Source organism: Myotis myotis, unplaced genomic scaffold (assembly GCF_014108235.1).
Source record: "Myotis myotis isolate mMyoMyo1 unplaced genomic scaffold, mMyoMyo1.p scaffold_m19_p_3, whole genome shotgun sequence".
Classification (NCBI taxonomy): domain Eukaryota; kingdom Metazoa; phylum Chordata; class Mammalia; order Chiroptera; family Vespertilionidae; genus Myotis; species Myotis myotis.
Window position 1 is genome coordinate 64,702,187 of NW_023416335.1, and position 144,179 is coordinate 64,846,365.

The window sequence follows — 144,179 nt, forward strand, 5'->3', positions numbered from 1 at the left end:
ATCTGGTATTCATGAACAGATTCTTTTTCTTTTAAGGTTTTTTTGTTTGTTTGCTTGTTTGTTTAAAGTATGACAAATAGTACAAGAGATGTCTCGTTTTTCCCCTATTGACCTCCCCCCGGCCTCCCCAACCCCCACCCCCACCCCACCCCCCACCCTCAGCCTGGCACATGCCCTCACCCCACTAGTGTCTGTGTCCATTGGTTATGCTTATATGCATGCACACAAGCCCCTTGGTTGATCTCTTACCCTCCCCAAGCCTCCCCTGACTTCCTATTGAAGTTTGACAGTCTGTTGGAAGCTTCTTTGTCCCTGTATCTATTTTTATTCATCAATTTCTGATGTTCATTATATTCCACAAATGAGTGAGATCATGTGATATTTATCTTTCTCTGACTGGCTTATTTCACTTAGCATGATGTCTCCAGTTCCACCCATGCTGTTGCAAATGGTAAGAATCCCTTCTTTTTTATAGCAGCATAGTATTCCATTGTGTAGACGTACCACTGTTTTCTAATTCACTCATCTGCTGATGGGCACTTAGGCTGTTTCCACATCTTAGCTATTGTAAATTGAGCTGCTATGAATATAGGGGTGCATATATCCTTTCTCATTTGTGTTTCTGTTGTTTTGAGATATATTCCTAGAAGTGGAATTAGTGGGTCAAATGGGAGTTCCATTTTTAATTTTTTGAGGAAACGCCATACAATTTTCTACAGTGGCTGCACCAGTCTTCATTCCCACTAGCAGTGCAAGAGGGTCCCTTTTCTTTGCATCCTTGCCAGCACTTGTCCTTTGTTGATTTGTTGATGATAGCCATTCTGACAGATGTGAGATGGTACATCATAGTTGTTTTGATTTGCTTCTCTCAGATGATTAGTGACTTTGAGCATGTTTTCATATGTCTCTTGGCCTTCTGTATGTCCTCTTTCACAAAGTGTCTATTTTGGTCCTTTGCCTATTTTTTTATTGGGTTGTTTATCTTCCTTTTGTTAAATTGTTTGAGTTCCCTGTAAATTTTGGAGATTAAACCCTTATTTAACATTGGCAAATATGTTCTCCCATGCACAAGGCTTTCTTGTTTTGTTGATGGTTTCTTTTGCTGTACAGAAGTTTTTTATTTTGATGTAGTCCCATTTTTTTATTTTCTCCTTAGTTTCCATTGCCCTAGACAGTGGTTGGCAAACTCATTAGTCAACAGAGCCAAATATCAACAGTACAATGATTGAAATTTCTTTTGAGAGCCAAATTTTTTAAACTTAAACTATATAGGTAGGTACATTGTTATTAACTTAATTAGGATACTCCTAAGTCTTAGGAAGAGCCACACTCAAGGGGCCAAATTGCTATGACATATGTCTGCTGTTTTGCTGCCTATAGCTTCTTCTAAGATTTTTATGGTTTCTTGTCTACATTTAAGTTCTTTATCCATTTTGAGTTTATTTTTGTGTATAGTGTAAGTTAGTTGTACAATCACAGAATTTTTTTGAACAGAAATTTAATCATGTTAATTCTATATCATCTTAATGAGGAGGGCTTTTATTTATCTCACTTGGAGAAAATTAAAATAATTTAAAAAGTTATTTCATTATCTTTGAGTTTTCCACTATTTTTTGTGGATTCTATTTGAAGTGGAAAAGATTTTTAATTGAATTTTTGAACAAAATACTAGATCTGTTCATTGCTTCTTCCTTTTCTTGATAAAGGTCTTTCCTTGCCCATTTTCTTAAGAAAATAATAATGTTTTTTTCTCAGCTACAATGTGTGAAAGCTACTTATCTATAGCGAATAACAATAACAACAAAACTCCTTGGCAAAATGTGATAAAATTTAATGAAAGATTTATAAAAATTCCATGGTGAATAAAAGAATAGTACATTCTTTTTAATGTACATTTGTTAAATGATGTATTAATGCTAACATTTTATTTTGCATGAGTTCAGCCATTCAACCACAATTCCTTGAAACTTTGGAGAAGTTTTTGTAACCTGGCTCTAATATACATCTTTCATAATAAGAAAACGTCTATTGTGTGACCCAAATAATTTAGTATCATCAACTAAATAATCATAATAAATTTCTACTAAAATTTCTTCTCTATTTCAGCATCAGCTAAGAATTAATTTTTGTTTTATCTTTCATATGACATTTTCATGGAATAGAATAGCTGTTACTTCTTAATAAGCCCTTACATCATTCATCTGTCTTCTAATTTTTTTAAAGGACACCTGAATATATTCTCTATTTTCTTGTATTCAAAATGGAAATAGATTTTAGTATACATAATAACTTTGTTTTAGATTTTATATTATTAAAAATACATTTTGCCCTGGCCGGTTTGGCTCAGTGGATAGAGCATCAGCCTGTGGACTGAAGGGTCCCGGGTTCGATCCTGGTCAAGGGCACATCCCCAGTAGAGGGTGGCAGGGGGCAGCTAATCAATGATTCTTTCTCATCGTTTATGCTTCTCTCTCTCTCCCTCTTCCTTCCTCTCTGAAATTAATAAAAAATAATATAAAGAAAATAAAAATAAAAATACATCTTAATTTTTGTGTAATTTAATAATTATAGGTTAGTCAATACCCGAGAAAAGACCCCAATAGTATTTGAATAAGTTACATTGTGTCCTGTTATTGTAAACCACATCTCTGTACTGATTCAAACACTGATATACTTCTCTTAACTGTCACACTGTTGGCATTTCAGATTTCCATCTGGTTAATATTTCACAAGATATTTGAGAGTAAATAAAAAGTTGAATATTCACAGCAAACATTTAAAGTAATTTATCCACATTGTAATGGCTCATTCCTGCACTTCTGAAGGCATCAAAGTCAATAGGATTTTATTTAATTACTTATATAAACCATAATTACTGTCACTGCTGTTTGGTTTCCTTGAAAAATACACTGAAATTACATTTTCAAAAAACCTATAAAACATATTAATCTGTGAGTGCTCTATATTTAAAGAGTCTATTATTTACCATCTGAATGACAAAAATGCATAAAAAAACTTGTTTTGTTTGCCCATCTGATTTATAATAGTCTTGAAGAAGTATGATAACATCTTTTAGCTGCTATATTTATTATAAGCAGCAGTTACAAATAAAAAAATTCCTATTTTAAATATTAACTGAATATTTAAAGATTATTTCAATGAATATATCATGATAAAATGTAATTTTTATTTGTTTTATAATTTTTCCAATAAAATAGATACAACTGGCTGAGGCAAAAAGGGGAAAAATGCTTCTGGAAAAACTTTGCTGTTTTTACCTTATGCTTGTATTCCCATGATTTTTTAAAAATGAAAGTGATAAATTACTATCAGTCTATGACAGCTTTTTGATATGTCCCTTTGTACATGAAAAACTAAGTTGAGACCACCTGAACTCATTTCTCTTGAGATTGTGAACAACTATAAAAAATGGTTTTGTTTTGGACTTGGTAGGGCTCTGAAATGAAAATGCCATTATGTCGAGGACAGCACATCAATCTAATTTGCTACCTGGATCTCCAATATCATCCTTTCACATTTGAGACTGTTTTGTAATATGCAAGATAATACCAGTCTTAATTCACATGTTAGTAATATTTTCTAAGTGACTTTATATTTATATTAACAGGATTGGATCATAACAGAGTCTTACTAATTTTAATTGTTACTAATGAATTAATTGGAAATTATGAAAAAAAGGAGGATTGAAGTATGTGGGTGTTGTGGGTGCCAAGATTACACCAAGGATAACTAAAAAGGCAAGTGAGAAGATGGGAACAAAAAACTACTAATATGCATTATGCTAAGCAAAATAAGCCAGTCAGAGAAAGATAAATACCACATGATCTTACTCATTTGTGGAATATAATGAACAACATAAAAAGATGAATAAAAACAGATCCAGAGACAGAGAAGCATCGATCAGACCGTCAAACCTCAGAGGGAAGGTAGGGGAGGGTGGGGGTAAGGAGGAGAGATCAACCAAAGGACTTTTATGCAAGCATATAGGCCTAACCAATGGCCACAGACAACAGGGGGGTGAGGGCATGAGTGGGGGGTTTGGGGGAATTAAGGACAGATATTTAATACCTTAATCAATAAGGAAAGGGACAAATAAAAAAATCAATGCAAAAAAACCAACTTACTAATATGTTTTGTTTAAAAGCAAAAAAAGATAAGTCTAATTATATAGCAATTTTATGCAAAGGTGGGAACCAAAGGCATTGTTCTCTTGATCTTTATTGTATTACTATGATTAAACATAGATTTGATACTTCAGAGGAAAGGGGAAATAGCTATATATATAAAAGCCTAAGCAACCCTTTAAGAGCGAATGACTGGAATGACCGGGATGACCAGTCGATCAGTCGCTATGATGTGCACTGACCAACAGGGGCAGACGCTCAATGCAGCAGCTGTCCCCTAGTGGTCAGTTCACTCCCACAGCCAACCTCCTGCGGCTGGCCAACCTCCACCATCCCTCCCCCTGGCCAATTCCTCCCCCCAGGTTGGCAGGCCCTGATCTGCCTCGATCGGGGCCAGTCAACCTCCTGCAGTCCCTCTCCATGCTCCTTTCCTGGCCAGCAGGCCCTGATCGGCCTGGCCCTGATTGGCCTGGCCCCAATTGAGACTGGGAAAGATGGCCTGATTGGCCCTGATCGCTGTCAGGCCTAGTGACCCCATCTGTGAACTGATTCATGCACTGGGCCTCTAGTCTATACAATAAAATCCTGTATCATTTTATCACCCTAAAAAGTGAACTTGAGAAATATATTACATTAATTTAATAATAATTGCAACTTTGAGGAGTTGACACATAAAATTCTTATTAAAAAAGAAATATCAGAGTGGTCAAGTGTACCATGAGATCTTTTTCGTTTATCTAGAGATTTTAAGTATCTATTATGCATTCATTTAAATGTTTATTTTAATATATTTATTTAAACACTAGAGGCCTGGTGCACAAAAACTTGGGCACTTGGTGGGGGCGGGGGAGGGTGGCGTCCCTCAGCCCGGCCTGTGCCCTCTCACAGTCTGGGACCCCTCGGGCGATGTCCACATGCTGGCTTAGGCCCGCTCCCTGGGGGATTGGGCCTAAGCTGGCAGTCAGACATCCTCTGGCAGCCCGGGAGCCCTCGGTGGATGTCCACTTGCCAGTAGGGAGGAGACCTAAGCTGCAGTCGGATATCCTTAGTGTTGCTGAGGAGGTGGGAGAGGCTCCCGCCACCACCGCTGTGCTGACAGCCATCAGCCTGGCTTGTGGCTGAGCAGAGCTCCCCCTGTGGGAATTCACGGGCCACCAGAGGGCAGCTCTTGCATTAAACCTCTGCCCCCTGGTAGTCAGTATGTGTCATAGGGACCAGTCATTCCCAGTCTTTCTGCTGTTACAGTCAATTTGCATATTACCCTTTTATTATATAGGATATGCCATATGTCTGATGAGATTAAAGGCATATATATATTACAGTACATTACTCTGCCAGCATTTTTTCCTACTAGATTAAATGTTATATCTAAACAAGACTTCTGTTTAATCTGAGCTACTTAAAGCCTTCAGGGTTTGATGTAAAATTGTGTGTGTGTGTGTGTGTGTGTGTGTGTGTGTATTGTTTAAAAGATACAGGATTATCATCTTATAAAAATCAAAAAGTCTCAAAACTTGTAATCTCTAAAATAATTTTATTACTCTGGAGCCACCTTCATTAAAATTATTCAGCTAACCTGGCAGGATGGCTCAGTTGCTTGAGCATCATTCCATAGGAAAAAAAGGCCTCAAATTTGATTCCAGGTCAGGGCATATACTTAGGTTGCAGGTTTGTCTCTCCAGTCAAGGTGCATACAGGAGACAACCAATGAATGTTTCTTTCTTCTTCCTCTTCCTTCTTCCTTCTTCCTTCTTCCTTCTTCCTTCTTCCTTCTTCTTCTTTCTTCTTTCTTTCTTCTTCCTTCTTTCTTCTTCTTCTTCTTCTTCTTCTTCTTCTTCTTCTTCTTCTTCTTCTTCTTCTTCTTCTTCTTCTCTTCTTCTTCTTCCTCCTTCTCCTCCTTCTCCTTCTCCTTCTCCTTTTTATACTTCTCCTCCATCTTCTTCTTCATCATCTTCTTCATCTCTTCTCTCTAAAATCAATATACATACTCTCAGGTGAGGATTAAAAAATTTACTCAGCTATCCAAGGCACTTTAGAGTATTATACCTAGGAAGTAGAATGCGAGGACAACCTGCCTCTCAGGTTTTTACATCAATCATGACTCCCTCAAATGACAGCACACTCAGCATGTATTTTCAAAAGCTTTAATGAAGTAACTATTTATCATGTTGTAGATGGAAGTAAGTTGTTTCATAGGATGTTTCAAACCATTCAGGGACTAATGACAGCTGGAAAATATTTTCAACACTGAACCCCTGTGAATTTAGTCACTGGTCAGAAGCTACAGTTCTAGAGGGATGCAGTGTCTTTCAGAACTACATGAAAGCAGAGTTGTAAGGGCCTTCATCACCTAAACTCATTATTTTTCTTCATCTGACATTCTGCTAGAGGCCTTCATTGGTGGAAGCCAACCAGAGGCCAGAGGGCAGGGAATTCTAGGTTATGCAGTCTGTGCAACACTCAGTCTCCTAGGGCTCAGGGAACAGAGAAAAGTATGGAACAAATGAGTCAAAAAGGCCAACAGAGAATAACCAGCACAGGGTGCTGCTTTCTAGCATTGATAAAATTGTTTCAAACATAAAGATTCAATCAAAATTCCTGATATTAGAACCCAAGAATCCACATATTACACACAGCACCAAGGCAAATTTCTGCACTTCAAAGTTTACAAACCCATGGAAAATCACCTGGAGTATTCTTAGCAAAAGAACTAACCTTCATATATCTGTGTTTATCAAAAATACTTTAATAATTTTCCTAAATAATGAGCTCCTCACTTCCTAAGATGTATTGCATGGATCCTCTTAGAGAATGTTCTCATACATACTGCTGGCAGTTTTAAAAACAGCAGGGTTTTCTTTTTCTTATAACTTGTATGAGAAAATACCTGTTAGTATCTTTGTTAAACCACCTTACTGCTTAGTCTACATTTCTACTAAAAATAAGCCATTAGCTTGCTTATCAAATGATTATAAAGTTAGATAAAACACTAATATCAGCAATGATTCTATTAAAAGTACCTAATCTTACAGTATAATTTTCAAAAAGGTAATATTGTGACTTTCATGCAAATATATATAATAAAGATGTGTCAGTGATTTTATTTTACTCATTTGTTAATGAGGTAACCAATAAGATATTAAAACTGGTCCAAAGGATATTTGATTATTTACTTATTTATTTATTTATTTTTTTAATTCTCACTGTAGGATTTTTTCCCATTGATTTTTAGAAAGAGTGGAAGGGAAAGAGGGGGAGGAGGAGGAAGAGAGAGAGAGGGAAACACGATGTTACCAGAATCGGTTGCTCCCCACACATGCCTAACTGGGTCCAGAGTTCGAAACTGCAAACCAGGTATGTGCCTTTGACTGGGAATTGAACCTGAAACTCTTCATTAACCCAGGCTGGCACTCTGACTCCTGAGCAACACTGTCCAGGGCAAAGAATTGACACTTTAAGCAATTTAACAAGGAACTATTAGGAAAAGACTTTTGTATTATTTATAACACTAGTTAATGTCTAACAGGGCCATAAAACACAAACTTTATTGTTATTGGTCCCAATGGGTAAAAAAAAAGTACTTCCATCTCTGCTGGCCAAAAATCTACAAGTTAACCTCTGCCTCCATAGAGTTGTAAAATAGATAATAACATATCAGTTCTAACACTGTGCTGACAAGACAACTAGTATTCTCCTTTACCTATTTTGGACTTAGACTACCTTTTCAGACACTAGTAACCACCCCTAACATAGATGTCAAGTCAATAGCATCTATAGCATTTTGGAGCATAGGTACTTTATCATTACCTAAATACTGTAACTGATTTAAAACTTCACTGGATGAGAATAAGATGTACAAGTTAGATATATTTAAGGTATACAGATGTCTTTAATGGGGTTGCATCCCTATGAACCCACTATAGTTGACAATATAATGCATTTAAATGCAAAAATGAGTTTAATATCCTAACCTACCATTAATCATAGATTAGTCTAGCCTGTCTGAAATGTGATCAGCACACTTACATTAGGCAACATTTGGGCAATGATCAACTTCAGTTTCATCTCAAGAGTAATTGCCTTCCTCTTCTTTGTCTTACCAGAAGCAGAAGACACAGATGGGCATTTTGTAGACATGATGGAATGTAAAATACAAAACACAATTTCCAAAAAATAATGCTGGCAACACAGTGATCTCATGGTTGACTGGGAGCTGTGGCTCAGTATCACTGGCCATCAACATGAAAGAGTTTTACTCACCACGTTGCCAGTCTGGAAAAAGAGAACAGAAAAAAAAAAAGTATCACTCCCCCACCTTTGTAAATTAGCACAATCACAAATTGAACCATCTTAAGTTGGAGAACTTCTTACTTAATTAAGGTAAATATATTCAACTTTTCTTATGTTAAAAGTTACAATGAAGGAAGTCACAATCAGGAAAAAATGAAATTTCAATAACATAACATTAAAAAATAAAATTAAGATCCCTTGGTTATAAAATAACTTGAAACACTGAGTAAAGGTGGGATCAGCACTCTGGCTACAAAAAAAATGTATAAAAAATAACAGTGTTATCAATAATCTCATAATACACATAATTGTTTAAAGAAATCCTGTTCACCCAAGGATAGTAAGTAACACACACAAAAAAAATATGTGGCAAATTAATGGCACAGCATGTAACAAAACAATAAGGGCAGTTCAGAATGGAAAAGCCAGAAAGGCTTTTTGAATCAAGTAAAATTTGAAATAAATGAGACTTATAGGAGAATAAAATCTTGATTAAAAGAAGAAATCTGAAAGGCAGAACAAAAGCACAAATCATTTTCATCTTCATTCATTCCCAAATATTAATAAAGTATTGATTCTACATCAGGTATTGAACTGCAATATAAAATGTAATGATGAGCAAGATGGATCTATTTCTTGTTTTAATGAGACTTTCATTATAATGTGTGTCAACAGTTAACAAGTTTTTAACTTTTATTTTTAAGTATTATTTTTAAAAACTTCAGTGTATAAGTAACCATTACCAGGCCATCTATTAATAAAGCAAAGCTCTGTTTGTTACAGTTCACTATAGCACAACTATAGGGAGTACAACTTTGACTGAACCCTAATAGTGTCTTGGAAGAGAGAAGTAGGTTGAGAATATATTGAAAAAATTGGGTCCTGAGATCAAAAGTTTTAAGACAGTCCATCAAGTTAAGAACTTGTTGAGATAGGGCAAAGTATGTGATCTTATAGTTTAGAATTGGTAAAACTGCAAAAAAGAAGGTCTTGAAGAATTTTTTATTGTTAAAATGATGCTTAGAAAGAAATGTTCACTTAGCTAAGTAGAAGTTGTTACAGATAAATTAATCTGCAGGAATTTCTAGAAGCAATACCTGATATTACTATATTACTAATTGTATATAATAGTATCTTTATCAATTTCTTAGGACATAAATGGTATTAGTTCTCAGTCTTAATAACTAATATATATATATATGGAAATATATATGCCTATATGTAATATCTCTATTATATATAGACTAGAGGCCTAGTACATGAAATTCTTGCACTGTGTGTGTGTGTGGGGGGGGGGGGGGGCGCGGGAGGTTCCCTCAGCCCAGTCTACACTCTCTCTAATCTGGGACCCCTCAGGGGATGTCTGCCTGCCAGTAGTCAGACATCCCTCTCACAATCTGGGACTGCTGGCTCCTAACTGCTTGCCTGCCTGCCAGCCTGATCACCCCCTAACCACTCCTCTGCCACTCCGTCAGCCTGATTGCCTCCAACTTCCCTCGCCTGCCAGCCTGGTCACCCCTAACTGCCCTCCCCTGCCGGCCATCTTGTGGTGGCCATCTTGTGACAATGTGGACGCTGCCATCTTGTGACAGCATCGGGGTGGCCATCTTGTGATGATGTGAAGGCTTGACGGTCACCTAGGCTTTTATGAGTATAGATATATTGCTATGTCATATTAATATTAGTGGTTTCAGTAAGTACACATACATCCTAATATATGAAAATGCGGGGTCCGTAATGACTGACCAAAGGCTCGACCAAACACCGGAAGTCAGTCCTGCAGTCAGTACTGGGTCACTATGGTGACCCAGCACTGACTGCTGCTGGTGTGGGTACAGCAACCCAGCACTGACTGCCAAGGGGAGTGTGGATCAGGCCTGGAGAGAGAGCCAGGGTCTGATCCACAGCCTCTGTGGCAGCTGTAGATCAGCCATTGCCTCTCTCTTTCTCTCCAGGCTTTGCCAGCAGCTGTGCCTCTCTTTCTCTTTGGGATTCCGCAGGGGCTGCTGATCAACCCGGCCTCTCTGATCAGGCCCTGAGATAGGCCCATAGACACTGACTGGCATAGAAACCAACAAATCAGAACCAAATTGGCTGGCAGGGGAGGACAGTTGGAGTGAGATCAGACCAGCAGGGTAGGGCAGTTGAGGCAACCAGGACTGCAGGGAGGGCAGTTGGGGGTGAGATCAGGCTGGCAGGAGAGGGAAGTTAAGGGTGATCAGGCAGGCAGGCAGAGGCAGTTAGGGGCGATCAGGCAGGCAGGCATATGAGCAGTTAGGAGCCAGTGGTCCCAGATTGTGAGAGGGTTGTCTGACTGTCAGTTTAGGCCCAATCCTGGCCAAGGGGTCCCGGATTGGAGAGGGTGCAGGTTAGGCTAAGGGAACTCTCCCCCCCAGCCCCAAGCACGAATTTCGTGCACCAGGCCACTAGTATGTATATAATATATACTCAGTTGTACTATATCCTGATTAGGATTGCATTCTACTTAAATTATTAAGTAGTATCTTAGAAATACTCCTTAAGAAGCAACAACTATCTTTTCACTCAGCTATATGTATTTTATATCAACAGGAAATACTTTCTAATGAACAAATCGATGTTAAAAATAAAGTATTGTTAATGGAGTAATATTTGAAATGAGTGTTTTAATTAAAAGTGTAATATAGACACATCTATCCTTACCTGGACAGTGCATTAGGATCTTATGAGCCCAGTTGTCTATATTTGAATTGACAATTGTATTTAAACCTAAAAAAGTACTGCATTTGCCACTGATCTATATAATGTTTAATTTGATTCTGAACCTTTTATGCAATGAACAGATGAAGTATCTAAAAAGGCACAGAATTTTGCAAGTGGATGTTAAATTGTTTTGGATTTTTTGTTTGCTCACTTTTTTATTTCCTAATGGACTTAGAGTGTATGGCAGAATTTGATTTGAGGCTTGTTTTCATTGTTACCCATGAAGTTCAGAAGAGATATATATCCCTCATTCCCTCTAACTATGAAAAAAATATAGATATTTATGAAAAACTGTAACTTAGTGCCTCTTTTCTTATGTCAGTTTACTACAGAATAAAACAATATATTAGCAGGGTTTACTAAAAACGCTATAAAGCAGAATGTGTTAGATAGGATGAAGAGGGAAGTTCTTTCTAAGTTGTTGACATTTAAGTAGAAATATAAAAATGAATCTATATTACTCTAAATATATTTGGGAATAGAAATGAACTATATTCTGTACTCAGAGAGAGGGAGAGAGAAAATGTATTGTAAAGAGCTTGAAGCAGGAAAGAAACTTGAGATGATCCAGAGAATATAAGAGGACTTTTAAGACAAGAACAAATCAAAAGAATAGAGAATAATGTAAGAGGCACTGGATGAGTTTGGAAGGTTGAAAGCGCCTGGTCTTTTCAAGCTTGGTAAAAATAAGGCATGAAATTAACTATTGTTCTAAGTAAAATGATATACCCTGTAAAGTTCTCAAGAAGAGCATTTTATGATCTGTTTCAAATATAAAAGGACCACTCAAGTTCATCTGTGCAGAATGAATGGATTGAAGGGCGGGGGAATCGAATTTGAGGACCCGGTTCAGTGGCTAACTGCGATAGTCACTTAGGGTGCTTGAGAGAGGAGGATGGATACAAATGTATCATTAACCTATACCTCCAGTTTCCCAGGAATAATGACAATAACAGTTTAGAGGAATACTGTGAAACAGGGATTAGTATTTCAGAAAAGGATAGCAGTTCTCGTGCCTCTTTTCCTAAAATTATGCAATGTTAGAGAGGAAGGTAATTTTTGCTTTTGTGTATCACTGGGAAAAATAGTAGCATCAAAGAATAGACACGTATAGTTAAACAAAGGAGTTAGGAGAATGTGTGAGAACAGTGTGAATAATCTTTGAAATTTCTAACTACTAAGGGTGGATTCAGAGGATAGAACTGAAAGTTTGTATGGAACTCAGTGCTAGCAAGTTTTCTCAGGTTAGTGAAAATGCTAAATCATCTGTGGATAATACTTGATTATAAAGGAGACTTGTACTTTAAGTGATCCCTAAAGTAAATAAGACAATAAATTTGGTCTTGATGGAGATGTAGAATATAAGTTCCCTTCAAGAGCCTCTGAGTTAACATTAAAAATTTAATGGAAAGTTCATATAAACATAATTCGAGAAAGATTATGGAGGATGTTGAGTGCTGAGGTAAAGTATTTGCTTTAATCTGATGGATTGCATTGCATATATGAATATAAAGATGATTGTCTCTAAAATAGAACAGAGCTCCCCCAATAGCTAGTAGATGACGTTGAGTATGACATTAAGTGTTTAATTGTTAGTTTAAACTCTATAATTTGTATGACAACTGATTTCATACCCACTTGATACAATTTTTTAGAGACAAACAAAATCATAATTGTTTACAAAATATGTTTATTATAAAAAACATGTAGCTATGTATTGTTTGTTTATCTACTTCATTTTTAGGTATTGCTGGACATTTAATTCAAGTACTCCTTTCTACAAATTTTAGTAGCAACATAAAGACAGAGGCAGAGACAGAAAGAAAGAGAGAGGCAGAGAGGTGTGGGGGAAGAAGGGAGAGTCCTTTTCTGGTGCTGAACTATGGAACTTGTGAGCTTTTGCTTTCCAAAGACAGAATGATGAAGCAGACACACTGGGTGAAGCAATGGTTGCAAGTGAGGTCATCATCACTTTATAGTATATCTTCAATCCCTGATTTTGTTCCGAAGGCCCAATTCTATTGCTAGCCTTGTATCGTGTGAAATATCTCTACCAATTTTTTTCATTAAATTTCTTACTTTTTCCTAAAAGTTGCTCAAATTGGACTTCTGTAACCTGAAATCAAAATAATCTTAATTCCAGAAGCATCACATTGCACTTAGAATGAAATGCAAAGCCTTTTTCATGACTCCAGGCACCAAACAGCCCTTCTTTCCTTTCCCCCCTCTTCTCTTTCCAGGCTCCTCCTCACTCTCCATGGCAGAACAGATCATCTTCGCTTTCCAGACCCTCAGAGTTTGCTTTTTCTCTACAGCATCTACATTGTTTTTTTCACTTTATTTCGAAACTCTGCTTCCAGATAATTTCTCTGCTGATTCTCCTACCTAGCTGAATTAACTAAAGAGTCAGCAGCTTAGAAGGCATTTTTCACGTAATGTGTAGTTTTCACATTATCACTCTCCATCACATTACTCTATATACTTTTAAAATTATAATTTAAGCTCCATGATATTAGAGACATTTTATGTTTTATATACTACTGTTTCCATGTGACCTAAAGTAGGGAATAGACCATAATAAGCATCAAATATTTATTCAATAAATAACTAATAAAAATGTAAGATATTATGGATTTTTATAGATATTTTAGCAAAGGATTACAGATCCCAGTTATTTTAAGAAGTTATAAAATTTGTAGTGTTTAAAATATATTATAGTATAGATGAATCAAAGCCAGAGGCATTAAAATTGTTGCAATAATTTAAGCCTCAAGTGATGATAATCCTACATGAACCAAATCAATAAAGGCAGATAGAAAAAAAGGGATACATTTCCAAGAAAGAGATGACTGGCCATGGAAACACACTTATTTGTCTGTGTAGAATAAAATAATACTTTAACTTGTTACTAGAAAGAATTTGAATTCTTAATGGATAAGAGTTTCTAAATGTAATAGACTGTTTATCCTATGTATACCTTCTAAACAAGAGCTTCTATGTCCTTGGTGCCAGGTGGGGAGAAGATGAGGAAAGCATTGTATGTGTGCACCGATGATGTAAAACAATGGCATGCTATGTGTCGTTCTCATAGAAAACCTATAGAGTTACAACAAAATTTCAAGTCTGCATACTTTTGCTTTGAATTGTGTAGACATCAGATGTGCACTGATTTTATAAGATTGATTTTTTAATTGGAAAGGTAAACCAGATGGTTTGTGTGTAGGCATGTAAATAAAATGTAGAAGATGTAAAATTTATTAAAATTAAGGAGTTCAAGGAATTGCAAAACCATTTTGTGGTATAGATTAATAATGATAAAATTAAAAATCTATGAATAAGTTTACATAGGGGACTAAAAAAAAGTTTTCACGGGATTTTGGAGAGTTCTGGTGGCTAATAAAAGTGATCAAGAAAGAGTGGCAGGAATGAGCACTTTGGGAAGCAAAAGAGTAGAGGTCATTGATGATAACTATTCATATCCAGGAATTCACAGTAGCCAACTACCTTTCTTTTTAGTTAATAAAACTGGGTCGTATGGAGAATGACAATAGGAAGAACAAATCATAATTTTTTTTAAATGTACAATCCTATGTTCCTTATTGAAAAAAAATGTTAAAAGTATCTGACTTCAGCATTTGTTCATACTGTGCATTCAAGAGGGGCTTAAACATTTAATTGATATTACCTGCTATATCAAGAATAATTCTAAAACATTATGATCAGAATTGGGGAATTGTCAATCAAAACAACTAACCCAAAACACCAATCAGAAAGAATGTATGCAGATCTGTGTTTACAGCAGCACAATTTACAATAAGTAAGATCTGGAAACAGCCCAAGTGCCCATCAGCAGATGAGTGGATAACAAAGCTGTGGTGCATTTACACCAGGGAATACTGTGCAGCAGTAATAAAGAAGGATCTCCTTACCCTTTGAGACAGCATGGAAGACCTGGAGAATAACATGCTAAGCAAACTAAGCCAGAGAAAGACAAGTATCATATAATCTCTTTCATATGTGGACTCTATTGAACAAAATAAAGTGAAGAGCAAAATAGATCCAAAAACATGAAACAGTGTGTGGACTTTCAGAGGGAAGGCAGGGGTGGATGGGTAGGTGTGTGGGAAGAGATCAACCAAAGAACTTATATGTATACTAACACATGCATAACCCATGGATACAGACAATAGGGTGCTGAAGGCCTGGGGAAGGAGGTGGTCTAGAAGGGGGAAACTGGGGACATATGTAATACTTTCAAAAATAAAGATTCTAAATAAATAAATAAATAAATAAATAAATAAATAAATACGATTATCTAAAATTTGGATATAGGCAAGGGGAATACATTATGATTTTCCAGTGCCCTGCATGGTCCCTGTTAAAGGCAAACTTGATGACTATCTCATTTTGGGGGGTAAACCTATGTTTGATGTCATTATTTACTATTAATTAAGGACACAGAGAGTCATGTCAACTTGAAGACCTAGACAAGGGGAAATTGAAATCATTTCTGTCTAGTCAAAAGGAACCCCAAGATGTCAGTTTTATTGCCCCGTAGGATATTATCAACCATTTTGTATATAACCTAGTACTCTCTTTCTAATATTTTTATATAAGTACATATTATCCAGTTCCTCAAAATGCTTTTAAACCCTTATTCATGAGTTGAAAAAACTATTTAGTATAGGTTTATTGTATGTTCTTATAAAAGTCATGTTTTTAACTTTTTCTAAGCCATTTTTGACATGTCTGAAGCTTTAGGACTTATTATTTAATAATAAATATTTTCATTGACTACATATATATATTTTTAATATATACTTTATTGTTGATAGTATTACAGATATCTTCTACTTTACCCTCATTATCCCCTTCCTCCCAGCCCCTACCCACCTCCCAGATCTTCCCTATCCTATTACCTATGTCCATGGGTGACTGTATATTTTTTTTAAGAATCTATTTGGCGAAAGTGTCCAAGTATGTGTGGGGATGCTAGACCCCTTAGAAAAGTCAGAACTCTAATTGTTTTCCAGGCATTATAGTCATCCACTTAGAATATGTGCCAGCTTCTCTTAAGACAATAAACTAAAAAAGAAGAACATATTTTATTCTTTTTATATATAAACATATACTTTATCAAAGCAAAACAACTAATATCTGCAAAACCTTACTGTATTAGTTACCTATCGCTGCTGTAATAAATTATACACACTTAATGGCTTAAAACAATACGCATTTATTATCTTGCAGTCTTGTAGGTCAGAAGTCCAAGACATATCACTGGATTAAAAATCAAGGTGTTGGTAGGCCTCTGTTCCTTCTGAAGGCTTTATAGGAGAATCCATTTTTTGTCCTTTCCCAGCTTCTAGATGTCACACACATTCTTTGATTTATGGCCCCTTTCCTCCACCTTCAAAACCAGCAACATGGGTCATTTTTTTCTCACATTGCATCACCTCTCACATTTGACCTCCTTCTTCCAGTTTTAAGGAAACTTCTGAGAATATTAGGCTTATCTGGATAATCCAAAATAATGTCCCTGTCTTACACTCAGTGGACTAGTACATTATTTCCATTTGCAACCTTAATTCTTCTCTCTATCCCGTATAATAAGACGCTACTATGCTAATTAGACCAATGGCAGAACGAAATTCCTGAATGACCAGTGGGCGGGGGTGGGGCCAGCAAGCCTGTGCCACCAGGCCAGCCATGATGGTCCCGGGGGCTCCCCACTTCCGCAGAGGTGGAGGGAGAGTGGGTGTTACAGTCCCGGTGCCTCCGCAGAGGCAGGATGAGGTGCGACCATGGCACCTCAACCTCCCACGACCCCTCCCCTAGCCACCCCCCCACCAGTGGGTGGGGGCAAGGACAGCATTAAGGAGGAGCAAGCCCAGCTTCTGGTTGAGCAGCGCTCCCTTCCTTCCCCTCCACAAAGCCAGAAGCCAGGAGCCAGGCTCATGGTTGGCAAGTGCAGCTGCGGTGGCGGGAGCCTCTCCCACCTCCAGGACAGCACTAAGGATGTCCAACTGCCAGTTTAGGTCCACTCCCCGCAAGCAGGCCTACGCAGTCAATTGGACATCCCCTGAGGACTTCTAGACTGCTAGAGGGTACAGGCTGCGCTGAGGGACTCCCCCCCTGAATGCAGAAATTTCATGCACCGGGCCTCTAGTATAACATAACACATTCACAGATTCTGGGAACTAAGATAAACATCTTTGAAGGGAAGAGGCATTATTCTACCTACCATACTTACTGAAATATGAGGTTTAATAATTAACTCACACAAAATAATGGTGTCCTAGAAGTGTATTCCTTGATAAAGTAAATAATATTTATCAACTAATTTATTTTTTTCATTTATTAACTCAGAGGCAATGTGTTATTCTAGAAAAAGCCAAGATAGTATGAAGAAGGAAAAAGAGTTTGCATCCCAATTTACTTCTTATAGGGTATGTAATAGTAGGGAACAATTTAGTCTCTTCAAGTTTCTCTTCTTAACTTTTTAATGAGAAAAATAAAAAACACATGAGGACAGTTAAATCCACCTCAGAGTGTGTTCTGAGAACTGAATATGATAATTAATATAAAGCATTTTTCAGGTGAAAAAGAAATTTAGTCAACAAATGTCAGCTGGCACAGTGCCTAACCTAAATAGATTTTCAGTACCTGGTGTTTATTCATTAATTAAATAATTTACCTAATCATTTATTCTTCCAAAAATATTTTAAGCTCATGCTATTACATTACTATGCAACATCAAAACACACAATATCTAGCACATGTTATTTCTAAAATACTAAAATAACTTTGTGTGGTATGACTGAAAAAAGCAGTACTAGTACTGAAGTTTTATTATAATTATTACCATTTCTCATTCAGAAATTAGTCACGAAGAGTTTTACAAAAACATGCCAGGTCCTATAATAAATTTAAAAAGTGTTAATTTTAAAGTTCTCTTATTTTCATACTACCAAATCCCTGTAAGAATAATATTTTATTAAGTATTGCGAATGAAAAAAAAAATGAGTTGCCATGGCTTCATGAATCCCCAAATGCTTTATAGTTTTACCTCCTACCTTATATCTATAAATTAGCCTCATCAAAGACTTTGTTATAAGTACTGTCTTTTAAAATCAAGCAATCATATAACCACTGATACCATAAATTTACTTGTGAAATACTAGATCTTATTTTACATGATGTATGCATTAAATTTCATCATACATTTAATGGTTTAAGGCAAGAGTCCTCAAACTATGGCCTGTGGGCCACATGCCAATACAAATATTGTATTTGTTCCCGTTTTGTTTTTTTATTTCAAAATAAGATACTTGCACTGTGCATAGGAATTTGTTCATAGTTTTTTTTTAAACTATAGTCTGGCCCTCCAATGGTCTGAGGGACAGTGAACTGGCCCCCTGTTTAAAAAGTTTGAGGACCCCTGGTTTAAGGTATACATACATGTACAACATATCAAATTTTTTAAATTATTTTATGAAATTATGTAATTTCAAAATTTATAGCTTTAATAATTTATATTTCTAAAAGTTGACTCTATATCATATTTATTCATGTTAACCACAGAATAAGTAAAATTTTGCTTTTTTAAATCCTTGCTCAAAGAAAGTTTTGTCATCTCTAAGAAAGTTATTGCCCTGAAAGTTAATTTCCAAATTGCTGAAAAGTGTCAAAACATTTTTATTTTGTCAATATCTGTTGAATATTTTAAAAAGAATGGTTAAATAATGTTATCTTCTTTACACAGAGTATACTTCAAAGATTATTTTATCTTTCCTGATGAATAAATCATGGTTTGCCAGATTGCACTATAGTGCAATGTAATACTCTGGACCCCTCAAGTTATACAGAGATGCTTTCCTTTGTTAAGAAGTTCCCATTCACTGTTTCTCTCCTCTCTCTCTCTCTCTCTCTCTCTCTCTCTCTCTCTCTCTCTCTCTCTCTCTCATTGAAATAGTACTAGACTACTACTCAAACAAACAGGACCTCAAATTGTTCAATAATAATTTTAGGGACATAGAGCAATTTCCTGATATGTTTAAGTCTCAATTTGCTCATTTTGAAACTTCCTTGGCATCAACCTCAGCATTCCTTTTTGAAACAGTTTACATCTATAAATCATGGTTCCTCCAGTGAACAAGGATCTCCTTAATGGGGCAGGGACTTCATTAGGAGTTTCAGCCCAATGGGTGAGGGACTGAGATTAATTGTGTTGCCAGGGAACCAGCACTAGATTTTTTTTAGCTGATTTCTACACATGTTATATGTTTGGGACATTATAATAATCAAGACAACAACTTGCCCCTGTCCTCAAAGACATTAAATTAGACAAATATCTCTGTAATAAACAAGGTCGTCTAAGTAGTCAGTTCCCTGGTTAGGAATACTCATATATGCTATATTGGGAAATTCAGAATTTTTCCTGATTGTCTGGAGGAGTGATTCTCAATGAGGAACAATTTTGCCCTTAGCAGGGGGCATTTGGCAATGTCTGGAGGAAACATTTTTTTTTCTTTAAGATTATGGAGATAGCGGTGCTACTGATACTGAGTAGGTAGAAATCAGGGGTGAGACTGAACGTCTTAAAATAGATAGGACTCATCAAAAAATTATGTATTCCAAAATGTCAGTAGAAGATGCTTTTGAGATACTTTGATCAGAACAAAGTCAAAAGTTTGACATCATCATATTTACTAGTATATTCTATTATACCACTCTGATTGCCATAGTATATTGGAATTGTCATAAATAGAGACTATAATAAGTGCATCAGATAAGAAGTAAATACTAGAGACTTTGTGGCCTGAGCTAAAGATGATATGTATACATGGAAAATATTGGAAGTTATTTGAGTAAAGTAGTTAAATATACTTAAGATTAATTAGATGAGGACAGAGAGTAAGCAAGGATTAGGATAGTCACAACAGAATAGATTGTAGTTAAAGGAAACAGAGTGCAGAAGAAGAAGAAAATTTTGAAAAGAATCTAGTAGGATTGAATCTTAATGTCTGTCATCAAAATGAAAATATCCAATAGGTATTAAGACTGAATTCAGGACAAAAAGCTCTGACATATTTGTTGAATATATATCTTTTAGCTTAACACCCAGCATACAGTATATGTTCAGTGTTTATTGGATGGAGTAATAAATGGAAAAATATTACTTTATTATTTATCCAACCACCTAGAAGAAACAAACCTGAGATTCCTCAAACACATTTGGAACTCTGCTAGACTGTTGACATTATTTTGCCGCAATTTTCTCAGCTATTTAACTAGCTCATCAACTCTGATTCTCATTTTACAACAGATTCTTCTTTCTTCTGGTGAATCTTCAAATATGCATTATTTTGGGTGCTTATCATCATTGACATACTTTTATTTAATCTTTAGACTTATGCTAAGAAATATGAATCTAAAGCACATCAACAAAAAGCTCTCTTTGAAATACAGGGTAGTTTATAGAATCACTGATGAGTGTTTATATGTGTGTGTTTTTTTATAATTAGCTACTATATGTTTAAAAAGCAACTACTTAACTTGAATTTTATTTTATTCTTTCAACAGTTATTTCTTAAAGTAAAATCAGCTAGAATTCTTTTCTTATAATAATACTTGCAGCACCTAACTAAGACAGCAAGGCAAGTGACAGGTAGAAAAGATGTTATTATGAAACTTTGGACCCAGGAGACCAAGTTGCAGTTTCTTGAAAAGCCAGTTTTCAACAGGAGCTAATCTAATATGCATCGTGTTGTTGCTATTGAGCTATAGGATAAAGAAGTTAAAAGATAATGCTACTTATGTTATTTTATGGTTTTGCTTCAATAAATTTATATTTTTAAAATTGTTTATACATTTTACTGAAATTACAATGAAATGAAATAAATAATATAAATTAGATTAAAGGTCTTGGAACTTTTGGAGACTTTTTTGAAGACAGAATGCAGCTCTTTTGTTGTTGTTAACTATCAATATCTAAAAAGCATGAGAACGTGTACAAAAGTTTTTACATTTCTGTTTCTCTTGTGATTGCACTTTATAACATCTGCATAACTGGTAAACATAGCCATCAATAGATGAGGAGATAGAGATGAAGTGTTACAGCCACACCCAGTGTGGATCAGTGGTTGAGCTTGGGATTGGGCTTAAACAGGCAGTTGGACATCCCTCAATTGGTCCCAGATTGGAGAGGGTGCAGGCTTGGCTGAGGGACACACACACACACACACACACAGAACAATCACAGTTAACAGTTAACGAATTTCGTGCACCAGGCCTCTAGTATAAAATAATAATGAATGTCAACTGTACTTGAAAAATAAAATAAAATAATATTTTTTGTTGATCAACTTCTGGGAGTCACTTTTTGTGACATAAGGACTAATAAGTTAAAATAACGATAGGCAAGGTTAGCCTGACCAAACTGTAAGTTAAGTGTAACACTATGGTGACCTTCTTCCAATCAAATATCCAAACACATAGGTCTGTGGAGGATTAAAAGGGTGATTCTTAACTTTTAGTTGCTGTATGATAATAAATATATTGTCAAGTCCATATAAGAAAGGAACTGATCTGGGGTAAGTACCAAGTTTTGGGCCAGAAGAAAGAAGGCAAAAAATACAAGAATCTCTAATACTGATATATTTTTAACAACAAAATTATGAGTCCAATTAAAAACTTCTGTCAATTTTTTGCACTTAAAATGTAACAGACAATTGGTGGACCTGGGCTGCCTGTCACTACTTGACCAATTAAGCAGAGACAGGGTTGATCATATATGAACATTCATTCCAATAATGCTAGCAGTATGGGAGAGCAGCATGTTATCTATAAAAATCTGCTCTGCCTTTCCTCACCAGCCAGCTGCTTAGATTGGATAGATGGGCACATATTACATGGGAAAGTAAGAATTACAGGAATGGAAAAGTAGGCAAGGTATACTTATTATAGGGTACAGGCAATGCAGGATGGGAAGTCTCAGAGGGTGGGTGCCTCCAGGCACCTCAGGACTACATTGCTTAATCTTTCCATAAAATTAGATAGTTCTCGGAAAAGGAAGATGTATTGCACTCTGATGTTGGCTCCCAAGTACTACTCTTGGCCAGGTTAGAATGTGTGTTTTTTCTAATCAGAATAGAACAATCACAGTTAACAGAGCATGTTTAATTTTTCTTATAATAATAGCCCCTAACAAAAATGATAAAAATCTATGGTATAGACATAGGGTTCTGTGTGAATTACCTTATGCTCCATCTCGTTCTCATATCATGTCATCTTCTCCATGTTTATCTGAGATTTAGCCACACTGATTGTTTTTTCAATTATAAAGCATACAAAATTTTCTTCTGGTCCAGAATAATACCCATACTGTTTTGGTTTGCTTTTGTTTTAGAGCTCAGCTTATTATAACTCTCTTTAGAGAAAGCTTTCCTAAAACTCAATACAATTAGGTTCCCTTGAATACATTCTCTCAAAGTGTCATTCGTTTCCTTCATAAGACTTATAAATATTTGTATTTATTTTCTTAAAGTCATTTTTAATTTTAAAAAGTATTGAGTTTTTGTGACTTCAATGAAGTCAATGCAATGACAATTTTAGAATATTCTTGCTTCTAACCATATGTATGTCCCTCCTCCTGTCCTGATATTACAGTGTGGTCCTCTTACAGGTGTAAGGGTGGAAGGACACATGTTTTTAAGTCCTGATGTAAATCAATCATCTCACTAAGTAAGATGAAACTTAAAAGCTCAGAGAAGTTAAAGACTTGACCCAGGTCACACAACTATTACAAACAGGGTTGAGATTAGGACTGGGTCCCTTTACAATCCAAACCTCTTGGGTCCTGCCACACCACTGAGTGTGATATATATCACAGAATAATTTGGAGTATTCATATAGTTTGGCACAGCCTCTATTGTGGTATTCAGATAGTTTGAGTATAATGGAGAAAGTCTGCAAAGATGTACCGAAGCAGAGTCCTGAAGAATTTTATTGTGGGGACAGAAATAACATTATCAAGAATTCGAAGAAAATCTCATTTTTATCCTGGATTTTAAATTGGTTATTGTGCCATAGGTTCTCTAATAAGAGATAAACCTCTATGTTGGAAATTCATGTGCCTGCTTATGACATAAATAATTTTTTAATTACATTTTCATTTCAAAAAGAATCAGGGAATGGTCTGAAAATGATAAATGCACTTATAGGACCAAGGATGTATATTTAAAATTAAGATGGCCCTAAAATGTTGGGATGTGTGATTATTCTGAGAATGTGTATGTAGGATATGATGGAGAAAATGGGTAAGGAAATGCTATGTTAAACCTCCAGGACTATATAGCCCCTTTAATACATTGTCTAATGTAATAATTATTTTACTGCAAACAGCACTTTTTCTTCATTTCGGTTTAGAAATCTGCAGTGATTTTTGAATAGGCTCCAGGAATGTGTCTGCTTAGGACTTGAAAATGAAGCTATCAAAGACCACTGGAGAGAAATGCGACATCATGGAGAAATGGGAATATGTCCTAGATATGGATATGAGAACAAGGGCAGAAACACAGAAACACTGCACTAGAGAATATTAATGGGGGAAAATGAGTGTATCATAATCTTGTTGCCAGAAGAAATAGTTTTAGAGTGTTGGCAATGAGAATACTGGACAAAAGGAACTATTTTTTTGTTCTAAGTTATTTGATGGTTATACACAAAGGTGAAAAAAAATAAGCTTTTAAAAGTAAAAGTATATAAAACTCATCATATTCACAGAAAATATACTCGGAACTCATTTCATCTGGTTATTCCATTTCAAGATGGGCCCCCCCTGCTGCGGTAAATGCAGATTTTTTCTTCAACCTGTTCCAAGAGATGAATAAAAATCAGGGGAGTAGAAATGTGTTTTCCTCTCTGAGCATCTTCACTGCCCTGGCTGCAGTCCACTTGGGCGCGTGAGGTGACTGTGCTTCTCAGATGGGTAAGGTCAGTCTTGGTTGTGTCCTCTGCAATTAATCCTTAGGGCAACTTGTATTCCCTCAGAGAACATTTGATCACAGTGGTCCCAGGTAAGTGCGCACATGTAAATGAGTCCCTTTTCAGGTGTGAAGAATGTACACAGCTAGAAGCCCTTGATATTTGGCTGGGAGACAGCAAGAGTATTTCCAGAACTACAGCGTTGGTCTTTTTCCTTAGCAGGATCTCTAAGTGTGTTTCTCAGACCATCAGTATCTGTGACACCCAAAGGACTTGTTAGAAGTGCAAATGCTACTGAAGCAGAAACCTTGGGGATGGAGCCCAGCAGCCTCTGATTTAATAAACTCTTTAGGACCCAAAGTTTAGGTGAACACAAAGGCTCTAAACCACAGCTTGAGTATATAGTATGAATGCAAAAGAAGGGCCCCAAGGAGGTACCAATAAAGCCTTAATTTAAATGCTAGTGACATGGGCACAAATAACATAATAGATATACCAGATAACAGCACCATAACTGGATGGTCCTCACATTGTTGCCACCACCTTTAGAAAGTACTTATTAACTCATTTTTGCCCTACCAGTGTGGCTCAGTGGTTGAGCCTCGACCATGAACCAAGAGGTCATGGTTCAATTCCTGGTCGGGCGTATGCCCGGGTTGTGGGCTCAATCCCTGGTGAGGGGCATTCAGCAGGCAGTTGATCAATGATTCTCTCTCATCTTTGATATTTCTATCTCTCCCTCTCCCTTCCTCTCTGAAATCAAACATATGTTTTAAAACAACACCACCACCAACTCATTCTTGTACACCACCCTGAACCAGGCTGCCCAGAGAAGTGAAATGGTCATGGTTTCCCTCTCTCCTCTCAGGAATTTGTCATAAAAAATTCAGTAGCAGGAGAGACACCAGGACCAGGCTGCTATGGAGGTCATTGTTACCCCTTTTGCCCAGCCATTTGTCCCTTTATGGCATATATATTTTTTTTCCTAAGCATGACCATGGACCAACAGTCTTTTTTTCTTTTTCTTTTTGATGCTCAAATAGTCATAATTGGGCCAGTACAAATCTTTTAAAACATTTCTTTTTAAATGAATTCTTTCAGATTACTCTAAAATATTTTTGCTTACTGACAAGACGTTCTAGGCTTTTCTTGAATTTTCTTGGCTCAAAGAAGGGTCCGCTACTCTCTACACAGCCTGGTCCTTCACCATATAATACTATTAAAGCCTTGAGTTGGCATGAGTGAGGCCCAACAAGTTAAAGTGACCTGGATGCTGCTTTCCATTTCAGTGAAAGAACCAGAAAAATATGTTTATTTATAGGGCCATGTGTTCAGGTTTATATCTTTTTATTTAACTTTATTATTACTATACTTTCTTGTTTTAATGTAAAAGTTTTGAAAGTTTTCCCCCTTTTTTGAGCTTCCTGCTCTTCTCTCTCACTGTAATTCTTTTTTTGATGTTCAATTGTTAAACAACATTCTTTCAATTGACCATACTAGAAACTATGGCATGATTGCTGTGTTCACTATCACTCAATCTTTAACACACACAATGACTGCTACCTTGAAAACACCCATTGAATATATGTTTAATGGTTAAATATTCTCAGTAATTGATGTAAAATCCATCTCCTTCTTGAGAATAAATATTACCTTATTATGTGTATAGTGCCAGCAATTCCTAGCACAGTATTGACATATTGCTTTTAAGAAGAAAATTGGTAACAGTTTCAAAATAAACAACAAATAATAATTAATTAATCAGTATTTATTGATTCCCTACTTGGTAATTGAAACTGGGTCAATATTATATTTGTGGATCTCAGTATTCTGGTCTATAAAATTAAAATAATGCGCTAGATGATATCAAAGTTGTTTAGGCATGTATATTCCTGACTTTTAAAATAGTCTGCTTGCCTATCAATGTCATTTCTATTCTTAAAAACAAAAACAGTGTTTTGTACACTACCTGTTTTTTCAAGGAACCTATTGAATAGAGGAGTTAAATAGCTTAAATAGCACAAACTTAATTTTAGCATAAAAGGTTGCAACACATTTTAAAGTTTTAGTTAAAATGCCTGGATATTATTGAGAATATAAGATTGAGAAAATATATATATATATTTTAGAGGCCCAGTGCATGAAATTCATGCATAGGGGGTGTGTCCTTCAGTCTAGCCTGCACCTTCTCCAATCTGGGACGCCTCTCACAATCTGGGACTGCTGGCTCCCAACTGCTCACCTGCCTGCCAGCCTGATCACCCTCTAACCACTCCCCTGCCAGCTTGATCGATGCCTAACTGCTCCCCTGGCAGTCCAATTGCCCCTAACTTCCTTCCCCTGCCAGCCTGGTCACCCCTAACTGCACTCCCCTGCCAGCCTATTTACCCCCAACTGCCCTCCCCTGCAGGCCTGGTCACCTCCAACAGCCCTCCCTTTCAGGCCTGGTCCCTCCCAACTGCCCTCCCCTGCAGGCCGTCTTGAGTCCACATGGGGGCGGCCATCTTGTGTGTTGGAGTGATGGTCAATTTACATATTACCTCCTTATTAGATAGGATATATATCTTTTGATGAAACTTCAGAAGCTTTGTTAACATTAAAATTAGTGGAACTGACTCTTGTAAGTAAAAAATATTTCTAGGGTAACCATGGCAGTTTTCTAGTGAAACAGAAAAAAAAATGTTTTCTTTGAAAAGGCTTGTCTGATAACAATTTTATATCAGAAATAATATCTACTTATATAAAAACCCTGGGTATAACATCATGTCCAGAAGCGCGACCAAGCAGAAGGAAGTCAGTCCTGCAGGGTTGTCTTGAAAACGGCTGCGCCCTCCCCCAGCTGTTTCCCGGAGGGCAAGGTTTCAGGCAGGAACCCACCCTCAGGGTGAGGTTTCAGGCAGGAACCCGCCCTTGGAGCAGAGCGTGAAAGTACTGAGTCCGGCCTTCAAACCAGACCCTGACAGGAGGGAGGAGGGAGCCCCATTCCTCACAGAATCCACAGGTGGCCAGCTTGCTGTCAGGGGCTTGCCAGCTAGGAATCCTATTCACCTGCCTATCTGTATAAAGCTGTACTACATTATATTAGAGGTCGTGGTGGTACTGTTTTACCCACAGTGTCTATAGGAATTGCTGCAAATTTACTTCTTGGTGGAAGCACCTTTTATTCCCAATATAAATTACCGATTCCATTCAATGAAACTTCAATTTCTAGACTAGATATAAACAGTGAAGTTGCTAAAACTATTAAAAAGGCCCAACTTCTCATTATTGGTGAATGCATCATGGCATCCAGTCATGCTATAAACATCATAGACAGATTACTAAGAGAAATTGTGAATTTGAATGTTGTATTTGGTGGGAAAGTTCTTCTTGGAGGGGATTTTCGACAATGTTTCAGCATTGTACTGCATGCTATGGAATCGGCCATAGTACAAACGAGTTTAAAGTACTGTAATGTTTGGGGATGTTTCAGAAAGATGTCTCTTACAAGAAATATAAGAGCAGAGGATTCTGCTTATAGTGGATGGTTAGTAAAAATTGGAGATGGCAAACTTAATAGCAGTTTTCATTTAGGAATGGATATTATTGAAATCCCCTGTGAAATGATTTGTAATTGATCTATTATTGAAGCTACCTTTGGAAATACTATATCTATAGATAATATTAAAAATATATCTAAACGTGCAATTCTTTGTCCAAAACTGAGCATGTTTAAAAATTAAATGAAGAAATTTTGGATATACTGAATGGAGATTTTCACATATATTTGAGTGATGATTCCATTGATTCCACAGATGATGCTGCAAAAAAAATTTTCCCATTGAATTTCTTAATAGTATTACTCCTTCGGGAATGCCGTGTCATAAATTAAAATTGAAAGTGGGTGCACTCATCATGCTATTGAGAAATCTCAATAGTAAATGGAGTTTTTGTAATGGTACCAGATTTATTATCAAAATATTACGACCTAACATTATTGAAGCTGAAGTATTAACAAGATCTTCAGAGGGAGAGGTTTTTCTGAGTCCAAGAATTAATTTGTCCCCATCTGACACTGGCCCCCCATTTAAATTGATTCGACGACGGTTTCCCGTGATGCCAGCATTTGTGATGACTATTAATAAATCACAAGGAAAAACTCTAAACAGCGTAGGAATATTCCTACCTGAACCTGTTTTCACACATGGTCAGTTGTATGTTGCTTTCTCTTGAGTTTGAAGAGCATGTGACATTACAGTTAAAGTTCTAAATACTTCATCACAAGGGAAATTAGTCAAGCACTCTGAAAGTGTTTTCACTCTTAATGTGGTGTACAGGGAGATATTAGAATAAGTTGAATCACTTTATCAGTCATTGTTTGCATCACTGTTGTTTTTATATCATGTTTTTGTCGTTTTTATATCATGCCTCTGTTGTTGTTATATCCTTTTGTTACTGTTTATTTACTAATAAATTTATATATTGTTTTCATATACATTTTACTAATTTCCTTTCATCTCTCACACTTCTATTATAGAGAAAGGGAAAATAGCAATATTAAAATATCTCCGCTAATTAATTCCCTTTTAATGTGCATGAATTTCGTGCACCGGGCTACTAGTTTCTTGATAATATTGAGATATCATTTGTACACCTATTGTCACTCAAACTTTAAGTTGATACTTTATATTTTATTCCAAAATTCAGCTAATAGAACACCATGAAAAATATCTTCAGGAATGATGAGATATTCTTCTGAGTAAAAGTAATAGATAATTCCTAAATGAGAAAAAACAAAATTAATAGAATACATCTTGATGTATTTTATTCAGAATTGAATGTTTTTAAATATCAGCATTTATAGTGGCATTCTACAGAATCAATAATGTCTTACATGAAGGTAAAAATAAAAAATAAGAAAAACAGGCTTATTAACAACTCAGAATATCTTTGAGCTCATTTTATTAAAGGTCATGAAATAAACTGTACACTGTTCCTCAAAGATAAACTTTTATTAAAAAAACACACACAGGTATTTTTAGCTTTAATTGATTCATGACAGTTTAAATTTGTATATGTGAAAATTTTCACATGTTAAATAATTTCACATAATCTTATTCAAGATTGTCAATATCACAAATGTAAAAGACAGATTTATGGCAGAAAAAATAATTTCAATAGTCATTCCAGGTTATGATATTTGATGGCTTGGATTCATTTGAATTTTTTGAATACCTATGATAAAATTTCTTTCTTTTAACACCATATTTTAGTTTTTCTATATAGCATTCTCTGTATGGAAAGTTTTGTCTAAAGATAAATAAGTAATTTCCTACACCCTGTAAAGTCTACACAAACCCAATACAGTTAGCAAATTTTATTGTGGCCCTCTTATGCTTATTCTACATCCTTAAGGTTTTATTCTTTTCTTTTCTTTTTAAAATTAAATGTATCAGAGTGACATTAGTTAATAGGGTTATATAGGTTTCAAGTGTACAGTTCTGATACATGGTCTGTATATTTTATTGTATGATCTTTCTCTTCTTTACTGGAGACAAACATCCAAAACAATAAATTTAGTGATAGAGGGAAATATATGAGGATTTTATAAGAATTTCTTGCAAATTACCTACTTTCTGAAACCTGAGGTTCATTGTACTGCTGTGTTCTCCTGCTGCGGGAATGGGGAAGAGAGTGGGGGGGATAAGGCCACTGGAAAGGGAGTGGAGAAAGATATTACTAATTTGAGGCTAATGTTTTCAAGTATGCTTAGCTCTCTATTTTTTTTAATAACTAAGTTATACATTGTCAACAAGACAGATTACTATGAAGTATTTTCAAATAACCAGTATAATGTCCTTCTTCCTCTGAGATTATGATTCCAAGGGAAGTCATATTTCTACTTTGTAAACTTACTCAGTTGGTCTTGCAGAGAGATTCATCTGTATAAGCTCACCTGCATCATGGGCAATTTCTCTAAAGACAACTTCTATTTCATAATAGGACATTCATATGTTGAATTCACAAAAGTTTGAATAATTGAAGAATCCCTCATATAGGCAGAAGGCCAGGGTGGATTGATCAATATCTAAATATTTCTTGCAGTCACATTTGGTAGGAAAGAACACTCAGCTTTATCTGCTTTACAGAGTTCTGAAATTTCTATTTCATTGCAATAAAAGACTGTACAAATTAAACCAAGCAAAATCCTTTTTAGATAACAAAACACCATTAATGTGGAGTAAGCTCTAGAACAAGAGATAATGTGTAGGGAGGAAATATGTTGAGGGTAAAAGTACTTAGTATTATGGTTTTAAATCAAAGCACTGTTCTTAAAAATTTGACATTTATCAATATCTGTCCAGGAACACAAGGGAGAGAGAGAGAGAGGCCAATATTTTTTCATCTATTACAAAGGATTGATTCAATTAAAAAATATAAAAATCTTGAGACCCAAGAGATCATTGAGACTCAGAAATCTGGCTCTTTTTTTCTGGTTCTTGTTTTATGTTGGAAAGTATAGAACTCTCTTGCTTTTGAGACTATTCCTGGGTATTATTTCTACATCATTGTTTGTGGTAGGATGTCTACCTTATAATTACAATAAAATTTGATTATCAGAGATATTGTTGGCAAATATGTTCTCCCATGCAGTGGGTTTTCTTGTTGCTTTGTTGATGGTTTATTTTGCTGTGAAGAAGCTTTTTATTTTGATGTAGTCCCATTTGTTTATTTTCCCTTTAGTTTCCATTGCCCTATGAGTGGTATCAGTGAAGAAATTGCTTAGGCATAGGTCTGAGATTTTGTTTCCTTTGGATTCCTCTAATATTTTTATGGTTTCCCATCTTATGTTTAAGTCCTTTATCCATTTTGAGTTTATTTTTGTATATGGTGTAAGTTGGTGGTCTAGTTTCATTTTTTTGCATGTGTCTGACCAAATTTCCCAGCACCATTTATTGAAGAGACTGTCTTGACTCCATTGTATGTTCTTGACTCCTTTGTCAAATATTGAGCATATTGGTTTGGGTCAATTTCTGAGCTCTTTATTCTATTCCATTAATCTATATGTCTGTTCTTGTGCCAGTACCAGGCAGTTTTGAGAGCAGTGGCTTTATAATATATCTTGATATCTGGTTTTGAGATCCCACCTACTTTGTTCTACTTTCTCAGGATCACTGCAGCTATTCCAGTTTGTTGTTGTTGTTTTTATTCCAGATGAATTTTTGGAGAGTTCTTTCTACGTCTTTGAAATATGCTGTTGGTATTTTAATGGGGAGTGCATTGAATCTATAGATTGTTTTGTGTAGTATGGACATTTTAATGATGTTGATGCTACCAATCCATGAACTCAGTATGTTCTTCCATCTGTTCATGTCTTCCTCTATCTCTTTTTTCAACGTCCTGTAGTTTTCTGTGTACAGATCTTTTACCTCTTTAGTTAACTTGATTCCTCGGTACCTTAATTTTTTTGGTGTGATGGTAAATGGAATTGCTTTTTTAGTCTCTCTTTCTGTAAGTTCACTATTGGTGTATAGAAATGCCATAGATTTCTTTGTGTTAATTTTGTATCCTGCTACATTGCCAAATTCACTTATTAAGTCTAATAATCTTTTGATGAAGTCTTTAGGGTTTTCTATGTACAGTATCATGTCATCTACAAATAAGGAGAGTTTTACTTTTTCTTTTCCAATTTGGATGCCTTTTATTTCTTCTTCTTGTCTGATTGCAATGACTAGTACTTCTAGTACTATGTCGAACATGAATGGTGTGAGTGGGCATCCCTGGCTTGTTCCTGTTCTTAGGGGAAATGGTTTTAGTTTTTGCCCATTGAGTATGATGTTGGCTGTGGGTTTGTCATATATGGCTTTTATTATGTTGAGGTATGAGCCTTCAATTCCCACCTTGCTGAGAGTTCTTATCAAGAAGGGGTGCTGGATTTTGTCAAATGCTTTACAACTTAACAAAAGTAAGATAAACAACCAAATGAAAAATGGTCAAAGGATCTAAATTGATACTTTTCGAAAGAAGACATAAGGAAGGCCAAGAGACATATGAAAACATACTCAAAATCAGTAATCATCTGAGAGATGCAAATCAAAATGACAATGAGGTACCATCTCACTCCTGTCAGAATGGCTATCATCAACAAATCAACAAATGACAAATGCTGGAGAGAATGCAGAGAAAAAGGAACCTCGTGCACTGCTAGTGGGATTGCAGACTGGTGCAGCCACTGTGGAGAACAGTATGGAGTTTCCTCAAAAAACTAAAAATGGAACTCCCATTTGTCCCAGAGATCCCACTTCTAGGAATATATCCTAAGAAACCAGAAACACCAACCAGAAAGGATATATGCACCCCTATGTTCATAGAAGCACAATTTACAATAGCTAAGATTTGGAATCAGCCTAAGTGCCTATCAACCGATGAGTGGATTAAAAAACTTTGGCACATCTACAAAATGGAACACTATGCTGCTGTAAAAAGGAAGGAGCTCCTACTATTTGCAATAGCATGGATGGAGCTGGAGAACATTATGCTAAGTGAAATAAGTCAGTCAGAAAAAGATAAATATCACATGATCTCACTCATTTGTGGATTATAATGAACAACATAAACCAATGGACAAAAATAGATCTAGAGACAGAGAAGCATCAATCAAATGCTCAAACTTCAGAGGGAAGGCAGGGGAGGTTGGAGCTAAGGGGGAGAGATCAACCAAAGGACTTGCATGCATGCATATAAGCATAACCAATGGATACAGACACGGGGGTGGTGGTGAGGGCATGAGTGGGGGAATGGGGGAACACTGGGGGGTTAAGGACACATTTGTAATACCTTAATCAATTAAGAAAAAAAAAACTTGATTATGCTGGGTCTGTTCTTAAGTGTGTGATACTTAGAGTACCCAGAGAAGACAAAATGGAGGTAATGGGAATTCTCCATTAATGAGCACCTGTTCTGCACTCTATTAGAAGACATACTCCTCTAACTCCATGATTATAAAGACTCTTAGAGGAAAATGTTATTGTCTGTGATTCAAGAATGATAAAATGGAACTCAGAAATTCAGATTCAGTAACTTATTAATGTACCCCCAGCCATAAAGACAATCTATGAATCAAACCTAAGACTATCTCTGACTCAGTTGGGTGGAGCATCATCCCATACACAGAAAGGATACGGGTTCAACTTCTGGTCAGGTAGCATAACTGGGTTGCAGGTTTGATCTGCAGTCAGGGCGCATGCAGGGGCCTGTTGATTGATGTTTCTCTTTCACACCTCTCTCTCTCCCTCTCTCTCTCCCTTCCCCTCTCTCTAAAGCAAATGTTTGGGTGAGGAGAACAAAAAAAAAACAACAACAAAACCCTAATGCTGTGTGTTTCTAAAATGGTAGCTTCTGAATAGTACACTACCATTCAAAGTCAACTACATAATTTGCAGGGTACAACATAACTGAAAATATACTTAAAAAGTATCTCAAGCCGAAACTGGTTTGGCTCAGTGGATAGAGCGTCAGCCTGCGGACTGAAAGGTCCCAGGTTCGATTCCGGTCAAGGGCATGTGCCTGGGTTGCGGGCACATCCCCAGTGGGAGATGTGCAGGAGGCGGCTGATCGATGTTTCTCTCTCATCGATGTTTCTAATTATCTATCTCTCTCCCTTCCTCTCTGTAAAAAATCAATAAAATATATTAAAAAAAAAGTATCTCAAAAGACATTAAAATATAAACTTTTTCATTTCTTGTGTGATCTCTTTCTTGATTTGTCATATTGTTTTAATTTGGAATTTAATGTTCTGAGAAAAAATATTAGGATGCATTCATTTTTATATTGTGCAATGTGATTTTGAAAGGCAAATATAAAATCCGTTAATTGATATGCAAAATCACCAAAAATATATAATTTGTAGTTGGTAATGTACATATGCATTTTATTGATACCAGAACAGTGGAGATGCTATACTAAATTAACTGAAATGTTCTTATTTCACTTCATCATCTGTGAATAGTCTACCAATACTCTCTACTTTACATTTACTGAAGATTAAGAAACAGTTTGACCAAAAAAAATGAAGAAATAATAAGTTGCTTTGCCATTCCCTTTTCTTTTATGTCTTAATTTTCAGTAAAAGAATTTGGCTAATAAGGTAAGTGACATCATTACGAAAGGATATGATAATGGGTTTCTTGGTGGTTCATGTTTGGTAGAAAGCCATTTTCTTTCTTTGTTTGAAGCAAGTTATGGTGTAAATGGAACATGTAGCCTCTCTTGTATCATGTATGGGTTTCAGGTCTCACTGAGTGTTCACACATGTTGAGTCCTGTAGAATTCGGTGCTCGTAGGCTGTCACAGCACTGTAGGTGAACTGGGTTGCAAAGAATGACAGGTGCATATGGTTGTATCTCCTCTGCTCCTGCACATGAAATTAGCACATGACAACAGAGGATTGTAAACAAATTTCATGCCAGTGTACCTTCTTGCAGAAGACCCAGTAGCCAATATGATGGAAATAATTCATGCTTAGGAGATTTAGTGATTAGGCCAAATGGGATTGAGTAGGTATTTGAGGAGGTTGATAGTGATAAAGAAATAGTTGTTTAATTTCAGTGTATACTAAATGTTTATTATAACTTCCATTTCATTTGTTTCAAGCCAGGCAGTTTTCGAGCAAGTATGCCAATAAATTATCTTCTGAAATATGCATAAATATTTGGTTTATATTTAGTTTTTGATTTTATTTTATTTTTTTGCTCACATTGTGTGCAAAATAAAAAATGTCTTCTGAGGGCCTATTATGTTCAAGCCACATGGGAAGATGAAGATGAGGTAAGAAAAACCAATCGTAAAGCTACCAGTAGTTTATAGAGAAAAACATTCCTCTGTCTAAAGCAATAAAATAGAGATGTTACAAAACTTGCTAATAGCATGTTAAAGTGCTATATTATTGTTCCATTGCTGCTGCAACACATTACAAAACATATTATGGTTTAAAACAGCACAGATTTATTATCTTAGAATTCTGTTGGAAGTGGGTCTTACTGGGCTAACCTCAATATTTTAGTTGGGCTACACTCTTTTCTTCTGGGGAATCTAGGAAAGAATTCAGCTTCTCCAGTCCACACACAATCATTAACATTTTTTTCTCTATCTTCAAAGCCAACGACAGTGAGTCAATTTCTCATATCAAATCATCCCACCTCCTCTTTGCCTTTTTCTTCTGCTTTTCAGAAACTTTTGATTACATTGGGTCAACTTAAATAACCCAAGATAATCTTTTAATTCAGAGGACATCTGATTAACAAACTTAATTCTCTCTGCAACCTTAATTCTCTTTAGGTATTTGAGATAAAATATTCACAGTTTCATAAGATTAGAGGTTGGGACTCTGTGAGGGTTAATATTCTATCTACTTCAGGAACATTTCCTAAAATTTGAATAATGGAGAAGCTAATTAATGTTTAGGGAATACTATGTAAAAGATATAATACTTATATCATGCTTGTTTGCATGTAAGACATAGGACAAAACTATTCTAAGTCTTGAGATTACCAGGTGGTAAAATCTCTTTGGTCTACAGTATTAATTCCTATAAAATCAGGACTATCAGTTACTCCATAAATTGTAAAGATAAATGTTTTGTATTCATGTATTTTATTATATCAGGTAGAAATTAATCAAATAATTATTGAAGATAGTAATTATTTTAGCAAATATGTTAGCATAAGCACAAATCTTGGAAGATCCCTTGCAATTTGATCTTATCTCAGCCTGTAAAATGGCATTTTTTTATTACATGGTTTTTATTACATGGTCCTTTATTTCAGCTTAATTAGTAATAGTATAGTTCCTTAAAATTCACAATGTTCAATAAAATCATAAACTCTGAATTAATCTAAGCATAAAGATATTTTAAAAAACACAAATACTCTAGGTCAAGGAGGAACATTGCATTTTATAAAAGTTTTACAAACATTTACCTTTAAAAGCATCAAAGTCTGTGACCATTTTTTATCTAATTTTAATCTAGATGTTTGGTGTCTCAGGTAGAAAAAAAATAATTTTTATTTCATGAACACCTGAACAGACTGCAAATCTAGATGAATGACACTATTACCTGGATAGCTAATCCATTTTTCTGTAGTGACAATCTGCCCTAATATCTCAGTGGTGCTGCTTTCAAGATGTGATGTTAGGTGCCCAAATCTATGCTTTAGTCCCTAAAATGACATTTAAAAAAAGGTATCATGAATGACTATTTAATAAAAAAAGTATAACACAAAAAAGGCAATATATTTTTGTATAATGAAATGATATAACAATGAGGTAATATTATGTTAATATATGTATCATAAAAGATAAAAATATGACTATGTTTTTCATCTCTTTTCTTCTAACTACATCTTAAGAACCTTTGATGAAAATGTCTTTAATATGACAGATATTTTCAAAAAAGTAGGGAGCAGCAAAATTGAATTTCCATTTATGATGTCAAATCACTAATGCAACTTAGGAATCCCTTTAGTATTATACAATATCACATATTCATAGCAAAGAGCTGCTAGGCAAGGAGGCTCCTTCCCACATAAATGCTAGTGCATAATTGATATAATGACAGTTGTAAATAGAATAGGATTTTACATATATGAATGCAACAGATCAAAATATTGATGGATAGATGAAATAAAGAAGACTTGATACATCAAAGTCCTATAGAAGTTGGCTCAGGCTTTGGCCATTAAAGCAAATTCCTGGAAGGTCAGGAGGAGATGCCTTTTACACTGTTCTTTTCAAAAACATATTCTCCTTTTGTATTTTTAGTATTTGCCATAAAAATTTATAATTTTATTCAATTTCATAAATAAATAAGGGCCCCTCCCCATAACTTAAGATATTATCATTTTATTTTCTGTATGCTGGTTCAAGCTTCTATATGGTATCATTTAAAACCTAAGGACAGATAAAAAGCTTCCCAGACAAGGAAAAGCTAAAGGAGTTCATTACCACTAAACCAGAGCCTGGGATCTGCACAGGCAGCCAGTCTATGCCTTTTTGGCTGTGTGAGTCCAAGTCATCAGTCTAGACCCCTGAAGCTAACCCCCACTGCTTTGCATGTACTCAGGGCTAGCCCTTACAGCTGTACATAGGCAGGACAAAAGCTAGGCTCTCACAGCTGCTCTGGGGCCTGAATATAGTCTCCTTTCTTGCTACTACTAGCCTGTACCACATCCTTAGCAGCAGCTAGCCCCATCCGGCTTTGTACCTGCACACCTCCAACCTGACTCCTAACACCAACCTCTACTGCCATAAACCAGTAGTTCAAGATGAACTACAGTAGCAAGGACTCCCTGCAAGCGCCAGTGCACTCACCGTTCACTGATGTGCTTGCTACTTACTTTGGCTCGCATTACTACTTGTATGCTTGCAATGTGTCTGATAATATTAGCATGCACGTTTTAACAATTCGATGATGAATATATACTCAAAAATGATGAAACATTTACATATTTCTAGTATCGTATTTTCCTATGAATCTCATAAGTAACTAAGAAATCTTCAATCAACTATACTATGAGTAAGGAAAACAAAAACCTTTTATTACTTTTCCTCCTGCAAAAGCAGGAAATCATATGATGTTAGAATATCATATTAACTAGAATCCAGAGTATCAAGCTGGGGGTGTAAAAATCATTTTTTTGGCTGCAAACTTTTCTATACTCAGTGATAAACCTGAATTGATGTTTATTTATAATAGCAATAATCTCTGCAAAATCAGTCTTTAGCACAGTTAACAACTAATTTGTTGGAGTGTTAACTGCCCTTGGCTTTGCCTCAAGCTGTTAGCAAACTGGTTATTAACTGCTGGTCACAATTGATTTCTTGGGGCTCTATTTAACAGAAATTTGATTTCAATTCAACACCCACAGAGGCTAATTTTGATTTAGTAAACAAGTAAGTCTCTTTTCTTAAGTTTAGCCTTGATAAAATATTGTTCTTCTATTGTTGAATATAGTTCCATAGAAGCTATGGGTTGTTCTGAAAAAAATAGGCAAACCTCAGCACTTGATTATCCTGATCAATAACCTGTATTGTAGACAGGGAGCCACTGCCAAGATAGAATATGGAAAGACAGATGGTATCTTATAAGCAAAGGTGTCAGGGTGCATTCTATAACCCTATTTGTTTAAGCTGTATACGAAACATCTCTTACAAAAAACTGGCCTAGTCTCAGAGAAAGGAAAAGCAAAGATTGGTATAACAAATACCAATAAGTTAAAACATGCAAATGACACCATCTTACTGGCAGAAAGCAGCAATGATTTGAAATGACTTCTCATGAAAAATGAAAAAAGTGTTAAAGTATGACTACATTTGAACATGAAGAAGACAAAACTCAAAAAATACACAACTTTAACATAGACAGTTAAGGCACTGAAATTGTTGAAGATTTTGTTTACCTTGGTTTAGTCATAAATTCAAATGGAGACTGCAGCCAAGAAATCAAGAGAAAGAGAAGGCTGAGACTTGGAAGAGCATAAACTAAAGAATTAGGAAAGATCACCAAGAGCGAAGATATTTTATTAGAGAAGAAGGCTAAAATCATTCACACCACCCTAGGTGGTTTGGTTCAGTGGATAGAGTGTCAGCCTGTGGACTGAAGGTCCCAAGTATTCCAGTCAAGGGCACATGCCCAGGTTGTGGGCTTGATACCCAGTGTGGGGCATGCAGGAGGCAGCAGATCAATGATTCTCTCTCATCATTGATGTTTCTATTTATCTCTCCCTCTCCCTTCCTCTCTGAAATCAATACACACACACACACACACACACACACACACACACATATATACACTAGAGGCCCGATGCACAAAATTCGTGCAAGGGTAGCCCTTCGCAACTCTGCTCCAGGCCCACTGGTCTGTAAGGTTGTTCCAGAAGGTGATTCCACTGTCTGGTCTAAATAGCATATTTGCTATTTAATATATATATATATATATATATATATATATATATATATATATATATATATATAAAATCATTCACATCCTTGTAGTCCCAATTATTATGTACAGATCCAAAAGTTGAACAGTGAAAAAGGCTGATAGGCAAAAAATTATTTGCTTGAAATATGGAAGAGAGCTCTACAAAAACACTGAATATGAATAGTGTTTAAACCATTGAACTGTACAATTCATTAGACTATATATCTGCAAATGTTTTTCAACTTCAAGAAATTTAGAATTCTAGTCTGGCAGCATTGTATTCTGGATTGCATTTTGTGTTTGTGTTGAATCATCAGTTGTCAACCTGATTTTTAGTCTTTGAACAGTAACATATTTTTCTGAAGTTGCTTTTTAAGATCTGCTTTTTGTCTTAATATATCGGAAGGTTTACTGTAATGCGTCTACATATGAATTACACTCTTATGTATCTTGCTTGAGGTGTGCAAAGCTAGAATCTGTGGGTACCTTCAATCAACATACCCTTAATCATAATCTCTGCAAATATTGTTTCTGATCTGTTTTCATCTCTCCTTTTGTATCTTCAATTATATATAAGACTATCTGTGTTCTACATATTTTATATATTTATTATTTTTCAACTCCATTATTTTGTAAAACATTGTATTTTCTTATGATCTGTGTTCATATTGAGTTTTATACACTCAATTTATGTAGATTCTTTTTGTTCTACTATTTTTCTTTACACTGTCTTATTTCCTCATATGCCTAGTTATGTTTGTGTCCAGATGTTATAGTTGAAAAAAGGTTTTAGATATATTGTGAAGACTAAGATATCTTCCTCCAGGGAAAATGTGTTTCTTTCTTCCCAGGAGACTGAGAGCCCAATCACTCTACTATCCTCTTAAACCTATATCAAGAATTAACATGATTTTAAAACGTGCTACTGTGTCTGTATTATTCTGAGTTATTCTTTGGCATAGTCTCTATTCATTGTGTCGCAACCTACTGTGAAGGAGTTCACTAGACCATGCCCTTTCTGGGCAAGACTTAGAATTAAATTCTTCTCTCCCTCTCTGCGGATGCTGTCAAAGCTTTACTCCACTTCCCGACTTTCATCCACCATCTCTAGAATTACCAGAATTACATATGTTAGGGATAACAGCAGTCTACATTGCAAATTCACCTGTTTGATTTTGTTCCCTTCCAGCCTCTCTGTCTGGTAATTCTTTTATATCTTCTTAATACCCCAGCACCTTGAATTATTCAGGAAGATTGAGGTTTATTCCAAATTACTTATCCACCATTATCCAAGAGAGAGCTGTCTCTATGAGTTTTCAATGAGATCTCTGTTTCTATAATTATTTTATCAGAAAATTTAATCTAAGCTGCTTATAAGAGTGGAATATGTAAATGCCTAAATGTGTAGTTAATGATAAATAATAATATATACATGTTCATTTTATTTGTGGTACTTCCTTGATAGTTTGATTTGGAATTAACAGAATTTATTGCTCGTCCCCAGTTCTTCAGAAGTATTATTTTACTTCATGCTCCCTGATACTGCAGAACACATGATAACAATGACAAATTAATGCAGTGTCTTTGGGGGATATCATTAGTTAGCAAGTTAATAAAATTAAAATTGTGAAAAAGGCATTAACAATTGCAATTAGTGACATCTAGGTAAATCTTAGAATACATTTATAACTAGAGGAAAAATAAATATATGACTTATTTTTCAAATTACATTAATATTACTATTTTGCTGGTGGTGAAAACATAGAATCTCATTTTATGCCTGTTACATATATCTAAATGTATAAAGAATTATGTGATTCATCTCATACTGACGAGTGTGTCTCTATTTTAGTAACATTCAACTCACTATTTTTGGTTTACACGGATATCTTACTCTTCAGATAAACTCAATTCCTAAATTGCAGAAGCCATGCATCTTAAACTGGGTTGTTGTGATCAGGAAAATATGCATTGCTAATTATAGATGCACACTTCTGGCATGTAAAATGTGAGAGAGCCATAATATCCTATCTTCTCTATCGTTTGAATTAAAGGTATGTTCTGTGATCATCATTTAAAGGCAGCCTGCAAATGCATGCTTTTTAATTCAGCATATCTCTTTAATTTTATTAATTTTGACATTGCTAGTATGCCTATTCTTTCAGACAGTAAAGCTGTATAAGTTTTTTTACTTTTTGCCTGAGGCAAAGTGCTAGTATTTGATTTATCTTCTTCACTTGTCTTTCTTTTAACAATATGAAGTTTTTCCTCAAACAAGTACAACGCTGAGTGTGACCCCACGGGGAAATAGTTTTCCTTTTTAAGGAATGCGTACAAAGTACTTAATAAGTCATGTAATTTCATGATTTGCTGTATATTATATTTTTAGTGACTACAGTTAACTTTTTTGGTCTCCAGATGCCAACATTTTAATAAAAACAAGACATTTCCAACCAAATGTCAGAAACAAAGTGATCAAAGGGCTGTGGGAGCAGTTTGGCAACAGTCTGAGCTTTGAATTTCCTATTCACTTTCCAAAACATTCACTTAAAACGCATTTATTGAAGCTGAACTGCCTTTATCAGACTGATCAGAGCTCCATAAAGAACATGCATGATTCAACTGCCTTCCCAAGCTTTAAAAAATATAACTTTGATATATGCCTCACAAGTGCAGTACAATAGTTTTCATGCTCACGTTTGTTAAGATTTAGCACAGCCATTAAAGAACAGAAGGGCTCTTTGGTGGCAATCCTCAGACACACCAAATATCCCAAAGCAAAACCTTCTACAAATCAGAGATTAAGGTACTGACAAAAATTTCCACTTGATTGCAGTTTCCCCCTTTAAACCTTATATCAGGAGTGACTATCTTTTCGATCAAATCTCTCAGGGAGGTGAATAGATAGGTTTTTCTTCTCCGAGGAAAATATCAACTGAAAGATAAAAAGTGACATTTTATGTGCCTTGTCCAAGAGTCAGTCGATTGATTTAAAAAATGGTGTGTGAGCCTGACCTATACATGAAGTTTGTGGCATGTCTCTTGTCAAGTATTGATCACTTAAGACTTCACTGTTTGCCTACTGCAATGTAGCTAATCATCTCTTTTTATTTAGTTTGTGGCTTTGAATTCTTATCATGGCTTTACTGATTTCTCTGGGACCTATTAGATCCTGCTTTTGCTGTGCAAATGGCTATGGAAATTAAGCTTGCTGAAGCACTTTTCCCGGGCAAACATGCTTTGTTTTCCATCAGCTCATGTGTCAAGTGGTTTGCATGCAGATAGGGCACGTTTGGAAGCAGTAGGTGCCATCAATCTTCATGACTTTGCTATACACACCATTTCACCTCTACCTGTTTCAGTGGGAGATTGTAAAGGATGGCTGAGCAATCAAGCTATTCCCCTTGACTGACATCAGGTATTTCTGTCTAACATACCTTAGCACTTTGGGGCCAATGCTGGGTGCTTAGAAACATTGGACTCTGTTGATGTGGTGAAATGTTTTCCACATTTTGACATGTTTACCAATTCTGTTAACTTTCAAAATTTTATTTTTGAACTCCATCCAAAAAACAGAAGCAAAACTAAATTTTCTTTGCTAATTTGTTTCCCCTGCTCATATTATCGTCCAAACTTTTGTAAATGGTTAGCATAATAACTGTTTTATTTCCTGCATGATTTCATGGAGTTATCTGTCATGGGACAAAGAAGAGACAAGAAGTTATAAAAGGTGAGTCATATTTAGGAAGGATGTTATACTTTAACTTGTTTTTATTTGAATGTGATTTAAAATAAATAAAATAAACTTTACTGTTTTCAAGGAAGTAGTTGATATAAATTGAGGAAATTATAATATGTATAAAAGTAAATATAATGAATATATATAATATCTTTGTGTATATATGTGTGTATACATGTATGTTTTTCTGTATATGTGTATGCAAATAGAGATGTGCTATCCTATCATATATCAAGGTTAGTAAATTGATCAATAGTGTTCAAAATTATACACTACAATTTATTGTATCTATTACTCTCAATTCATAGCTCAAAAATTTCAACAGCAATCTTAAATTATACTGACTATATAATAGCCTCAGGTTTTCATTTTTTATTAAAATGATATTGGTATCAAAATGCATCTTAAAGGAACTCCTATAGATAAGTAAGAAAGCAGTATATTTACATTTACTTTTAAGTCACATCTAATAATCATTGGCATCTGCTAACAGTGTTGCTGTTGTTGTTGTTGTTTGTTTTTATTTTTTGTTAATCCTCACCGGAGGATATTTTGAGAGAGAAAGAAAGAGAGAAACATTGATGTGAGAGAGACACATGGATTGGATTGCCTCCTGCATGTGCCCCAACCCGGATGGTACTTGCCCAGGTACTTGCCCTTGACCAGGAATCAAACCCACGACCATTCAGTGTGTGGCTGATACTCTAACTGGCCACCGACTAACTGAGTTTTGATGTAAACATAAGGACCATGTTATGCATGATACATGAGAATAGGAACAATGAAGAAGGTAAAATTTTAACAGCTGCACATATACTTCTTCTAATCAATGCTGAAAGAGAAATATTCAAACGCTTTCCAAATTACTGAGGAATTTTTTAGTACTCCATATGTTCTAAGGCTTTGGTTTGTAAGTAAATATATGTTGAATATTCCATGAAAACCTGTCTAACATTCTTAATTTTGAATTGATTACAATATTAGAATTGTGAATAACTCTGTGTGTGTATGTGTGTGTGTGTACACTCATTAATGAAAATACATAATTCATGATGCTTACTTATTGAAAATAAAAATTACCAATTAAAATATTTTATAATATACTTTAAAAAATTATATCATTTACTTAAATTAATGTTTATTTAATCAAAAATGATAGTTCTTGCTGTTAAAAATTTAAACACTCTCAGAATATATAACTATTTCTTTTTGTAGTATATAATATTATAATTTGTCCCTATGTTTTCTGAATAGTTTGATTCTTTTTTTAAAGGTATTTTTACTTATTTCATAGAGGAAAGGAGAGGAAGAGAGAGATAGAAATATCAATGATGAGAGAGAATCATTGATTGGCTGCCTCCAGCATGCTCACACTGGGGATTGAGCCTGCAACCCAGACAATGTGCCTGACAGGGAATGGAACCATGACCTCCTGGTTCATAGGTCAACCACTGAGCCATGCCTGGTAGGGCTCATTCTTAATACATTTAAATTAATAAATATTTACTATGAATAGTTAAATATTTAAATATATATATATATATATTTCAATTCTATTTACTCATTGCATATTCCTTTAATAATTATACATTTAAATTATACCTGTTATCAACTCTTTCCTTTGAGGATTGCTTTTCCTCCTCACCTCACACTGAGTCTGATCATTTAGTACCACCAGGGAGCAGTCATAATGCTCACACAACCTAGACATAGTTGATTAGTCCAGGGATAGGCAGTAGGTATAAGCTGAACAATCAGTTATTCTCTGGAACTTTGCTACGAGATAAGCAATAGTAAAATCATTTTTAAAAAAAAAAAATACATTTTATTAATTTTTTACAGCGAGGAAGGGAGAGAGATAGAGAGTTAGAAACATCGATGAGAGAGAAACATCAATCAGCTGCCTCCTGCACATCTCCCACTGGGGATGTGCTCGCAAACAAGGTACATGCCCTTGACCGGAATCGAACCTGGGACCTTTCAGTCCGCAGGCCGATGCTCTATCCACTGAGCCAAACCGGTTTCAGCAGTAAAATCATTTTTGTATATATGTGTGTGTGAGTGTGTGAGTGTGTGTGTGTGTGTGTGTGTGTGTGTGTGTGTGTGAATTAACTCTCACTGCATTCAAGTACTTATGGAAGTATCTGGCATATAGTAAGTGCTTGATAAATTCCAGTTATTATTTTTATTAGTAATAGTGGCAGATTTAGTGAGCAGGACTGTCAAAATCTTAGTTTTAACAATCAAATACCAGCCTTGTAAGCAGCATGTAAAAATTACCTCATATCTTGCATGGAAAAGCAGAAAAAAACAAAAAACACTGAGGACCCAGTATAGGATTTAATTGTCAAAATTATTGGCTCCAAAACTGTTAAATTTCAAAACAAAAGCTGATGTGCTATGCGAGGGTCAGGACCCTGGTTGGGAAATAGTGGGACCTTGACAGATGGGATAGGATTACCTGGTCTCATTCCCTGGAACATCTTGTATATACTGGTTCCTCTGAACCTACTGGTGCCACAGAAATGGCCCACTCCTCCATTATCATTCCTTTCTATCTGAGAAATTAGAGTTCTCTTAACTGAAAGACAGCACAACCCCTCCCCAGTCAGGATCTGTGCCCACTTTCAAATAGGCCTATAACTAGAGTTAAGTTAAAAAAAAGTCCCTGCTGAAAACATGCTGGACCTTATAAGAAAAAATGAAAAAAGGGATTTAAATCCAAAGTATCTGTAATATTGAGGTAATATGTACCACCAGAAAACAGGAGAGTGTGAGGGACTAAATTCTGAAGTTTCTTTATCCAGGGAGAGTTTTATTGATTTGGGAGCACTGACCTGGAATACAAGATTTAACATGTTTGAAAGGACCTCAGGACATACTACAGACTTGTTACTAGAATGACTTAGAGAAAGATGGTAAAATCCATGGTCTGCTTTAAGTGACATTGAAATGTCAGAATTGCCATCACATATAGTGAACGGGGGATTAAAATACCCAGAAATTGGGCTTTCTGGGGTGACTAGTCTATGTAAGGAGCTAAATATTGTAAGGCTATTATATTGCAATATAATATACCATTTACCATGTTTTTCAGGAATATGCTAGTGAGAGGGGCACCAGCATCACCAAATGTTTGATGATATCTCTCCATGTAGCTACTACTGACTATATGAGAGTCAATGATGGAGGTAGGCTTACTGGTAACAATTAGAATGATAGGACTCTAAAACTTAGGCCCTATTTAACTGACAAATCAAGTAGATACAATTATTGTGATGTATGGTAAGGTCAAAGGAGTCTAACCTGAAGATAGTATATGAAATAGCACCTGAAGATCAACCAAAGGACTTGTATGCATGCATATGATCAAAACCAAAGCTTGGGGGAGGACGGGGCAGGGGAGAGGCCAATGGGGGGAAAGGGGGAACTTGTGTAATACCTTAAAGAATTTAAGTAAAAAACAGAACAAAAAACATATCATATAAGTAAATTCCCAGGAGAAAAATAAAAAGAAATAGCACCTGTAGGTGTAGGAAAATAACACCCCATGGAAAAATAAGTGGGCACCTACAAGGATTCTACTCATTGTTTTAACATTCAATGAAAGAACATTGTATGATGGAGACTGAAAGATGTCACCCTAATAAAGTCAGCATCTCTTTCCTAGCTTTTGGGACCTAGACTATTTGTGGATGAAGATTCTTTAAGAGTTTGAATCTCGGGAGAAAGAACCCTGTAACACCAATTCAAATGTCTACGTCATATAATTGTGTCAAATATTTGAGGACTTTTGGACTCAGGACAAAATTTCTTTAATAACTAAAAATGTGGAGAATCATAGCCAGGCCTATGGGGCTCAGTTGATTGAGTATTGTCCCATGCACTAGGAGGTCACCGTTTTGATCTGATTCCTAGTCAGGGCACATGCTGGGTTACAGGCTGGATCCCTAGTAGGTAGGGTACAGGAGGTAGCCGATCAATGTTCCTCTCTCATTGCCTTTCCACCCCTCTCTCCCACTCCCTTCCTCTCTCTGAAATATATTAAAAAAAAATATATAAAACATAGAGAATCATAATGCCATCTTTATTAGAGTGGGCACATATGGAGAACAATAAATGCAATTGTGTCCAAGGTTGAATTCCCACGGCCTCTATTAGCTCTGTAGTCTACTTAGTGGTCATTTTCCTGGTCCACAAATTTATAATTGGAATATACATAATTGGTAGTTGGCACAGGGTCCTTGGCCTATGGGATTAGAGTTATCATCATGGCAAAGGGAATTGGAAGAAGCCTGAATAATTTCTTCCCTCCACCCTAACCAAAAGAGTATATTTAAAAACAAAACAAACAAAAGCACTATCTTTCCTGATATTATATTGCTAAGGATATAAAGGATGCAAGGATTATATTTTTGTTCATATCTCCAGCTCATGCTCTAGTCTAGCCGTGGGCAAACTACGGCCTGCGGGCCGGATCCGGCCCGTTTGAAATGAATAAAACTAAAAAAAAAAAAGACCGTACCCTTTGATGTAATGATGTTTACTTTGAATTTATATTAGTTCACACAAACACTCCATCCATGCTTTTGTTCCGGCCCTCCGGTCCAGTTTAAGAACCCATTGTAGCCCCTGCTCTAGTCAGAGTTTTAAAAATGACAGTAGATTACCATAAAAGCACACACACACACACACACACACACACACACACACACACACACACGCACACACACACACACACAGTATCCTTGATTGCAGCCATCATGCCAGGTTAGGTGTCTTTGCTAGAGAAGATGAACACAGCCTTGGGTATATGGTATGTGGCCATTCATTTGTTAAATGTATGTTGTTTGTTTCCCCTCCCCCAATTAGTATAAAAGAAGATCAGAAGCATTTCATGTTCACATGAAATGAGCAGCACTGTATATTGTACATTAACACCAATGGTAGGCTAACTCTTTCACCCTCTGTATGATCTAATCCAAAAATGATCTGCCCTGCCTGGTCATCCCTCACAATATCACATTGACCCTTTCTATTGTTGACACCTGCTAATCAGAGCAAATGAAGAAGACCTAACTATGATATAAGCCTCAGAGGGTAGGAGATAAACCCTATGCAGGTTTGTCCACAAAATCAGTAAACATTTTAAGAGGCCAATGATCAAGCTCATGTTAAGACATTTCTTCAGAGGAAGCATTAGCATATTTGCACCTCTCACCATGAAGGTGGAACACCATGCCTGGTAGATCTGGTCAGATACTGGAGACAGCATGTTCCACAGCTGGGAATACTGTTCCATATCATATACTGAGCGATTTGAAAAGCCTTAGCATTATGTGGAGTCCAGAAAAGGAAAGGACTCTTCCTCAGGCACAGGCAAGTCAAAGCAGCTCCCATGCTCCAGCCCTAAATTCCAACAGACAAAATGGTATCCTATATAATAAAAGGCTAATATGCAAATCGACCAGACAGCGAAATGACAGGTCACTATGATGCACACTGATCACCAGGGGGCAGACACTCAACCAGAAGCCGGGCTCATGGCTGGTGAGTGCAGCAGACGTGACAAGAGCCCCTCCCGCCTCTGTGACAGCGCTAAGGACCTCTGACTGCCAGCTTAGGCCAGCTCCCTGTCGGACATCCCTCGAGGGCTCCCAGACTGCAAGAGAGCGCAGGCCAGGCTAAGAGACCTTGTGCACCAGGCCTCTAGTTAGAGATTTAAGTGATAGAAAATATTCTGTGTGGCGTTCATCAGCAACTCTGATGGGAAAACCAAGTCTGGGAGGGCTGCTTGGCAGACAATTTCCAGCTGTCAGCTGCTTGATGGGTGTATCTTTCTGGAGCTACTTCTACCAAGGACACATTCTTTTTAGAGCACCCACATCAAATGTTGGACTGATGCAGAAGTGCAACCCAGGACCTTTCTGAAGGAGTTGGTCAAGGCTGCCCTTAGCCATGCGTTGCTGCACAACTTCTCCCATCTGAGTTGGCTTCATGAAGAATGCCATTGACAATAATTTTGTGGGCATTTTTCTTTTATTTTAATGCAGTTGATTACTTTAATTGATATTAAGCCAAATTTATTGAAAAATCAAGATTATTTTATAACAAGCCCTATCCTATTAATTGGGAATAAACACATTTTTTTCATAAAGCTGAATTTTTGTTTGCTAATATTTTAAGATACTTGCCAAATTGTTAAATTGGCCTAATTATCTTACTGTCCTTAGGTTTGAAATCTTTATCTTATTTTTTTTTAATGATAAAGTAAGTTTGAAGAATTCTCTCTTTTTTTCTGTTCTGGTGAAGAGTGTGCTATTTGATTGCTATCATAGTATTTATATTATTATTAATAAAATAATAATAAAAGTATTTACAATTACAGTTGTTTTTTATTGGTCATTAAATGCTTATCATAATTTACTGAAAAGCCATCCTGATCTGAGGTCTTCCTTGTAATATTTTAATTACTGGTTTCATTTGTATATTATTTCTGCTACCTGTTTTTTTCTGTAATTAATTTGGCAAAAATTTGTCCATTGCATTTAAGACTTCAAATTAATTTACATTTTATAATAATTCTTATATTTCAATGTATATTGTATCTATTATCCTTTCATATTTTTGCATTGGTTTCCATTTTATTTTTTTTAATTTTTGTTTTTGAAAATATTACATATGTCCCCATTTTTCCCCCATTGACACCTTCTAGCCTATGCTAAGCCCCCCACCCCAGGCCTTCACTACACTATTGTCTGTGTCCATGGGTTATACATAAATGCATACAAGTTCTTCCATTGATCTTCCCCCCCTCACCCACTCACGCTGCCTTCCCTCTGAGTTTGCTGATGTTGCTCTGCAGTACTTTTTATAAAAACAGCCCAAGTGCCCATCAGCTGATGAGTGGATAAAAAAGCAGTGGTACATGTATACAATGGAATACTACCCAGCTGTAAAAAAGAAAGAACTCTTACCATTTTCAACAGCATGGATGGACTTGGAGAGTAAGCCAGTCAAAGAAAGATAAGAATCACATGATCTCACTCATATGTGGAATTGAATGAACAAAATAAATTGTTGAATAAAATAGAACCAGAGACATAGTAGCATGGAACAGACTGACCAATTTCATAGGGAAGGTGGGGTGGGGGTGGTGGAAGAGGAGTGCTTAACTGGGGAACTTATATGCATATATGAGTAACCCATGGACACAGACAATAGAGTGGTGAAGGCCTGGGAGGAGCAGGTATGGGGTAGAGGGAGTCAATCGGGAAAAAACACACAAACAAAAAAGGGGCCATTTGTAATATTTCAGCAATAAAGATAAATTAACAATAAAAATAATTAGAAAAACAGTATCTCCATATCTGTTAATTTTATTAGTTTTGTCAAAGAACAAATTGTCTTTTTTACTAAGTCTATTGTGTTTGATTTCTAATTTACTTTTCATGTCTATGAGTATTTTTTGCTTAATCCCTTCACCTTTTACACCCAGTCCTGCAACCCCTGTCCCCAGACAGCTATCCTTTACATTTTTATGACCATTTAGTTTGCTGTGCTTTTTTTAAAGAAACTCCTTGAGATTAATGTATAGCTTAATAATTTCCTTTCTTCCTGCAGTAGTATTAGCCTTAAAACTATATACAGTGCCCCTCTAAAATTTGTGTATGCTTTAAGTCAGTCCATTATAATTCTAATATACAGTATTTTGCTTTGGTGTATTTCAAAATATTGTTAATATTCTTTTTATAAACCTTTGTTGTTGAGAGTATTATAGATGTCCCACTTTTTCCCCACTTCCCCCTGTGAGTACCATACCAGGGTTGCCAGATAGCCAAGGACACTCAGAGTGTGAAAGGCCTTGTTGTTAGTAAGACGAATGTCCAAGGACACTCTGCGCCTAGGCTAAGATACCATAAGCAGGTGCAAGGGCACAAGCACAGCAATCTCACCGTACACTGCGTATGCGCGCCCTTCTGTAGCCGAAATATGATTGATGTAACTATTGGAACGAAGCCTTCTTTGTCTCTGGAATAATATACAAGTCACTGACCAGCTCATCTGCTGGAGTGGGAAGAAGTGGGCTAGAGTGTGAAGAAGCAGAAGCTTGAGAGATGGAGCTGAGCGCTGGTACTGCTACGATGTAAGGCTAAGAGATCACAGAGAGCTCGGATATAGCTACCATGTAACCAGCCAGTGCGCTGGACAGAGGAGTGAGTGTGCTAGAGCGGTGGTTGGCACAGAGGATGTAGCTATGGGAGACACCGGATACAGGAGAAGCTGCTGAGGCAGAGAGTGCAGGTGCCACTACTAAGATAGGCCGTGAGTCTAGAGGGCAGCATGCAGCATGCAGCTGCTTAGATAATAACTGTGGGTACAAAGGCGATTATGACTGCTTCTACTGATATGGAATTTTTAGACTGTAACCCGGATTCTTCGTCTGCTGGAATCGAAGAATGAATCCACGGACAGCAAGTGGTATAGCAAAGGTGGAGATTTATTGAGGAACAGGTACCGATTCCCACGTGGGGAGAGGGAAAGAGTCCCACAGAATGGACTCCCACATGGGGAGGGGGAAAGGGTCCCACTAAGTTCCTTTTTCCTAAGGCTAATAAAGGCTGCAGATCTTGGTGCCTTGATATCCCCTTTGATCGGTCACTGTTCCCTTAGACTGGTTACTATAGTAACTCCTGGGCTGGAAGGTTGAAACTCACATGGGACATGAGAGGTTCTCACCGCTCCTTCCTTATTGTTTTTCTATTCACTTCGTCCTCCTGGATGAAGGGCTTCCTTCCCTTTATTTTGTAAATATAGACCTTTTGCTGTTCCCAGCTCCCTCATTCCATGGCAATGTATCTGTTGCAGCTTTCCAGCTCCTCCATTCAATGCTTCTGCTGCTCTGTAGCCCTGTGCTTCCTCCATGGTCCCCCTAATTTCCAAAATTTCTAATATTTCCTAAACCTGTCCTGCTTTACACCCAAAATTCCTGTGTCACTCCTGTGTGAGAAAGATATATGTATTTGCCAGCCTGTGTACGCCTGTCTGTACCAGTATATGGGAGTTTGCTGTGAAGATGTGTTTGTCTAGCAGTGGTTCTCAACCTGTGGGTCGCGAATAATGAAAATACATCCTGCATATCAGATATTTACATTACGATTCATAACAGTAGCAAAATTACAGTTATGAAGTAGCAACAAAAATAATTTTATGGTTGGGGGTCACCACAACATGAGGAACTGTATTAAAGTGTATCAGCATTAGGAAGGTGGAGAACCACTGACTGGCTTCTGCAATAGACTCATTCTTATAGACCTACAACTTCTCATGGCTTCTCAGTCTACTACCCAGCGTCCTAGAAGGCCCAGCCCCAGGCAGAGGGGCTTGGACCCAACACCTGTAACTAGTGAACAGAGAGGTTAAAGGAGGAACTTGGATTAAGTTCCCAGTAGTTAGTGTAGCGAATAGGGTTCGGGAAGGGACCTGTCCTGGCGTAGTCAGGAAGAATTTAGAAGAATATATGGACTCAGAGCAACTCAGAGCAGCAGTGCTCATGCAGAGCTCTTGCTGGCTCTGACAGCCCCTAAAATATTAACTTACAAAAAATAAAAATAGTTAAGGACAAACAATTAATTAAGAAAGAGATAGATTTTTCTATTTTCCAAAAGCCTTAGGAAAAAATAAATGGAAGTTTATCTTTTCATGACTATAGGTGTTGTTTTTTCTTAAAAAAATATTTTGTGCTTGATAGGCACATAACAAAATAAAGTGATTCCTTTAGCTCTAGGCTAGAATCTTAATTTCTAAGTACTTTATAGAGGTATTAATCTATCAGCAGCATTAATGTGTAAGCGTTGTTAATCAGTTTATCATAGTGGTTCCTTTTTATATACTTTCATTATTCTCCATGTGAAAATTTAAGGTGTATTGATATAAACATTTGTATTTCTTTTTTGCCTGCCTCAGTGGGATAGTATTTTAATCCAGCATCAGTTTATTTTAGCAAAAGCTTAGTAAGTTTTAAAGTGGCATGGCTTCCTGAAATCTCAAGTAGGAAAAAGCTATCAATTTTTGGCTTTATTTTTTTCAGCTAATATGATATAATGCAAGACAAGATTATAAATACAAAATTAGAATAATTGTAATTAGAATATCTTTGAGACATAAATTATATAAAGGAGAATAAGATAAAGCTTCTGCTTACAATAAGCATTCAGTTTTGCTTATTTGTGCAAACACACATAAAATCTAAGATCCCAACAATCATTTAAATGGTATAGAGAGATTAGTATGGGCACATGTGGGTGAAGGACAAAATACAAGAAGCAAAGCAAGAAATGTGAGTGTTTTGCTTTGAAAATAGCATCAGGAAAATATAGTTAGACTTTTAAAGATGTAGTATGAGACACCTTTATTCTATTCAATGTTAATCAAGAATTTGCAAGCTTTGATGTTATTTAAATTTTAAATTCATTATGTAAACATCTAAACAGTATGTAATTTTAATTCTCAAAAGCTTATTTGTTCTACATGCTAGATATGCAAGTGCCTCACTGCCTCATTTAAAAAACTAATTCCATCTTTGGTAATGCATTTATAGAAAAGCTTGCTATAAACTCACCTCCTTATAAGACAGATGGCCCTATCTGCTTACACAAGGTGAGGCAAAAGTAGATTTACACTTGTGAGTACTAGGAACCGAGTTTATTCTTGTATTATTAATTATTTTATTATTTTCCAACAAACAATGGTAAACCTACTTTTGTAAACCTGTATGTATGGAGTGGGATTGACAGTAAATATTTCAATTTTTAAAGTACAACTATTATTAATTTGTTCTGAAAAATAAGTTCCCTATTTTTTTTAGATTGCTTTTTAAGGGAGCTCATGGAATATGGGTGAAGTGATTAAAATATCAAGAATCATTAACACACCAGGGGAGTGAGGGCATGAGTGGGGCGTGGGGGGCAATGGGGGTATAAGAACACATATGTAATACCTTAATCAATAAAGAGAAAAAAAAAAGAGATATTATCCTGTATGCTTTGACCTGTGTTAAATAAATTGCTTGCAAAGACAAAAAGAAATCATTAACAAAAATGAGTGTGTTAAATATCAGCAAAGCAAATACCTCTTTCCACTTACAATCTTCTCTCCTCATTTTTTCCTTTACTTTTAAAAGGCTTCTCTGTTCTGAAATTATTTAGGAGTGCTTGAAATAGTGCAGAATAACTATTAGGTAATTTGACATATCCCCTTGATAAAATTGTTGATTGGATATGTTCTTATATATAGCTTCATTTAAGTTGTTACTCCACTTCTTTTTATGACTTAAATGGATCAAAATTTAATAAAATAATTGAGGATATAAAATTTCCAAGGAGCTAGCTTAATTTATCTTTAATATTTTTTTACCTCAATTTATAAAATCTTCTTTTTTTGGTAAATCCTTTACATGTGACTTTATTTATATCTTCAGAAGTAAAACTATAATGAGATGTGTTGAAAAGCAATGTATATCTGTGTTACTAGTCAAGTTTACCATTCAGTTAATCCATACATTAGGAAACATGAATACTAAAATCACACATTTTTAATCACATATTTTTAATTTATCCTTCTCTGAACAGGTAATTTCAGCTGAAAATAATTTAAATAATTGACATTCTTCTAATTTAATGAAAAATAACAAAATAGCTAGTTTATGATTTTCTTACTAGTCAAAGACTTGAAATAAAGAATAAATTAAAAAATAAATTTTTTAAAAATTAATTTTTATTAAAAAATAAATTTTTGTAAGCTTATATGAAATAAAAATATGTATTTTTAAGAAATAGTATATTAACTTAAAAATTTTACCAGTGTCAGGAAATTCAAAGAAACAAATTAAATTATTTGAAAATGGAAATTTTATAACAAACAAGGAAGTGAAGCGACAGGTGCATTGGTAGTAAGCAAAGAAAAAGGAAAATTTTATGACAGGGTCACTTATTTCATTAAATATTTATTAGCACTTGTTAAAAAGGTACCAAAAGAGACAAAAGGAGGAAGATATGTTTTTCATGGTCTTAATACATAAATATATTTTTAAAATTATACTTATGTGTGATAAGTTTTATCAAAAATATAAATGCAGTGTTTATTAATCCCTACATAAACACATCATACATTTAGAAAATCATAAAGAACGAAAAAAAAGACTCAAAAATAACAAAACAACTCCAGCCCTGGAAAGCCATAAAGCCATGGCTGTGAGTGCCCCACTGTGTCTAGAAGGCAGGACACCTGTCCCCGTGGGCCTAGCAGGCAGAACATCCAGTTAAAGATTATTCTCAAGCCGTAAGATTTGGTGTTGTTTGCCCTGTTGGCTTTAGACTTTCCTGGTGTCTGTCAGCCCTTCCTCTCCTATTTTTCCCTTTTGGACCTGGAGTGTTTACCCTATGTCTATCCCACCATTACAGTTCTGAAGCCCATAACTTGTTTGACTTTTCAGGTCTACAGCTAGAGAGCGATTTGCCTCAGAATTAATTATACCTTGGGTCTCACCCATATCTGACTTAAATGATAATTTAAATGAATTTTGGACTTTAGACTTTTGAGTGGATTTTGGAATGATTTCAGACTTTTGGGGGTGTTGAGATGGAATTAATGTATTTTGCATGTGAAAAAGATGAATTCGGGGTTCAGGAGTGAAATGCTGTGATCTGAATATTTGTGTTTCCTCAATATGGTGGTATTTGGAGGTGCTTAGGTCATGAGGATAAAACCCTGTTGAAGGAGATTAATGGTTTTGTAAAATCGACCCCACAGAACTTACTAGCTGTTTTTGCCAAATGAAAATACAGTGAGAAGGCACACTCTGTAGTGAGCCCTCCCCAAACACTGAATCTGCTAGTACTATGACCCTGAGCTTCCCCTTCTTTGGAACTGCAAGAAATTTTTGTTGTTTATAGCTATCCAATCTTTGGTGTTTTCTTATAGTAGCCCAAACAGACCAAACAATAGGGGCTGTAAAGTGAGGGCAAAATCCCAGAAAGGAGTGAGAGAGCAAGGGAACTCCAAATTCTGAGGTTGAACTCAGCCCAGATCTCTTAATGAATCATAAATGCATACAGTAGTTTCTAAGCAGCCCATATTAGGTTAATGCTAATTATATATTTCAGCTGCCATCACTTCACAAGGGGCAGAGTTTGGATTTGAGTTCAGCTAATTGTACCTGAATGTAGTTTATGATACTTTGTAGAGACACACAGGATTCTGTTATGTTCCTTCAAAGACTGTGTTTTTTAGTTATATAATTACTAAAGGCCTGGTGCACAGAATTTGTGCATGGGGGGGGGGCAGTTCCCCCTCAGCCCAGCCTGCACCCTCTACAATCTGGGACTGCTCGGGGGATGTCCGACTGCTGGTTTAGGCTTGATCCCCGGGATTAGGCCTAAACCAACAGTCGGACATCCCTCTCACAATCCAGGACTGCTGGCTCTTAATTGTTCACTTGCCTGATTGCCCCTAACAGCAGCACCCCCCCAGACTGATCACCCCTAACTGCCTCTGCCGCCAGCCTGATCACCCCAACTGCCATCCCCCCACCAGCCTGGTCACCCCTTACTTCTCCCTCTGCTGGCCTGGTCACTCCCAACTGCCCCCTTCTGCCAGCCTGGTCGCCCCCAACTGTCTCCCCTGCCAGCCTGGTCAGCCCACACAGCCTGCTGTTCAGTCATTTGGTCATCCCTCACTAACCCTCCTGCCAGCCTGGTCGCCCCAAGCAGCCTGCCAGCCTGCTGTTCAATTGTTACTGTTACTGTGACAGCATCCCGGAGAATTTGCATATTTCTTTATTATTAGTATAGATAGTATCAGCATAAATGATGATTTCTCCTAGTGTGTGGGAAAGAGAGCTTATTTTCTAGTCTTTCTGAAGTTTTTAGAATATCTGAGGTAACATTTATTGGTATTATGACCAGAGACATTCTTCTAAAGTTCCTGATTTTAACAATCAACTTACTGTCTTTGTTTTTTTATTGTAAATGTTTTTGGATCTAATAGAAGGCAATATTCTTCTATTCCTATTCTGTTACTATTTTTCATATATAATTTGTTGGGAAAGCTGATTTCTGTCAAATAACATTATAAAGTTTCCTAGAAGCCCATTGCACAAAAATTTGCTCAATAGACCTTCATTCCCCTGGCTGCTGGCACTGGTTTTCCTCCAGCACCCGGGACCCAGGCCTTTGGTCCAGCCACAGCAAAGAAGCCAAGCCTCTTTAGTCTTCAGTCTTCAGTCTTTAGTCTTCAGTCTTCAGTCTTAACTCCTTCCAGAGCCTTCAGTCTTCACTCCACGCCTGCATATGCAAATTAACCACCATCTTTGTTGGGTTAATTTGCATACTTGCTCTGATTGGCTGTTGGGTGTAGCGGAGTGACACCAATTTGCATGTTTCTCTTTTATTAGTGTAGGTTGTTATTAACATGAATTTTCACCCTTAATCTGTTCAATGCAAAGTTAGATATCCTGATATGTAGTTATGCAGCTAAGTTGTACTCTGATGATAAATTCTGCTTGATATTAGTAAATTACATCTTGTTTTTAATAATGTGCAAGTTTCTTAATATTTAGGAAATTAACATTTGTTTTGGTCCATTTTTATTGACTTTACTGAGGCATAACTTACCTAAAGTAAAATACACATATTTTATTTTATTTTATTAATATATTTTACTGATTTTTTTTACAGAGGGGAAGGGAGAGGGATAGAAAGTTAGAAACATCAATGAGAGAGAAACATCGATCAACTGCCTCTTGCACACCTGCCATTGGGGATGTGCCTGCAACCAAGGCACATGCCCTCAACCGGAATCGAACCAGGGACCCTTGAGTCCGCAGGCTGACACTCTATCCACTGAGCCAAACCTGTTAGGGCAAAATTCACATATTTTACATGTACAGTTCAGTGAATTTGAAAAAAAAAAATTATAACCAAAACAACTATCATTTGTGTTTAAGATATTTCTGTAATCCCATAAAATTCCCCTGGGCTCTTTTATAGTAAATTCCTGATTCCCAATCTGTGCTTCAGACATTACTGATCTGATTTCTACCATATCGTCTTCTATAAATTCATGTTAAGAAAATCTCATGGTAGCAGTTTTGGCTTATTTTGCTCAGAATATTGCTGTTGAAATTCAGACACATTTTTTATATGTCAGTGCTTCATATATTTGTATTACTGATAGGATTATATCATATGTATCCCTTTGACTATTGACAACTTTTTTTTTTACTTTCAACTATTAAAAATAAAACTACTAAAATTATGCATAAGTAAATTTTGAACAAATATTTTCATTTATTTTGATAAATATCTTAGAGTGTAACTCCTGAGTTATATCTACCAAACTGTTTTTCAAAGTAGTTGTTTCACTGTGCACCTACTCTTACAAGGACAAGAGTTCTAACTACTCAATATTCAGGCAAACTGTGTTAGCTTCAGTATTTTTAAATTTAACCATCAGGAGAATGTCAGGTGATTTATCATTGCCTTTTAATTTGTATTTCCTTAGTGACAGTTTATTTTTAATATTTTTTTGTTTGTTTATTGTAAATTCGTGTATAATATATGTTCTTTTCTTGTAGCATTTGTTAAAGTCTGCCAAAGGAATCATGTTCAGAATATTTGAAGAAATCTCATAAATATTTAAACTTTTCAAATCTAAGATTGAGTGATATAATTTAAAAGACACTACAAAAGTTGAGAATGTTTAGCCCTCTCTGTGGTTTGCCCTTCTGTTTTTTTAAACAGAAGGTTGTTTTCATTCTGATGACAATTTAATTTATCACATTTATGTGTGGATATTTTATTCTGTCTTTATAACCATTTTCTACCCCAAGGTAGTAACTATTTCCTTTTATATTTTGCTCTACAGGTTTAAGTGTTTTTGCTTTTATATTCAGGACTATAATCTATATCATATTTACTTTTGTGTAATGGTGTGAAGTGAAATAGGAGTTACAGTACATTTTCTTTTACACATGTCTATTCAGTTGCTACACCTAAAAGTTTGTTGAAAAGCCTATCTTCTCTCTGGTAAATTCTGTTGGCATCTTTTACAGACATCTATTATATTTTGGTTTATTTTTAATAATTATTGGATTTTAATCAGAACATTACACATTTTTCTCACATTGCATTTATTAATAAGTTGGAAATATTAAATAAAAAAGTCTCGGGATATTTAAGTGGGAAGTAAAAGTTCAAGAATTTTGCTCATAAACACAACCTGGCAAACAGAATATTTCACTAGAGACGTCTTCAATAATATTTAAAAGCTCAACATATTTCCAGGGCTTTTGGTTCTCTAAGTAAGGTTGACATCAATTTGCAGTAACACAATGTTCACGGACTGAATGTTCACACTTTTGAATACATCAGGCACAGTCTATACACTAATTACCAAATGTTTAATTTTAATACTTATCTGTCCTTCTTTAAATATTCCTCCTCTTTAGAACTAAAAGGGTCTCAAAAAGTCATTTGGATTTTAAATAACACCAGATGAATAAAAGTTCTCTTCCAAAGGTTAAAAGAACCGATAACTCTTTGAATACAGAAAACACAGAAGATCTCTTTTGGTAATTGTTAAAGGTCATGTTTTAATCTAGTGCCTCAAACTGATAATAGGGAACAACCACAAGACTATAGTTGAAGGTCATAAAATCACACTGTACTCAAAGTATATTAGAATAAAACAATTGCACATGGTATTTGTCTTCTGAAAGTATGGGTTTGACCAGGTTCAAACTTCTGTATTTTTGTGGGTATTTTTAGGGAAATATGTACCTGAATCTTTTTGAGACAGTTATTATATATATATATATATATATATATATATATATGTATATATATATATAATATATATATATATAAAATATATATATGCAAATTAGGTCTGGAGCAGGGACTGTGCACGGCTCCAAACCTGAGAGAACAACACGCAGGCGTGGTCCAGAGCTGGAGAGAACAACCCCGCAGGGGGATCTGGACCCCAGCCCCAGCCCCGTGGCCATGGCACCCGCAGCCGCAGAAGATGGCCCTGATTGGGCCAGTGGCTATGACGCCCACTGTAGCCAGCAAACTGGCCGATCAGGGGTTGGGGCCAGCAGCCAACTTCGCAGACCCTCACTCTTGCCGGCCTGCCTTGGACTCTCCCATCCCGATCAAGACCAAGCTTCACAAAGCCTGGACCCTTCTTGGAAGCCCTGAGTCCATGGGGTTGAGAATTCTGATGGCCCTGCCCGGAGAGTAGAGGTGCCTGATGGGCAAGGACAGGGACCACAGGCCTCCAGGGAGCACCGTAGAGTTGTCAAGGAGAGGAGAGGGCCTGTGAAGGGGGAGGAGGCGAAGCCAGCCTACATCAGCACAGAATCCAACCCTTCCCCTCCAGAGGAAGCAAGACCTGAACCCAGAACCCCAGCCCAAATCAGAAAGCCTTAGGGAGGCTTCAGGAAGCTCTTCGCAAAGCTGCGCGTTGAGAACTAGAGACTTCATGAGTCCCTGACCCAGACCACGGCTGTGGCTGGCGCAGCTCAAGGTGGAGCTGGAGCACACCACACAGAGGCGGGAGCACTTTGCAGAGAGGCGGGCCTTTCTGGAGCTGGAGCGCAAGGCCACTGAGTGGGAAGAGGAGCTAAAGGCCCTGTACAACCTCTGGGCTGACAACCAGTGTCTCAAGGAGAACGTGGCCCTGATCCACATCATCAGCAAACTGTCCAAGTGACCCCGGAGGACTTGCCCCTACACCCACATTTATATAGCTGCTTGTGCTACATGCACCCCTTCCCCTATGTGAACACAAGTGACAGGGCTGCCAGGGAGTCTCTGAGAAGCCATAACCTCTCCTTGGGACCTCCAGGCTGGGAGGGGAGGACAGAGCTCCCAGGATCCAAGGGGGCCATTTGAGGCCAGGATGGAGATGGTTGGCTGAGCCAGGTAGGGGGACCAAGGCTGCAGGAAGGAACCAAGGACCAGGAAGTGCCAGGACCAGTAGCCAGGACCAAAGTGGCCACCAGAGGTCCCTTTTCACGTGTGCTGCCACCAGTCACCTCTCCAGCCCCTGAGCAGGGATCTGAGAATGTGCCAAGCATCCCACAGGCCTGGGCCAGGTGGGCCTGTATATAGGGTCCATGTGCAATAGGGAAGGACATCTTCTATTTTTTGCTGGCCCCTCCCCAACGCTGTCCCGGGCAGAGGGAGGAGGTAGTTTTGAGACATAGCACAGGAACCACAAATAAAAATTGTGAAGTTGCCAAAAAAAAAAAAAAAAAAAGAGTAGGCAGGCTGGCCAAACACCCCCTCTCTTCCCCCTGCAGCCAGCCCCGCCCTCGATCAGCCTGCACCACCACAATAGGCCCAAAGCCCCTTCCTACAACTGCCTGCCCCTGATCACATCCCCCACCCCAATAGGGGGCAGGGCTGGCCAGCCAATCTCCTTCAGCCCCTCCCCCTGCCTGGGCCCCCCCAACCCCAATCAGGGGCAGGGCTGGCCAGCCAACCACCCATGGCTCCTCCCCCAAGCCTCTGGCCCCTGTTCGACACCCCCCACCCCATTCAGGGGCATGGCTGGCTGGCCCATTGACCGCGGCTCATCCCCATGGCCGGGCCCACCCCCAATTGGCCCCCCAACCCCAATCAGACCAGCAGGGGGGAAGATCAGGACAGTGGGTGGGGGGAAGTTGGGGGCAATCAGGCTGGTGGGGGGGAAGTTTCAAGCAATCAGGCCAGCAGGGGGGCAGATGGGGGTGATCAGGCTGGCAGTTGGGGGTGATCAGGCTGGCAGGCATGTGAGCGGTCAGGAGCCAGCAGTCCCAAATTGCAAGAGGGATGTCCAACTGCCAGTGCAGAATCAGGCCTAAACTGGCAGTCTGACATCCCCTAAGGGGTCCTGGATTGGAGAGCGTGCAGGCCGGGCTGAGGGACACCTCCCCTGCACAAATTTCATGCACCGGACCTCTAGTAAAGAATAAAATAAATTAGGTGGATTACAATGTAATTCAATCATTCTTAACATTTGTGAGTAATAACTTTGACTTATATTGTATAAAAAGTAGCTTTCATATATGTTGATTTTCAAATAATATCTTAACCAGCTTTCTTAATTTAAAATATGATTTTTTTTCTTCTTCATAGTATTTGTTTCCTGTTTTCTGCTTCATAATAATTGTTTCCTGCCAGAACAAGTACATAATTACTTGTTCTTATACCAACTGTCCATAATGAAAACAAAACAATTCTGAACTTTAATGCTGTGCATGGCATTGCCTTTCTCTCAACACATCTAACATGTTGCACTAAAGGTAAATACTAAAATTTGTGTTGAAGTTGTAACATTGGGTTGCCAATATAGAATTAATTATTATTCACTACAAATAAACAAGATTTAGATTCAAAAGTGGTACAATAGATATTTTCTCAAAATACTTCATGATTTGCTGTATCCATAGGAAAGGGGATCTTATAATTTCACTGCTTTATAATCTTTATCATAAATCCTGTGAGACAGGCATTTTTATGACTTTAAAAATGGCAAACTATCATTAAGTTAGTTGTCAATTTTACCATATAAATTAGAAATAGATAAGAACTAAAACAGAGATCTTCTTGGTTTTCCTTACTTGCCACCCAATAGCACTGCATCCCTTAAATTACCTAGTGCAGAGACTTGACAGTATTCTGAAAGTGTAGGTCTAAGAGCAGGTGCACAATGGCTCATGGTAAGCTACCTTAAAATTAAATGTGAGGGGAAGCCCCACTGGTATGGCTCAGTGGTTGAGTGTCAATCTATGAACCAGGAGGTCATGGTTCAATTACAGGTTGCTGGCTCAATCCCCAGTAGGGGATTAGCAGGAGGCAACCAATCAATTATTCTCTCTCATCATTGATGTTTCTATCTCACCCTCACTCTCCTTCCCACTCTGAAATCAATAAAAATATATTTTAAAAAATTTTGGGAAAAGACATAATAAGATTACATTCTCTAAAATTTAAGAAAAAGAAAGAGGACAATGTAAATAAAATATAATAATTTCTTTCTTTCTTAATCCTAATAGTTTCAGCTAAAAACCAGTACTTTAGAAGTATGAAAATCCTGTTATTGGAAGATTTTCCAGATTTTATTGCTAATAGGAAGAAATGCTGTTTGTATTCTCCAAGTTATAGAATTATTTACAGTTGCAAATATTTTAGTGGGGGAAGGAAAGAAAAAGCAAATACTATCCACTATAAGTTAGAAGCAGGTCTAGATTCTTCAAAAGATATCCATTTTTACTTTTTAATTCCATGTATCATAGAATTTTATTTTAAATTATAATATTTTATCATCACAAAGTCCCTGGTTAGATAAAATTGAGACTCTCTGGAATCAATATTTTAAAGTTTACACAGCTAATAAGTGGGAAAATTCTTATTAAATCCAGTTATATTTTTCTCAAATTGTTCATTGTGGGGTTGAAGGAGCCAAACATCAAAAACTTGACTTCGGGTGATGGACATAAAGATGACATATCATAGAATTGTACACTGGAAACCTATATAGTCAAGTAAAAGTAGATTTACAGTTTGTAGTATGTGAAACAGAGTTTATTCTTTTATTATTATTTATTATTGTATTATTTTCTATACAAACAACTGTTAACCTACTTTTGTCCCACCCTGCATAAGTTTATTAACCATTGTCACTTCACTAAATTTAATTTTTTTATTAAAAACTTACATAAAGAAGGTAGAAAGCAAGTTTTCACAACAGAAGATAGTGACTGTAATAATATTCTGATGTTTTCTATCTCTTCTGCTGGCTCCCTTAGTATCATATTTCATGTTACCTGTGTGCAGATGTGCCCTTGTATTTGTTGGGGTTTGAAATTTGGAGATTTAAAACATAAAATTATGGGGGAGTAAAGTTGCTATTTACTAATGACATCTTAGCTCATCTGCCTTATTACTTTGAGGCAGATTTGATACATCACATTTTTATCTTATTTATGACTTTTAATTCCCAAATTATTTATAGATTAATTTGTATCTGTCTACTTTTGATTTCTTGGAGGGCTCAAAATTTTAAGGATTGCTAAGAAAGTGCAGTAATTTTTGTCAATATTACTACTCATAATAACTTCCACAGAATACATTTCTATAATAAAACTAATGAGAAATATTTACCCTCAATAATAAGTTATTTTGTGTTGGATTAACCCATCTGCAGAACACAATTGTAAATTCTGGATGGAATATAGAAACAACCATTTGAAGAAAGAGTGAATAAATGCAGAGAAACCAGAAAAGAGCCACTATAATAATAAAATGAAAATTACACCAAGTAGTTTTTTTTGTTGTTGTTGTTTTTATTTTTCATATACAGCTTTTTGCTTGAGGACAATCTTCAGAGCAAACCACATAGAATGGTTAAACCAAAAAATCATCACATGATTACTTGTTTGAAGATTGACACAGCATCAAGAAAATGACAGAAGAAATTCAGGAAGAAGTTGAGGCACCGAGAAAGAACGCCAAATTCTCCACTCAAGCATTTCTGTAGCCATTGACTAGCTCCTAAAGTGTGCATTCACAGAATAGATTCCAATCTTTCAGGCAAAAAAGGAACAGCCAGAATTTTGAAAGAATTGAACAGTTTCATCTGTTTCCTATTATAATGAGAAAGAGTTTAGTGTATAAGTTAGGTCAAGTTAACTACTGGCTAAAACGAAAAATCAACACTCCTCAAAAGAAGATAACAATCTAGGGCCTATGCAATATATTCTCCTCAATAACTACTATAAATGAAATATTATACATATGAAAACTACAGCCCACTTTCAAAGAAAAAGAGTTTTAAAAAAACAATGGGTGGCATAATAGTGAGGCATTAGAAGCAGCTAGGCAGTTAGAAACGGGACCACGGAGGGGCAGCTGGACCCTGCGGTGGGAGCAGAAGCCAGCTCATCAGTCACACCCTGCCCCACATAAGATCACAAGAACAAAGGGCCCTCATCATGGGCTGGAAAAAAGGGTGGGGAAAATGAGCAGGGACCCTGAAGTTTAAAATGTATGGACATTGCTAGAGCAGAATTTTTCAAACCAGCCAATGGGAAGTTAGCAGGGCACATTAATCCCTAGACAAAGAAGCTTCTGTGGCAACCTGCTTGGGTCCCCTCTCTGCATCAGGGAGCTTTTCTGTAATACAACTCTGCTTTTGCTCATCTCTTTGTCCGCGAACTCATTCTTCAATTTCACAACACAAGGAATTCGAACTTGACCAGAAATTTTGGCATATGTTAAAATTAGCAAAAATTTAAGTTATAAATATATTCAAATATATTCAAGGACTTGAAAAAATGTGTTCAGAATGAATAAACATATTTAGAATCTCAGCAGAAAAATTAAAATTAAAAAATGACAAAATAAAAATATTTTTACAATAACAGACTATTTTTAGAGTAGGTTTAGGTTTACGGATAGTACAGAGAATCTCTATATACTCTGTTTCCTCTAAATTTTCCCTATTTTTTTATGTTTCACAAGTTTTTTTGTTTTTGTTTTTAATTCTTTATTAATTAAAGCATTACATATTTCTCCTTCCCCCGCCCCCCCGTTGACCTCCCCCCGCACCACTCCCACCCCCCAGCACATGCCCTTACACCCCTAGTGTCTGTGCCCATTGGTTATGCTTAAATGCATGCATACAAATCCTTTGGTTGATCATCTCCCCTCACCCTCCCTTCCCTTCCCTCTAGTTTTTCCTATTTTTACTGTCTTGACTTATTGTTACATTTGTTAAGTGTTGAACCAATATTGATTCCCTATTTTTAACTAGAGTCCATAGTTTACATCAGGATTCACTCTGTGTCATATAGAATCACTCTTTTTTAATAAATGCATAATTTCGTGTATGCACTATAACAGTCTCATACAGGATAGTTTCACTGACCTAAAATTCCATGTATTCCATCTTTTCATTTCTCTTCGTTTTTCCCTTCAAATCCCTGGTAACCACTGTATTTATAATCTTTCCTTTTCTAGAACATCATATACATAGAAGGAATCATATACTATGTAGTGTTTTCAGGCTGTCTTCTTTCACTTAGCAAATCACATTTTTGGACCTCCATATCTTTTTGTAGTATAATAGCTAATTCCTTTTTTTTTTTTTTTTATCACTGAATGATATTCTACTGTGTGAATGTACCACATTTTGTTTACTCATTCACTTATTGAAAGACATTTTGGTTGTTTTATAACTACTATAAACACAAATGTTTATAGTAGTTTTACTCATAATTCATACTTGCAGTTATTGACAATTATGAATAAAACTACTATAAATATTTGTGTGCAATTTTTTGGACAAAATAAAAATGTTTAAAATAAAAATTACAGCCCTGGCTGGTGTGGTTCAGTTGGTTGAGCATCATCCAGTGAACTGAAAGGTTGTTAGTTTGATTTCCCAGTCAGGCCACATGCCTAGGTTGTGGGCTCAATCTCCAGTAGGAGGAATGCAGACCACTGACTAATGTCTCTCTCTCACTGATATCTCCATCTCTCTATCCCTCTCACTTCCTTTCTCTCTAAAATTCAATAAAAATATGTTTAAAAATGTTTTTTAAAATAAAAATTACAGTACTTGAAATGAAAAGTAGCATCAAGTAAGTGGCTGTAACAACAGGGAATGACATAAAAAAGTTCAATGAATTTTAATATAGATATTATTGGATCTGAAAAATGATTTAAAATTTTTTTAATAAACAAATCCTCCTGTTTCTATGGGGCAATATTAATTCATGTAATTTATATTTAACTTTGTTTCCAGAAATATAGAAAAGTAAAAGCACTGTAGAAATATATCTAAAGAATTAATTATTGAAATTTCTCTATTTTGATGAAAAATCAACTTATAGATGCAAAAAACCTCAGTCAACCCCAGAAGAGTTTAAAAAGAAAACAAAGTAAAGAAAAACACATTGAGGCATATAATAACCAAACTAATGATAATCACATATAAAAAAGAGATCTTGGAAGCAGCCATGGGGGGGAAAAAATGCAGCATTAAGTAAATGGGAACCATGATAAGAAATATAGTTGAGCCTTGACCAGTTTGGCTCAGTGGATAGAGCACTGGCCTGCGAACTCAAGAGTCCCGGGTTCGATTCCAGTCAAGGGCATGTACCTTGGTTGTGGGCACATCCCCAGTAGAGGGTGTGCAGGAGGCAGCTGATGGATGTTTCTCTCTCATCAATGTTTCTAACTCTCTATCCCTCTCCCTTCCTCTCTGTAAAAAATCAATAATATATATATTTAAAAAAATATAGTTGAATTTTCTTAAGGGACATGGTGTCAAATGATAAGAAATCAATATTTCAACATTGCCAAAAAAAAAAATAAATAACCCATCAACCACAATTCCTACATGTAACCAAAAAAATAACACCCTCCCAAAGAAATTGCTTAAAATATGAGACTTGTGTTCAAATCTTTTCAGAAAGAAAAGAAGGCTGAGAGAATTCAGCAGCAGTAGCAGGCCTATACTACAATAAAAAACATTAGAAGGTATTTTTTCAGGTTGAAGGGAGTTTACTCTTGATTGAACTTCAGATACACAGGAATATATAACAAACATCAGAAATAGTAAATATTGAGTTAAATATAAAATATTATCTCTTCTTAATTTGTTTTAAAGCATAAGATTAATTAAAGCAACAAATGTGTTGTGGTTATATTTAGTAGGTAGAATGTATATGGAAATAAGAGCACAAGAATTGAAGGTAAATGGGCTACATGAGTACAAATATTTTATACTTTGAGTAAAGTGGTGCAATATTAACTCTAAGTAGTGAAACAGGATTTTTGGGGGTGAAAAGGACAGGTTTTAGGAAATTTTAGAAATGAAGATGACCATGGAGGAAGCACAAGGCTGCAGAGCAGCAGAAGGTATATTTCCATGGAATAGAGGAACTGAAAAGCTGCAACAGGTACATTTCCATAGAATGAGGGAGCTGGGAACAGCAAAAGGTCTATATTTACAAAATAAAGAGAAGGAAGCCATTCATCCAGAAGGAGAAGAAGAAAGCCCAAAGGGAATAGGAAAACAATATCCCATGTGAGGTTTGACCTTTGAGCTCAGGAGTTACTATAGTAACCAGTGTAAGGGAACTATGACCAATCAGAGGCAATATCAAGGCACCAGGATCTGCAGCCTTTATAAGCCATAGAGAAAAGGAACTCAGTGGGACCCTTTCCCCCTCCCCACGTGGGAGTCCGTTCTGTGGGACTCTTTCCCCTCCTCATGTGGGAGTCTGTACTTGTTCTTTAATAAATATCCACCTTTGCTATACCATCTTCTGTCCATGGATTCATTCTTCAACTCTGTAGGACAAAGAATCTGGGTTCCAGTCCAAAAATTCCATTTCAGTAGTATGCTGACAGTATAATGTGATTCATATAGAGCACACACACACACACACACACACACACACACACACACAAACCTAGCAAAGAAACATCACACAAAACAAACCAAAACTTTCCTAAAACCAAATTTATAAATAAAATCAGGAATCTAATAAAAAGAGGTATACAAAAAACCAAGTAATAAACCGATTCTTAAATATTACTGCTTTTTCTCAAAAAATCTGAACACATGCAATGGCAAAACAGTTTGTTTTCTTTTTCTTCCTTTTTTAGCTTGGTCTTCTAACTCAAGAATTTTTACTTTAATTCAAGTAATCCTATATAATAAAAGGCTAATAGGCAAATTGACCAAATGGCAGGAACGACCAGTTGCTATGATGCACACTGACCACCAGGGGCAGATGCTCAACACAGGAGATGACCCTGGTGGTCAGTGTGCTCCCATAGGGGGAGCACTGCTCAGCCAGAAGCTGGGCTTATGGTTGGTGAGCCCAACCACGGTGGCGGGAGCCTCTCCCGCCTCCATAGCAACACTAAGGATGTCTGTCAGTTGGACATCCCCCGAGGGCTCCTGGACTGTGAGAGGGCACAGGCTGGGCTGAGGGACCCCCCTCACCCAAATTAATGAATTTTTGTGGCCTCTAGTTTTCTGATAATGTTATCAGGTTTAATTATGAAGGAAACTTTTGTCCATTTTTGTTTAGAACCCTCTATGTAACCCTTTTATTTGAAATATTTTTTACTTATTTTTACACTGTGGAGGGGAAACCACAAACTGGGTTCTCATATCAATGTAAAATGCATTAAAATGTTTATTATATTACTATTAAATGTGAAAAGAAATTTCAAATATAATATTTTTTAAAAAACATTGAAATTCCCCTAGCATGTTTTCTGTCTTCTCTAATATACACCTGAAGAAACAAAATTACTGAAATATGTTTTTCTCTATAAAAAAATTTGCAAAATGTTTAAAATTTTGCTTCTAATATTTAAATAACTCACATGTAATGATTCTTTTCCAAAGGATTATAGTTATTGTATTCTAATAAAAATATAAAGCTATGTTGATTTCAATTGAAAACAAAATATAAATTTGTGGCAATGCTTTTATTTTGTTAAATGTAAATATGGAAATTGTAATAATTCTGATGTTTTTTAATTGGGATTTGTGTAGAAATGGAAACAATAAAACTTTGTCACAGAATATGTAGAATGATGAATTACAACCATAATTAATTAAATACTTCTCTGTACCTGATATTTTTAATAAGTTACTTATTAATTTTATTTTCATTTTACAAGTGTAGGTATTATTATATCAATTTTACATTCAATCATCATTGCCATCCTATTTCATGATTAGGCTCTGGGCCAAACTCTTATCAATTTCATTCATCCTATATAATAAAAGACTAATATGCTAAGTGTCCAGTTGTCTGGTTGTTCATTCAACCAATCAAAGGGTAATATGCTAATGATATGCTAAATCTGCTCAGCCACTCACTATGACATGCACTGACCAACAGGGGGCAGATGCTCTAACCAGTAAGTTAGCTTGCTGCTGGGGTCTGGCCTGATCAGGACTGAGCCAAATGGGCCGGACATGCCCTGGAGCCCTCTCACAGTCCCTCCCCAGCTGGCCAACCTCCTGCGCTCCTCCCTGGCCCTGATCATGCACCAGTGGGGGTCCCTCGGCCTGGCCTGCACCCTCTTGCAATCTGGGACCCCTCGGGGAATGTTGGAGAGCTGGTTTCGGCCTGATCCCTCAGGCCAGGCAGAGGGTCCTTACTGGTGCATGAATTCGTGCACTGGGCCTCTAGAATAAATATAAAAATCAATAAGACATTCTTATTAATTTTACTAACTCACTCCCCCAATTCATTTGTTCTAAATCCTAAATTGTTTTGTTTTAGCTCCCACATCATATCTATTTTGTGTTTTAAAATTCTTTCATATTTTGGCACTGACAGGTTTCATTAATCAAACATATCAAGATTATTTCATTGTTCTACAAAGCCCATCTCATTCTTTTGCCTTAGCTGTTCAGTTTGATTTTTCACACTAGATTAGTGGTGACCAGACTAATGGTCCGCCAAAATGCTCACATCCTAATCCCTGGAATTTGTGCATATGTCACCTTACATGGTTACAGAGACTTTGCTGATTTAATTAAGGGTCTTGAGATGGGGTGTTTAACCTGGATTTTACAGGTGGGCCCAATAAAATTACAAGAGTTCTTATAAGAAGGAGCCAAGAAGGCCAGTCATTGGTCTTCTTTCCCCAAACTGTTGTATTTTCAAGTTATGTAAAGTTGTGTGATGAGAAAATATTAATCCTCTAGGGTTGAGTTTGCTTTCATTGGGAACAGCTTGTATTTCTGGAATTAAATTTGATGGGATTACATTTGATAATGTAATAATGTTATGATTAGCAAGAATTTTAGTTTGACATAAAAGTTAATAGAATATAAAAATAATAAATACAAATAAAATGAAAAAAGTGAGGACACTAAAAAAAAAAGTTAATAGAATTTCAAAGTGTAAATTATAATAATGTTGCAGAAGACCCAGAAAAACTAAGCGACGCTTTGAAGAAGTGGAGAAACCCTGTTTTAATTACACTGGTGGACTCCAGGAAATAATTTCCAAATCAGGGTGAAGCAAGTTGCTTCGCTTTTTATAACCTTCTGGGGACCTTGTCTTGCAGATATGCCCCTGCCCCCCTCATGGCCCTGCAGGAAGGCCCCCAGGTGTCAGGCCACTCCGATGGTCCTGGCGCCAACATAACAACCCCCTCCCCTCCCCAGGGCAGTGCTTATGGCCTATGTAACAGTTTCTGCAAGACCAGTTTCTGGGAAGGAGGCATAACCTAATTATAGGTCATTAAGAATGCACACTGAGCTTGCTGGCATGAATTCCAATTGCTAGCCCCCCAAAATATCAGGGTTACATTTGAATTAGCCCTTTTTAGCCATCTCAATAAGATAAATATACCATACTTTAATTTTGTCACTAAGGTCCACTTAAGTCTATATTTTGCTAAGTCCTCTTAATTAAAAAAAAAAAAAAAAAAAAAAAAAAAAAGATCGTTGGTAACTTCAGTAACTAACAGCCACCTCAGGTAGGTCATTGGTGGAATCATTGAACAAAACATCCTATCCTATTCTAAAGCTAATTATATTACATTGAGTTTCTCTTTCTATATTTAACACATTGTTTGCGGGTAGTTTTTATCGCGCGCTAATAGGTGGCGTGGGCCATTTTTGCAGTTGAATAGATTGATTACCGTTATACCTGGAAGTACATACATAATTCACCATTGTATATGTTAGAGACCCAAATTTTGTCCTTTGGAATTCGTATATCTGCATGTTAGCAACCCTTTAGAGCAATAAAAAAGTATAAAAATAAACATATTTATACGTTACCCGCATTCTACTGCTAGTCTATAAAAAACGTATTAATACCTGTCTCACGCTCTACTACGAGTCAACGTAAAACGTATAAATACGTTTCCTCCATACAATGTGTTAATATTTATTTCTTAGTTCCAGAATATCATAATGATTATGAAGAAAATAGTTTTGCTTTTTTTAAAAAATATAGTTAGTTATAAATTACTAGAGGCCCAGTGCACGAATTCATGCACAGGTGAGGTTCAGCAAGCCTGCTCTGATTGGGGCTGATCAGGGTTGGGGCTGGCTGCGGGGAGGGGCCACAGGCAGTTGGACGGTGAGCCTCACCCCCTGGTCAAACTCCTGGTTGAATTCCCAGTCAAACTCTCAGTCGAGGGAACAATTTGCATATTAGCCTTTTATTATATAGGATTTTTGTCTTGAAGCAGTTTGAGCTCTGGACATATGCTATGTCAAAGTTGCAATACAGAGAGTCAGAAGACAATTTATGGGACCCAATGTAATTATTTATCACAAAGCCAATTGTAATTAAATGGTAATATAAGTCTGGTAAGCTATTTTAAATATAGCCCTGGTTACGAACTCAATAATGTGAAGGTACCCTTTCCTCACCTAACAGCAAGCAAGCGGAAAGGTTTATTAATAGATTACGGATCTACCTTTGAGCATAAAAATAGGTAAAATTATTTTAAACTAAAGCAGCTAAAGTCTGCTGTCTCATGATTGTTTTATTTAATTCTTGTATATTTTTTTTCCATTCTAATAGATAGAAATCTTTCACTGCCTAAACCTAATGGGACTACAAGCTTCCAACAGTAAGACTTTATAGTCACTTAAAATTCAAAAATTGATTTGAAGTTCAATACACAAGCTTCTACGTTTACACAAAATCTCTCAGCTAACATTAAATTCAGTGAAATACATTTGTATACTTTTTATATTCTATGTAAGTGTATAATAAAAACAAATTTTATTGTTCTTAATTAACATATTTATGATATTCTTAGATACTTACCTCCAATATAGTTGTAACTTCTAGGAACCTATGAAAGAATTTACATTCCCTATTACCACACTCCCTATAGCAGTATCCACAATGAAAGTGCAAGTTATTTCGGCTGAGAAACAGAAGTTTATTTCCTAAATAACCTCAGTACTATTCCTCAGGCAGATACTCTATAATACCTAAGTGAGATATTTTGCCAATATATATTTTCATCCTACTATAGTTGTTTCATAAATATAGAAGCACATTGTTGCTCTAAATCTCTCCTCACGTTCTTGCTCTCTCTCCCTCTCCCTAAAAATGTAAGATACTTTGAAAAATACAAATTTTCAAGAGTGATGAGTAAATTTCTATTCACTTTTTGCTGTGCAGAAGTATTAATAGACATTAGAGAAAGTATTGTCTTCATATAGGCTTGCTTTAAGGTGGTGACAATGACAATCTAAAAGTGTTTACATATAGTTGCTAAAGTCTGTAAAATATTTTTGGGGGGTGTATTGAAGCCAATAAAACTAATGGTCTGCACTGAAATACCAATAGGTTTCTAATGTTCTTAAAAGCTGTCATCTTTTATTATTAACCCATGAATCTATACAAATGTCCTAAGAAAACTAATTAATAAGCTGTCAAATACTTATAACTAAGACAAAAGAACATGCAGCAGATTATTAAAATACTCAATAAACAGAACAATGCCCTAGTACTGCAAACTCAATATCAATTAAAGATATTTACTTGGCCTAACAACTTTAAGAAACAGTTTAAAACGCTAAAGACCTTGAAGTAAAATGCAAAGTGATGTTCTAGAGCAGTGGTTATCAACCTGTGGATCGCAAACAATGAAGATACATCCTACATATCAGATATTTACATTATGATTCATAATAGTAGCAAAATTACAGTTATGAAGTAGCAATGAAAATAATTTTATGGTTGGGGGTCACCACAACATGAGGAACTGTATTAAAGGGTTGCGGCATTAGGAAGGTTGAGAACCACTCCTCTAGGGAAATATAAACAAGCCAAGTATACTTAAAATGAGTAAGATTTCAGAAGTAACAGAGAATAGGGGTAGGGCTCACCCTTGGAGATAGTCTGGAATTGTCCAGCTTCTAATATTGCTTAGTTGTATGACTTTGGGCAAGTTAGTAACTTTTCTGTGCCTCAATTTTTACATCAGTAATATTAGAATAAATCAATACTTGATTCATATAGTTGTTATGAAGAATAAGTGAATTAATAGTTTTTAAGCATTTGAGCAGGGGCATGTGCATAGTGAGAATTAAGTATTTGTTACATAAAAACTATTTTAAAAATTTATTGAAACACTTCATCAAGCTCACAATTCCATAGCTAATTCCATTTGCCCTTTTTGATGTGAGAAAAGTGTTATGCCCAGATTTCAAGATCCCCAACAGACCACGTGAGAGAGCCAGCAGTGTCCGATGCAAAAGCAAAGAGTCCTTTATTTCAAACTAGAGTCTGGCTCCCCTACCCTCCTTACTGACACAGCAGCAGGTGGCAGAGAGAGCCCTAGCCCGATGGGAAGAGGAGTTTTATAGGGGGGTGGAGTAAGGGCAGGAGAGGGGACTGTGGGACCCGCCGATTGGCCAGGCGCAAGTCGGTGCCTCATTACACAGGATGTGGTCATATTGATGGCATGCACTTCCCTTGATTATCATTGGTTAGTCCAGAGAAATCCTGGGTGTGGCTAGCAGAGGCTTGGGCTTCTGGGAAGAAGCCTTGCCAAGCACATGGCTCTGCCCAAAAATGGAGAACTCAGGGTAAGATGGAGGGCATAGTCCTCGCCCTTTCAAAAAGTATCTCACCAACTAAATTAGGAGGTTAAGGGGCAGCTTTGAGAACTTAAGATGCTCTCTAAGCTCTGAGGAAAAGAATGAAAAGAAAGATCAATGGTGGGGGAAGGGTTGAAGAAGGGAATTTAGTGTTCTCTCAGGCAGTAATAAAAAGTGAAACAGCAGTGTCTATCTTTCCAACAAGAACCCACTGGCTATTTGTCAATTCCATAAGTCCTATTAAAATAAAATTCAATGTCATAATTATATCTTTGAATAAAACTGCCATTGAGAAATCATGACACATGATCTTGTAGATCAATTTTACATGATGAGGGCACTGAGTAGCCACTCATTTGTTTTAGTTGTTTATTTATCCATCCATCCACCCAATCACTCATTCATTCATTCAAACATTCATTTAATTTTCACCCACAAACACATGAATCATCATCCAGAATCCAATCCCAACACTTGACTGCAGTCTCCCTGTAAGATATTATGTTGGGCAAATAGATTCAAATATTGATTATAAACAGATGAATACGAAAGGCATAGGGAAGTAGTCTTTGTTGAATAAAATGATTTTAAGCAAATCATAATAAAATGAGAATTAATGTACATACTAACTGTACCTATCTACATATATAATTTATTTTTGGTATTTGATTGGTGGTCTCTCAACTTATAGATGTAACTTTAGCCCATTTTAAGGACATATATGTATTATGTATTTAATTGCCTTAGGTTTACTTCTTAAATGTAAATAATACTTCAGTGAATGGAGATTAGTGCAAACAGCACTAAATAAGTAGCCAAGAGACAAGACTACTCATCCAAGCTCTGAACCAGTGAAACAGGAACTTTTGGGGGGTGAAAAAGACAGGTTTTAGGAATTTTTAGAAATTAAGAGGACCATGGAGGAAGCACAGGGCCGCAGAGCAGCAGAAGGCATATTTCCATAGAATAGAGAAGCTGAAAAGCTGCAACAGGTACATTTCCATAGAATGAGGGAGCTGGGAACAGCAAAAGGTCTATATTTACAAAATAAAGAGAAGGAAGCCCTTCATCCAGAAGGAGAAGAAGAAAGCCCAAAGGGAATAGGAAAACAATAAGGAAGGTGCTGGGGAGAACCTCACATGTCCCATGTAATGTTCAACCTTTGAGCCTAGGAGTTACTATAGTAACCAGTCTAAGGGAATAGTGACCAATCAGAGGGAATATCAAGGCACCAGGATCTGCAGCCTTTATAAGCCATAGGGGAAAGGCACTCAGTGGGACCCTTTCCCCCTCCCCATGTGGGAGTCCATTTTGTGGGACTCTTTCCCTCTCCCCACGTGAGAGTCTGTACTGGTTTGTCAATAAATCTCCACCTTTGCTATACTAACCTCTGTCTGTGGATTCATTCTTTGACTCTGATGAACAAAGAATCCAGGTCCCAGTCCAAAAATTCAATTTCACCAGCATCTGCAGTGTGACTTCAGGTAAATTATTTCAAATCTAAGAGTTAAGTTGAATTAAATATTTTCCAGTGTTGTATGATTCAGTGTTTCTGATGAATTAGCAATGCTATTCCTATTACTATGGATACAGGTCAGTGATTTGAAATACAGGTTAAACACTGCTTTGAAAATCACAAGGTGAATTATTAACCCAAGTCTGTGTGATTTAGCTATCAGACAAATAATGCAAAACTGAAAATGTGTAGACATAAATTAAAAGTTTTTACATTCAGTCATGTATTATTTGAAAGTATTTTATTGCATCTTCTTATAGGATTATCTTGACTTTTAACAAATATATTGTGTTTTAGTAAAGACTTAAAATTATTTCACAGGATTTTATTATGAGAAATTGGAGTTATCCAACAATTTACCTTAACATAAATTTGTGCAAGATGGTTATAGTTTTTCTTTTCTACCTTAAACACAAAAGAAATTGCAAATGCAAGGTATTAAATCAAGGGCTAAAATAATCAACACTATTTATAAAACATATAAAAGCTTAAATAAAAGACAAAGTGTTTATATTACTTTGCGAGACTTACACATATCTAATAAGCTATAGAAATCTGTCTTCAAAACTAAAGACCTTCATAGTGCCTAGCTATTTGAACATATAGGAAGATGACATATTCTTTGAATACATATTAATGTATCTGCGTATGTTCCAGATGTAAATATTTCCATTTTTTTAGCTGTAGCATCCTAGATCTCCATTCCAGTTTATTTCATATAAACAAAAACAATCCATTGCATCAGCTCTCTCTACTCTACTGAATTGACCAATATACACTTACTAGATAAGGAAGATTGATTATTCATTGCTAAAATACAACTGCATAACAATCCACTTAATCATAGTGGCTTTAAACAAAAATATTTTACTATTTCTCATGGTACTATGGGTGGAAAGAGTAGTTGTGATGATTTGGGACATTTTTGGTAGATCAGCTGGGCTTATTCATGCATTTGAGGTTGGTTGCTATACTATGGGTGGCTCCAAAAATGGTGTCTGCTAGGACACTGGGCTCTTTTCCTTGTATCCTTCACATACCTGTAGCATTCTAGTCCTAGCCTCATGGTTGTGACAGGGATTCATGAGGAAGCAAGCCCAGCCATGCAACAGGAAGAAAGAGGACACATACATACACTTTTCAAGCTTCTGCTTGTCTCATGCTAGCTAATAAAATGTAATTAGTTAAAGCAAGTCACATAGATGAGCCCAGGTTGAGAATGGAAAGACACTAAAGTTACAGTATTAGAATACAGGGAGACCTTTAATTGGTAGAATTAATGCAATACATTTTTTAAAGAAGTTCCTGAAGGTTGCTATGAATTATAAGAAATTTCAGAGACACCTGTGCTCAGTTATTAAACTTGTTAGCTTCTTTATCAAGGGAAAAGGATGAATTGTAGTTACACTAATTTTATATTTTATTATAAAACTAGAGGCCCAGTGCATGAAATTCGGGCCTTGGGGGGTGGGGGGCATGGGTCCCTCAGCCCAGCCTGCACCCTCTCCAATCTGGGACTATTGGCTCCCAACCACTCACCTGCCTGCCAGCCTGATCCCCCCTAACCACTCCCCTGCCAGCATGATCGACTCCTAACTGCTCCCCTGCCAGCCCGATTGCCACCAACTGTCCTCCCCTACTGTCCTGGTTGCCCCCAACTGCCCTTCCCTGCTGGCCAGGTCACCCCTAACTGCCCTCCCCTGCTGGCCTAATCTCCCAGGACTGCCAGCCATCTTGTGGCTGTGGGCGCCTCCATATTTGAGGGCATGCATTCAATTAGCATATTCCCTCCTTATTGGCTGTGGGTGCCGCCATCTTTGAGAAGGCATGAGGGTCAATTTGCATATTTCCTCTTTATTAGGAATCATTCATCATAAGAATTAAAAACAAAAAACTTATAAAATCTATACTCAGAGTGTTGAACATATTATAAATATTTGAATATAAATTTTAACTTATATGATTACATGTTAAAAACAAAATTGAGAATATACTGTAGGAACATATCTATGATGCTTATGTTTATATGTATATAATGTATTTGTGAGTATATAATGTTTATATATACAGATATAATGTTACATATTATATAATTACACATCTAAACACAGATATACATGCACATGTGTGTGTACAATAGACATACCCACACATACCTACTAGTATATATTCTCATTATGACAAACATTTCTTCCCATAATTTAAAATTATTGAAATTATCCTCAATTAATACCACATTTATTAAAATGTTTACTTGTTGGGATCTTAAAGTATTTCTAATTTTAAACTATTATTAATCAAACTATCCTTTCTAATAAAAGAGAAAAATGGTAATTAGTGTACGACCGCTACCCTTCCCATTGGCTAATCAGGGCAACATGCAAATTAACTGCCAGCCAAGATGGTGGCCAGCAGCCAGGCATCTTAAAGCGAACATGAGGCTTGCTTGCTTCAGTGATGGAGGACTACAAGGTTCCCCGCCTGCCGCTGCAGGCCTCTGAGCAGCAACTCTAAGCAACTATGTTACAAATATGGAAGCTAAACAAAACCCCAGAAACCTGCTTTAGTCTGTCGGGCTTCAGCCAGCAGGATCGCAACATTGTTTCAAATACAGAAGGTAAACAAAGGCCAGAAACCTGCTTTCAGCAGCGGAGGCCTAAGAGCTGGAGCCAAGCCTCAAAGCTAAAGCTGTCCCAGAAAAAAAAAAAAAAAGAAAAAAAGGAACGGTTGGGAGCTTCAGTCACCCACCAGCCTGAAAACAGCCCTCAGCCCCTCACCCAGACTGGCCAGGCACCCCAGTGGGGACCCCCACCCTGATTGGTATGTGACCAGCTGCAAACAGCCATCATCCCCTCACCCAGGCTGGCCAGGCACCCCAGTGGGGATGCCCACTCTGATCCAGGACACCCTTCAGGGCAAACCAGCTGGCCCCCACCTGTGCACCAGGGTAGTAAACGGGTAATATGCCTTCCAGCACCGGGATCAGCGGAGCCGAGAGGCCTCCCAGCACCAGGATCAGTGTGACAGGGGGCAGTGCCCAAACCCCCTGATCGCCCTGCGGCTCTGTGTGTGACAGGGGGTGGGGCCACAACCTCCCTATCCACCCTACTCTGTTCATGACAGGGGAAGGTGCCCCAACCCCCTGATCAGCCCTGCTCTGTGCCTGATAGGGGGAGCTCCCCAACCCCATGATCGCCCTGTGGCTCTGTGTGTGACAGGGTGTGGCGGCCCAAACCCCCACCCCACGGGCCCTGCTCTGTGTGTGACAGGGGCCAGCGCCCCAACCCCCTGATCAGCCCTGCTCTGTGATTGATAGAGGGTGGTGCCCCAACCCCCACACCACGGGCCCTGCTCTGTGTGTGATGGGGTAGAGCCATAACCTCCCCATTGGCCCTGCCCTGAGTGTGACAGTGGCAGCACCCCAACCCCCTGATCCGCCCTGCTCTGTGTGTGACAGGGGGGAGCTCCTCAGCTCCCTGATCGGCCCTGCTCTGTGCGTGACAGGGTACGGAGCTCCAACACCCCTGATGGGCCCTGCTCTGCTCGTGACAGGGGGTGGCGCCGCAACCTCCCCATTGACCCTGCCTTGAGTGTGACAGGGGGCGGTGCCCCAACCCCCCAATTGGCCCTACCCTGAGCGTGACTGAGGGTGGCATCGCAACCTCCCAATCTGCCCTGCTCTGTGCATGACAGGGTGTGGTGCCCCAACTCCCCAATCGGCCCTGCTCTGAGCCCGACCAGGGGCTACACCTAGGGATTGGGCCTGCCCTCTGTCACCCGGGAGCAGGCCTAAGCCAGCAGGTCGTTATCTCCCGAGGGGTCCCAGACTGCGAGAGGGCACAGGCCGGCTGTGGGACCCCCCTTCCCCCCGCCCCCCCGGGTGCACAAATTTTTGTGCACCGGGCCTCTAGTATTATATAATCTAATACATAAATATAGTATAGCTCTAATTTTTTCAAAATTATATGCTAACTGTTGGATTATTGGACTGAAAACATAAATGTTGATAACTTTCTTAACATATAATACTATATTGCTCAAGAGAATTCTCTTACAATTTACTCTTCTAATAACAGTATCAGAAAATAAAACCAATGCAAGACTCAAAAAGGTTCCTTTTTGTATTGTTATGGAGAACAATCTTTACCTGTTCATAGTTTTTGGTCAAATTATTTAACCTTTCTCCAATTTCCTCATATAGAAAGAGTGGTATAACTACTTCATAAAGAGGTTTAGTGTGGATTAAAATCAGTGAGAATTATAAATTGCTGAGAATATTTTGAGTTGCAAAGCAAGTGCTCAAAGGTGTTTGATATTTTTTATCATTGACAGTACATTTGTTGAATTTATGTGTTATGCATTAGGTATTCAAGTATTTAAAAAGGTTTTCTATTAGATGTTTCTCATTTTCTTATCAAAATACTAGAACTCTTTATGGTTTGTATATCAGTTCTTTATCATATGTATATGAAAATAATAATAAGCAGTATTAAGTACACAATTTAAAATTTTGAGTAAAACATTGTTTAATCTTATCAAATATATTTTTTTCTTAAGCTTAAAATATATTTGCCAATAAAGGTCAGATATATTTATTATTTTTTATATTGGTTAACTTTTATATTGAACTTTTAAATTATATACATCTAGATTTTTTTGTATCATAGGTATCATTTATTTTCTAATTTTCATAGAGCTATTGGGTAACTTATCTTTTTCTTTTAATTTGTAATGTGTTTAATACATTGAATGGCAAAAATAGTTCTCAATGTATGTTAGCTGTAGATTTATAAATGTTAATTGGAGATAGAACTCTCATTCATTCTAAATTTCTTATAACATCCTAAATTATTTCCCACAAAGATTTTAGCAAATTGCTATCCAAGATAACTAAAAAAAAAACACAAAAAAACAAAAAAAAAACAATAGGGATTGAGCAAAAGGATAGAATCTCAGAAACAAACTATTCAAACTTGTGTTACTCACTATGAGCTGTTTTCTTTAAAAGCATCTGCTTCATCCAGTGAAGTACCAGGAGAAACAGAATAAACAGGGGAACCACGGGTTTCACTTCTGGAGCAAAAAAGAAGACAAAACAAAACAAAACAAAACTGACAAGCAGTCATTTGCATAACATGCATTTACCTGAGTTTGGTGTCTCAGCTTATCAAAACTTTGTCATACTGTCATGTAAACTGTTCATGGACACTCACTAGTAGTAACAAGTGGTGCAGATATAAAATATAGGACTCACTGGGAGAAAACTTCCTAGCAAAGAACACCCTAACATCCAAAACTCTCATTATCCTGTGGTTTAGGCTGAGCATAGATGCCTATAAGTGTCATAGTCAAGTTCCCTTAGAAAGCCATCCCATCTATCTAACACTGCATATTTTTAGTTTGGGAGGAGCATCAATTACCCACATAACTATGGAAACTGCCTAGTCGGAGAAAGGGCCTTATTAAAAACAGAAAGCTTTGGAGCCCAGTAATGAATACTAATCTCTTCATCTGTTGAACTAAGGAGACCTGCTGGGCCAACTCTGATAAGCAACCAAAAGAGGGAGATGAACCTTCAGGGCCATCCATCTGGACATGCTGATTTAATACCTGCATTACTACCCATATCTTTGGCTTCTACCAAAATCATGTTTATACACAATGAAAAATGTTCTGGCTCCATAAAGCCTGTCAAGTAATAAAACTGAAATAATACCACATTTGGGAGAGGAAAAAAATAGAACGTGATCTTCTCACCAAGATTTATTAAAGTAATGGTGCTATTCAGTATGGTTTCCTAGTATAATAACACTATCTGGCCCTTGAAGGCCACTAGTTTGGAGCTTTCTGTGTACTGTCCAGGTTTAGATAAGAAAGTAGTCATCATTATACTTTTAGGACTGACCACACTATTATGAGTGTGTTGTTGGCATTGTTATTTTGGTATGGATATTGCCAATGTTTTATTTCTTATAGCTTTTAGAAAAAGAAGAAGATTTGCTGCATTTGGTATTCCAGCAGCCTGTCATTATCAATGGGTTGAACAAACCCTAGGACACTATGAGCTATTTAGTGAATGTATGAACACTCTTTTGAAGATAAACTGCTGATCTTAAGCTACTAACACAAATAAAACTGGCCCAAAATTAATTGACCTCTTTGAAAATTAGAGATAGCACATACTACAATTAGGAATTTGATATCTTTATACCAAATATCCAGATACATATCTAAATTTGAATGGAACCCCTTAAACCAAGAATCCTTAAATATAGTCAAGTTGATGGTAAATGAAGCTCCTGACTGGATTCTCTTAACTTTATTAGCCTTTGTAGAATTTCAGAAATTAGTTGCCAACCTCAGAGTTAACTAGAACTTTTTTCAACAAGATTCAACTGTTATTTGTTCAACTTTTGAGTCTGTAGACAGCAGGGCTTCCTACCTGTCTTGAGTAGATTACAAAATGGTTTGTTCTGGGATTTTAATGAAGACTTATTTTCTTGTTGAGAAAAAAAAAAAAAAAAAGGAGTCATTGTTTTCTAATCTCTCTTACCTTGAAATCAGCATCTCACCTTAAAATCATGTAACTTGGGACAAACCCTTAAAGGTTCCATTTTGTTTAAAAATGATGCCTCAAATTAAGAAACCAATTTGACCCCTAAGACTTTAGTCACTTTTATAAACATGTGGCTAAATACGCATTAGAAACAGAAAAATATTTTAACAACTCACCTCTGAAGTAGATAAACCAATGGGATGCTGCATCATAACAGCAACATTAAATGCTTTCTATAATGGTCTGGTTATGATGCCTTCTACTTTAGACAACTATACTGTAGACATATTGACCTGTACCTTTATATAGACTTATATAAACAGCTTAGCTGTATGAGAAGGCTAATGGGCCAACAACAGGCACTGACTTACTAAGACATACCCCTTTACAGTTTCTCTCTATGGAAACAGATTCAACAACCTTCTTATATCTCGGGTCTTAATATTGTACATGGGCATTCCAGTATGGAGTGTGCACACTTAAAGAAAAGAATTTAGATTGAAAAATCCAAATCAAATGTTTGTGGCTATCATCTCTATTTAAACACCACTGGAATAATTAAAACAAACAAACAAACAAACAAAAATGCCTATCATGGTAATAAATCTACAATGGGCTAGAATAATCCCCAAATTATATTTAAATGTGTGAGAGTCATGTTACCCCAATACTATACCATTTGCCAACCATACCAACTTCCCTAACAATAGCCTCCACAGGAACACAAATTCTAACTGTTCTGAATTATGTTGGTGTTGCTTATGATTCTACACTTTTTGCCTTGGATGAACTCCCAGACTTATTGTGTCAGTTGGAATTAGGGATTCTCCTTCCCTCTTTCCTCTCCCTCTCCTATTCCCTCTTCTTTCTGCCACCATTCCCAACACACCTTTGTTGTGTTAGCCTGAGCAGATGGATAGATAGTTTGCATAACTTCAGTGGGAAAATGTGTAGTTCATATTGCTCAGATCAAGAACACTTGTATAGACATGAATTTAAAAACTGACTTTTCCTGCTGGTTCTACAGATCCTTCTTTTGCTCCCAGATGTCCTTTATGATGATGAAATTGTGACTCCTGAATCCCTGTGAGTCTCTTCATTCTAGAAAAAGAAAATATTTGGCTGGCTTATCTCTAAAGTGGATATTCTCTACCAGGATGGATAATAGATTCTCCCTTGTCAAGACTCTCACTTTCTTAGACAGTCACAATGCTAACCAAGGTGCTCCATGGCCAAATAATCTGAGAATAGAGTCTACTTCCCTGTCTATTAAATATGTAGAGCATCGCTTTGATTGGAGCTCATCAGTGGAATATAGATTATGGTGTATAGAGAATGTCAGTGCCCATCTTAAGTTTAAGATATTTAGAATTCAAGATGTAGTATGTAGTCTACTACTTAAATGTTTTTAAATTTCCTCTAATAAAACTTGTTTTTTGTCTTGTCTGCATAAGTCTAATAGTATACCTCTTTTGCACCGTTTACTATGAACATGGTAAACCCTTGAATGACCCATCTACTATTTGGCATTGCTTTATGTGTAAGTATTAGTAATGCCTGAGACAAAATAAATGTGGGCCCAGAAACTGAAAAAATTGCCCTTTTCCAGGCTCCCGTGCAGAATTACTATATGAAAATGTTATTTTACTTTGTAAAAAATGCTTATATTTTACTAGAAAAGAAAATACAAAATCATTGTAAATGAATAAATCAATATTAGGGAATCATTTGAATTTTTTTTCTGGTCCATATGCAACACTTTGAAGGGTTAGAGTGGAATTTTGGTTTACGAAAAAATTTTTCACTGCTCATCATCATGAGTGAGGAAGAATAAAAAGATTTAGTTTGGGGGTAAGGCTATCTCTGAGAAACTGAAGTCACACCCTTTGAACTTAAAGGTTGCCACAGTCTTTATGCATAGAAAGTAAACTATCCTCTGCCACCACTATGCTAATGTAAATTCAGGAATAAGTGGCAGCACTATTTTTTTTGTTTGTTTTTTTCCCTGACAGGCAATTTGGGGTTATCATTAGAATTGGGTGCACCAGTACTGAAGAGCAGTTGTTTTCTAAAACACCTTGTACGTGTGTTACCGTTGGAGACACCTTCCCTTATAAAGTGATGTCAATCATTATTTTGGAGTAGGATCCTCACCATTTGTTAACAACTAAGGTAGTTGATCTCAGAACAGAGAATTAGTTGGATCACCAACAAATGAAATCACAAAACATGTCCAGTAGTATTAAGTGGCTAAGACAAGTGGCTAAGTGGTGATCCATCACTAAGTCACAGGTAGACTTATATATTTGTTTGTTTGTTTGTTTTCTTTGTGCTTGGTAAGAACATTTAACATGAAATGTACCCTGGAGAACGTTGTTCTAAGTGAAATAAACCAGTCACAGAGAGACAGATACTACATGATTCCACTAGCATGAGGTATCAAACTCAGAGGCTGGGGTAGAGGGAATAGGAAATAGTTGTTCAATGGGAATAAAATGTCAGTTATGCAAAATGACAAAATTCTAGAGATTTACTGTACAAAATAGTGGCTGCCATTAAAAATATTGTATTGTGACTTGTTCTATTTTTGTTATATAAACTATTTAAGTAAATTTTAGATTAGAACCTCTGCTTAATTTTTGTTTGTGTCTGTGTATGTTATTTGGTGGTTGCTATATAGACTTCAGAAATTCTTCTCTACCATGCTCATATTAATAAGTTGTTTTTGCTTTTCTTCCAGAGTCTCAAATCAGTATCATCAGGGTTTAGAGCCTTAGTGCCATAGTGCCATCGGAGTTCTTTTATGTAGCCATGAAAGTCAAGATTATTTTTGGTGATAGAGGTATAGGCAGACAAAGAAACAGGTAATGTGGACATGAACCATCTGCTTTTAGGAGTATGACTCCATTATGCCAAATAGAACCTTTCTTCCCACATATGAGTGACCACTCATTGAACCTGTACTACACAGGTTCTCAGTCTTTCTCCTGAGTACTATAGAACAGAGGCTAATGTCTGGCCCACACGTACAACTCAGAGTCACAGAGCAAAGTTGTTTCCCTGAATCTAACCTTAATAGTGTGCAGGAAGCCAATTCCAGCTTGACAGCAGGGCTGAATCTGGAGTGGCTGAAGGACATTTCCCCAAACCTGAAAAGGGTTGATTACTTGCTGCCAGACAGCTCAGGGCATCTTAATCTACATGTTATTGCCTCCTACTGGCCAAACATCTGCACAGCCGTAGGCAAATTCTTCTGTTCTGACAATGGACTCTGTATAAGAAACCTGACTCTTTTAAGTGTATATCTCCACCTCACCTCAGGACAATTTGTGTTAATAAAAAGCATGGGATCCTGAGACTAAGGAGATCTTAGTTTCTTTTGCTAAGCTCCTCTGACCCTCAAATGCTTTTCAAAATTATGCTTCATCTCTGGACTCTTATTTAAGTTACACACAGCCCCTTCTCTAGATTGCTGAACCCTTCTTAATGCTGGAACAAGAACCCCGGCAATAGTGATCATTGCCGCAATAGCGGGGACCAAGACACAAGGTTCAATCGGAAACACAGAGATCACTCCGGGGAAAGACACATGAACCAAGGGCACTATAAGCAGGGGCCTAAATTTATAAGCCTGTTGCTAAATGCCAATTCTTGAAAATTCCCTTACCTAGATTAATAAGACAGAAACTTGGTAAAGCTTGGAAAATGCAGTACAAAGCAACACAGCTCCAAATGCAAAGTAGCCACCAAGCAATAGCTTGAAAATATACTTGCCAGTAGGCAGCAAAACCAGCTAGCAACACAGAACAAAATGAGAAAGACCATTTTTATGTAGCTGCTTACAACACTAATTGTTGTGAACACTCAACAGACATGAAATGGACTTTAACCAAAACCTGGTTCAAATAATGAAATGATGATGCTTCACAGATACTAAGCAATTGCAAAAAGGTTAATTACTCACATAATGAGGTTTTATTGGAAGAGAAGGGTAGTTCCCAAACAAGTCCAAAATGTTTTTTTAGGAAGCATGATAAGAAAACTGTCTTGTGTGTGAGTGTGTGTGTGTGAGTGTGTGTGTGTGTGTGTGTGTGTGTGTGTGTGTGTGTATGTGTGCGTGTTTACCATAATTAGGGGTTAGATGTAGGGGGAAGCAAGGTTTTCCCAAAGGCAGGGACATTCATGGTTTGAAATTCTTGTGGTGCTGAAGGCAAGAGCACCAAAATTGTCTTATCAACCTGCTCAGATGTTGGGCAGGGAGAACAGAATGAGCAGAGCAGACAAAAATGGGTCATATACTTTATAAACTCACATATTTAACTGTCATTTGCCCACATCTTTTCACTGATATTTTTAATCTCTATAGTTTTGCTTCTTCCAGAATGTCATATAGTTGGAACCTTACAGTATGTAGCCTTTTCAATTGGGCTACTTTCACTCAGTGATACACATTTCAGTCTTCTCCATGGTTTCCACTGGCTTGTGAGTTATTTTTTTTTTTTTTATTGCAGAATAGCACTGTTGTATGGACGTACCACAGTTTATCTGTTAACCTGCTGGAGGACATCTTGGTTGCTTCCAATATTTAGTAATTATAAATGAAGCTCATAAATACACGTGTGTTCAGATTTTTGTGTGAAAATAAGTTTTAGTTCAGTTGGGTAAATGTCTAAGAGTACACAAATTGGATCATATGGTAAGATTTTTATCCACCTTTGTAAGAACAAAACAAGTTATCTTTCATAGTGACTGCACCATATTGCATTTTCACCAGCAATCTATCAGAATAAAGTAATCAGTTTATATTCTTTCAAGTTACTTAAAATAATTTCCATTTCTCTCTTTGTCATATAGACAATTTGAATTATTCTCCCCAACATCTACATTTGAATATATACTCTATTATTATAAAAGTGTGCATTCTTTCAAAGTCTAAACTTCTAGATGCATCTAAACAATCTGTAGTAGGAGAAGACACATTTATCAAGAACTGTTATATACATTGATGGTAAAGAGGCTTCACATATTTATCATCACAATACACCTTATGAAATAGAAGTGTGCTATAATAAGGAAATAGAATTTCCAGAGGTTTAGTGAGATTTTTAAGGCCATATAGCTAATAAATGACATTCAAACCTGAGGATAAACAACTGATGCTCTTTCCACTTTATCCTACAGCCTTTCCAGAATGAGGAGTCACTCTCGTGTGGCTTTGAAAATGTTAAAGCAGAGAATAAATAAATTCGATGGGAACTAGAACTGCGCACATAGGTAAAATTGATGTGTGTCTTCATGGTAAATGTTGACTTCACAACCACACCTGGAGCAAGTTTCTATTCCTGGGTTTTGTCTGGGGTTCCTATGAAGACTTTCCTTCACTTTCTATTCCACCAGTTGGCCAGTAATAGATGACCATTTCTTTATGACACCCACATTTTATTAACAGCTATTCAACCTTTACTCTGGGGAAAGAGTTTACTGCAATGTGGTCACAATGTCTTAATATTTTCCCACAAGCAGAATGATGACATCAATTAGTAGTTTCATAGATTTAGACAAATTAATGTCCATGGACTAAATGTACTCCAAGGAAACACTTTTTGTCTTCTGCCTCATCTTTAGATTGGAGCTGACAAAAAACAATCAGCAGATTTCATAAATAAACATATATCTGTTGAAAAGTGAATCTGTCAAAACTCTTCCATGTCCCTGAGTGTCACAGGGACACTGCACACATGTTCTGCTAACAGTCTTCACGTCTTTACGCTATTTTTTTTTGCAGCATTTGCTGTTATTTTTCATTTTGATTTTTGGTGTTTGTCATGTACTGGGATAGAATTTTATGCATTCATATGTCCATCAAAAGTTGAAAAACAAGTGGTATACCACAGGCTTGATGTCACATGAAGAGTTGAGGAGAGCATATTCCTTTCTAGAAATAAAAAATTTCCACATATATAATGTGCAACCAAATATGAACACTTGAATTTGTAATTTCTGCTTTTAATGACTCCATTTTGCTCACTTTTTAATTCTTTATTTCATATCATGTATAATACCATACTATTCTATACTTTACTATATTATACTAAAATACACATGTATTTGGATATTATACAATATGTTGGTGTTATTCAGAGCTGGAGTTTAACATTGGTTCATAGAAAGAAATTTAGAAAGTAAGCAATGAACTATGTGTTTTAATTGATTTATAACATTTATGTATGGCTACTCCTGTGGAAGTTTATTAACTTTATTATTTTAGAATTTTCAGGCATATGGATTGCATTTCATATTTCAGGTTCTCATAGAAACATGTTTATTAGAATATCTTGTATGTCAAACATTGATTATACACTCACAGACATTTTACACATAGCTATGTCTACTTGTATTGGTGTTAATTAGCTTATAATGGCATTAAGATTAAGATGCTTAGCCAATATCTTTTTACACTTCAATATGATTGTAATAAACAACCAAGAATCAGAATCACTTTGTTTTAAAAGTTACATTTTACTCTTAATGTTACAATGCATTTTAATCATTAATTACTAATATTCAAAAAGGGTTCCATTGCATGTAATAGTTCTCAATCACATTCTTAATGCTTGTATCTAGATACGCTAATTTAGTTTGGAATGATGCATATTTAATTTTTTTAAACTTATTTTATAGCATGTGTATATTGAGGGTTTATGATTACAAAATACTGTAGATTGATAGTGTGTTTTCACATGGCCATGTGTGTTAGTTTCAAATTTAGAGAAATATCTTTTGAATATTGAAAAGTGTCACAACCAACCTGGCCAGTGTTTTCAGTGGTTAGAGCATTGACCCACATACTGAAGGGTCATGGGTTTGGTTCCTTGTTAAGGGCACATACTTGGGCCCTGGCTGGTTTGGCTCTGTGGATAGAGCATTGGCCTGTGGACTGAAGGGGTCACAGTTTAATTCTGGTCAGGGACACATATCTGGGTTGCAGGCTCCTCCCTGGCCTGAGCCCTAGTCGGGGCTCCTGCAGGAGGCAACCAATGGATGTGTTTCTCTCACATCGATATTTTTCTCTGTCTTTCCTTCTCTCTTCCACTCTCTCTAAAAAAAAAAAATCAATGGAAAAATACCCCCAAGTGAGGATTAAAAAAAAAAGTCACATATTTGGGGTTGCAGGTTGGATCCCCGGCCTGGTCAGGCTGCATGCCAGAAGCAACCTATAAATGTATCTCTCTCACATCTATGTTTCTCTTTTCCTCTCTCTACCTCTCTATTTCTCTCCCCATCTCTCCCTTTCCACCTCTCTCCCTCCCTCTCTTCTACTCTTTCTAAAAATCAATGGAAAAATATCCTCAGGTGAGGATTAACAACAACAAAAAACAAAAAATTGCCGTAACCTAAAGAAGTTTATACTAATATTTATTAATCTTCAAACGTTTTGAGCTTTAACCTAATTAGTAAAATTTCTTAAGGAATGACCTCAAAATATGTCTATTTATGTGCTTATTTGTAAATGTTTTGTTCTATACTAGAAGTGTTGTGCTAAATGATTTTATGAAATATTTATGAAATATAAAAAAATTAAAATGGATAAGCTAAAAAAGTGGCATAAATACTTTTAAATGTCATATATATATATATATATATATATATATATATATATATATATATATATTCCATTTTCCTATATACAATCTTGTTGAATTTAAATTTGATTTAAATTTGTATTTTAAAATATGACTTATTTCACTTTATGCATCACCATGCAGGTGTATTTCACATTACTTCCAAATTCGTATTGTTTTTAGTATTAAATATTGAAAGCATAATTACATATGCTTCATTATTTTTTAAAGCTTTAGCATAAAACTTTGCACTTTAGAGGTTTATTTTGGTAATTGTATTTAATGTCCAACATACCTGAGAAACAGATTTTATAGATAAGTCAATCCAAATGGAAGTACATTATTAAATTTGTTTCCTAAATTATGATGATCAGGTTCAAAACTAATCTAACCATTATGCAAATATTATTGTTAAAATATTCATTCTCCTTAATGTAATTTGATTGTTCTTAAAAACTAATGGATATTGTAATGCTTTTTGGTTTGTTTTTTTATTTAGAGCACATCTTTTTTTTGAAAGACTTTATTTATATTTATTTATTTTTCTTTTTATCGGGTGACAGTGGTTAACAAAATTATGCAGGTTTCAGGTGCACAATTCCACAGCACATCATCTGTACACTGGATTGTGTGCTCACCACCCCAAGTCAAGTCTCCCACCATCATGTTACTCCCCTATAGCCTCCTCAACATCTTCCCACTCCCACCCCCCTTGCAATTACCACACTATTGTCCATGTCCATAATTTTTTTTCTCTTTTTGTTTTTCAATCCCTTCACCTCCCCCTCCCAAACGGCATCACACTACCCTCTCTCTGACTGCCTCTATTTTGCTTGTTAGTTCATTAGACTCCACATATGAATGAAATCAGACAATCATACTTACTGTCTTTCTCTGACTGGCTTATTTCATGTAGCATAAAGACTTTCAAATTGATTAGAAAAAATTTTGTTTACAGTATTTTAAATATGTAAACAGAGCATGACTTCTATAAATAACAGAAATATTGTAGATAAAGTGAAATAGCAAGAAAACTTTCTAAGTAACTATTTCAAAGTTATCTCTCTCTTCATAAAATGTTTGTACTAAAAGAAAGCAAAACTATTATATGTTCATTATTATTTTGAAACACCACTGAATCTTAAAGTGAAAGATAAAACATTTTAAAAACATATATTAAGTAGCATATTACACATTCTTGTTAGTTTTATATTGATGAGTCATCATACAAATATTAAAAATAATTTTAAACTTGGCTCTTTTTCTTGTGCTTACACTCCAACTTGACTTCATTATAAAAACTATTGTCTTATGCTGATTTTGTACATGTAAGATTAATTTCATGTAGATTTGTTAATCCTCAATGCAAAAACATACAGTGATATGGAAAGCCAATGAATAAATGAGGGCAACTGCCAATGTCTCCCTAATGTGAAATATACTGTCCTCTATTTACCATAAATGACATATGACCTTCTTGGGAAAGTACATGAGAGGGCACAAATATCAATTCATGAATAAAATATTACTAAAGTTTTATATCCTTCCATTATCCTGTGTGTGTGTTTATATTTTTCTGTATCTCAATAGATAGTGCCATGTTTTTCATTGGGGATACATGCATCTGATTACTGACCCACTGGTCTAGAATAGTGAAAAATGTATCACTTCAAAAACCTAAAATTAGAACACACTTTTTGAACTAATATTAAATATAACACAGTTGCAAATCCCTCAATAATAATGAATTTGACTCATTTTTATGATATCTCCCATTATACCTAACAATATGCATCCATATGCATTCCACAAAGTAGATTCTATTTAATATGATTGATAATTCAATCTAACAAATTGTTAAGGTACACTCCCAAGTTGTCAATTTTGAGTTACTTGCATATGCACTTTATACAATATGACAATATGAATTGTCCGAGAGAATATCTGTTATGCATTTGTTATTTTTAGTAATTCAAAAGCTTGTACAGTAAATCTACCTTTACCAGGAGTAATTCCTCCAGCAGCTCACTTAGTAGACTTTTACATAATTCAAAAGAAATCTGCTTTTCTAAATAGAAAAGTAACATTTTAAATAAGCACTCTTCAAATTTTGATACAGTTGCCAACTGCATCAGATTCATCTCTATCAAATCAAAATGTGGTGATGGAGATCAATGATCAGTATTCTTAACAATCCCCTTTAGGTCATTTTTAATCAGACTGAAGTTTGACGAACACTGCTTCAAATTGTTTCCATATAATTTCAAATCAGGGCTAAGTATATTACCCACTTTATGTGTAACAGAACCAAAAAGGAACTCAACTCAAGTACTGTAACTCTGAAATCTGTGTTCTTCAATCACTGTTATTCTATCTCTTGATACATTCAACCTAGCACTCTTGCATCCCAATGATTTTTTAATGTTTTCTCTTAATGTATGCCAAACATTTCTGCTATTTCAATTTTCCTTTTCTGGGCCAGTCTTTTCAAGTTAACCAACCCAACAAATGGCTGCAAGAAATAATACACTGAATTAAGATAACTGATCCAGTGTGGACAACTTAAGCCCAATCCAATGGTATGTCTCACTTTTCTTGGTTAAATATTTTCATAGTAGTGTCATTTCATATGCCAGAGTATTGCTATGTAGATAATATACTTTTGTAATTTGCTTTGTATGTATACCAAGTTATCCCTCATGGTTTAGCATTCTGTTCAGGAGACTTTGGGAATTTTCTTTAGTTCCAAAAATATGCAGGTGAGCTCCCTGCCTATAAGTAATCTCCCTCTGAAGAGGGCAAAGTTTGCTGGAGATTTGAGCCAGATGTGTAGCAGGCAAAGCAGCAACCAGTGCTGCTCTCTCCTAAGCTTCAATTTCAATCCTACATAGAAACATTAACTAGAGAAGGAACTCTTAATAGATGAGTTATAGTTCAGTTTGTCTCCACATATATTTTGACATAATTGCCTATCTATCTATCTATCTATCTATCTATCTATCTATCTATCTATCTAATCATCTATCATCTATTTATTATCTACCACTTATCTAAATACATATCTATCTGTTTAAAAAGAAGATCCCCAACTAGTTTCTGAATATATGAATGCCTACTTTATGCACCTAATTTAAGCAAAAATAAAGTTTTCTTATTGATTGCATGCACATCTATAAAATCTGTCCATTTAATGAATAAGAATTAATACTCCTATATTTTTCAAAAAGATTCAAGGCTTTTATGAGTAGTCTTTCTTTAAAACAAAAACTACTACATATATAGTTAAACTAGGAAGTTCATATTTGTATTCAAATACATTGGAATCTATGTTAACACTTTCAAATTTCTATTGATTTTAATTTATACAAAGGATTTTTTAAAATAATGAAGCACTTTTTTTTTTTTTTTTTTTTACTTAGCAGGTCATATCAATTACATTTTGAGCAGTGTGCCTGGGTTGTGTCTAATTATAGTCAATCAACCTCAAAGAAAATCTGAACTGTCAGCTAACATGTTTTTCTGTGAATTAAAGAAGATAAAAATATTATGAGGTTGAAGGGATTGGTGTGATCTGTTTACCTGAAGCACCCACTTAGTGGAAAGTGATGGTGAGCTTTAAGCCTATTGGGTAAATGGGTGAAAATGGTGATGGGATTAAAAAGCACAAATTGGTTGTTTCAGAATATCATGGGGATGCAAAATACAGCATAGGGAAATAGTCAGTAATATTGTAATAACTACATATGGTGTCAGATGGGTGGGAGATTTACCAGGATGATCGCTTAGTAAGTTATGTAATGTCTAATCACGGTGTTGTGTACCCGAAACTAATATAATAATGTATGTCAACTGTAATTAAAAGCTTTTTAAGTGATAAAAAATAATAAAAGTACATATTGTCCCCAATAATTCCTTTCACACATGACTTTAAGCAGTTCATATATGTACCCAGGAACACTTATTTCAATCATTATTGTCCTTAATCACATTGCCTTGCACTTGTAGGCAGAATATACTATTTTCTTGAATGTCATTCTCTGTATCTTACAGATATGATTTATGTGGTCTTGCTAATCAACAAATGCTGACAAGGTTTATAAGACAAGAAGGTGTACTTTTACAACAGAATACTCCTGCAACTTTTAATATATTCAAATTGAGAGTAAGTGCAAAATCTGCTGTTGTTCAAAAGGAGGGTTTGATACACTACTTTTTCCCTTTTGTAAACATTTCTGTTAATTCCTTGGAGTTTGAAAAAGCTTTGCTTCATCCTGGCAGTTCCCTAGAGCTAACAATCCATCGCTGGGTTTATTCTTCGTGGCAGGATGCCAATTACACTGCATGATGAGTGAAATATCTGCCACAACTGTCACAAAACAATAAAAGTCACAGAAAACATTTAAAAGCCAGAGGCGGAGAATTAGATTTCTCATTGAAAATATAAACAAGTTTTGCCCTAGTGGGTTTGGCTCAGTGGATAGAGTGTCTGCCTATGGACTGAAGGATCCTGGGTTCGATTTCAGTCAAGGGCCCATGCCCGGCTTGTGGACTCAATCCCCAGTAGGGGGTGTGCAAGAGGCAACCAATCAATGATTCTCTCTCATCATTCATGTTTCTATCTCTCTCTTTTCTCTCCCATCATCTCTGAAATCAATAAAAAAATAAATAAATAAAAAAATATTCAAAAATGTAAACAAGTTTTTATATCACAAACTTATCTATGACAATGATAAAATAGGTTCCCATATTAAAAACTACTAAAAATTGTTATATGTTATCATCATTAGTATTTTATGATTAATGCACAAAGAAATTGAGAATAGACTAAAAATAGAAGTTGCTGCGTGGCGTGACCAGGCTGGCAGGGGGTTAGTGAGGGACGACCAAATGACTGAACAGCAGGCTGCATGGGGAGACCTGGCCGGCAGGGTGTGGGGGGGTGACCAGGGCAGCAGGGGGGGAGTTGGGGGCAACCAGGCTGGCGGGGGGGGGCAGTTAGGGGTGACCAGGCTGGCAGAGGGGGTCAATTGGGGGAAACCAGGCCAGCGGGGGGGGGGGTGCAGTAAGAGGCAACCAGGCCGGCGGGGGGTGGCAGTTAGGGGCAACTAGGCCCGTGGGAGGGTGCAGTTGGGGGTGACCAGGCCAGCAGGGGGGGCAGTTGGAGGCAACCAGGCCGGCAGTGGGGGCAGAAAGGGGTGACCAGGGCAGCAGGTGAGGCAGTTAGGGGTGATCAGGCTGGCACACACAGACAGTGAGGGCAATCAGGCCGGCGGGGGGGCGCAGTTTGGGGTGACCAGGTGGGCAGGGAGGTCAGCGGTTTGGGGCCAGCAGTTTTGGATTGTGAGAGGGATTGGGCCTAAACCGGCAGTCAGACATCCCCCAAGGGGTCCCAGATTGGAGAGGCTGCAGGCTGGGCTGAGGGATACCCTCCCCTCACCCAGTGCACGAACTTCATGCACTGGGCCTCTAGTATGAATATAAGTTCTTTTGTTGAACGCTTCCCATCCACCCCTACCTTTCCTCTGAGATTCCATAGTCTGTTCTATGCTTCCATATCTGTGGATCTATTTTGTTCATCAGTTTATTTTTGTTAATTAGAGTCCACATATGAGTAAGATTGTGTGATACTTACCTTTCTCTGACTGGCTTAATTTGCTTAGTATAATACTCTCCAGGTCCCTCTATGCTGTCTCAAAGGGTAAGAGATCCTTGTTTTTAACTGCTGCATAGTATTCCATGCGTAAATGTAACACAGCTTTTTTATCCACTCATCTACTGATGGGCACCTGGGCTGTTTCCACATCTTTGCTCTTGTAAATTGTGCTACTATGAACATAGGGGTGCTTATATTCTTTCTGATTGGTGTTTTGAGTTCCTTAGGATATATTCCTAGAAATGGGATCATTGGGTCAAATGGGAGTTTCATATTTAATTTTTTTGAGGAAACTTGACTGTTTTCCATAGTGGCTGCACAAGTCTGTATTCCCACCAGCAGTGTACTGATTCCCTCTTCTCTACATCCTCACTAGTCATTTGTTGATTTGTTGATGGTAGCCTTTCTGACAGGTGAGAGGTGGTACCTCATTGTCATTTTAATTTGCATCTCTCGGATAATCAGTGACTTTGAGCATCTTTCAATGTCTCTTAGACATCTGTATATCCCCTTGGGAGAAGTGTCTATTTAGATCCTTTGCCCATTTTTTTTTATTGGATTGTTTGAATTTATATTATTACGTTGTATTGAGGTCTTTATATATTTTAGATATTAACCCTTTATCAGACATATCACTAGCAAATATGGTCTCCCATACAGTGGACTGCCTTTTCATCTTGCTGATGTTTTATTTTGTTATGAAGAAGGTTTTATTTTGATGTAGTTCCATTTATTTATTTTCTCCTTAGTTTCCCTTGCCCTAGGAGATATATCTACAAACATATTGCTATGAGAGATGTCTGAGATTTTGTTGCTTATAATTTCTTCTAGGATTTTTATGGTTTCATGACATACATTTAAGTTTTTATCCATGTTTAGTTTATCCTTTTGTATGGTGTAAAAAAATAAAATATAGATACTAGATCTACATTTCAAAATGTTTGCAAGGCAAAAAACACTTTTAAGAGAATAAAAATGGAAACCACTGACTCATAAAAATATACTTGCAAATAACATCTTTGATAAAAGAATTGTATTCAGAATACATAAAGATCTCCCACATCTCTCAATAAGGAAATATGTATAATTTTGAGTGAAGAAAACTAGCCCCAGACTAAATAAAGTCTGACATCCATTCTGTAAAATAAGAATGCTGTCAGTTCTAAATAATATATTTTTTCTGCATATACAGAGACATGTGACAACACATATAACAAAGCAGCAGAATGATTAATATAAAAAGTTGACAGGTACAGTGAGAACATAGATACATGTTTAGTTATTGTTTTGAGTGATGGCTTCACAGTTGACCACAATATCTTAGAATAAATAAGTCAAATATAATAGGAATATGTAAATCAATAATGCTAATTATATCATTGCTATGGCATGAATGTTTGTGTTTTCCCAAATTTCACATATTGGAATCCTTATACCCAATTTGATGATGTTAGGGAGGTATGTGGAGCATTTGAGAGATAATTAGGTGATTAGGATGGAGACCTCATGAATAAAAGTAGTGCTCTTATAAAAGAGACTCTAGCCCTTTCCACCAAGTGAAGATATTTCAAAAAGATGCCAGCTACAGAGTAGACCCTCATCGAACACTGAATCTGTTAGCATAAGAATCTGGGATTTCCAATTTACCAGAAATGTGAGAAATAAATTTGTTTTTTATAAGCCACCTAATCAGTGGTATTTTGTTTTAGCATACCAAACAGACTAAGACACTTGTATTAGAAAATAAGTTTAAAAAAATAGACCTTAAATAAGGATGAGTAAATAAACTGCAATATAATTTTAAAAGACAGAGTACTATTTTGCCATTAAAAAGAAACATGTTTATTTAGCAACATGAATGATTCTCACCAATATAATATTAGGTGAAAAAAAAATTCCCAGAAGAACATATACTGTAGTATGGAAGTCTACTATAATTATGATACCACTTATTTAAAGTTTAAAACAAGTAATATAATATTATGGATATATATTCTGAATACATGAAAAGAGAAAATGGTGTCAATAATCTTTTTGAAGCTAATGAAAGTGGTTATGCATTTTGGAGTTGAGAATAGAAAGGAGAGTAACAGAATTGAGATGTGTATATAGAAGACTCAATTTCACTGATAAAATATTTTATTTCTTAAACTGGGCAGTGTGTATGTAGACATGTTACATATTTAACAGATAATAATTCATTGTTAATTGAAAGAGTACTTTTCTGAAATATGTAAGCATATGTATGAGAGAGAACAGAGAAGAATAGAGACAGAAAGAGAAGTTATTGAAAGACATGCATAATTCTATTTAAACTATTAGAATTATTATACACAGTTAAAGTTAATATCAAGGAAATGAAAATTGCAAGACAATAAATGAGACAAAAGGTTACATATAGTTGGATTAAGTATTAATGTAATTAAGGTTTATAATATATCTCATTTTTCTTTAATATTCATAATAAATTTTTGTGTTAGGTATTTTAATTCCCATTTTACAGATGCAGAATTTGAATTCAGCAAAATTAAGCAATGTTCTTCTGGTGTGCAATTCCTTCATTTTCATGTTATTATCAGGTATGATGGTTCTATCTAATCTATTGTCTGTGAGCACATTGATTTCATGACTGTGGAAATATAGGGCTTAATTTCAACCAAGAGTAAATGAATGAAGAGATAGATCAAGAAAAATATTTGGGTTTGCCAGTAAGATTTTGGTGACTTTTTAAGAGAGCATTTTTATGTGAAAGTGGGGCTAAATCATCCTGGGAAAAATAAAGCAACAGGTAAATATCACCAGTTTATTTTTGTCTCCTTAAATGTAGCCTTGTTTTGCAATTTTCCCCTTTCCAAGGTCTTATGCAAAGATGAACACCATTAAATAAAACATTATTTTATCTCTCCACAAGATATTGAACTTACTTAACTTTGGAAAAAAAATAAAAATACTGATTATAATGTTTCCAAGATATATTATGTGACCTCAAGTGAATTACATGCTATTGGATATCTTTGTAGCTGTTTTAAAAAAAAAGTTATCTTCCAGAAAAATGAATGACTCCCTGATAGACACTGTTTAGATGCCACTTTACAGAAAGTATTTGTTCCTTATTAACTGGAAAGTTTGCTTTTTTCACTGCCTGTAGAAGAAGAAAAAAATTACCCATGAGCTACAATACAGCTACACCTGGAGCTAACTTGCCTTCATTCATCATTGTCACTTCATAAATTAGGAGTCAGCAGACCGTTTCTCTCACTTTACCTCAGTAACTTTTCAGAGTGAGGTAAGGTTCATAATGCTCACATGTGATAGCTATTTCCTCTAACTTATTAGTTAGAAAGCAATCAGTTTTGATATGTGTCACTCTATAAATTATTGAGCTTTACAAATAGAAGCTAAATTCTTATTTGTGTTTATGTATAAACAGGTGCATGCATGTTAATAGGACATACAACAATGCCATTTGCTTAACACTTTCATAAAAGTGTTAAGCAAATGCACCAATTTTTATTGGGTGCATTTTAATTTCTATAAAACTTGAAACATCTCTTTTTTTCTCTCATTCAAATAATCATATTCTAAACAAGAACATTTTTAGGATATTAAATAAAAGGTTCATACTTTCGATATTCTAAAGCTTTTATTAAGACACTTTAATGGCAATGGATGAAATGATTATGTGTCTACTGAACTGCCAATAGGATAATTAGTAACATCATTATAGAAGGGAATTTTTTTTTCTTAAAATGGATTGTATTGCATCAATTTATTCTCTTTAAAGAGTCACAATCATTAACCTTCAGAATGACCATTACCCTTTAATTGGCATTCTTACACTGCCCAATGTATCATTAACCTTTGGAGATTGTGTCATTTAAAGTGGCAATCATAATATTCAGTAATTATAATACTATAACAAGTTGGGGTGATCCTTTTAACCCCACCCCTAAAACCAGTAATTAGCTATGTGCTAATATCAAAAGATAAAATGAAGATTTGTTGAAAGCAAATATTTTTCACCTGTTTAGCCTTTAACAAATAGAGTTATGCATCACATACTTTATGAAGTTACAAAACATAATCATATTTTAACCTCTGAAAAAATTTCTATGTGTAAGAGAAATAGCAAAATTAAAGGTTCCTATAAAATGTACTTTGACAACATGCAAACATTTAAAAATTTTTAAATATAAAATTTATGATTGGAATGTGTTAATATAAGTAGATTTTCTACATTATCCACCATGTAAAAGTCATCTTTTCCAATGTGAAGGGGTGAAATCAGCATGACAAAATTGTTCAAAAATATTGTGGCAGCTAAAATATACATAGATATGTGGATACACACAATAGGATTTTAAATTTGGAAAATAGTCCATTATAACCCATGTAAACTGATAGTTATAATATAGGAAAGTATACACTTGCAAACATTTTCAATACCATGAGGTACAGAACTTACTAATATTTTGGCAAATTAATTTTCACACACAGTTTAACAGAGGGATTCACAAGCCCAATTTTGAATTAGATATTTTACATAATAAATATCATTGGGCATAAATATATAAAGTGTAAAATACAAATATTACATAAATATAAATATTTTATTGGGTTTTATGAAATATAACAACTTTGGGTTTAATAAAATATAACAACATTGGTTTAATATAATGGTTTGCTCTCTGACCTAAGTTATAAATGCAGAACAAGTGGAACATTCTATAAAGCGTAAGTTTACTATGGATTATATACTATTGAATGATACTTGGTAAAGCAACTCACAGTTCAAAGGAGGCTTCCCAGGTCTAGTCACCCTTGTAGAAATCATATATCTTTATGAAAAAGTAAAACCTTGAGCCATCACTACTGATTTCAATCTGTAATAAACTTTTCAGTTTTTGCAGATTTCTCTAATAATAAGAAATAGGAGAGATTTCCCTCTCTGTTAGAGCATTTCCAAACTAATATAACTTGCCCCCCACCTTCCTTTCTCCAAATAGTGAATTAACTGATGATAATTCCATCCAAGAGCAGTTTTATTTTATTACATGATACATATTATTAAAAACAAAAGTTCTGTGAGACTGAATTCCAGAAAATACTTCTCTGCTTTGGCCAGTGATCTCAGTGGTTAGAGAGTGAACACAGGCACTAAAGCATTGTGGATTTGATTCCAGGTCAAGAGCATGTACCTGGATTGCAGGTTCCATTCAGCATGTGGGAGACAATTAATTGATCTCTCTCTCTCTCTCTCTCTCTCTCTCTCCCTCCCTCCCCCTCTCTCTCTCTTCCTTTCTTGCCTCCCTTCCACTCTCTCCAAATATCAGTGGAAAAAATATCCTTGGGAGAGGATTAAAAATATATCCTATCTAATAATAGACAAACATGGTAATTGACTGTACCTTTGCTACACCTCCCATTGACTAATCAGCATGATATGCAAATTAACCACCAACAAAGATGACGGCTAATTTGCATACTGCAGGCAGGGTGGGACAGCGCGAGCCACCAGAATGCCGCCATCCAGGGCAGGCCCGCCCCCAGAAGCCGGCCCTGCCTTGCCGCCTGGGACCTGATCGATCATCGGCAGGTCCTGGACGGCAAGGCAGCCCCACGCCAGAAGCCCCAGAAGCTGCCTGACATGGTAGTAACTCTATCAGTAAGCACCCTGAAAGTCAGTGGCATAAATGCACCAATTAAAAGACAGATTATGAGGGTGAATCAAACACAAAACGCACTTTAAATATAAACACACATATATATTAAAAGTAAATGAATTAAGCTGCAGCCTGTTTTGCTCAGTGGATAGAGCATTAGCCCATGGACTGAAGGGTCCCAGGTTTGATTCCAGTCAAGGGCATGTACCTCAGTTGCTGGCTTGATCTCCAGTCCCTATCAAAGCATGTGCAGGAGGCAACCAATCCATGTATCTCTCCCTTTCCCTTCATTCTCTCTAAAATTCAATGGAAAAATATCCTTGGGTGAAGATTAACAAAAACAAAGTAAATGGATTAAGTAACATTAAAGAGATTATAAGAAAAATATATTCCAAATTTTGTTAGTTGTATAATGGTTATGTTTAAATTATTAACACCTAAGAAGTTGGGTGAAGGGTACATATGCTATGCTATAGTATTTTATAGGTTTTTTTTACATGTATGAGATTATTTTAAATTAAAATATTAAAAAATTAAAAATTAATAAAATATTAATTGAAATGCATCTGCATTAAATGAAAAATCTCCTAATTGATTCCAGCATAATTTATTAAATTGGGCTAAAATTTACAAGGTTTCAATTAAAAAAAATCTTAATTCTAAATAATATAATAGAAAATATATAATAGTGCAGTTATAAGCACTTATCTGAAAATAAAAATTTAAAGAAGTATATTTAAAGAAGGGATTAGCCAATGAAAATATATGCACAACCCATGGACACAGACAACAGTATGGTGATGGCCAGAGAGAAGTGGGCGGGCAAGAGCTGGGTAGAGGGGACAAAAGGGGGGGAAATAGGGACATCCTATATAATAATAATAAAAGGCTAATATGCACATTGACTGAATGGCAGAATGACCGGTTGCTATGATGCACACTGGCCACCAGGGGGCAGACGCTCAATGCAGGAGCTGCCCCCTGGTGGTCAGGTCACTTCCATATGGGGAGTGCCACTCAGCCAGAAGCTGGCTCATGGCTGGCCAGCGCAGTGGTGGTGGCAGGAGCCTCTCCCACCTCTGTGGCAGCACTATGAATGTCCAACTAACGGTTTAGACCCGATCCCTTGGGGGACTAAGCCTTTAGTTGGACATCCCCCGAGGGCTCCCTGGCTGCCAGAAGGATGTCTGACTACAAGCTTAGGCCCGGGGAGTGGGCCTAAGTTGACCGGTGGACATCTCCCAAGGGGTCCTGGACTGTGAATGGGCTCAGGCCGGGCTGAGGGATCCCCCCTCCCCGAGTGCACAAATTTTTGTGCACCGCGCCTCTAGTTTAGAATACTTCTCTGCTTATTTAACAGAGAGAGTCTATAATAATAAAAGCCTAATATGCTAATTAGACCAGACATCCTTCTGGATGACCTTCCAGATGAAGCCGGGGCTGTGATGAAAGCCTGGGTCCCAGGTACCTGCCAGTGGCCAGAGGGAAGCCAGTGCCAGCAGCCAGGGGAAACAAGGCCTACTCTTGCATGAATTTCATGCATCGGGCCTCTAGTGTATGTCATAAAATCATTATGTTGAAAAACTTGTTTTAAAAAAGCTGTGAAACTTAAGCATTAGGAAGTAAAGCACTAGGATACTTGTTGCTCCAAATTACAAATGCATTAACCTATTTGTGATAAAGTACATCTAGATGTAAATTTACAGAAATTTTTGGCAGACAGATATCTTACAGATAATTCTATTCTTCTGATAAATTAAACATTAAGGAACTGAGATTAAAAAACCTTTAAGACTAGTCCAAATTTTTTATATGGAGTATACATTGATGTCTTGAAAGAACACACATAGTACACATAGTTTTAATTAAAATCTAAACAGGATTTTTCTAAGTAGATAAGTAGCATGACTTATTTGGCATTCTTACAGAGATGAAGTTAGTTAAACTATAGAGGAAAGAGAAAATGGCATTAGGATATATATATATATATATATATATATATATGCAAAAATAAGTTTACAGTTGTGAGTACACAAAACACAGAGTTTATTCTTATTTCTTATTTATTGATTATTGTATTATTTTCCATACAAACAACAGTAAACCTACTTTTGCCCTACCCTTTGTGTGTATATGCTATCTTTTCCAAGTTTTGCAATTCAAAATTACTCAAAATACTTAACAGCTTAAAATACTGGAGATTTAACTTTAAGTCACATTCCAAAACCATTAAGAAAAACTATAAGTGATCTAGAAATAGGCAAAACAGATTATTATTTTATTCTGAGTAATTAATAGTCTCTCAAGAATGTCTGAAGAGTGTATTATTTTTAGTACATTATTTTATAGTTCATTTGGAATGTAGTTTAAGTTTTATATAATTTTTAATTTTTAAATTACAGTTTACATACAATATTGTATACAGCCAAGTGGTTAGACATCATATAACTTACTAAGTAATCATCCCAATAAATTTCATACCCATCTGAGACCATATATAGATATTACAATATTATTGATTGTGTTCTTTATACTACACTTTATATCCCCATGACTATTCTGTAACAACCAATTTGCACTTCTTAATTCTTTAAACTTTTTCACCTCCCATTTGGCAACCTCCAAAATGTTCTCTGTATTTCTAAGTCTGTTTTTGCTCTGCTAGTTTATTTATTTTGTTTGTTTGTTTGTTTTAGATTCAATTGTTGATGGATATGTATTTATTACCATTAGATTATTAGATTATTCACATTTACCTTTTTTTCTTCTTCTTAAAGAAGGCCCTTTAATATTTCATGTATTATTCTTTGGTGGTGATAAACTCCTTTAGCTTTTTCTTGTCTGGGAAGCCCTATATTTGTCCTTTGAGTCTAAATGGTAACTTTGCTGAGTAGAATAATCTTAGTTTGTAGGTCCTTGTTTTTCATCACTTTGAATATTCCTTGCCAATTCCTTCTGGCAAGCAAAGTTTCTGTTGGGAAATAAACTGACAGTCTTATGGGAACTCCCTTGTAGGTAAATAACTGCTTTTCTCCTTCTGCTTTTAAAATTATCTCTTTGTCTTTAACCTTTGCAATTGTAATTATGATCTGTCTTGGAGTGGGCCACTTTGGATTCTTCTTGTTTGGTACTCTCTGCACTTCCTGGGCTTGTATGTTTATTTCTTTCACCAGATTAGGAAAGTTTTCTGTCACTATCATTATTAATTATTAATTATTATTATTAATTCTTCTTCTTCTTCTTCTTCTTCTTCTTCTTCTTCTTCTTCTTCTTCTTCTTCTTCTTCTTGTTATTACTATTATTATTTTACATAGGTTTTCAATTCCTTGTTCCCTCTTTTCTTCTTCTGGCATCCCCATGATGTAAAGATCGGTGTGCTTCAAATTGTCCTAGAGCAGGGGTGGACGACCTTTTTTGAGTGCATGCCAAAACAAGCAAAATCTCTGACTCAAAATTCTTCTGCGTGCCAGCCCTAATTTTTTGAGAACATGTTACGCCTACTTGATATCTCTTAAGGTGTACATATGTGAAGAACCTTGAAGAAATAATATAATTCATTCGAGCGACAAAAACACAGTATATGATGATGAAAAATACATTTATTTTTTAATGTATACATGTACACTGATAGTCTGACAGAAAGCTTTATGATTCCGTTTGATATTATCCGTGGGACTTTTGCTGCTGCATCACTGATGACAGAGATTTTATATCAGGTTTATATTTCAGAGATATGCACAAGCTGCTACTTTCATCCGTCAGGCTACTCCTATTACAAGACTTAACAAAATTCATCATTGGGAACAAAGATTCACAAGCATATGTGGATGAAACCAAAACACTGGTCGGATCTAGGAAGGCAGGGAGAGTTAAGGCAGAGGCATAGAAATTGCTCTTCCCCTCTCTCGTCAATCCATGTCTATGGTCTTTAAGATAACTTGTTATGTAAAATTATTTATTTATCTAAGATGCACGAACAGTGAATTTATTTGAAAAATAAAAAATTTGATATTAAGAAAAAAATTGTAAATGGAGGATTAAAAGAGAGGATTTCACGTGCCAGCACAAGTTACTGGCGTGCCATGTTTAACACGTGTACCAGGGGTTGCCCACCCCTGTCCTAGAGGTTCTTTATACTATCCTCACTTTTTTGGATTTTTTTTTCTTTTTTGCTCTGATTAGGTGTTTTCTGCTTCCTTATTTTCCAAGTCTCTGATTTGATCCTCTGCTTCATCTGCTCCATACATCTCTTTAACGTATTCTTCACTTCAATTAATGTATTCTTCAATTCTGTGGTATTTATTTAATATTTTCTAGTTTTTATTTTTTGTTTCCCATCTCTTTGCTGAAGTTCTCACTGAGTTCATCTACTCTTCCCCTAAGTTCAGTGGGCATCCTTACAAGCAGTGTTTTGATCTCGGCATCTAGTAGATTGCTTGTCTCCATTTTGTTTAGTTCCTTTTCTGGTGTTTTGTTCTGCTTTTGATTTAGGGATATGTTTCTTTGTCTCCTCATTTTGGCAGCCTCCCTGTGTTTGTTTCAATGTATTAGGTGGATCTGCTTGGTAGAGTATCCTAGTATGTTAAGTGTCCTGTGGGATCCAGTGGCATAGCCTCCCCATTCACCTGAGCTTGTCCTCCATGTACACAACCTCTGTTTGAACTGTTTACACCCTCTTACTATAGTTGATCTTTGATTGTTGTTGGCACGTCAATGGGAGGGATTTACCTTCAGGCCAATCGCCTGCAAGGACTGGCTGTAACCACCATGGAGGATCAGCTGTGCAAGGTCCCACCCCATGGAGCAGAACTTACTCTGTGGGGCTTTGATGTCTGCTGACTCTTTTCCTTGCATATGTTTCCTGTGGAAGGCTTTGGATGGTGTTTTGATGTGGTCTGAAGTTGCCCACCAAGTATGCTGATGCTGGGCCCTCCTTAGAAGTGCAGGCTAAGTTAGCCAGTGCCTAGGTTGTGGGCCACCCACCATGAGAAAATTAGCTGCTACTTGTGCTGGGCTTGGAGATACCCAGGAGAGGCCAAGCTCTGAACCAAGCTGCCACTAGTACTAGGTATGGGGGCACTTATCAAGAGATATGGGCACATTGAGACAAGGTGCTATTTGTTTGAGAGATTTTAGGAAAATCTAAATCATGAGCGAAGACAGGCCGTCCATATGGAAAAGCCACTGGAAACAGTGTAGGTGGAACTGCAAATTGGGTAAAATGAGGTGTCAGTGAATCACCAGGGCAGGCTTTGGGGCCTCCCAGGAGGTGCAGGCCAAGGTCAGCCATTGCTCATAATCTGTATGGGCCACTCACATGCGCTACAAAGAGATCTGCAGATGCCTGTTTTTATTGCTGGGCTTGGAGGTGCCCAGGAAAGGCAGAACTAGAAATTAAAGCCAGCTGCCACTAGTACTGGGCCTGGGGTGACTTATTGAGAGGTACAAGTCACCCCGAATCCAGATGCTTCTTGTGTGAGAGATTTCATAACACTATGTGCATGAGCTAAAACAGGCCATTCATTTGAATGGAAAAGCCACTGGAAATGGTTTGGGTGGTCCTAAAAGTTGGGTGGGTGGGGTTTTAAGAAATCATCAGGGTGGGGAGCAAACAATGATAGCCAGGTTGATGGAGGCTCAGAAATGGTGCTGGCTTGCTGGCTTTATGAGGGGAGGGCTCAGAAAATTAACCAGAGCTAGGACAGCACATCTGTCTGAGAGAAATCTGCCCTTATAGCCTCAGTGCTTTACAATTCATTTCCTCCCCTGGAACTTAGAGGGAGTTTGAATAAGTCCATGTGTGGGTCCTTTAAGACAAATGCCTGGGACACCAGAGGCACTTCATCTCACTCAGCCGCAATCCTTGCTTGTTTTCACAGCCAGAAGTTATGGGGACTTTTCTTCCTGGTACTGGAACCCTGGGCTGGGAGGCTTAGTTTGGGGCTGGAACAACTCGCTCTTCATGGGGTACCTTCACAGCCAGATATCTCTTCTGATTTTTATTCACCACATGTGGGACCAGTTCATTCCACATCTCTGCCCCTCCAACCAGTCTTGATATGTCTTCTTCTTTAAATCCTTGGTTATAGGTGTTTGGTTCAGCTAGATATCAGGTGTTTTGAATGATTACTGTTCTGTAGTTTAGTTGTAATTTTGATGTGGTTGTGGGAGGATGTGAGTACAATATTTATCTATGCCACCACCTTGATTTGAAGCCTCATTGTCTTCAAACACAAAGTATCATTCTTTTAATGGCTATTCACTAATAATTATATTATTGATAATAACTTGATTTTGGAAAAAAATCACATTTCCTTAGACTACATTCTGTATAAGTGAACAGGAAATTTTTAGCTCATTTAATTGTACAAAATATTATCTTTCTTAAAGAAGCCTATTACAAACAGAGTGAATAAAGCAAATATCTCAAAATAAGAAGAAAAATAATTTTCAATGTTTGTAACTGTAGTTTCTTAATCATATTAGAAAAAATATAAAAAAAATATATTTGAGTAAACATAGGACTTATCAGTAACAAAGCAAGATGATCCACTATTTATGTGATAATTCTCATATATAAGACTCAGCTATTAATATTCCTGGTGCCCAATTAACTTTGAGATAACATTAGCTAATTCACACTTAAGAAGAAAAAACACAGGATTTTCAGAGGCATATTTCTAGAAAACTTAGTTTACAGTTACTTACTTTCATGATTCTTTGAAATAATAACCAACTAAGGTAAAAGCCAATCTTCCTTTAAAGCAAACTATAGGAACTTCATCCTACCAGAGTTAGCAAGCATGACAGAGAGAGGAGATATTACAAAATCTCCAAAAACACAAAATAACTAATAGTCATTGAGCACTTGCTATTTCAGGCATTGTAATAAATGTTCTTTATTTACCATTATTCTTCGTATAATCTTATTTGGTAGCTATTATTATCTTCTTCAGAAGTTTAGCTCATTGTATCAGTGAGAAATATATATTTTTTAGGATTCCCTACTATTATGAGTCCTGAGACAAGTCCATAATTGTCCACATTTAAAATTTGTAATATTTGCACCCTTTTACAGTCATAGAAGCTTTGTTGTTTTTAAAGCTTCCAGCAAGATTGCATTTTCTATGCTCATCTAATAAACTTTTCAGTATATATTTTAGAAAGTATTTAGTCAAGAAATAACATGTACATATCTTTATGCAATTTAAACATTCCCAGAGGCCACTAGATCAAGCTTGTCAAACTCAGGACCCACAGGCCGCATGCAGCCCACAACAAATATTTTTGTGGTCAACCAATATAACGATATGTATGAAATACTTTAATAAAAATGTTGTAATTTAATTTTACAATATCCTGTTAGACATAATTATTAATAACGAACTACAACGTTCGCTATAAACTGATTACTATGATCATGTTGCATTCATTTCCCTTATGCGCCTACCACAGATGCACCATTTCTCTCCACTAATACCAGCAGCGAATATTTTAGCAGCCAATGGCTACGTCATTAGTCTTGGACTGACTTGTTTGGTGTGTGCAACAGGAAATACTTTGCTTTCAGAGAACAAGAAAAATAGGTTTATTTGCATTACACTTATTAATTTGTGCAGTTATTCAGTGTCTGGTAAGTTAACGTTCAAGAAAAAATATTAATTTTATTAAAATGTTCTATTATTTTATGTTAATGATTACTTATTTATTTCAGCCCTTTATATTCAGCATGTCTCTATCGAAATAAACCTATGTTTCTATGAAAATTGAAGCTTTTGTTTTTCTGTGGCCACATAGACTTAAACCTTGTTTATCTGGCCTACGTTAGCCTTTGAGTTTGACATGCTTGCACTGGATCATTCGTTTCTCTAAAATAATTCTACTAAATAAAATTAAATACATTGAAAGAGAAAAGTATTCTCTGGACAAATTCAAACACTTGTGACCTCCATTCTCTTAGGAAGAGTGTTGCATATATTATATCATTTATAGTTAATCTTGTCATTTGACCTGAGCTACCTTATAACTTTATGCCAAATAGGCCATCATGCTGCATCATCAAAAGAAAATAACCAAGAGGCTTGATATCATCTTCTTCTATTAATCTCTGTCATATAATTCAATAACACAGAATATGCCTATCAAAAAAAAAATGCAGGTGATTTTTCACACAATGTCTTTTCTTTTTTTCTTCACCTGAAAACTGTGGTACTTGTTTTTTTGGTAATGAATTCACATGCTTCTCTTGGATTTCTTTTCCTCTGCAACAGTTCAATGAGTCTTTATCTATTGCTCCAGACAGCCATCTTCCCAAATCACCTAGAGATGTGAATGATAACCCTATCACCTACTAGACAGAAACATCAAAATCCTGGCCACCATTCACCAAGATAGCTTTTTCTTATCTGAAGCTATCCATCTATAATGTGTAAGGACAGAGCCTGCTTTCAGTAATGCAGCTGGTTATAGAAACTAAGAATAGCACAAGCTTCCTTCCAAATGATGTGGAGTAACTCACCTTCATCAAAATAAGCTAGAGCTGCATACTTGGCTCCTGAAGGACAATTGGAAAAGTGTATATTGAGTATAAACCGCACAGAAAGACTGAGTCCAATAACTAATTGCATTTTGTAAACGAATTTTTAAGTAGAGATGATTTGGCATATATAACGAGCTTAAATAGTTAATAATGTATTGTTTTATAATACAAGTAACTATGCAGTTTTCATTACATATTCAAAGCAATAGCAATAATTGTATAAAATTAGGCAATAAATTAAATATGTTTGAGTGAAGCTAAATTGTAATGCCAAGTAATAATTAAATATGTACTGCCTCATGCTATTTCTACCAGATAATTACTTCTAAAAATTGGATTTTTCTTTTTGACATCACCGAGTATTATGTAAGTAGGTATGAGCCCTTCCACAATAAAAAATTAATTCTGAATAAGCCAGTATGATACAAAACTTACTTTGATGATTAGGATAAAAGAGATTATTATCTTAACACTTGCTTATACTATTTAATATTAAATGATTATTCTCCTGAATTGAAAAACATCTATAAAATTCTCTATGTATTCGGTGCTAATAAATTCATTAATATGCTTAATAAATTGATTTATTTGTTTTAATTTAAATGTTAAACAGAATACTCCTTTTGATATATAGATGTTAACATCTATATAGTTTTATTTTTTCTGTGGCTCATATACTTCCTTGAGGAGATTTCTTTCTATCTCATATAAAGCAGGCCTCATCAGATCTTGTGAAAGTCTGAGGTTAGCAAAATCATTTTGCTTGAAGTGTATTTAAAATGAGTTCTTAGGAATAAAAGGCAAATGGACACCTCCACTCTGCCATCCTGTTCCCAGTGTCCTGAAATCTTAATGATTTGTGATCCAGAAATGGACTAATGCTTCACCTTCCTACCTTTCATTGTAGAGCTCCCATTACGTGGTTTGGGCATTTTTTGTAAAGGAGACTGAACAACTCTGAACATGTCATAGCCCCTCTATCATTTAAGTAAAAGGTGTGGGGCTTTGTTTAACATAAGGAGACCTAAAGTATTGAAGGTATTAAAAAGGTTATTAAATGGGTGTGTAAGCAATTGAAAGTGCACCAGGGTGACATATCCTAATTGCCTGTGGTGCATTTTAATAAACTGTGTCAATCACAGAAAAATGGTGGGCATATAGAAATATTTGGATTAATTATTAATATCAATTGGCTATTAGCGTTCTTTGGTTTCTTGCTGTGGCAAAAGAGTTCAGTGAAAATACAAGTTAGGAGGCAATGTGTTTGCATGCAGATGGCTATGGATTATAATAAATCTTAAGTTCTAACTCTCACTTTACCTTCTACAACTTCCGTTTGTGGCTCCAGTCACAGTGGGGATATTAGGATGCCTTAATCGCCTTGGATCACGTGTGGAAGGTCTGAATCCTGCACAGATGCAACATGTAGAGGTATGAAAGCAGCACTGACTGCAGCTTACATTCCTTATTTCCTAGCATTTTCCAGAAGTGTTGCATGTTATTGACAGCATGACTATTATTTTAAGCATTGTGCTTGTCAAAAGATAAAAGCAATTTTGTTTTTGCAGTTTTTTTCCTGAGAAGGACAAGTCAACACTATAATTTTTCTTTTCTCAAACATTTGCCCCCCTCACCTATTCAGATATTTAAAATAAACACAAAGAGAGCATTATGGTCAAAAACAAAAGAGCAAAAGAAAAAAAATTAAATCTATGCTTCTGTATTTTTTGCATCATTATTTCACCCACGAATCCTACAAATCAAGCCAAACTAAATGTCCTGTATGTAAGCTAATACAGACACTGGTGTACAGACGTAGGTTTGAGCTCCATTTTTAACACCTACTAGTTTATGTCTTTTGTGTTTTTACAGTCTTAATTTTCTCTCAACTTCTGATCTGTAAAATGCAAAAAATCTCTCACTTTAATTGAAACCAATAAGTAAATCATAAGACTTATGGCTATATAATCATTTAACTCATAAAAGGAAGGACATTATTTTTCAGAATGCCTTATTAGCCATTAAGAAATTATTACATGAAGTATTTAAAAGTCATTTATAATAAAACCATGCTTAGGCAGAAGTATTAATAAATAATTAGCATTTGATATTTTAATTTTATAAAGATAAATTAGTGAATCTCACTAGCAGCTCAAGAGGACAAGTTTTAATAGAAAAAGAAATCAGGTATTGAAAATCAGGATCATCTTTGTTTTGTTTACACTGTGTCATTTACATATCTCCCATGAGCCACATGATGACAGCTCTCTTCTTGTTTATCATATAGCATCCTCCTTTTCGGGGGGAAATTTTATGTTAAATATGTCCAAAAAGACACTTAGCACTTAGCAATGAAACCATTTTTATTTTTAGTGCTTAAAAAAATAGAGAAATATTTTCAAGTACGTATGTCCCATGGGAAAACTGTTTCCTACATTCTGGGCCTTCCCATTTTCTTTAAACAATGCAGAAGGACATTATCTCCTTGCCAAAGATCTAGAATCTAGCTTTTATTTTCAGCTCTAATAGCCTGATCTGAATCCTCATCCCAGGAGCATTAGCAGACAGAAACCCCATGCTGTGATTCACCCTGTTTAATGCCAAGTTGATGGGTAATAAAGTTATCATAATCCATAATTTAATTATAGATAATAGTCTCTGCTCTGATTGTAAAACCCAAACCCTGGTTTCATTTACACTTCTGGGATGCTTCAGAAATGATTTAGGCTGATCTTTGAAACAGGTCAAGGGTGGAGAAATTTTTATATAGTTGAATTCTATACTTGAAAGAAACATTGCACATCCAAATTGGATTTATTTTTGAGTTGACATATGTCTGTAGTTTCTATGGAAAGTATAAATTTTAATAGGGATTTGTGTAGGTGTTTTCTTTTTGCCACAGATATTTAGTTTGGGTTTATCATCCCATCTGAGTATTAAAGTATATTTCTTGTTAACACTTACAAACTTCAAAAACAGAAACAGCACATACTGTTTCTTAGGGAAATTAGAAAAAAAAATGCATATTTAAAAATTGATTTTATTGTCTCCAAATTGTTCTGTTCTCGTGAAAATTTCATGTCATTTCACAAATGTACTGAGGCTACTTAGCTGGATGTATTATCCTTTTTTCTCTCCTTAGTTTTAAACAATATTCAATTCTATCCCTTCTTTTCCATGAGTCTTTTCCTGCAAGAAATTGTAGTAAATGCTGTTTGCCTGCAGCTTGTATTAGAACTCACTAGCTATGTGATTGAGACATAACTTTCTGAATATCTTTAAGTCCTCATGATGATGGCATTGAGCCTTTTTCTAAGCGATTTACTGATTAAACAAAATAATATTCAAACATATCTAGCAACCTCGCAGAAGGATTTAATTAAAATTAGATAAATTAACTAACTTTGGGTTGTACATTTGGTTAGTGAAAGGCCAGCAGAGGACATTTGGCTCAAAGCGACTAGAAAGTTTTGAATGAGAAAGTGGCCCCAGCCTCATTTTCCAGGACAGCCATCAGTCACCCTATCTAGCACAACAGGAGGAAGCCACACCAGAGGGTGAGACAGCAGGCCAACAATAACAATGGCAGCTTACAGCTGAGTCCTAACCTTCCCCAGCTGTGGCTCCATCCCCAATTCCCTCTAATAAACTTCCCTCCTGCTTGCTCACTACACCCACCTAAATCCTTGAGCGATTCCAGTCTTACAGTTAGCACACTCATATTTTCTTTAACTTGATTTTCAACTGTTTTTAATCACATTTGAAAAAGGCCCTTGGGAGATTACAGAGCATGCTTCTTACAGTCCATAGTCAAATCTATACTTTATCTCTTTTGATAATGGAGCATTTCTCTCTATCATTCAATCAAGTCTATGAAACTGTAATGAATTATGATGAAGAAAACAAAATGTAAAGAGTTTGAAAAAACATTTCTCCTTCAGATTCATTATAACAGTTTATAAATATTATTGCCATTTCCTATTTTTCTCCTTGAAAATGGTCCTTATTCATCTAAACTGGAACACATCAGTTATATGCTTTACATTTTTTGTTTTCTTTTGCTCTTATTCTCCATGATAATGTATTATTCCTTTGAGAAATAGTGTTTGGAGCCAAATGTGTGCTTTTAATTTTATTGAAATTTATTTCTGGAAGACAACACTCATAACATTTTGTGATAGAATCAGAACTGTTATAAAATTTATATCTACAGTTCTCTTGGTGGAATGCCACATCCAGCATGGCTAGGGTTCAGGATCTGAAGAAGGGGTCACACACAAATGAAAACACTAGACAAGAAATATGAATTTAGAAGGTATGGAGGCCAGGTGGAGACCTCTCTCTAGTGTAGAAGCTCACTGAACCCTGGCCTTGTCAGCTTTTATTCAATTTTAGGTACACATCTTGCCCTCAGTTAAGCACGGCAAACAGGTAGCAGACAGACTATCTCAAAGGTCAGTAAAGATTAGTAAAGATTTACTTTGAGGCTATTAGGCCAGGAAATTGTTTCGAACCATTGCTATCTCAACACAGAAAAATTGGTGCATAGCTTTTAGCCCTGCTAAAGCTCAAGGTTCATCAGCCTTCTGAGTCCCTTGATGTACTCATGATAGTATTGACAATGGATGGCTTCCCACAGTGAAATTTTAAAAATGAAGTATTCCATGATGTTTTTTAATTTTCATTTGCAGACAATTTTGATGAGACACCCTAATTAAATATTTAAAATACCTAATACCTGTTGTTTTGCTTTACAAATAAAATTTCAATTGTTGCATGGGGGATTCCTCCTCACCCAAATGGAATAAATAATATTAATTGAAAAGAAATTATTCAGTAAGAAAACAAAGCCATTTTATTAAAATTGACAAAACTTTACTTAAGAATATGTATTGAGTGTTTCTAGTATGATAATAATGAGGAGACAGAGGGAAGCTAGGTAAAGAGGAACAGGGATCATGGGAGAAGGAAGAAGTAGAATGGGGAACGCAGCTAGGTGGAATTGCTAAGGCAACCCAGCGGCACATGGAAAGAAGGGCATGCACTTAGAGACAAATTTTAAAACATATGGATTGTTGCTAAGACAAGCAACTTGCAGATAACCAATCCCAAGGCAATAAGGCCTATAAACTAATCCCAAGGATGTCACTAAGACAAATCAGGATCTAGCAAGGCTATATCCACCGCCCTAGTTTAAAAAAGTTTGAGCTTACTCTCTCTCTCTCTCTCTCTCTCTCTCTCTCTCTCTCTTTCTCTCTCTCTCCCTAGCCCCCACCTCACCACCCCCACCACAGCCCCTGCTGGGGGCACATTGGGTTCCAATGTTCCTGTGGTGGGGGAGCACATTCCCTGTGACCACATGGCTCATGGCCATGTGGGACTCTGCACATGGACTAATGGACTTTAACACCTGATGGCAACATGGAAAGGAAGCCCTGGACACTGGCTTGCTCCTGGAACCCCAGCTGCACCTTTTCCAGGACTGGCTTCTCCCAATAAACTTTGCTCCCACTAAACGTTTTTATCCTCGACTTCATTCTTCAATTTCGGGAGACAAAGAACTTGGACTCAAACACCCCACATTTTGTTTTCAGTATTTCTGAAGAACTTTTAGTCCCTTAAAAATAAAAATTAAACATGTTTATTGATTTATGTCCTTTTAACAGAGCTTTTGGAGGTATCAACTAATTTCAGTTTCTTGAAAAAGTAACATGTAAAACAAAACTTGAAGTACAGATAGAATGTTACAGAGAGAAGAAGCATTAACCAAAAGAGAATATTAAAAGAAAAGTCACAGTGGCAGTTGGGTGTTGGAATAAATCCAAGTACAGAAAGAAAACATCACATAACACTTGCAAAATAAAAGTTTGAGACATTTGTTATATATCCATGGGAGGAGCTGGAGATTGCTTGTATATGCAAAAAGGGAAGCCATGTATAAACATACAAACACTGCTTCAGGAAGATTATATTGGCAGCTATGTTTAGGATGAATGAGCATAATGGGAATTATTTTTCAGTAGTTTTCAGTACACTGGAGATGATTAGGACCTGAGCTGATTTGTCAGTAGTGACTTGGAAATAATGGAGCAGATGAGATTTAATGGAGGCCAAACTATGCATAATGGGCAATTAGTTGTGGAATGAGAGGGAAAGGAGTAAAAGTGTTTTATTCCAGCACAAATGACTAGCTTGTGTTCTTATTATCACCAAGCTTAAAATAATTTCCACTGATATTTGCCCTTTGTGTATTAGTGTATTAATCAGAGTTCTCTGGAAAAGAGAACCATTTTAATAATGTATTATGATATATTATATTATAGTTTTAGATATATATATAAAGCTTAAGCGACCAGCTGACCAGCCAGTAGCTATGATGCACACTGACCACCAGGGGACAGATGCTCAATGCCGGAGCAGAAACCACAGGCATGGAAACATGGAACAGACTGATGAATCTCAGAGGGAAGAGGGGAGAGGGGGCGGGAAGAGATTAACCAAAGATCTTATATGCATACTAGAGGCCCAGTGCACGTATTTCCTTGGCCTGGACTATGAGGATTGGGCTGAAACCAGCCTGGTGCATAGATTCATGCACCCGGGGGTTCCTCAGCCTGGCCTGTGGAGATCAGGCTAAAACTGGCTCTCCAACATCCCCTGAGGGGTCCCGGATTGTGAGAGGGTACAGGCCAGGCTGAGGGATCCCACCAGTGTAGGAACCTGTGCACTGGGCCTATAGTAGTAATATATCTTTAGATTATACATATACTAGGTAAGTGTATACATATATGTACACATATATGATTTATTATAAGAAATTGTAACCTTAGCTGGTTTGGCTCAGTGGATGGAGTGTCAGCCTGCTGACTGAAGGGTCCCAGGTTTGATTCCGGTCAAGGGCCCATATACCCAGGTTATGGGCTCGATCCCTAGTAGGGAACATGCAGGACGCAGCCAATCAATGATTCTCTCTCATCATTGATGTTTTTATGTCTCTTTCCCTCTTCCTACCTCTCTGAAATCAATAAAAATATATAAAAAATTTTTAAAAGAAATTATCTCTTGTGATTATGGAAGCTAAGAGCCATGATCTGTCTGCAAGCTGGAGACCCAGAAAAGCTGATGGTATAGTTCCGACGACTAGAGAGCCAATGTTGTAAATCCTAGTCTCCCAGTTGTAGCTCAACTCAAGTGCTCAGGCAGAGAGAGCAAATTTTCCTTTCTCCCCCTTTTTTATCTATTCTAGCCCTCAACAGATCAAATGGTGCCCACCTACATTGAGAGCAAAACTTTCTATTCAATCTATCAATTTCACATGCTAATCTCATGGAGAAACCTTCTCAGGGACATACCCAGAAATAATGTTTCATCAAATATCTAGGCAATCCCACAAGCCTGTCAAGTTGACACATGAAATTTCGCTTCATACTGTGGTTAGATTAGAAATGTATTGCTAAATTTTCAAATATTTATAGTTATACTTTTGTAGGCTTTATTTAGTTCCAATATGGTCAGGGATCTTACTCTATATAATTTACATTATTAGAAATTTGTTGAAAAGTTATTCTTTGATCAGTATGTGGTCAGTTTGGGTAACTGCTTTAAGTGAACTTGAAAATAATATGTATTCTCTAGTTGTTGAATGTATTGCTCTGTATGTGTCAATTAGGTTAAGTTTGTTAATCATGTTGAAATATTTCCTGTTTCATAATTTTAGGTCTACTTAATCTATCAGTTCCTCAGAAAATATCTCACAATTGAAGCTGGACATCAAATGGGTCTAGCTGCCTGTCACTACTTGAGCCAATTAAGCAGAGACAGGTTGAATCATGTATGAGCTTTTATTTTAATAATGCCAACAGTATGGGAGAGCAGCAGGTCATCCATGAAAATCTGCTCTGCACTCCACCCCTCATAATCCAGCTGTTTGTATTGGGTAGAAGGACAAATATTACATGTGGAAGTTGGCAAAAGGAATAAGAATGGGTATACAAAAGGAATAAAAATGTCTAAAGTGGTTACAGATTATAGCCAATGAGGGCTAGGGCTTACAAAGGGTGGGCACCTCTGGAATTCCATTGTTTTGATAAATTAATCTTTTCATGATGGTAGGTAGTTCTCAAATGATAATGGACCCCATTCAATGGTTAACTCCCAGGTCTTAGGACATATAACTCCCAGCCAGAAAAGAATATGCTTTCTTTAATCAGAACAAAACAATCATGGTTAACAGAGCATGATTAATATTTCTTATAACTATACCTAGTTGCTACTATTCTATTTCTGTCTCTAACATAATGATTATGAATTTGCCTATTCATACTTTTAGAAATGGCACTGTTTACCTGATATATTTTGAAAGCATGAAATTAGCTACACAGAAATTTAGATTTGTTTTCCTGTGGATATACCTGTATATCATTATGAAATATCCTCTTGCCCTGGTGTAGCTCAGTGATTAGAGCATCAACCTATGAACCAGGAAGTTGAGATTCAATTCCTGGTCAGGGCACATGCCCAGGTTGCAGGCTTGGTGCCTGATTGGGGGCGTATAGGAGGCAGCCATTCAATGATTCTCTCTCATCATTGATGTTTCTTTCTCTCTCCCTCTCTTTTTCTGGAAGCAATAAAAGAAAAAGAAATATCCTATTTATTTCTAATAATGCTTCTTCAAAGTCTAATTTTACTGTTCTTAATATAGTTATCTCATCTTTCTTTTGATTAGTGTTTGCAGAGTATATTTTTCTCTCATTTTACTTATAACATTTCAGTGTATTTATAAGGCATGTCTCCTTATAAGCAACTTGTTTATTATTTAACCCAGCCCAACAATATTAGTGTTGAAGCTTCTTTTTAAGGTCAGAGGTATATCTGTCCTTTTCATGAAATAGTCTGTATCTAGCAACATACCCTGCATATAAAAAATGCTAATTGTTATTGAATTAATGGCTAAATAAATGAATCATGAACTCCCATTCTAGCTATCTTTAGCATCAATTGTCACTGTCTTTATCACAGGTTTTTTTGTTTTCCCCCCTCGGATGGTAATCAGTTCTCCCCATCTGTCTCTGTTCATAAAGGTAGATGTTTTGTCAAATAATTCTTCTTCATTCTATGTAATATTGAGCTCAGTATCTATTATTTATCTATACATACATATATTGATATATGTGCATATCTCTATTTCTATTTTAGATGCCTATCTAGCTCCAAAATTAATACCAGATTCAGTTAGTGAAGTTTAGTTTCATATATTCATAAAATCTACTTACTAATTATGCTACATAATATACCTTTATAACATATACTGCCTATTGTTACAGATAAATTAATGTGTAATTATGCCTTCATATGTCACAATCCAAGTACTGAATTTCCCTGTATAAATCTCCTAGACATAGCAAAATAGAATAACATATTCTTTTGGGTGATATATTAATATAAAGTGAAATTTCAGGAAACCTCATGAAAACCTACCAGAAAAATACAAGCTAGTATAACAATTTTTTTTTCCTAAAAGGGTGTAAAGTAGTTCATTATTTACTAGATAACATATTTGAGTTTAAATGCAGTCATTGTGAATAGTTCATATTTAAAACTATTGTACATAAATTTAAATATAAAAATATTTTAATTAATTATATTTGTCAAAACTATCTTACACAGTTGCAAGTTTACTTTGCTATTTAAAAAGATTGTGATACTTATGTATAACTTGAAACATCCAGTGTGGAATTTGGACGCGACGTGCACATGCATCATTTATATTTTGATTATATTCTAAGTGCCGACAAGGTGTTGTGCTCATGAATAATTCAAACAGTCTAAAAGAAAGGGCTTTTTACATTCCATTCCCAAGTTTTGTTTTTCAGACATGATGTCTTAACAACCTAAAACGTGTGTCACTGATGGGATGTGATTAGTAATACACTGTGATAAGACAGTTAAAAATTATTCCCTTATTTACAATTCTTACAGGCTACATAAATAATATAAAATATGTACAGTAGTTCCAAGTATAAGTCACAGACACTTAAACAACAGCCAATATGTGTAATTTCTTTTGTATGCAAGATCGAAGAAAACTGAAATATACAAGCATAGTATTTGAGTAATTAACTTGGCTTTGGTTCTAGGGAGCTGCAGTAAGATTGTAAGATGGAAGGACAGACAACTAATTCAAAAATATCTATGGTTGACTACTAGTGTGGATGACTGTGTCTTGACATTCTGGGTATCTTTAAAATGAATCTTAGAATTATCCCACTTTGGGACACAAAGAAAAATATTTGCCTGCTGTCTTTGTTCTCTGAGTGGTTGATGGCACTCCTATACATTGTAAGCTTCCAATATTCAAGATTACATACGTGTTGGTGTTAAGTGGATTCCCACAGACATTCTATGTAGATAGATAAGATAAATGAGAATTTCTGGCCTGGAAATAATAGGCAGAATAAAGGCCTAATTACACCAGGCACTGTTTTATCTGCAAAGCTTCTCAGAAAGCTGCTTGGAAATAGTTGCCTCAGCAGTGCTGGGAGCAAGAAAAGGTCCTTAAGATTTACAGTAATACCAAAAGGTGTCCCATGCAGCCAACTATGAGTGCCACTCACTCAGTTATATTAGACCAATCAGCCACAAAGCCTCCTCAAGGTAGAAACCCAATCTCTTAAAGGACATAATACCAGTCAATTAATAGAAAACAACAGTTTTCTCTCCAAGGCAATGATTAATATTTGTCATTTGGTTTTTCTACTACCCATACTAGATTTATCTCACTCTTGGCCTTTATTTTTGCTGGTCAAGTTTGTTTACCAGGTGGGTTGATCCATATACTCTTCCTCAGAAATTATGACCCTTATTTGCCTTATCATTGTTCTTCTGTGATTGTTGCAATTGCCTGTTTATAGTTACCACAAGATAGAAAAGAACCAAGAGAAATCCAGTTAATTCCCCAGTTACTAGATATACTCTCATCTTTCCCCACCATGTAGCCAATGGCTACTTTGTTAATTGGCCATTATCTCCTCAGTGGAGTAACTCTTTGATTTGCTTGATGGTGACTGGAAGGAGGAGTCTAAAGTGACCAAGTAGTAGTCATAGCTTCAATTTCTATTAATCCCTTAGTGAGCTACCTGGGGGAAAAAAAATTGTTATAGTGGGAACAACAACCTCTAATCCAGAAGAGCCTGAAGTATTAAGGACAGAAAGCACAAATTTTCCAAGTTAATTTTTTAAAGTTATTTTAGAAAGAACCAGTACCACTTCCATATCCCAATACCCAGACTCTTGTATTCTGGCTGTTAGGGACACATCATCATTTATACACAATTGGCAATATATCAAATATCTATTAATTGATATTTCAAATCTAGTCTCAGCTGAGCCATTAACAGGCTATTTAACTCTTCTATTGAACTAATTCTTTCGGATATTGGGATTTATTTTAAGACAAAATCATGATCATAGTCCCATAGATACATCTTCTTTGCAGCAAAATGAATTCAACAATCTGAGTCAAGATTATATGAAGTCATTCCAATTGATCAGACATATGTAAATGTTTGGACGGGATAGGCATCATGGTCAGGAAAAGCAAACTTATATTTGGAGATGATAATTGTTCTATAAAAGACAAATCACTGTTCCCTTGAGGATGAAAAATATTCCTCAAGGGTAATCTGTATGTCACCAAGTGACTCACTTACCTCACCAAATGATAGTGCCTGCTAAGAATTTGGCATCAGCCTCAGTTGCTGGAAGTCTACAATACATTCTTCAATGTCAATAATTGGAACAACCTTAATAAGAGGCAGCCATGCTGTTGAGCCCATGGATGGCCATCAGCACCATGGCCAATCTGTTTAGATACTCATTGTGCCAGCACTGAGCGCCTGCATGAGGTTGGCTGACTTCTACAGAATGACTCATCCTAGCCATTTAGTTTTAGAGTTTCTCATCTAGAAGTCATTGACAAGACCAAAAACAATGATAAACATATATTGTCTTCATTTCCATACCATCTACATGTCTTTTTTCCTTAGACTTCTCCTTCCATTTTCTAAATTTTGTTCCCTCTATATCACTCACTAATATGCCAAGCCACTGGCCATTACCCAGGAGTCCATGTATATCAGGCTACTACTATACTTCTGTCTCTATAAAAGGTAAACAAATAAAGTTATATGCTTCAACCATCACCTCTGGGAGATATCCTGTTTTGCTATCTTTTAGGGCAGTGATGGCAAACCTATGACACGCGTGATAGAGGTGACACGCGAACTCATTTTTTTGGTTGATTTTTCTTTGTTAAATGGCATTTAAATATATAAAATAAATATCAAAAATATAAATATTTGTTTTACTATGGTTGCAAATATCAAAAAAAATTCTATATGCGATACGGCACCAGAGTTAAGTTAGGGTTTTTCAAAATGCTGACACGCTGAGCTCAAAAGGTTTGCCATCACTGTTTTAGGGCCATTCCTGAGTGAGACTTTATTGTGACAGCAGTACATCTACTGCTTTTGATTTTCATTACTGTCAAAGCTTGAGAAAAATAAATTCTCCAGGTCAATAGTTATATAGCAAGTGTTAAAGGCTATGTTTTTCTTTTCCAGAAAATGTACTACTTCTAGCACAGCAGCTGTGGTTTAGACAGCCATTTGGAAAAACTTGTGGTAGTTCATCATCATCTGCCACAAACCAGTTAGTTTTTTTTTTTAAGCCAAACCAAAAATAAATAAATAAATAAATAAATAAATAAATAAATAAATGAGACACCATTTTGTATACTTTTAATCTTTAATTGAAATACTAATTTCTTCAGTCTATACAAGATATAAAATTACTTTGTATTACTCTCTTCTCCACAAGTAGGAAAATGTTGGGGCTTTCACCTGCCTTTCCTCCTATTATAATTCTTATTCCACAGGTTAGGTAACCAATGTGATATAAGCATAAAATAGGAGATGGTCACATTTGCCTGCCAGTAAAGATCTAAGAATAAGGAATAGAAGAGACAACATCATCTCTTCGTAATGTTGGATTTGGTATCACTTTAGCTCCTTTCTGGGTGAGATCAAGTGCCAAGCAGAAAAGGATAACATACTTCTATGTTCCATTCAACACTCAGAGTAATTTGAAATGTGTCCAAAATCAATAAATTGACTCAATGGCTTAAATATACAGGAGTATTTTTACATTAAATATGAATATGACAAGCTGATAATATTTATTGGATATTGATGTTAGAAAACCATGCACATCAGGCATGGATCTAGGTCAGTTTGAAACATGATGGTAAATACTGAAGGATTAAGATTGACTTCAGGAATTACAATGTAAATTATATATTTACATGTACTCTAAAGTGCTCAGTTTTTATTTTGAGGAAAAATGAACAGTTGCTTTGTAAAAGAAAATTCTAAAATACATGATTAAATATATCTTTTAAAATATTACAAAAAAAGAGCAGTGATGTCAGAGGAGTGGCAGTGTTGAGCGAACCCCTTGGCCTCTCCACTTAGTTTTCAACAATTTGAACAGCTATAATTTAACAAAGGATTCCCTGCTCAATGCACAAACACACCTGAGAGACATGCACACTGAAACATATGAAGGTGGGAAAGTGGGAGCAAACTGGGCAGGTGAGAAGGGAGACAAGCAATGGATGCAGTCCTACATCCAGGAGCTCACGAGGGGCTCAGCCTACAGTGGGGAGGCACCAGGAGTTTAATTCCGCTGGGAGGAGCAATGAGATTCAGTGGGCATTCCTACAGGAGTGCTCAGTACCAGGTGCAGATGAGCCCAGTGACCTGGGCAGGGACACAGCACAGAGGTATGACCGCAGTTGTCTCAAGGTTGGCATTCCAGACAGATAATCCAAACAATGGAGGTTGGCCACCCATTAACCTCCCAGAGCTTGCCTCCCTTTACCCTTGGTGTCAGGCAGCAGGCACATTATCAGCCATAGACATCACAGATATACAAAGAATCATGCTAGAATACTAGGAAACTATATGTCCCTAAATTTAGTAGCCTATGAGAAATGGGTAAGTTTTAGAAATATATAACCTTCCTAGACTGAGTCATGAAGAATTGGGAAATCTAAATAGGCCAGTCAAGAGTGAGGAAATTAAAACAACCATCGAAACCTCCTATAAAATAAAAGTAAAAAGCCAGATGGCTTTCTTAGTAAAGTCCACTGAACATTCAAAGATTTATCATTTACCCTTTTCAAACTTTTCCAAAACATTGAAAAAGAGGCAATATTTCCTAACACATTTTATGAGGCAAAAATAACCCCAATACCAGAATCTAACAAGTATTACACGCAAACATGCAAAACTAGAGACCAATATTTCTGATGAATACAATTGCAAAAATCCTAAACAAAATACTAGTAAATCAAATATAACAGTATATTACAAAAATAACACATCAGAATCAAGTGGGGTTCATTGCAAGGATATAAAGATCTTTCAACATAAGCAAATCAATCAATGTAATACACCACATTAACAAAACAAAGGATAAAACTGATATGATCATATCAACAGATGCAAGAAAACAATTTGATAAGATATAATATCTATTTATAATTAAAACACTCAATAAAATAGGTATAAAAGAAAAGTACCTCAACATAATAAAGGCCATATATGACATGCCCTCAGCTAATATCATACTAAATGGTGAAAAACAAAACGTTTTCTCTAAAATCAGAAAAAAGACAAGGATGCCCAATCTCACCACTCTTATTCCACATACTTCTGGAAGTCCTAGCCAGAACAATCAGGCAAAGGAAGGAAATAAAATGTATCTAAATTGAGAATGAAACCCAGCTGCTGTGGGTTAGTAGTTGAGCATTGGCCCATGAACCAGGAGGTCATGATTCGATTCTTGGCCAGGGCACATTCCCAGGTTGTGGGCTCAATCCCCACTAGGGGTGTGCAGGAGACAGCCAATCAATGTTTGTCTCTCATTGATGTTTCTATATCTCTATTCCTCTCCCTTCCTCTTTCTAATATCAATAAAAATATATTTAAATTGAGAATGAAGAAGTAAAAATGTCACTCTTTGAAGATGACATGATTCTGTATTTAGAAACCTTAAAGAACCCACCAAAAAAGTATTAGAAACAAAAAACAAATAAAGTTTCAGGTTACAAAATCAATATACAAAAATCCACTGCTTTCCTGTATACTAACAATGAAATTTCAAAAAAATAAAAGAAAAAATAAATTCCTTTCACAATGGCAACAGAGAAAAATAAAATACCTGAGAATAAACTCAACAAAAGATGTGAAGAACCTATATACTGAACACTGCAAAGCATTATTAAAAAAGATTGAAAAAACACGATGAAATGGAAAGATATCCCATGTCCATGGTTTGCAAGAATCAACATTGTTAAAATGTCCAATTACCCACAGCAATATACAGATTTAGTGTAATCCCCATCAAAAGCCCGATGTCATTTTTAAAAAATAGAACAAAAATTTATAATTTGTATGGAACCACAAAAGACCCAAAATAGCAAAAGCAATCTTGATAAATAAGAATGAAATCCAGAGGTATCACACTACCTGACTTCAAGTTATACTACAAAGCAATGATAATCAAACAGCATAGTATTGGCAGAAAAACAAAAACATAGACCAATGGAACAGAATTAGAGCCCAGAAATAAAACCACATGTAAATGGGCAAATAATTTTGATAAGGAAGCCAAAAAACACACAATGGAGAAAAGAAAGCCTCTTTAATAAATATTGCTGAGAAAATTGGAAAGCCACATGCCAAAGAACAAAACTAGATTAGTTTGTCCTCATGAACAAAAATTAATTCAAAATCGATCAAAGACCTAAATATTGGCTCTGAAACAATGAATTACATAGAAGAAAACTACTTGGTTATAGACAATATTTATGAATTTGATCCCAAAGGCAAGAGAAATAAAGGCAAAAAAATACTAGTAAATGAATGAGACTATATCAAATTAAAAGCTTCTGCAGGGCAAAAAACAAAAACAAAAAACAAAAAACCACACACACAAAAAAAAACAAAAAAAAACACACAACAAAACAAAAAGCAACCAACCAAAAGGGAGATGATATTTCCAAAACAACAGCTCCAACAGGGGGTTAATATGGAAAATATATAAAGAGCTCATGTAACTTAACACCAAGTAAACAAACAATCCAATTAAAAAATGGTCAAAGGATCTGAACAGACATTTCTCCCAAGAAAACATACAAATGGCGAACAGATATATGAAAAGATGCTTAACTTCACTAGCTATTAGGAGATGCACATCACAACTACAATGAGATACACCTCACACCTGTTATAATGGCTCTTATGAACAGGACATGTAATAAAAAGTGTTGGAGAGGTTATGGAGATAAAGGAACCCTCATTCACTGCTGGTAGAAATGTAAACTGGTACAGCCACTAAGGAAAACAGTATAGTCATTCCTCAAAAAATGAAGAATAGAGTTTATCATGTGACCCAGAAACCCCTCTTCTGAGTATCTACCCCCAAAACTCTAAAACATTTTTCACAAAGATGTATTGTACCCCTATGTTCATTGCAGCATTATCCATGTTGGCTAAGACATGGAGACAACCGAAGTGTCTTTCAATAGATGACTGACTAAAGAAAGCTTGGTACATATATATAACGAAATAGTACTCAGCCTTAAGAAAAGATGAAATCCTGCCATTTTAGACAACATGGATGGACCTTGAGAATATTATGTTAAGCAAAGTAGGTCAGCCAGAAAAGGCTAAGAATCATATAATTTCACTCATATGTGAGATATAAACCTGAAACTCATAGACACAGACAACAGTATGATAGTTAACCAGAGGGAAGGGTCTTGGGAGGGATAATAAAGGGGGAAAATGTCTTCAATTATATATAGGTAATAATCATACAAAAGTAATTTAATAGATACTAATTAAGATTCAATTTTATAATTGAAAATGAAAATGTAATAAGAATATAGTTAACACTTTTTTCATTATCACCATGGGAAGTCTAATTAAAATTCTCTCTTAATGATGTTTTAAAAATGTTATTCACATATAATAATAAAACATATCATTTTAATATATTCTTTTTTCCTAGATATATATTGTAAACTTTCAAAAATCAGTTTAAAATGATCCAAATTGACTATATAAAACATTTTGTTATTGACTTAATATGTAAGTCACTAAATATATGCTTTGGTAAATGTCAAAATTAAAAAGAAATTAAACTGCTAACTTTTAAAAATTTTACTTCAGTACAAAGAAAAAGATATGTTTTTTTATTTTACATAAAACTATCTTATATGAGTTTGATGATTTGATACCCAGATAGACCTCTTCTCAAAAGTCAGAAGCTTTAGTTTTAAGATTTCAATGTGTGTGCGTTTTTTAAAATCATTTGTAAATAGAAATATAAGATGCTCACTTTGTCCATTATAAATACTAGAATGGTGGATATTTAAGTGCACATCTCATTTACATCTATTGTTTTTAGATTTTTTTAAACAAACAGTTTCTTAAATTGATTTTAGAGAGAAGAATGAGGGAATGACAGAGAGAGAGAAAGAGAGAGAGAGAGAGAGAGAGAGAGAGAGAGAGAGAGAGAGAGAGAGAGAGAGAAAACATCATTGTGAGAGGGAAACATCAATTGGTTGCCCCTCACAGGCACCCAAACTGCAGATTTAATACCTTAACCTGGGTATGTGTCCTGAATGGGAAATCGAACCTGACACCTTCTTATGTACTGAATGATGCTCATACCAGCCAGGCCTCTATAAACATTTTAAATAGAGCCTCAAAGTCACAGAATGCAGGTTTAATTTCCAATTTCATTTCTTTCTGAATTGCACCATCCTTAAGCAATGCATCATCATCACAGGTCATTGCACCTATGAAATTAATCTGATAAAACACCTGTGTGACAGAGAAAATGATATATTATTGTGATTCATCACTAATGAACATCATCAGCCCATGATCTATTAGTATATTGCTCAAAAGATGGTGTCATTAAGAAAGAGTGAGTTCCTAGTGTTAAATTATGCTGTTGAAGGCAGTAGCTAGTGCCTGGCATGCACAGGAGATGTGCCAACACAAAACCAAATTCTCCTGAACTTTTTTTATTTTTATTTTTTTGCTCAGAAGCATGAGGTTTGCATCTTTGCTGGTAAGGTTTACTGCTATAGGACAAAACTAAGTTTGCCCTTATTGTTTATCTACTATTAGTTGTTTATCCATTCTCTCTATATAAATTATATCAATCATACACCTGACTCATGCTGCATCACCAGTGAGGAAAACAAGCAATTTTATTTGAAAATAAAATACAAAAGAATTTGGAACATCTATAAAAAAAATAATTCTGTAAAGCTGTTCTTTCAAGTCCATATTTAGGCATACATGCAACACAAATATATTGCACTTCACTAGCTCATGATACTAAGATTTGGTAGGTAATTTTCCTATAAAGCCTTTGTTAAAGCAATCCAATGAGAAAATTTAAAAGAAGTTAATTCAAAATAAAATTAAGATTTGTATAGACAACAGAATTTTAAATTAGAGATTAAAAAATTAGCAAATTTTAAGAATTCAGAATCTATGTTATTTTTAATGTAAGTTTGATGAGTTTAAATAACATTAAAGTGAGACTGCAGATTTAATAATTGCCATTTTGAACAGAGATTAAAAATTGTTTCTCTCTCAATGAGGTAAAGGGTTTTATCTGTTTTATTCATTGTAACTTGGACATAGAATGGAGATCAGTTAATATTAAGCACTTGGATATTCTCGAAATATTTCTCGAAATAACTAATTATCTCTATTATCTTAATAACTTCATGAAATAGATTCAGACTCCATAGATCATATATGCATTTGAATAACATCTACATACATGTATTTTTGAAACATGACTTCAGTTATTATTTTTCAACCATTAAAAATACCTTGTCAATGTCATATTTTCATATTTTTATCAGAAGATAAATATACTTACATACTTTCATAGATTAAAACACTGCCAAGTAAAATTTTGTAATAGTGTAAGGTAAGCATGTCAAAGTCATGGCCCGCAGGCTGCATGCGGCCCAAAAGGAAAATTTTAGTGGCCCAGCCAATATAATGATATGTAAGAAACGTTTTAATAAAAATTTCGTAACTTAATTTTTATAATATCCTGTTATACATAATCTTATATAATAAAAGGGTAATATAAAAATAGACCAAATGGCAGAACAACCAAACAACCAATCAAAGCGTAATATGCTAATGATATGCTAAGGCTGCTCAACTGCTCTCTATAATGTGCACTGACCACCAGGGGGCAGATGCTCTAACCAGTAGAATAGCTTGCTGCTAGGGTCTGGCCCATTGGAACTGAGTGAGATGGGCCGGATACACCCTGGAGCTCTCCCGCGGTCCCTCCCTGGCCCAAAAATGCACCAGTGGGTTCCCTCAGTCTGGCCTGCACCCTTTCACAATCCAGGACCCCTTGGGGGATGTCAGAGAGCTAGTTTCAGCCCAATCCCACAGGCCACTCCCCTTGGGAGGGCATGAGAAGCAGGGCTCATGGCTGATGAGTTCTCCTGCAGCAGTTTGAGCCTCTGCTGATAGGGACTGATTGGGGGCGAGCCTGCGGCAGGCACATTGGGGCTGGGATGAGCGGGAGCAGGAGGTAGGAGCTGCAGGTGGCATTGGACTGCTGGTTTTGGGCAGATCCCTGCAGACCACCAAGAGGAATGCCACCTGTGCACAAAATCATGCATCGGGCCTCTAGTTATTAATAATGAACTACGACATTCGCTAATGACTGATTACTATAATTGTGTTGCATTCATTTCCCTTACGCGCCTTATGTGCGGGTGCACCATTTCTCTCCACTAATCCTAGCAGCAAATATTTTAGCAGCCAATTGACACATCATTAGTTTGGGACTGACTTATTTGATGTGTGCAACAGGAAATATTGCACTTTCAGAGAACAAGAAAGATAGGTTTATTTGCATTAAGCTTATTAATTTGTACAGTTATTCAGTGTCTGGTAAGTAAATATTCAAGAAAAAAATATTATTTTTTATTAAAATGTTCTATTATTTTATGTTAATGATTAGTCATTTATTTCAGCCCTCTGTATTCAGCATGTTTCTATCAAAATAAAACTATGTTTCTATGAAAATTGAAGCTTTTGTTTTTTGTGTGGCCCACATAAGCTTAAATCTTGTTTATTTGGTCTGTGTTAGCCTTTGAGTTTGACATGCTTGGTATAAGAGATATTCTTCCTCTTGTTTCTCTCATGCCTATGTCTTTGCAAGGCTGGCCCTTTCAACTTTTAATCTAAATGTCAGCTTTAAGAATCTCCCGAAGTCCTCTCTATAAGCCCACTTATTTTTTTTGTTTTGTTCTGTTCATATGTTTGTTTTCTACTTCTAGACACTATTTGTTTCCTCGGTTACACTGTTCTAATTGGTCATTTTTGTGTGCATTAGGTTATTTTCCTCTTTAATATTAGTTTTTTAACTAGACTATAAGCTCCATTAGACAGCGTTACTTCTACTTCGTTCATTGCTCTGTGCTCAAGGCCCACATGAAAGCCTGTCATGGAATGATTCTGTCTTTACCTATGATAATTCCCTCTCCTCTTGTTCCTCCCTTTATGTAAAACTCTCCCATCTGCAATTCACTTTCTTCTCTTCCAACTCCTCTAGAACCAATCACAGCTTTTCTTTTAAAACTAATATCACATTCTCTAATGTTTTATTTTTTCTTGTTCATGTTTAAAACCTTTTAATTTTCCTTAGGTAAAAACAAACCAAACCAAGGAAGACCTATACTCTAAACTCTTTACATTATTACAACTATTGGAGAACCTGTATTCTTCCTTTCATAGCCACATGTCCTTAAGTTTTTGTCCATACTTGCTGAATCATACTTAGCTCCCATCCAGGGACCAAAACCACATTGCTAAAGGTCAACATTACATCCAAGAGGGTAAATAAAAAGAAAAATTCTTAGGCCTCCTCTTATAAGACAGCTCAACAACAGTTGCATGTCTGATCTCTTCGAATATTTGGATAGCTACCCTAGATCCCTCTTACATCTTTAGCCACTCCTTATTTCCATTTTTTATTGGCTCACCTTCTTCAACCTAAGCATTAAATGTGGGAGAGTCTAAAACTTCAGTGTAATCTTAAAACCATTCCCAAATTCAACATTCAAATACTTGGATAAGCTTATCTATAGCCACAGTTGTAAAAGGCCTAGATGTAGAGTTCTCACAAAGTTGCATTGCTAGTATTTAATAAAATAACTGACCTTTGTCCCTGGTTCCTGAGTGGTAACCTATAAATCCTTGGAATTTCTTGAGTGATAGGAGTGTTTTTGATATTCATGGTGGTCCTTTCATACCATAGCTGATGGTATATGCTAACAAGGTGACTCAGCCTGGGCCCTTAGAGTGTTTGGGCTAATGAGATGACAGGATGGGGTGGACCATGCCAGAAAGCCCAATTATGTGATTAGAGGGATGAGATTTTGAGCCAAGTGATTATCAGTTTGACCTCTGGGGAAGAAAGGAGGGACAATTTTGAGTTTGAGTCATGTGGCCAGTGATTTAATCAGTCATGCCTATGCAATGAGTGAGAGCTCAGTAAAAACTCTGGATGCTGAGCTTAGGTCAGCTTCTGTGGTTGGCAATACTCTGTCACACATCAGTGAGCTGGGAGGTTCATGTGTCCTGACTCCAGGAGGAAAAGCAAGAGAAGTTTCACAGTTGGAACTGTTCCAATCTTGCACTATGCAGCTCTCCCTTTGGCTGGTTCTGATTTGAATCCACTTGCTATAATAAAACTATAGTGGTAAATATAGCATTTTCCTGAGTGATAGGAGCCGTTTTAGTGAATTATTAAACCTCAAGAAACAGTGGAATCCCCCAAATTAGAAGTCAGCTGTTCAAAAGTGAGGGTGGCCTGGGAACCCCAACACTTGTAGCTTGTGTTGGAAGTGAAAGTAGTCTCCTGGAAGACTATTACCTTAACCCAGCAGTTCTCAACCTGTGGGTCGCTACCCCTTTGGGGGTCGAATGACCCTTTCACAGGGGTCGCCTAAGACCATCGGAAAACACATATATAATTACATATTGTTTTTGTGATTAATCACTATGCTTTAATTATGTTCAATTTGTAACAATGAAAATACATTCTGCATATCAGATATTTACATTATGATTCATAACAATAGCAAAATTACAGTTATGAAGTAGCAACGAAAATAATTTTATGGTTGGGGGTCACCACAACATGAAGAACTGTATTAAAGGGTCTCAGCATTAGGAAGGTTGAGAACCACTGCCTTAACCTATGAGGTTTGGCCCAAATTTGGGTAATTGATGCCAGAAGTCATTGCAGCTAACCTAGACTTTTTCTTCTATTTCAGACTATCATGTACAACTACTTATTAACAGTTCCTGTAACTATTTTACAGTCATCAGTTGTTTCAGCCTGTTATAACTAAATCCATAACCTTTTCTTCCCATATCTGTCCTTCTTCAGAGCTTCGGTATTATTGACAGACTCTACCACCTATTGAGTACTGCAAGGAAGAAACACAAAGTCATTCTTAAGCATCTCCATTCTTCCGCCTATCCCTCCAAATATCCAATTTACTTTTGTTTTGAAGTTTAGCTATTTACCTCAAACTTATTCACTGTAGCCATTTCCACCAGTGATCATAATAACCCACGCTATTCTTAAAACTTATCTGAATGTCTGTAATAGACTCCTAGATGATCTTGCTTCCTCAAACTGCCAATCTAAATTCTACAGGTAGAAATAGGGATTGTCTTTGAAATGAAAATATCAACTCTCCTGCCTCTTTTAGGCACACTTAAATTCTTTAATATATAATTGTTCCTAAATTTAGCATAATACTCTCTAGGTCCCTCAGTACCATCTCAAAGGGTAGGAGATCTGTCTTTTTAATAGCTGCAGAGTATTTTATTGTGTAAATGTGGCACAGCTTTTTTATCCACTCATTTACTGTTGGGCACTTGAGCTGTTTCCAGATCTTAGTTATAATAACATTGCTATGAATGTAGAGGTGCATATTTTCTTCCTGATTGGTGTTTCAGGCTTCTTAGGCTGTATTCTTAGAAATGGGATCACTGGGTCAAATGGCAGTTTCCTGGTTTAATTTTTTGAGGAAATTCCACAGTTTTCATAGTGGTTGTAACAGTCTGCATTCTCACCAGCAGTGTATTAGGGTTCTTATTTATCCACATCCTTGCCAGCACTTGTTGTTTGTTGATTTATTGATGGTAGCCATTCTGGTAGGTATGAGGTGGTGCCTCATTATGCTTTTAATTTGCATCTCTCAGATGATTAGTGACAATTGACACTTTTTCATATGTCTCCTGGATATTTGCATGTCCTCTTTGGAGAAATATTTATTTAGGTCTTCTGCCCAATTTTTATTGGATTGTTTGTCTTCCTTTTGTTGAGTTGTACAAGTACTTTATATATTTTGGAAATTAACCCATTATCAGATGTATCATTGGCAAATATGTTCTCCCATTGAATGGGTTCCCTTTTCATTTTGATGCTGGTTTCTTTTGCTGAGCAAAAGCTGTTTGTTTTGTAAAATCAGTCAGAGAAAGACAATTATCACATGATCCCACTCATATGTCGAATCTAATGAACAAAAGACACTGAAAAACAAAATATATTCAAAGACATGAAAGCACACAACAGACTGTTGATTCTCAGAGGGAAGGGGAGGGGGAGGGCAGGAAGAGATTAACCAAAAAACTTAAGTGCATATATGCATAATCCATGGACACAGATAATGGTGTGGTAAAGACCTGAAGAGGGGATGGATGGGAGGGGAAGGAGGGGGTCAACAGGGGGGTGGGGAGGCCGAGGAGGGACATCTGTAATACTTTCAACAATAAAGATGAATTTAAAATAAAAAATAAGGTATATATATATAGATATAGATATATATATATATATGTATGTATATATACGTATATATATATATGTATGTGTATATATATATATATATATATATATATATATATATTCCTAATATGCAAATAGACCAAATGACAGAACAATCAAACAACTGAACAACTGGTCGCTATGACATGCGCTGACCACCAGGGGGCACACACGGAACACAGAGGGCATCAGCAGCAGGCGACAGGGCGTGGAATATGGAGGGCATCAGCCTGGCAGGATTGTTGAGCAGGTGAGCAAGGGTGCCTGACCAAGGTGGGGAGCTGGTTGCTGTCATTGGGGTGAGCCTCTGGTGATTACTGAAAATTCTTTGCTCCCACGTGATGTAGTCCTGCCCTGTGCTCACACCTGCTGCTGGCACCTGGCGCTAGCCCCGTTCTCTCAGGGCATCAGCAGGTGCAAGCCATAGCTGCCAGCCCTGAGGGGCGATCAGGGCTTCTCTACCTCCCCCTGCTCCTGGGGGGGTGATTGGGGCTGGCAGCCACCTCTTGTACCCTCTGCCAGCGATGGCCCTGCTTGCACCCACTGCAGGTGCTGGCCCCGCTCACACCCGGCACCAGTCCCGATCTCCCCTGAGGGCTTCTCCATCTGCCTCTGCTCCTGAGAGGCGATCAGGGCATCAGCTGCCACTTGCACCTGCTAATGGTGCTGGCCCTGCTTGCACCTGCTACTGGTATCAGCCCCAATCACTCCTGTGTCATCAGCAGGCGCAAGTAGGAACATGTGGGAGTGGCGGCTGTGGGAGCAGGGCTGCTGGCAGACAGGGGCCACGGCAGGAGGTGCCGGGTGGGGGCATGAAGGATGAGCCGCAACCCACCCCTGTGTCCACCACAGCCTCGTGGCCCACAGTTCCTTTCAAGGTGCACAATTCATGCACTGGGCCCCTAGTAAATAAACAAAGCCCAAATTATTGAATGAGGCCAGAAAGGCCCAGTATAAAATGAGACCTTTCTTACAACTGCAGGTGTATTCATATCTTGTGCCCCTTTCACTGAAATCTCCAGCTGTACAGATATCTTATAGTTCTGGAAAACCCTACCTGTTCCTCTGTAGTACCAACTTTTTACTTTTTATTCCATCCCCTTGTACTGCTCCTGCTTCTCCTCTTCATCAGTTACATCTTGTGCAGCATTAAGATTTCAGCTCAGGCAAAATACACTTAAGGAATTCTTCTCTGACCTCCTGAATCTGATGTTCCCATAACACATAGGATATGTGTTTGCTTTGTGGCACATAGCATGATTGCCTTTCCTATTCTCCTCTTATTTGGCTCTCTCAGCAGAATGTGATGCCTATAGGACATGAGATCATGCCCATTTTCCAAAATATTTTATCAACAGTTCTGGCAATTATTAAGTCCTTAATATTTATCAAATTATCTGTTCAATAATTTAATATAAAGTATGTACTTATTCCCTATTTTTAATAAATGAGAAATAAGCAAGTAAATAGATTAACAAAAGCCAAATTACACTGAACTAGCAAATACTAATATTATAAAGAGACATAATATCTTTTAACATTCTAAGTAGGAAGCCATATATGCTAGAAACAGATATGATGATATTCTGTAGGGCTAAATTTGGTATAAGGTATCATTTTAGGACAAAATTCAAATATCAGCCCCCAGTCTTTCAATATGATTGGGGTCACATTGTTGGTTAGGATTTAAATAAGATTATGCCAACTTCATCCAATGCATTTAATGGAAACTTACTGCCCTCCCAAGTGAATATGGGGATTCTTGGAGAACTGACATTAACCCTCAATGCCTGTTTCCATGTTCATGTCGTTTCTGAATTCCCAATTTCTGCATTTATGATTCAGCCTTTTGTATGTCACTTCCCTTCCACACAGTTTTACTCCTCCCCCAGGATTCTTCTAGAAATTTTTCCTTATAAAATAGCATTAACAGTGAGTGTGTTTGCCTGACTTTTACTTGAATAACGAGGAGTGGTGGGTGTTACAGGTGCCTATATATTGAATACAGCACACTTGTCAACTTTGCATTGATAACAGCTGAATTTTGCCTTTCTCACTTTCTCCAACCTCTGTCCCTTGCTGGGCTCTTCTCCTTCCCTCTCTAATACTTCTGAGCCACACATGGTCTCATATTGAACAGGGGATGGGGGAGGGAGTGCGGATGCACAATTTTACATTATTTTCAAGTAGTTTGACTCTAGCTCTATTTTATAAACTCTGTCCTACATGAACCTGCCCATTGTCCTAATTTTTCATGCCCATATAGCCCACCAAGTTATTTTGTTTTTAAGAGACAGGCCTTTTCTCCTGACTTCAGGAATTATGAATTTTATCATGTAATAGTTATCTCTTATAGGAGAAGTTAATAATGATGTTAAAGAGTCTTATGAGAAATATATCTTACATGACCAGTTCATTGAAAATAAAATGCAGTAAATTCTTAAATTATGTAACTCTTAGTGTTTACAACTAAAGCAGAAATATTAACTCAACATCATTGCTACAAACTAGGAATATCCCAGCATAGTTTTCTTTGCTTAGTATCCAATTCTACTTTCCTTATCATACTAAATTATATCAAAGTAAATCTTGCTCCCCAAATGTGAAAGTATTGCTTCCCTTATCCATTCAGGCTGCTATAACAAAGAACCATAGACGGAAAGGCTTATGAACAACAGAAATTTATTTCTCACAGTTTGGTAGGCTGAGAAGTCCAACATCAAGGCACCAGCAGATTTGATTTCTGGTGACAGCTCACTTCCCGGTTCATAGCTTGCTGTTCGCACTGTGTCCTCACAATGCAGGAAGAGTCAAGGAAGCTCCCTGGGACCTAGTTATAAGGGCACTAATGCCATTCATGAGGGCAGAACCATCATGACCTAATTAATCACTTCCCAAGAGTCTCACCTGCAAGTACTATCACATGGGGGATTAGGTTTCAACCTAGGTATTGGGGGGTGGGGGGAATATAAAAATTCATTCTATAGCATCATTATATATCTTCATGCTATCCTTGATTACCTTAACATATACAGTCATAGGCAATTAGTTACTAAAATGAAAAATACAAATCCATTTTTTGAAAAGTAGCAATACATATGAGCAATGCTCACATTTTTATAATTTTGCTTTCAAAAACTGGTAGGTGTATTATTCTTCTTATTTTTTTTCTTAGCTCCTAATGCAAAGTTAATTTTGGAGAGCTATAGATAAAAGTAGCTGATTTTAGAAGAGTGACACAAGCACACACAGTAATTGTATCCCAAAAGACTAAATTTAAGTTATTGCTGAAAGAGATTTGAGGGTTCCAGGAGTTTCAGATTGCAAAGTACTCTTCCTATAGCAATGCTAGGCTTTTGGCACTAATATTGATAGGCATTTTAGTGGCAGGAATATTTTCAATCTAAGCTCAATAAAAGGGAATATAAATCAATGTGTATACTTTGCTAAATTTGGCATACTGAATCTCTCTAGATTTAGAAAGATGGGTTTAAATCTCTCAATTCTAGAGAAACTTCCCTCATACTTTAAATTCATAATATCATGAAAATAAAGAATATAAGCAAGTAAAACCATTTTCCTGCTCTAATAAATAATAAGACTTTCATCATACACAGAAAATTGTGTGGATGATCTTCAGAGCTTTGACATTCAGTAGAAAAGTTTCACATGAGATTCCAGAGTAGCTGCCAGTTAGAGAAAGAATAAAAGAAAGAAAACTGAAGTTCTTTGTCAAATAGTACAGAGAAGGTGAAGAATGCTGACTAATGAGACGGACAGTATTTCCAAAAGACAGTCCAAAATGATGTATGAATAGCCTTTAAAATATATACATATCTTCGAGTCTAGCAATTTCACTTTTTAAAATGACAACTTTTCCTTAAAAAGTAAATAATCAGGGAAGGAGTCAAAGATTTATGCCTGAAACCATCATTTTTGTCTAGAAAAAAATAACTCAAATGCTCAAGAATAGATGGCTACTTAATTAGATTATGGTGATTATGTCATGTATAATAATTTAATGGCAAAAGAAATAAATACTATAAAATGATAAGTAAAAAATAAATCAAATCATTAAATGAAATGTGACAGCAGTTGTATATGTGTGTTTCTGTACATATGAATTTGTGTGTTTCAACTGCACTACAATATCGTTATGTGTCAGAATTATGGGGCGTCATTTGTGTTTTCTGTAAACTTTGTAGAAGTTATGAATTGATTTTATATAAGTATTATATTTAAAACAATATACCCAAACTGGTAGATATTTCCTTATTTCTAGAATTACTAATATAGAGCTGTATGGACTATGAGTTAATATTTACCAAGCAGCTACTACATACTAGACAGTGTGCAGAGGCTAAACAGCTATATATACATTATATATTTATATATATTATATAAATATTATATATTGTATAAATATTATATGCTTATATGTATACTATATAAATATTATATAAATGTATGTTATATAATGTATTATATGTTACTATTTTTATATATTTATATATAACATACTTTTTTCTCAGTATCCAAATTCTCATCTGTTACAAAACACTGCCATCATTTATTTACTTTATCTATTTTATTTTTAAAATAACGCTAATAATAACTGGTATTATTCCTGCTTGACAGAATGGTCATTAAATTTTATCATATATTATTTTAAATCTTTATAAAATAGTAAAAGATAAATAAAACTATCAAAATTATATGAATATTGAAATTAAATTAAGAAAGTTTTAAAAATTGCCCATGGATACACATCTCAAATTATCACCACAAATTGAGCCAAGATATCTCTGATTTTATAACTAACTCTGACATAAATTGTTTTGCAGAGAGAAAATAAGGCAAGGAGTGAAGGCTAGAGACTGTGGTCACACAGTGACTCATAAAATGCAAACCATGGGAATCGGGCTCTATATTATCTGAGCAGCCAAGTCATTTCAAGCTGGCCCTTTATGAATGGGGTAAGATTAAAGAGACCTAGGTAACTTTCTCCAAAGTGAACTGCTCTCTGATTTGTATTGCCTCCCACTCAATCCCTAGTCCCTAGGCACCTAAGGTACAGTTTTGGATAGTGAAACTGGCCAATCCTGTTTTATCATTACTAGTCAAGTGCCTTACCCTCTCTGAATTCCATTTAGCCTTTGTAAAATGATGCTCACTTCATAGACCTGGCAGAATTCAGAAATGTGAAAAAAAATGCACAGAGGAAAAAATGAGTAAAATTTTGTCTATCCATTTCTGAATCCTACATATCCTGATTCAGGGCTGCATTTAAATTGTTCCTTTTTCTTTTCTTTTCTTTTCTTTTTTACAGAAAATTGTGTTTCTATATTCTGGCAGAGATCTCATCCATTGCTAAATCTGAAAAGCCATTTTCTCCACCTCCTTTATGGCAAATATAACATTTTTACTTTGCATGCAAGTCAGATTGGTACATGTATCACTGCCCTACTTGGCTATATACTTCTCAAGAAAATTCAGTTTTGTTCAAAATTCAAGGGGCACCTTTGAAGGATCAGAATTTATATGTCATTGAAATTGAGAGGGGGAATAAAGCAAAAATTACTTACAGTCTGGTAAGAAAGGGATGACTTTGCAGTGGTTCTCAACCTTCTGGCCCTTTAAATGTAGTTCCTCATGTTGTGACCCAACCATAAAATTATTTTCGTTGCTACTTCATAACTGTAACGTTGCTACTGTTATGAATTGTAATGTAAATATCTGATATGCAGGATGGTCTTAGGCGATCCCTGTGAAAGGGTCGTTCGACCACCAAAGGGGTCGCGACCCACAGGTTGAGAACCACTGCTTTATAGCTTTCATACTCCCAGCACAATGTCGATGATAACAAATCATTGAAATACTACTCTGGAGATAAAAATAAATGAATTAATTGGTTATTTAGTTTATTCTAGTCATTAACTTTATACATTTTACCAACTGACTGTTGAGTAATAATATCAAGCTTTTAAAAATATATTTTGAAATATATATGTAAATATATATTCTTTGATATATATATATATATATATATATATATATATATATATATATATATATATATATAGTGTAAGGAATAGAGCAAATTTCTCAACAGGAATTTTATCCAATACCTGATTTATGTAGTCTCAGCTATTATGGACAAATTTGCATCAAAATTATGGCTCTACCTTCAAGATGTATTACATAAGATAATGAATCAGTAACATTAACCACAATCCCAATCACAATCACAACCAGAAAACTACCAGTTACCAAATGTTGAATATAACAAGCATATGTTAAGTGCTTATAACATATTATCTTGTTTAGTCCTCATTATATCTTTGACATAAGTATTATTAGATCACATGGACAAAATAAAACCTAGGCAACTGACTTAATTATATTTAATACCAAGGCTGTAGGACTTTAATGTCTAGACACTTAATTATAAGCAACATGTTTAAATCAGTTCCCTTATCAATAAAAAAGGTAATTGTTGAAATGATTTAATAAGTCAAATCATATGAAAGGTCTGGAACACCTGATTGACACTCAATAAACTAGTGGGAAAAGAATAAAAAATATCTATCAGTGTAGGATATGAGTGCTGGAATCCACCTTTGTGATGTGGTCCCACCTATTCAGGTTGCCAATAAGTAAACTAACTAACTGGTAGATTAAGTAATTTACAAAGAGCTCAAACAACTAGTTGGTGGCAAAACTAGAAGAAGCTGTATTTCTTCACAGCATGGACTTTGCATTAGTAAAGTACTGTGAAACACGGAAGGAGATTCAGAGTGGAAAGAGATAGCAGTATTGCACAAAATGGATCATTGAAGAATAATGGGAAATTATAGTTATTTAGCACTGAGACACAAATATAACTAATAGCTCTCCGTAAGCATTATAAATTTAATGTGATGTGTAAAATGACTCTGTTCCATAGAGAATTTTAAAAATTGCAGTTAAATTGAGCAAAAAGTTCTTTAGTTAAATGTGAAAGCCTGTTTCACTAAAAACTAGAGCCAGTTAGTAGGGGAGGCCTTAGAAACACTCTTTTAAGACTCTAAAGATCAAATAGATAATAATCTCCCAGAGATGAAACAGGCTCTTCACTATCTACCCAGTGGAATAAATATGGGGCCATCTGAAGTACAACATTTAGTGACTATATTCTCTCAGTGTACAGAACTCTCTTAATTCTTAGGTCCATTAAATTGAAAATCCGGTATGATGTATAATTAAAAGAAATTTTTAAAAATTCAAGCATTTTAAATAAGCCATTCAGCCTTAAGATTCTCTCTAATACTGTTTCAGTTGAAATAACTTCTACAGGTGAAGATAAAGTAAAATAATGGTTCCATTTTACTGTCTTTTAAATTCAGTAATAATGGCTTGTAATTATAGAGCACCTCTCTTCCATGGAGCTTAATGTGTTTTCCGGACATTGCCTCATTAATCCTTTCACCTTCCTTTTAAGGTAGGTATCATGGTCCTCATTATACAGATGGAGAGCCTGAGGCACAGAGAAGTTAATTGATTTGCCCAAGGTCACACAGCAAGTAAGTGACAAGGCTATGACTTCTGACTCACCATCTAATGTCTTGCACACCAGGCCATTCAGCTTTTCCCATTGGGGAGAAATAATCCACTCATTTTTATCAAAGTTCAACTCCAGACTGCTAAATTCCTTGGGGCAAAGTTGCATACTACAATTTCACACCACAGCATTGGCACACTGTCAATTTACACAGAGGAGATCTCATACTGAGTTGCAAGGTTACTAATAAAAATAGAGAAGAAAATAGGTCTAAAAATGGCTCTCTGAAATGTCTGAGTTTGTGCTGCTAAGATCGCACACTATTCTTCTCAACCAAGCGGCAACATAAACACCTGCAAACTTCAAATATCAAATTCTAATGGTCGTGAATGTTTTGAAAACATTTTAAAGGTGATAAAACAAAAGTCTTAACTAGATCATAGTAAAACTGCTTGACAGATGCGCTTCACTTATTTATGCATGTGTGTTTTTATTGATTTGTCTAAAACGCAGAGCCGCCTTCCTCTGTCTAGTCTTTGGAAAACATTCATAAATAAGCATCCTCATCCAAACAAGACAAATAACCAGCGCATGAAAAAGTTATCACTTCAAGACAACAGCTAAACATTACGTGAACCCACCCTCTAATCTGCACAATAAATTGCTCATTGTGTTAAATCAGAAGGAAGATATTCTAGACACAAAGTGTCTAATTATTTGATATCCCAGTATTCTATTTAAAGTGAGCAGCACAGAATCCATTTTCTCGGTAGCTGAAGATGCAATAACACCGTTCAGCAGCCCACTTATACTGCTTAGCACAAAATGGGGAAAATTCGAAGAAGTGCTGAAAGGTAGCTTTCTTCATTCCACATAGGTCTCAGATTACTGTCATTAATGATTTTTCCCTCTGAAGCATAACCAAGTAAGAGTTGTAGGAATTTGTAGCTGATGTAATGCGCCTATAGACACCACAAAGAGTTAGTGAAAGCGAAACAATGACAAAAATCTGTTTCCATAAAACAACATTGATGCTTTTAGAGAATGGCCTCCTCCATGCAGTCCTCATAGATTTCCAGTGGATTAAAACCTTAGTTCACTCCTGCAGGCACTGAAGAACAATCGTTGCCTGCTGGTATGGGGATGATATGCCTTAGTATTCTGACACATATTTGGTCATCTTCCCTTACAGGCCTGGATCCATCCAGCATTCACTGTAAGGGCCATGCTCTTGGTTCTCTTATCTCTTAAGAAAAAGATGGAAATAAGCAAATCTTGCCTCTCAACTATTCCCTCTCTTAGAAAATTTAGAGAGGGTGAGAATCTTTTTGTTTACTCTTGAATCCCAAAAGCCTACAACAAAGATTTCAATAGATATTTGTTAACTGACTAAATAACATGAAAATAATTAATTGTTAAAACCAAAGTCATGCCCTGGCCAGTTTTCTCAGTGGTTAGAGCATTGTTCCCATGGACCAAATGGTCATGAGATCGATTCCTGGTCAAGGGCACACATCTCTTTAGTGAGAGTGAAAGGGAGGGAGGGAGGGAGAGAAAGAGAGAGAGAGAGAAGAGAGAAAGAAGCATCAATATGAGAGACACATCTACTGGTTGCCTCCTGCATTGCAACTCAGGTACGTGCTCTTGACCAGAAATCAAACCAGAGACCCTTGGGTGTGCAGGCCAACACTTTAACTACTAAGCCACACCGGCCAGGACCAGACTGAGTTGTAAGTAATCACACTTAAAATACTTGGGAGCCATGTAACTGTGCAAAGGTTATTTAACCTCTCTGTGCCTGAGTTTCTTCTATAAACTTAGAATAATTATAATATTTACCTCATATTGTTATTGTGAGAAATAAATGAGTCAATATATGCACAACCCATATCAAAACCCTTAAAAATATTAAATGCTACATAACTGTGAACTATTATTAGTAATAAAGTCTTGCTTGTTCATTTTTCTTCCAGTGATGCTATCAGGTCATCATTAAATCTTATCATCGCTAATAATTTTTGTCTCCGTAGAAGGTGTGGATAGCTCCTGAGCCTCTCTTTCCTTTAAAACAGGTCTCTCTGGCTTCCCCCGCCCCCAAAATAACAACAAGCGACACTTACCACACTCACAGGCATTAAACTGATGTTGTAAATTCTGAATGATGTGTATAATCTGAATCGTATGCAAAGTAGCTCTGCCCAGTGGCTGGGTTTCCCGGTTTCCTAAACATGCAGACTCATTCTTTGTTTGAAAAGCAAAGGAAACAAACAAACAAACAAACAAACACCTGAGACCTGAGCTCGAGAATATGTCAACTGTGATTCTTTGGAAGTTCATATGTCAAAGTAACCTTAAGAATTAGTGCTTATCAGTACTAAAGTATACCTTGTTGCTTTTGGCTGTTAGAGAAGACTTTGGTCTAGACTGGAGCCCATGTGCTTAATATAGTGTCTCCCAGAGGGAGTCATTTACCTTCATATTGGATTTTTTCTTAAAATCTTACAACAGAAGACTAAGTTAGTTT